The following is a 144,179-nucleotide window of genomic DNA, read 5'->3' as shown; positions in this document are numbered from 1 at the left end:
ACTCAAAGTTGAAATTAAGATTTGTAACAATTTTGTGTTTTATGATTGTAACTTAAGTGCATTTAAAGGGTAACTCTAGATATTGTGTTTTATACTTGCATATTTTAAGTAATTTCAAATTATATTCTGTTTTAAATTTAAGTCAACTTGAAGTGTAAAAGTTTAAATTAAACGGTTATTTGATGTAATATTGAGGTCTATGCTTAGAATGTATGTATACCGTTAACAACCTTTATGGCTACTCACATTTAACTTACTGTATACATTTATAAACACAAAGCCAGTTCAAGCTCAATAGTTACACATGTCCCACAGCCATCCAAGTTAAGTCAAGATGTCCGACACAAGTACTGAGACCTGCCGTGGAAATGTTGAATCACATACTCAACCTGAAGTTAAAGACACAAATGTTGAATCACATACTCAACCTGAAGTTAAAGACACAAATGTTGAACACATATTCAGCCTGAAGCTAAAGACACAAATGTTGAATCACATATTCAGCCTGAAGTTAAAGACACAAATGTTGAATCACATATTCAGCCTGAAGCTAAAGACACAAATGTTGAATCACATATTCAGCCTGAAGCTAAAGACACAAATGTTGAATCACATATTCAGCCTGAAGTTAAAGACACAAATGTTGAATCACATATTCAGCCTGAAGCTAAAGACACAAATGTTGAATCACTTATTCAGCCTGAAGCTAAAGACACAAATGTTGAATCACATATTCAGCCTGAAGCTAAAGACACAAATGTTGAATCACATATTCAGCCTGAAGCTAAAGACATTGAATCTACAGAAGAACTGGAACAGTTACGCAGAGTTGAAAGAACCCGAACCCTTACAAAAAAGCAATAGGATTTCAAGAAGAAAGGCTGAAGAGTGTAAAACGTCGATACAGAATCCCTGTGAGAAGGGACGAGGAGGTGTGATGAGCAGTGGTGCAGTCGTAATATGGGAACTGCCCACACGCCACGCGCGCTCCTGCGCACCGCATACATGTTCCCTCAGTTGCGCACAGAACAGATGATTATTATGCATAACAATGTTTTAAATGTAATTGTAGTTACAATTTCTTTAATTGAATTAACTTAAACTAGAAAAGTAAATACAAACTAAATTAACAATGTAACTTAGTTAGTTTACAGAAGGAATTTCCTTCAGACTGAAGCACAACTTGTCTCATCCTCATGCTGACTCTTTATCACATATGTTGTCTCTTTATCACATGTTGGCTCTTTATCACATATGTTGGCTCTTTATCACATGTGCTGTCTCTTTATCACATATGCTGTCTCTTTATCACATATGCTGTCTCTTTATCACATGCTGTCTCTTTATCACATATGTTGGCTCTTTATCACATATGTTGGCTCTTTATCACATATGCTGTCTCTTTATCACATATGTTGTCTCTTTATCACATATGTTGGCTCTTTATCACATATGTTGGCTCTTTATCACATATGCTGTCTCTTTATCACATATGTTGTCTCTTTATCACATATGTTGGCTCTTTATCACATATGTTGGCTCTTTATCACATGTGCTGTCTCTTTATCACATATGTTGGCTCTTTATCACATATGTTGTCTCTTTATCACATATGCTGACTCTTTATCACATATGCTGTCTCTTTATCACATATGTTGGCTCTTTATCACATTATGCTGTCTCTTTATCACATATGCTGTCTCTTTATCACATATGTTGACTATCACATATGTTGGCTCTTTATCACATATGCTGTCTCTTTATCACATATGTTGGCTCTTTATCACATGCTGACTCTTTATCACATATGCTGTCTCTTTATCACATATGTTGTCTCTTTATCACATTATGCTGGCTCTTTATCACATATGCTGGCTCTTTATAACATATGCTGGCTCTTTATCACATGCTGTCTCTTTATCACATATGTTGGCTCTTTATCACATATGTTGGCTCTTTATCACATATGCTGTCTCTTTATCACATATGTTGGCTCTTTATCACATATGTTGGCTCTTTATCAGATATGCTGTCTCTTTATCACATATGCTGGCTCTTTATCACATATGCTGTCTCTTTATCACATATGTTGGCTCTTTATCACATATGTTGGCTCTTTATCACATATGCTGTCTCTTTATCACATATCGCTGCTGTCGGGACAAAACCTCATAACTCCATTTTTTTATTTTTTATTATTATTATATAAATCAACTCCGTAGATCATCCTCCATATGTGTGTGTGGGTTTTACAAAGTTTAAACAATGGGAAAGCATTAAACCGATCATCTGTCTAAACCTCCTAACTCTATTCACCCTCAAATCTGTGTTAGTTTTTTTCATCTGCTGAAAAGTTGGGTCTTTGGAGTTATGAGGTTTTGTCCCGACAGCAGCGATATGTTGGCTCTTTATCACATGTTGGCTCTTTATCACATATGTTGGCTCTTTATCACATATGCTGGCTCTTTATCACATATGCTGTCGCTTTATCAGATATGCTGTCTCTTTATCACATATGCTGTCGCTTTATCAGATATGTTGTTTCTTTCTTTATCACATATGTTGCCAGGTAAAGGCATTCACACAGAGTCATTAACATTAACGATGGACACACAGAGATTGTCAGTATACGTGGCCTGGCGCGCTCAGGTTTGACAAGGTCCCCGGTCGAGGAGCGCAAAATCCATGGACTGAGGAGAGCTCTGTACTCGATCCCCTGCGCGGTATTCCAGCCTGCTGTACGGGACCTCACTGATAATGTCCAAACATGTTCGTATAGCTTATTCCCCCCGACTCGACAACGTGAATGCACCACCGGTGGCGATCAAAAGCTATGAACGCACAGCCATGTATATCTTTCCAAAATCGACGCTCCAAATTATAAAGCGGCTTTTCTCCACAAACACTCTCATAACATTCCCCCAAAGGACGCACGGCTGTGCGCGTGAAAACCAGACTTGCGAGTACAAGTTTATACCCAATTATGCGCGGTGTGCATATCAAATGCACAATGCCAGTGGAAGGTCTGTTTTAGTTTTAGAGGCGTCAATTCCTGGGGGAGAAGCTCTACTCCTTTGATAGCGAGTACAGTAGCTCTGAACCTATAGTGTGAATATCTACTAATTTATTTAATATAGTGTGAATATCTACTCATATTTATTTAATATAGTGTGAATATCTACTCCTACTGAATCTACTCCTATTTATTGAATCTAGTGTGAATATGTACTCATATTTACTGAATCTGATGCTGAAGTCACAATGCTTAAACATTGTCAGTATTGGGGTCAGTATTGGGACCCAAATTGTTCATTTTATACATAAATGATATATGTAAAGTATCTGACATACCGAAACTTGTTGTCTTTGCGGATGACACAAACATTTTATGTTCGGGGGATGACCTTCAGCAGCTTTTAGAAGTGGCAAACATAGAAATGGACAAATTAAAAGTTTGTTTCAACACAAATAAGTTATCACTCAATTTGAAAAAAACCAACCTCATAATGTTTTGGAAATTGTAAAATAATCACTGATCCTCAACTGAAAATTGATAATGTAAAAATTGAGCGAGTATATACAAACAAGTTTCTAGGGGTCTTAATAGACCACAAACTCTGCTGGAAACCCCATATAAAATATTTGTGTTCAAAGTTAGCGAGAAGTATTGGTATACTGGGCAAGACTAGATATATCCTGAATCAGAAAACGATATACATTATATTGCACACTAATTGTACCATATCTATCATATTGTGTTGAAATCTGGGGAAATACTTATAAAAGCAACTTACAAAAGATATGCACACTGCAAAAAAGAGCCATACGGATAGTACATCATGGTAGATATTTAGATCACACAAATAGTCTGTTTGTAAGGAGTCAAACATTAAAATTCATGGACTTAATCAAATTCAAATCTGCACAAATTATGTTTCTGGCAATAAAAAACAAATTACCAAGCAACATTCAAAAGATGTTCACGGCTAGAGAGAGTGTTTATAATTTTAGAGGGACATTAGCTTTAAAGCAACCTACGGTACGTACAACTCTTAAAAGTATGTGCATTGCAGTTTGTGAGGTATCACTCTGGAATGGTCTGGATGCGAATATAAAATTAAGCAAAAATATCAATACATTTAAAGGTAGCTATAAACAAGCACTTATGGACACATATAAGAGAGAGGAGCTTGAGCAGTAATGTGACTGCCTATTATTTTTTCTCATTTGGATATTTGGATATATAAAATGTACTTTTATTTTATTTTGTATTTGTTATATTATTTTTATTTTTATTAAATTATAATGTCAAATATTGTAAGGAAGGGGCAGGGCTTGATACCTTTTTGTTTTTTAAACTTGTTTTATGTTTCTATGTTTGACAAATAAAAATCAAATCAATCTAGTGTGAATATCTACTCCTATTTATTTAATCTAGTGTGAATATCTACTCCTATTTACTGAATCTAGTGTGTATATCTACTCCTATGTAAATCAGTGCTACAGCACATTTCATTATGTCAGTTCGGGTCATAACCTACCCAAGAGTCACCAACCGAACAGTGACAGTCCATTCCCTGAGTTTAGCTTTATTATACAGGAATATTATCACCCGGGTACGTCTGGTTGAACTGGAGCTAGGTAGCCAGCAGGCTAAATGGTCCCGTCGCTCGGCTGGTTGAACTGGAGCTAGGTAGCCAGCAGGCTAAATGGTCCCGTCGCTCGGCTGGTTGAACTGGAGCTATGTAGCCAGCAGGCTAAATGCTCCCGACGCTGAACTGCCTGCGCCCGGTGCGCAAGTCTGTCTGCGACCGAGGGAACCGCATCAGGCTTCAGCTGATTAGTGGTCTTCTGGACAAACCTCCCACCCCCAACAACATAATCCGAGGCAATGAAGTGTTCGCTGGAGATCTTCATTCCCTGTCCAACAGGCTGATCGCGCCGCCTGAGTGGAGCCAGCCTGAGCCAACGTGCCAACAACACTGTTTTTTTCACTGGTAGTTTGTGGAAATTAACCAACTTTCCTCTCTCTTTCACACGGTAAAATTAGTTTGAACAGCCAGGAGCAATACAAAAAGAACCATGCGGTCCCGTTGTTTGGTAGGCAACATTTGACTGACCCGACAGTCCATGTTTTCTATGCAGCTAATCAGCAGTGTATACACCAAACCAACACTGTGACGTCAGCAACAAAATGGCGCCGCCCATGGCGAAAACAGGGAAATTATATTTGATTTTTCAGACAAATAAGCTGGATTTCACATTTTATTATAGGACCCTGTCTTACACAAGGTACACAACAAACAAACTAGGATCGCATTGTTCACTGCTTCATCTCCACTTTAAGTCCCACATTAACAAGGTGACAAAAACATAATTCTTCCACCTTAGAAACAAAGCTAAAGTACAACCATTTATAAATCAAAAGGATGCTGAAAAACGGATCCATGCCTTTATTCCAAGCCGACTGAAGAAAATACTTCAGCTTATTCAACTCTCAGCTAGGCTATTACACTGGCTTCCGGTAACATTTAGAATTGATTTGAAGGTCCTCCTCCTTATGTACAAAGCCCTAAATGGAACCAGACCAAGCTATATTGGCAATTTTCTTGTCAACTACATGCCCCCAAGAACACTACGATCATCTACTTCTATCATCTTGTATTTTTATTTTCTGCATTGCATTTATTCTGTCTATTTTATGCTCATTTGATGTATTCTAGTGTATTTTCTGCTGTGAAGCACTTTGGGCTGCAATTCTTGTATGGAAGTTGTACAAATAACGTTTATTATTATTATTGCCATCCTTAGAGTTATTTGCTACCTCTATCTAGCAGGGCTAAAATTATTTAAAAATGTTTAAGTGTATATGTAAAAATAAGAAGTCAAAAGTCCAGGAAGATTACCAGAGTTTGTACTGTCACTCTGTGGTGAGGCAGTGAGGCACAGTGATGCGTTGTATACTCTGATGGTTGTTGGAATTAAGGACTTCCTGTGCCGTTCAGTGTTGCATCTAGGGCAGGGGTCAGCAACCTTTTTGACATGGAGTGCCTGTTTGATATATAGTTGTAACTAGTGTGCCTCAACAATATTCCATGCATCGTAAATATTTTTTCTCATAATCAGGTATTTTTAATGATAATTTTTACATTATTACATCATTATCGTTATTGTTATTATTAACAATATTATTATGATGGTTGTATCAACCCTAAATCTGAGTTGGGGGGGGGGGGAATGCAATGCAGACAAACAGCTGCATACAGTGCGACCATTTCACTCACATTTGCCCATTCATTTTTGGACACATCACACACCATCGGTGTGTGTACTGTACGTGTGCTGTCATAGCTCCACCTACAGGCCTAATGGAGAACACCAGGAGAACACCAGGATGTGAATGGAGGGTGAATGTGAGGTATATCGTGTAAATAAGTTTTGATTGATCGCAAGACTACACTGTAAAAAATATATAATAATAAGTTACCAGAACTTAAAAATATTGAGTTCAGTTACTGTGCATTAAGGTTTTCAGTTTTCAATCCATAATAATCCAGAAAAATAAGTACACAACCACATTATTTCAACCTAATAAAACTATGTTTATTGTCATTGTTTTAAGAACACAAGTTGACTTGGTAATACTCACATTTTGAGTAAAAAATATGGCTTTTAACATGTGCAATGTTCAATGAAATAGTAAAATAAATAATAAAATTTGTTGATTAATCTGTTGATTGCCTACCCCTGATCTAGGGAGTCTTAGGTCGCTTTCACATATAGTTTTGGTGGACTCGGTGCGATTCTGGGGGTGAAGTTGCAACATTGTTGCATTCTTCATTTGGTTCGCCTGCTTTCACATAGAAATCTGTCAGCGGACCGAGACCTTCTGAACAATGTCACGCGGTCGAAAAGGGCGCTTGTCTATTGGACAGTGGAAATGTGTGTGTGGCTGCGATCCCGTGTGTGCGCGCGCGCGTGTGTGTGTGTCTGTGTGTGGACCGGAGCCCTCCAGATCAGCGGAGCCGAGTTTTGACATGGCATTGATCCATTGTTCTATTGAAGCACATTACCACCACCATCCTCTCGTTAAACAACTTGTAGACCACAGTGTTTTTATGAGTGCCCACAAGTAGCTGTTTTATTAATAATATAATAAGCCGCGCGCCTCGGTAATAATAATAAGCCGCGTTTTTTCTTCCTTCTTCCCAAGATGCACAGATATATAGATAGATAGATAGAGAGATTAGATGCAGTGTGCTTGTTTCGCAGTGAGTGCTGCGAGCAGTGGTAATAATAATCACTTCCTATATTTGGTTCGCGTTTGGTTCGATGAAGCCGAACCGAGACCGACGTTTTCAGGCGGACCAGAGTTCGACTGTTTGGTCCGCGAACCGAGTTCGACGCGCATTCACACAGACCCGAAAAACCGGACTATCGAATTCTGGTCCGAAAGTCCGGACCAAACAGCCCCTGTGTGAAAGCGACCTTAGTCTAACACTGAACATGCTCCTTCTATCAGCCAAGTCTGTGTATAGCGTGTGGGAGGGGTTGTCCATGATGGCGTCGAGCTTAGTAAGGCTCTTCCTCTCTGACAGAGGAAGAGTCTAGCTCCACTCCCACCATGTTACTGGCCTTCCTGACCAGCTTATTTGTCACATATAAGGTACATGTACATTACAGTGAAATGCTTGGTTCTGTATGAGCCCCCTGAGATTGTGCTTCAGACAGTAAAAAAAAAAATAAAAATAAAGACCAAACACTATACAAAATATACAAACTAGTACAAGTACACAATGCAAACAAATGCAAAGATGAGTTAGAGAGGTAGTGCAAATCTTTTACTAATAAATAGATACAATATGGTGTAGTGTTAAAAAGTGTTTAAAGTGAATGTTAAAGGTGAGTGTTATTCCATACACATGGAATATGTATCTCGATACGATAGAGGGCACACATTGTGAAAACAAAGAACAATTTACCGCCTAATAGAGGCCTTGCACAGAGTGTTTAGAATGCCCATTTCGCTTTGTTAGGGACCAAGCAGTGAGACAATGAGGAAACAGGAGTTGTAGATGAAAACTGGGTTTTTATTTACCCACAAGGTGCAAAACCATTGCATACCAAGAATTTGATAACTAGGCCTATAGATGGGTTTCTCGACGGCAAATTTTTGGCCAATTCTAGTCGACCATCCAAATCCTTAGTCGGGGACAGCCCTAGTGTGTGTATTATATACTGTCTGTGTGTGAGGCCACATCCCAGACATCACCCTGTGGCACACACCCACACACCCCTGCTAACCCACCGAAGGGCGGGACGCAGGGGAGGTCCCAGACGCGTCTATATTAATCCCAGCCGAAGAGTGCAAGAGCGCTTCCGCATTTTGGCCCCGGTAACGCCCTCCAAATGCGCATTTTCTTTTTCCCCGCTCAGACGCCGAAATGGAATACATGTCACTCGCAACGCCATAACGTTATTTCCCTGTACATTGCAACGTTAACACAACGCAGCTGTCAACTGTACTTTACATATTACATTGCAACGTTAACACAACGCAGCTGTCAACTGTACTTTACATATTATCTAAACGAGGACCACATAACGCCATAACACGCCATAACGTTATTTGCCTGTACATTGTAACGTTAACACAACGCAGCTGTCAACTGTACTTTACATATTATCCAAACGAGGACCACATAACACCATAACACGCCATAACGTTATTTGCCTGTACATTGTAACGTTAACACAACGCAGCTGTCAACTGTACTTTACATATTATCCAAACGAGGACCACATAACGCCATAACACGCCATAACGTTATTTGCCTGTACATTGTAACGTTAACACAACGCAGCTGTCAACTGTACTTTACATATTATCCAAACGAGGACCACATAACGCCATAACACGCCATAACGTTATTTCCCTGTACATTGTAACGTTACATATTATCCAAACGAAAACCACATAACCGCATCGCTGCTTCAGCATAATTGTTTGTGTTATTTCCCCGGGTGAGGAGACCGCGCGCGCCCCGGTAACTGAGGGCCCAGCACTCTCTGCGACTGTAGAGGCGCTCAATGTACCGCAGGTACTTTTCATACCTGCAATTGATCAAATAAGGAAACAAACACAGAAGATGCACATACATGGATGTAATGACAGCAAGAAGAGGTAGACACATATATGAAGTATGCAAACGCCGCCTGCTGCGTCCATCGCGTATATATATACCGTATTAGCGCTTTAATATGGCGTGTTCTGTGATTAATGTGATTGACCATCGTTAATGTGATTGACCAGCATTGCGACCAGCGTTGCTAATATGAACCAAAGGCTTTAATATGGCGCGTTCTGGCATCTGTGATTAACCGTGTTGAATGGGGGTCTGAACCAAGTGAGGACCTCATGCGAATGCGCAGCGAGCACCTGGGCGAAGGAAAAGGAAATGCGCATTGCTTACCGGCGTATGGGGAAGAATGCGGAAGCGCTCTTGCACTCTTCGGCTGGGATTAATATAGACGCGTCCCAGACCTCAGAACCGCCTGGGAGACAGAACCCCCAGTCATGTCCATGAGGTCAAACCTAACGAAGAGATCCAGCCAACATGTAGCAAAGGGCAATGCCCTCGCACAACCAATGTGACGGCCAAGAGAGAGACTCCAAGAGAGAGAGAACGAGCAAGAGAGAGAGAGCGAGAGAGAGAGAGCGCGAGAGAGAGCGAGAGAGAGAGAGAGAGAGAGAGAGAGAGCAAGAGAGTATGAGAGAGCAAGAGAGAGAGAGAGAGCGAGAGCAACAGAGAGAGAGAGAGCGAGAGAGAGCAAGAGCGAGAGAGAGCAAGAGAGAGAGAGAGCGAGAGAGAGAGAGAGAGAGAGAGAGAGAGAGAGAGAGAGAGAGAGAGAGCAAGAGAGTATGAGAGAGCAAGAGAGAGAGAGAGAGCGAGAGCAACAGAGAGAGAGAGAGCGAGAGAGAGCAAGAGCGAGAGAGAGCAAGAGAGAGAGAGCGAGAGAGAGAGAGAGAGAGAGAGAGAGAGAGAGAGAGAGAGAGAGAGAGAGAGAGAGAGAGAGAGAGAGAGAGAAAGAGAGAGAGAGAGAGCAAGAGAGTATGAGAGAGCAAGAGAGAGAGAGAGAGCGAGAGCAACAGAGAGAGAGAGAGCGAGAGAGAGCAAGAGCGAGAGAGAGCAAGAGAGAGAGAGAGAGAGAGCGAGAGAGCAAGAGAGAGCAAGAGAGAGAGCGCGAGAGAGAGAGAGAGCAAGAGAGAGAGCGAGAGCAACAGAGAGAGAGAGAGAGCAAGAGAGAGACAGAGAGAGAGAGCAAGAGAGAGAAAGAGAGACAGAGAGAGAGAGATCCACGGTGGGAATAGAATAGAGTGCATTAAAAACTCACCAAACGTCCAAGAGGAAGGAGACAACCGTGGAGTTGACGAAGTTCACCAGTGCATATTGTCCCCCCCGTTGGGATTAACTTGGGAGTCTGTTCTCCTGTTTATCTGCCACACGTTAGCACTCGATAGCATAGCTAACGCTAGCTAGCTAGGTTAGCTAACGCTAGTTAGCTGTCCCTGCCTTTAGCTACTAGCCGACATGGCTAGCCCGACTGAACCACACGTTAGCACTCGATAACGTAGCTAAAGCTAACTAGCTGTCCCTGCCTTTAGCTAAGCCGACATGGCTAGCCTGACTGAACTTTCTAACATGCAACAACTTTCATCTTCAGTCCATCTGCCGAACGACTGTCCTCTTCGTCTTGGCATAACCTCCAATGCTGCATGCGCTCCCGTGGAAATAGTCAGACGCACGCCGGCCGCCTGTACCTTACCTGTAACCCCTCCCCTCGTTGAAACCAATAGTATATCTGCTGCAGAGCCGCAGAGCTCCAATAGTGTATCTGCAGAGCCACAGAGCTCCTATAGTATATCTGCAGAGCCGCAGAGCCCGGAACAAGTCAGACACATTCTACAAACGTGTCTAATGTGAAATATATAAGCATGTAAGCAAAACTAGATTTTAGGTCTGTGATGAAAAAGGGCCTCGTGGGAAGGGGGGCCTCGCAAAAAATTTAAAAATAAATTAAAAATAAATTAAAAATTAAAAATTTAAAATTCTTTGCGAGGCCCCCCTTCCCGCAAGGCCCTGTGCGACCGCACTGCTCGCACACCCCCTGAGGCGGCCCTGCACACACAAAGGTATTTAAATTACATCTTTACCGATATATATATATATAAATAATTCAATTAATTTTATTAATATTTAATTAATATTTTTTTAATGATTCGTTACGGCGTAATCAATACTTCCATTTGTATAAATTGCGTTAAGCGGCTGAGGAGCTTGGCGCGGCTCATGCGCATGCGCGACGTAAGCGATAACTGGCGGCGATAAGGGGGGCGTGCTAGCGTAGGGTCACGTGGGCTTAGTGGCCAATCAGAGGAACCCGGAAACCGAACAGCGTTATAGAAGGCATAGACGCCACCTGGGAGCTGCCCAGTACAACAACAGTCGACACCATTGGCCACTGAGCAACTCCACTGGAGCAGTTGGGGGTTAAGTGCCAGCCTTGCTCAAGGGCACTTCAGCGGTTAGTGTTCCTGCCGGTCCCGGGGATCGAACCGGTGACCTTCCGGTCACAAACCCGCTTCTCTAACCTTTAGGCCACCGCTGCCCCTGCACCTGTGGGTGTTGTTCCCTTTTAAACTCACTCACCCTGAACCACCAGCTAGTAAATTACTACTAATCATAGATCAAACTGGCTTTAGTGTTTATCTCCCTGATAAACATGCACTTTTAATTCTAACAGATCCCCTTTCCCTGCACTCACTCTTGTGCTTTTGGGATCAAAACTAGTGTTAATAAAACAAATTGTTGAGTTTAGGAATGATAATTTATACCATAAGGAGATTATTATTTATTTGGCAGACTTGGGATCCATGTTTGTAGGTTGTTCTTAACATGATCTGGCACAGTAGTACTCTAAATTAAATGTACAGTGTACAGTGTGTGTCCCCCACCCCCTACCCACCCCCCACCCACCTCCAATGTACAGTTCCCCCCCACCCACCCAACCCCACCCCACCTACCCAACCTCCTCCAATGTACAGTTTCTACGTCAAATGTATATACTCTCTTTTCTGGACTCTTTTTGTATCACAAACAGTACTGTATTTGCAAATCTGGTATGTCATAAATGTATGATGTCTATCTGTATGTCGTGTGTGTCATATATCAATCAATCAATTCAATCAATCCTATGCAGTCTTTTTTATATACCAATAGAATCCAACCCATGTCTTCTGTATGTCATATAATGTTATGATGAATTGAAAATGGGGGACCCTGATGTAAACAAGACTAAAGTCTTTCTCTGGTCTGCATCCCCTTAACAATTGTGTATTGAGCTGTACTGTACCCATTCTGCAATTTGTTAATTAAAGTTTTCAATCAATCAATCAAGCTAGTTTTTTTCATTTGTTCTTTGCAGTCAAATACATTAAAAAGAACTAAACTAACTTCTAACAATCTAACGTTTAAAGAACTCAGACAGAATAGCATCTGCAATAACATATTTATTTCATAAAAACAATTTTTAATCCTTGGATTACAGACAAAAAGACAAACAGATGTGGTATTTCCTCCACAGATATGACAGAAAATGAACAAACAACAATCCATTCACCAACCCCCGGGAACACATTACCCTGAGTACACAGGCCTACTACAAGAGCAGTAGATGAGGTTTTCTGTACAGGGTTCTTCCAAAATGGCCCAAAAGTATCACTGTGCCAACCTTGATATGATATGATACATTTATTTATATTGCGCCCCTCAACCATCCCGGGAGAGAAAGAGAAACAAAAAAAGACAGGAGCAATATGAAAACAGAAAAAAATACATGCAGTCCAACCAAGCAGATAGAGAACAGACAGACATAATACACCAGTCATACTACAATACAATTAAACTAGCTCATGGATTGCTTATGGCGAAAAGGTGGGTTTTGAGCAAGGCCTTAAAGGTCCGTAGAGTGCTTGCAGATTTTAAGTTTAGTGGGAGCTTGTTCCAGAGGGTCGGTGCTGCGACTGCGAAAGCCCGGTTTCCCTTCGTCACCAGTCTTGTGGGATTTTAAGGCAGATTTGGTTGTTTGATCTGAGGGATCTGGAGCTGGTTGATTGGACCAGGAGTTCCTTTATGTAGGCTGGGGCGAGACCGTTTATGGCTTTGTATGTGAATATGAGGATTTTGAAATGTATTTGTTGTTTTACCGGGAGCCAGTGTAGGGATACAAGGACTGGGGAGATGTGGTCCCTCATCTTGGTGCCCGTCACGAGCCTGGCGGCTGCGTTCTGGACGAGTTGGAGGCGGTTAATGTATTTGTCTGCCACACCAGAGTAGAGGGCGTTGCAGTAGTCCAGTCTTGAGAAAATGAGGGTGAGGATGACCCTTTGAAGGTCGCTGGGGGAGAGGAATGTTTTTATTTTTGCGATGGTGCGCAGCTGGAGGAAGCGGGACTGAGCCACTGCTCGCACTTGTCTGTCGAGTTTCAGCTCAGAGTACCACCACCATGTAAATAACACTCAAATCTACATTGCGCTCCAATGGTGCCCTGGTACCATAGAATCACTGAGGAGTGGAATGTAAACAGGACACATTATCTTACAGTACAGCTGTTGAAGTACTTAGTAATACTATGCGTTACAATGTCACACTACGGTACATAACAACAATGAGCACATGCACAAGGATGGAACATCAGGTTTTGGTGAACTAGCACCCGTAGCTGTTTTTGAGCCATCATTAGTGCCGATACAAATTCTAGTATCTATCTGCTCCCGGCTGCCCATGGGGGGAAGGACAACGGGATGGGAAAAGTGCAGAGAGACATTTCATCGGCGACTCAGTGCATGTGTGTGTGTGTTCCTGTGGGTCGCCCATCTCGCGTGTGTGTTAAAACTGCATGACAAATAAAGGCTTCTAGTCTAACAATTATTATTATTATTATTATAGTATTATTGAGCAGCAGCTGGGACTAAAAAATAATACCAGGCTCAGGGAAGAGCGACATTCCATCACTGGGTAAAGCTTTATAACAACATATAAAATAATACCAGGCTCAGGGCAGAGCGACATTGCATCACTGGGTAAAGCTTTCTAACAACATACAGTAGAAGCCCTCGAGAATCACGTCCCCACTGCCACTCATCTACCACTCCAATGTCACTTTAGAACTCACTCAGGTGTTAATTTTCGGGGGCTGGTACTTAATTTAAGTGCTTCCCCAGGGAGGGGGTCGGGGGCTACTGCCCTCAGACCCCCAAGATAATTTTTATATGGGCAGTCTGACTTGGCGTACTGACCATATATTAGTGTTGCAATGCATGATAAATAAACAGTGAAAAAATCTAAGAAATCGGATGGGGCTGGGACATTTGGGTCGAATAAAAATGTAAGATGAAAATCTCCCCAGCCGTGGAGGTGTGAAATCTGGCCCGGTCGAGAACAATAGGAGTCACAAAATCAGAGTGGTGAAGTAGTGGCAGAGTAGCAGTAAATGCCTGACTTCTAAGGGCTTCTACTGTATAAGTCAACAAAAATGTTGGCTCTCCTGTAAAATCAGATATACAGTAACACACTTACGCCCCTTTGGCTTCAAGCCCTCAATACGATGCGATGTAAACACAACGTTAGTTAAAATGCACTGCGATATGAATATAAACTCAACTGTCGATGTGAATTGTATCAAGAATGGATTAGCAGAATCGGAGCTACCATTCATTACGCAAGCTCTACTGTATAGTGTACACGCTCGTTTTCATTTCCTGTAATAAGATGTACGACACATATCATGAGAAAAAACAGGCTTCCCTCAACGTGTGTGTAGTAGAAACATGAGATGTTGTAGCAAAGACAATGTGTAAGAAAAAATATATACAAATATACAGATCTTTTTTATTTTTGACCTTTTTGTAGTGTATTTGTGTGTGGGGTGTGTGCGAGAGTGTAAGTGAGGATGTGTGGTGTGTGTGTGTGATCATGTGTGCTTGTGCACACACAGTTGGAGCTAAGGCCCTTTGAAAAGGACTGTTTTTTTGAGCTTCTGTCTCATGTTGCCACTCTGTAAACTCAGAGTTGTGATTTTCGCAATGTGGTGCAGCCTTAGCTTGAAAAACAGGGACACAACTAATGTTATCAGCGTATGGTGGTGACTGTCAATGCCATACTGTGTGTCGCCGATGTGCTCTCCGAGCAAAAACACATATCCTCTGAACCTATCCTCGGCTCTTCCTCACAATGTAGAGGACCTCTAGAAGTTTGATGGGCTGTGATCGTCTGGAATCTGCTGACAGGCGAATGACCCACTCTGCTGCCCTGACGGCCCTCACTGTGCCTTCAGACGGGAATCACCAGGCCTCCATTGTTTCGTAGAGTCAGCAGGTGGTAGCTCTCGTCCTTAGCGGCATATACAGCGTCCGTCACCAGGCTGGCACGGCAGACATCACAGGACAGCTTCTTCAACGACCATCGCACAACAAATCCTGAAATTAGAGGTAGACCGATCAATAATATAATAACTTTTAAATAAATTAGGGGGATATTTCTTTTTTTGGACTATCGTCTGATTAATTGGCCATCGTTTCCCCCCAGATTTTGACTATTGGCACTATCGGTTATAGGCCAAATTCACTATCGGTCTACATCTACCTGAAATGTACACAAGAGCATTGTCCACAAGACGGGTGGGAAGGTAGCTGTGGTCGTGTACAAGGGCAGGCATGTCAGCAAACGGGGATGGAAAATCTTCTTCTTCTGCAGAGGACATATCTACAGCCGACAGGTTTGTCGATGTGGTAGGACTGGGCAGCAGAGGACATATCTACAGCCGACAGGTTTGTCGATGTGGTAGGACTGGGCAGCAGAGGACATATCTACAGCCGACAGGTTTGTCGATGTGGTAGGACTGGGCAGCAGAGGACATATCTACAGCTGGTAGGGACTCTGTGTCAATGTCATCCTGTGCCGTCACATTGCCTTTTCTGCCTGGTTTAACAACCCCACACCGGGCCATCAGCTTTCTTAAGATAATACCTAAACTGGCTGGCATTAGGATTGTTATTCCAGCCACCTTAAAATAAACACAAGATATACAAGTATATTACACATGATTATATCGAGGGCTTGGAGCAAAAGGGGCGTAAGTGACACCTCGGGCGAAAATGAGTTTTATATATAATTTTAACTCTACGGCGACTCGCGGGCGCGATAGAATGACGTCGTTGTTTGACGTGGTCTGCCTGGTAATTGTAGTCTTTTTCCAGTTTCTTTTTTATGTAGTCAGTTACTTTAGACCAGAAGTTACATGCTACTTTTTATTTGGTGTTGATAAAACAATAAATAACTGAACCAGGATCATTTCAATTCGATGCTAAATAAACCTTTACGCATGCGTAAAATGTGCCAGATAAATTGTATCAATATCTTGGCCATTTCTTGTGCTAGAATCAAACGGGAAAAACTGGGAGGAAGTGCCGAAGGAGGCGGAAGTTGACTGCAAGAAAAGAACAGCAGAAGAAGAGCGATATGTTGTTCACAAGATAATTTCTGCAGAACACACGTTTTTCCAGCCAGCAAAACTTTAGCTTTAGTAGTTCGACTTATAACAGTAGTAGTAGCAGTAGTAGTAGTAGTAGTAGTGTTGAAATATGACACGTATCATGTAAATTTATAGCAGAGACATTCTCCCATCACCACACTATATAAAGTTTGTTTACGTCTCTCTCTCAGCCAGAGGGCCACTCACAGATCAGTGACCTGCAGCTGACCCCTGGTGCATGGTTCCGTCCCTCTCACACACAAGCATACACACACACCAGATACACACACACTTACACATAGGACAAGCACACACACACACACATCCACACCCCCACACTCTCAAAGCACACACAGTGACTCCTTTGGTGCTGAGATCCCACCAGATTAGCCAGATCGAGTAAATTCAACTCATTATGACAAAATGCCACAAGCCAACTAATATACGACCAGGTCATCCAGTGGTCACATATTCCAGTCTCCATTAATCACAGATCGTTATCATAGAGACACACACGCACAAAATGCGCACGTAAATGTGCGTTCCACGTACTCATGCACGGCGGACATACAGGCGGACCAATACACACAGACACACAATGTGCACGCAGGACAAAGACACATACACACTGGACTAGGGGACCAATAAAACACCCTGATAGAGAAACCACTGGACTTCACTTCACTTCTACTTCTTCTGCTTTGACTGCTGCACGGACTGACTGGACTCCACGGACGAGACATGCTGGACTGACCCACAATGACTTGACTTTTTTCCTTCCTTTTATATACTCGACCGGCCGGTTGTAACAATCTAAATTTCAATTGTACCTTGCTATATTCACCTTGTATAAATACTTTGCTTATTTACTTTTATATTACAGTGCTTGTTAACTTTTTATAATAAATACGTTCAAAAGTGTTTCATCTCTTATATCTTTAAGTATCTTTTACAACTTTCACGTTTGAGTCTAAAACGTGACAGTAGTAGTAGTAGTAGTAGTAGCAAAGAACACTCTTTGGATTGTAAATATGTGTATATGTGCTGTGCTGTGTGCTGTATAAGATAAGAGATTCCTTGTTGAATGTTGAAAATAATGTGCTTTCTATTGTTTTCTACAGTGAGGAACAAGGAGCAGAAGACCTGCCTTCAACCAGTTCAGTGCAGGCGAGACATGGAAGGAGGGCTAACCAAGACAGGTGAGAGACTTATTATTATTATTATTATTAGTGCTTTTGTTTAGTTATAACTCTGTTCATAAAAGTTGAAAATAATGTATTTTTACATGTCATTGTCTACAGCAATGATTTGCCTGGGACATCTAGGGGGGCAGGGCATGCCCAAGCCCGGTCCAGGTCAAGAAATGACCCAGACAGGTGAGAGACTTATTATGGATGTTTATTGCTTTTTTATTATTACTAGGTTTGCAGACTTTGTACGCAATATATACAGAATGGAATATTCCCCATTGCAATGTTTAGTGCAACATGTTTATTCGTGTTGATACACAGGGTCTCCATGGTATCAATGCGATGTCGCCCTCTGTCTCATTATAGACAGAAACTGTTTTACTGCGTGGCACAATTGAGCAGTGTCTCACACACACACGTGTAGTGTATTTTTTTAGGATCCACCTCAGGCATCCTGCACTCTATATGACTGCACTCTAGTCATATGTGTACTGTATATTATGTATATTGAATCAAATCAAATCAAATCAAATTTATTTATAGGGCCTGACAACACACGTTAATGTCCCCATGGGCCGTACAGGTCTTCTTTAAACAGGTCAAGAAGACAACATAACAATAAGTCAAGAACAGAACAAGAACACCATAGGGTCCAAACATTTTTTAGATGAATGCAAATAAATGAAAGAATGCAAGCACTCCCAGACATACCCCACGCGAAGGTAAGGAAAAACTCACTAAAACCTAACAATAGGGAAAAAAGCTCCACAGGCAGTGTGGAGGAGAGAAACCTTAGAAGGGCCGTTCAAGGGGGGATCTCCCTTCTTAGATGTTGGTGATAGTAGTGTTGCAGATGGACAGTTGGTAAGCATGCACTCATGTGTGTGGTGAGACACAGATGAGTGCATGCAATAGCAACTGTACATTTTGAAAAATTAAAGATAGAGCTAATAGCGATAGCAACTGAACATTTTGAAAGATTAAAGATAGAGTTGATAGCGGATCTATTTGAGGCACAGGGGCGGCGCAGAGAGGGTCACGTCCTCCCCGTCTTAGTCACGGGACATTCAACACTCCGGTCGTTGCTCAGGGACAGCCGGAGACAGGGAGATAGGGGGTGGCGCAGAGAGGGTCGCGAACTCCCCGACATCATCGCGGGACATCCGGCACTCCGGTCACCACTACGAGACCTCCGGAGACAGGGGGGCACGCAGAGGGGGTCGCAATCTCCCGGCCTTCATCACGGGACGTCCAACACTCCGGACAACACTCCAGGACAGCAAGTCATAGGAAGACAGGGAGACGGGACAGGCGTTAGACAGCTCATGAGATTGTAGTAGGCGGACATAGCAATAGATACAAGTGGTAGGCATATATGTGAATGGAGTAGATATATGAAGTAAGCGTATTATGTGAATAGAATAGAAGTACTTAACCCAGCAATGAAACCGCGTTGACTGTTAATCTGTTAACAGTCTGTTAATCAGTTGACAGGACCACGGACAGACGGCGGAGAATAACTGATCCAAGGCCTCGGAGGTGCATGTAGAGCAGTCACTACAAGCTTGGCCAAGACCCCGAGGCATCCATCACCTTGGTCAGCGCCAGGAGACGGGTACTCAGAGAGAAGGGGGAGGGAGGGGGGGGGGGGGGGGGGGAGGGGGGGAGAGGGGGAGAGTTAGAGAGTTCCCATGTTTGTGGTGCTGCAAAGGAGCAGACATGTAGTACCCTGTAGTGCCATGTAGTACCCCGTAGTGCCATGTAGTACCCTATAGTACCCCATAGTGCCATGTAGTACCCCGTAGTATCCTGTAGTACCCTGTAGTGCCATGTAGTACCCTGTGGTGCCTTGTGGTACCATGTAGTACCCCGTAGTGCCATGTAGTTCCATGTAGTGCCATGTAGAGCTATGTAAGCCATGTAGTACCCTGTAATGCCATGCAGTACCATGTAGTACTCTGTGGTACCATGTAGTACCCTGTACCCTAACTAAACTACCCTATAGTAAACTACCCAGTGGTACCATGTAGTACCCTGTACCATAACTAAACTACACAGATTAATCTAAAGGTCAGTCCCCGACCAGGTGAGATCAAGGTAGGTTGAAGGAGAGAGAGAAAAGATGAGTCTTAAGCAGGGATTTAAAAGCTTCGACAGAGCAGGCGCCCCTGATGACGGCAGGTAATTTGTTCCACAGGTAGGGAGCGCGGTAGACAAAGGCTCTGTGGCCGGCGGATTTCTTTTTAACCCTATGGGTCGATAGAAGCCCCGCATTTTGTGAGCGCAGAGCACGAGCGGGCGAGTATCGGGAGATGAGATCGGATAGATAGAGCGGTGCAAGCCCATTTAAAATTTTGTAGGTGAGGAGTAGCACTTTAAAGTCAGAGCGGGCTTGGATAGGAAGCCAATGTAGGGCGGACAAAACTGGTGTGATGTGATAAAATTTTCTAGTTCTAGTTAGTATCCGTGCAGCCGCATTTTGCACGAGTTGAAGATTTTTGATGCTTGAATTAGGTAGGCCTGAAAAAAGTGCATTACAGTAGTACAGACGTGATGAGACAAAAGCATGAATCAGGGTTTCAGCATCAGCCAGAGTTAAAATGGGGCGTATTTTTGCGATATTACGAAGATGGAAGAATGCAATTTTGGTGACATTTTTTATATGTGCATTAAATGAGAGGGAGGAATCAAAAATGACTCAGAGGTTTTTTATGGTGGAGCTCTGGGATACATGACAGGTATCAAAGTTGAGGGAGATGTCCTGAAACAGGCCTCTGTGGTTTGGGGGGCCAACAATTAACATCTCAGTTTTATCTGCATTAAGGAGTAGAAAGTTTTGCGACATCCATTTTTTGACGGCAAGCAAGCAGGCCTCAAGGTTTTGTAGTTGGGAGGAATCATTTGGCTTAATAGGTATATATAATTGGGTGTCATCAGCGTAAAAATGAAAGTTTATGCCAAATTTGCGTATGATATCGCCGAGGGGTAGCATGTAAATCGAAAATAGCAAAGGGCCCAGGACAGAGCCTTGTGGGACACCACATTGCACTGGGAGGGTCTCAGATGTTAAATCATTATAGACCACGCAGTGTGTTCTATCAGTTAAATAGGATTTAAACCAAGCTAGTGCGAGACCCCGAATGCCAACATGGTTCTCAAGCCGACCTAGAAGAATCGAGTGATCGATAGTGTCAAAGGCTGCACTGAGATCAAGCAATAAGAGCACAGAGGTGAGGTTTGAGTCAAGAGAGAGCAGTAAGTCATTTGTGACTTTGGTAACCGCCGTTTTGGTGGAGTGTAAGGCTCTAAAGCCAGATTGAAATGATTCATTAAGATTATTGTTTGATAAATGGTCAGTAAGTTGCGTTGCGACGATCCGTTCTAACACTTTGGATAGGAATGGGAGATTGGAGATAGGTCTGTAATTTTTCAAGATTAGAGGGTCGAGGTTCGGTTTTTTAAGTAGTGGTTTAATGACGGCTGATTTAAAGGCCAGGGGCACCACGCCAGTAGACAAAGAGGTGTTGAAGATATTGAGTAGGGCAGGGCCTAGAGTTGGGAAGAGTTTTTTGATGAGAGTTGCTGGGAGAGGGTCAAACAGACAGGTTGAAGGTTTAGCCGCGCCAACCAGTTTAGAGAGGGCACTAAGTGAGACGTTTTCAAGGCAGCATAGCGTATGACTGGAATCAAAGTCAGGGGGAATGCCCGTCAAAGGTTGGGAGGGACTCTGATTGTTGAGTAAAGCAACAATTTCATCTCTAATGAGGTCAATTTTCTTGGTAAAAAATTTCATGAATTCGTTAGCCGAGAACGCATGGTTTAGGGCACTTGGTTGTTTCTGCGTAAGTTTTGCAACTGTGTCAAACAGAAACTTTGAGTTGTTTTTGTTTTCATTTATGAGCCTGGAAAAATAAGAGGTTTTGGCAAGTGAGAGTGCCTTTTTGTAGTTACGTAAACTATCATTCCAGGCGAGGCGGAATACTTCGAGTTTGGTCGAACGCCATTTATGTTCAAGTTTGCGACAAGCCTTTTTAAAGGAGCGCGTTTCCTCCGTAAACCAGGGAGTTAGTTTTTGCGGAGCACGTTTAATTTTAGGTTTAAGGGGAGCGACAATGTCGAGCGTGCTACGAAGGGCGGCATTAAGTTTGTCTGTAAAGAGATCAAGGGGGCCAGAGTAAGAGAGGAAGGGAGAGAGGGTGTCTGGTAGGCAGTTAACTAGAATTGGGACAGTTGAGGCGTTAATATGACGGCTCATGTAGGATTCTACACTGTCTGGGCGAGAAACCGTCAGATCAATTTGAAATTTGATGAGGTAGTGGTCTGAGAGAGCAGGAACATAGGGGGAGACGGTCAAATTTGACACAGTGAGACCGCGGGCTAGGACTAGGTCAAGGGTGTTCCCACCACTGTGAGTGGGTTGGTCAACGATTTGAATGAGACCGACAGAGTCAATGATGTCGGTAAAAGCCTTATTTAGGGGATCTAGAGTTTTATTGGAATGAATGTTAAAATCACCAACAATTAAAATGTTATCTGAGCGCATAACAAGCTCAGAGATGAAAGTTGAAAATTCATCTAGGAAGAGGGTGTAAGGGCCTGGGGGGCGGTATAGGACAGCCATTACAAAGGATGCAGTGGAGGTAGGAATCAGACCGCCACACTTTCTGTTGGGTGGAGAGGGATGCATCAGGAGCACCTCAAACGAGGAAAACTTACAGTTTGCGTCGGATGTAAAGTTGTGCTTAGAGTCATAAATTAGAGCAACTCCGCCTCCTTTCTTGGAGGTGCGTGCGATGTGGGAGCTACTAAAATTAGGGGGTGAGGCCTCGTTTAAGGGCAGAAAATCATTAGGTTTAAGCCATGTCTCAGTGAGGCCAAATAGGTCGAGACTATGGTCTGTTATCAGTTCATTTACCAAAAGAGCTTTGGTTGGCAGAGAGCGGATGTTGATAAGGCCAACCTTCACACTCTCTGTATACTTAGCAGCGCGGTTTTCAGCCATGCGGGTAGGTTTAATCGCAATTAAGTTGGCATGGTTTATCGCACAAGGACGAGCTGGGTAAAGCGGAGCGTAACGGGATATTCTAGTTTTGATTGGGTATACAGGTTTAGGGGTAGAGATAGAAAGAGAGGAGTGGGGAGCCTGGTGGAGGAGGGACCGAGCAAGAAAGGTATAAGGATTGGCAGGGTCCATCAGTTTAGCATGACTAGCAGGCTCGCTAAGAGCCTGCACCCTGGCATGCTTGTGGGGTGGCTGTCAGCCCGAAGCTATAATCTTGTCTATATTGCGAGATAAGAGAGAGGCGCCTTGCATGTTAGGATGCACGCCGTCCTTTCTCAGCAAGCCAGGGTGCCCCCAGAAAGAGGACCAATTATCCACGAACCCTAAGCCCTGTTCTTTACAGTATTTTTCCAGCCATCGGTGTAGAGAAGCTGTCCTACTCACGAACTCATCATCATGCCGGTTTACAGGCAGGGGGCCAGAGAAGATTACTCGATGCCGACTCATCTTTCTGGCGAGGTCAGAAAGCCTAACTATGTTGATCTTTGTGACCTCAGAGACTTTCATCCTACAGTCATTATTTCCGACGTGTATAACAATATGGTCGAATTTATCTTCAGTGGGTGTGATACGTGGGTTACCTTTTGCCTTGACTATGCTATTCGCCAGAAATCTCAGGTTGGCTTCAATGTCGGTAGCTCTGGCTCCCCCATAACATTTGATCTCGGCTGGCTTGTCTAGCAAAATATGCCGGGTGATGGAGTCGCCAATCACAAGGACGGAACGACGGGGTTGCAGTGGAACCGGCTGCGTACTGGGACCGGAACCCGCAACACGTGTAAAATCATGTTGCGGAGCAGGTGCTGTTGAGGCCGAGGCCGAGCGGTTACACTGCCGCTTCGTAGTGGGCGCAAAGGCCTTGTCCTGAGCACTATGTCTGGGACTCTCCAGACGAGAAGACCTCGCTAGAGGCTCCTCAGAAAAGCCTGTAGTGTCCAAGACGTCTAAAGCTGACTGTTTTCCTGACTCAAGTTCAAGGACACGACTCTCTAACAGAGTTAACCTTTCTAGGAGAGAGGAACAGACAGGACAGACAGAACACATAGCCATGCTTACACCAGGTAGAGCAGGAACAAATAAAGATACGAAGTACTATGGATCAACTGCTAAAGGCTATGTGTATGAAGCCGATTGAAGGTTTAGCTAATGAGCTAAAACCAGTGGGTCGAGTAAGTTGACAAGCTAACAAGGCAAGACCAGAAAATGCAGGTACAAAGGAGTGGCCTGCTAGAGGAGGGCAGGTGAGGGGCAGTAGATACTCTAGTGCACTCGGTTGCCTCCTCGGAAAACTCCAGCAGGAAAACTCCAAGTCTTTGTCTGTCTTAGTCGGTCGCCGGCGCTCTGCTGGCGCTTCGATAGACTACACTTAAATCCCTATTGAATATTGTCCCACACCTGTAGGGGGCTAGTCTCTGACTGATTGGACTAATTAGCACAGGCTGCTCAAGTCAAACCCAATGGGGTTGAAGAGAGCCTGATTGATTAAGAACAAACAATTATCAAAATATACAATGGATTGAGTACTAACTTACATTACTCAGCAAGAACACAGTGAAGTCAGCTCAGGTTTTAGAGAAATGTGTGCACAGGCAAATGTATTTAACAAGCTTTGCCTCTGACTGATTGGACTAATTACCACAGGCTGCTCAAGTCAAACCCAATGGGGTTGAAGAGAGCCTGATTGATTAAGAACAAACAATTATCAAAATATACAATGGATTGAGTACTAACTTACATTACTCAGCAAGAACACAGTGAAGTCAGCTCAGGTTTTAGAGAAATGTGTGCACAGGCAAATGTATTTAACAAGCTTTGCCTCTGACTGATTGGACTAATTACCACAGGCTGCTCAAGTCAAACCCAATGGGGTTGAAGAGAGCCTGATTGATTAAGAACAAACTATTATCAAAATATACAATGGATTGAGTACTAACTTACATTACTCAGCAAGAACACAGTGAAGTCAGCTCAGGTTTTAGAGAAATGTGTGCACAGGCAAATGTATTTAACAAGCTTTGCCTCTGACTGATTGGACTAATTACCACAGGCTGCTCAAGTCAAACCCAATGGGGTTGAAGAGAGCCTGATTGATTAAGAACAAACAATTATCAAAATATACAATGGATTGAGTACTAACTTACATTACTCAGCAAGAACACAGTGAAGTCAGCTCAGGTTTTAGAGAAATGTGTGCACAGGCAAATGTATTTAACAAGCTTTGCCTCTGACTGATTGGACTAATTACCACAGGCTGCTCAAGTCAAACCCAATGGGGTTGAAGAGAGCCTGATTGATTAAGAACAAACAATTATCAAAATATACAATGGATTGAGTACTAACTTACATTACTCAGCAAGAACACAGTGAAGTCAGCTCAGGTTTTAGAGAAATGTGTGCACAGGCAAATGTATTTAACAAGCTTTGCCTCTGACTGATTGGACTAATTACCACAGGCTGCTCAAGTCAAACCCAATGGGGTTAAAGAGAGCCTGATTGATTAAGAACAAACAATTATCAAAATATACAATGGATTGAGTACTAACTTACATTACTCAGCAAGAACACAGTGAAGTCAGCTCAGGTTTTCACACTTTACTTATTTTTAACTTTTTTACTGTAAAACTGTTTTTTTTACTTTTATTTGTAAAAAAAACTTACTTTTACTGACTTTTTGTAAAAAAAAAAAAAATAAGCATGCTGGTCATAATTTCCAGTTGAGAATCAAAGTATCGTCTGTGTTTATTACCTGTGTATGGAGAAAATAATGCTTTGTAAATTGAATTCTGTTCTGTTCTCTTTTGTTTATGTAAATATGCTACCTGAGGTTGCATTTCCACTGTTTTATATGCTTGATTGAATATGTTTGCATTGGTTCATAGTAAAAAGAACACATTTTCTCAATCCGATTTTGTGTTTTGTGTTGTACATTATGCAGTATACAGTATTATACAGTATGAAAACTAACTGGCAGGTCATAATGTGAGGCTGTGCTGAAAAAAAGGATACCAAACATACCATGGTAAAACATTTTAAAATGGGAATTATACAACTTTAATCAGAATTAGCTAAAACATTGAAAATATCCCACAATAAAGCTCTTGATGAGCTCTATCAAATGGTAAAAAGATAAGTTCACTATAAATGTAACTTTTTCAAATAAAGGCTGAAAACATAAAGGCGTAAGTGGAAACCTTCAATTGAGTTTGGGGCAAAAAAGGCGTAAGTGCATTGAGCTTGGTGCACAAAAGGCATAAGTGTAGGTCAAGTGCATTCAAGTCAAGAGTTTTAATTGTCACGGCATACAAGTTTTACGCCTTTAATGCAATGACTATTCATACAAGAGCTGCACTTAAGCCCTTTAGTGCAGAAAAATTGCGCACTTTAGGCAAAGAAGACAAACGTACAGTACACTGCAGAACAAGTCTTACTGCATATAATTGGAGAATTTGATATACCCACAGATGATGAAGTGAAAAACATTATTCTGATGGTGAGGAAATGGCTGTATAATGGCAACATTGAGTATTAAATGATAAATCTGAAAACAAATATTGACCAAATGCATAATTTTCTCATGCTGATTGTTATCTATCTATGTAGCACTAGCTTCTAACTAAACAGCTATCAATATTTTGTTTACCATACAAGCTAGCTGTCTAGTTAGCTTGCGCTAGCTCACTCTAATTAGCTCGCTAGCTAGATTGCTACTTAGCTTGCTAGTAGGATAAGCAAAAGCTAGAAAAACACATATTGACCAGATCATTGGCCCAAGTCATAACTGGTAGCTAGCTAAATCGATCTAGCTTGCTAGCATGAGCTATCTTACTAACTACATAGCTAGCACGAGCTAGCTTGCTAACTATTTAGCGCGAACTAGCGCAAACGAGCTTGCTAAACAGGAAGCAAGCTAGCGACCTAGCTATCGGCTATAGCTTGTATGGTAGTAATACATATGGTAGAAAAAAGCAGGAAGCCGGACCAGCACTCTCAGGTTTCGAAATGTTTTATCGCAGCCGGATACAGACATGTTTCAGAACAAGTGTTCCTTCTTCAGTGTTAATGGCTAGGATTAACCTAGCCATTAACACTTTGACTGCCACTCACGGCTAATCTCGGGTTTACGATAGTTACGTTGAAAGCCACTCACGAGATCTTTCGGATTTTTTATTTTTTTTTAGCAATCTGAAATCATATTGCATCACGCGAGCCTACCCTAGCCTACCCAAGGGCCGCCGGCGATCAGATGTGAAAAAAGCACCCCCTATCGTCTCCCAGATGGTAAATGGTAAATGGAATGGACTCAATGAAAATGGATGGGGAAAAAAAATATTCCAGTCCACATTTTCCAGTCCACTGATGCAGCCGGGGTTACCAGAGTTAATTCTGGAGCCTCTGAGCCGCGGGGAATCATGTGTTCTACTGTACACACATTAGATCTATACACTTATCGATTTTTTCGAATGGTGATCAGGAATTGGAATATACCATTTGGATACCATCTGATGTCAGGTAAGGAATCTATGTTATCAGTGTTAGGATAATCAGACTCGTTTTCATGAAGATAAGCTTTTTTCTGATATGTGCTCTATCGGTTTCACTGTAAAATCCATGAGGAAATGAAAACGGCTATTATCAGCGCACGCCTCGAACGTGCGTGCGTGTACGTATAATATTGATCATCTAGCGTTTATTTGAAAACGATTCATAAATAGGCCGACAAATATCAACGTTCTGGAATATTCCAGTAAAAGGTGATTATCACAGAATGGGCTGTTTTTCCCCTGAAAACGGGCGCTTTTCAAAATGCTCTCAAACGGAAATGAAGCGATAAGGCCATGGAGGAAGCTGGAGAGATGCTAGAGGCCGTGGAGGAAGCTGGAGAGGTGCCAGAGGCCAGGGAGGATGCTGTTGAGGTGCCAGAGGCTGTGGAGGATGCTGTTGAGGTGCCAGAGGCCAGGGAGGAAGCTGGAGAGGTGCTAGAGGCCATGGAGGAAGCCGGAGAGGTGCTAGAGGCCGTGGAGGAAGCTGGAGAGGTTCTAGAGGCCATGGAGGAAGCTGGAGAGGTGCTAGAGGCCATGGAGGAAGCTGGAGAGGTGCTAGAGGCCATGGAGGAAGCTGGAGAGGTGCTAGAGGCCGTGGAGGAAGCTGGAGAGGTGCTAGAGGCCAGGGAGGATGCTGTTGAGGTGCCAGAGGCCAGGGAGGATGCTGTTGAGGTGCCAGAGGCCAGGGAGGAAGCTGTTGAGGTGCCAGAGGCCAGGGAGGAAGCTGGAGAGGTGCTAGAGGCCATGGAGGAAGCTGGAGAGGTGCTAGAGGCCATGGAGGAAGCTGGAGAGGTGCTAGAGGCCGTGGAGGAAGCTGGAGAGATGCCAGAGGCCGTGGAGGAAGCTGGAGAGGTTCTAGAGGCCATGGAGGAAGCTGGAGAGGTGCTAGAGGCCGTGGAGGAAGCTGGAGAGGTGCTAGAGGCCATGGAGGAAGCTGGAGAGGTTCTAGAGGCCATGGAGGAAGCTGGAGAGGTGCTAGAGGCCGTGGAGGAAGCTGGAGAGGTGCTAGAGGCCATGGAGGAAGCTGGAGAGGTGCTAGAGGCCATGGAGGAAGCTGGAGAGGTGCTAGAGGCCATGGAGGAAGCTGGAGAGGTGCTAGAGGCCGTGGAGGAAGCTGGAGAGGTGCTAGAGGCCATGGAGGAAGCTGGAGAGATGCTAGAGGCCGTGGAGGAAGCTGGAGAGGTGCTAGAGGCCTGGGAGGAAGCTGGAGAGATGCTAGAGGCCGTGGAGGAAGCTGGAGAGGTGCTAGAGGCCATGGAGGAAGCTGGAGAGGTGCTAGAGGCCGTGGAGGAAGCTGGAGAGATGCTAGAGGCCGTGGAGGAAGCTGGAGAGATGCCAGAGGCCGTGGAGGAAGCTGGAGAGATGCTAGAGGCCGTGGAGGAAGCTGGAGAGGTGCTAGAGGCTGTGGAGGATGCTGTTGAGGTGCCAGAGGCCAGGGAGGAAGCTGTAGAGGTGCCAGAGGCCAGGGAGGAAGCTGGAGAGGTGCCAGAGGCCAGGGAGGAAGCTGGAGAGGTGCTAGAGGCCATGGAGGAAGCTGGAGAGGTGCCAGAGGCCAGGGAGGAAGCTGGAGAGATGCTAGAGGCTGTGGAGGATGCTGTTGAGGTGCCAGAGGCCAGGGAGGAAGCTGTAGAGGTGCCAGAGGCCATGGAGGAAGCTGGAGAGACGGTAGTGTGATAGTAAAAGGTTAACCTTCTGTAGTGTGACAGTGAAAGGGTTAACCTGCTGTTGTGTATTAAAGTATGCACTGTAATGTCAAATCACGTTCCATTTCGTACCTGTATAAAATGGCGAATAAAGTAATCTGAATCTGAGTGAAAGGGTTAACCTTCTGTGTATTGTCGCCGTGAAAGGGTTAACCGTTTGGTAGTGCGGCAGTGAAAGGGTTAAGGTTGAAGACTGAATGCTAGAGACTGTAGCAGCCAATCAACTATAGATGTAGGCATTGAGGCACAAAGAAGTTATGCTTAATTCAAACATTTTAACTGTGAGAATGACACATTTTTAATAACATGGGGTTACTTACATGGGGTTAACTGAATTGATATAATTAAATAATAATAGAGTAATGGTACAAACTGTTTTTAAATATATATTCATATACAAAAATTCAAACATTTAAACTGAGAATGACAGTCAATAACATGGGGTTCCTGGGGTTGCTTACATGGGGTTAATGAAATTTAGATAAGTAAAGATATACATAAAGTAATAGTACAAAATGTTTTAAAATATATAATATATAGTATACAATGTTGTTAATGATGTTAAAAAATAAACAAAATACTTATTTTGGCTTGTTGTCTCTGTTCCAGTATCACATATTTTCTGAATGTCACTTACGCCCTAAGAACAAAGAAAAGGTTATAAAATGTTGGCGCAAAAAAGGCGTAAGTGACGTTTTGGCTCAAATGTAATATATATATATATATATATATATATATATATATATATATATATATATATATATATATATAAAAAATTATATATATTTGTTTATATGAATTCCTTTTAGCCTAATCTCTAAAAGTGTAGATGGCTCAAATATGTTGTTGTTAATGAAATAATTACAATCAATGAAAGGTTTGTTTTTGCTCTCCTGTAAAATTCTGAAAATGAAAATGTCACTTATGCCCCTTTTGCTGCAAGCCCTCGATATTCAATACATTTTTATAAAAAAAAATAAAAATAAAAAAGGCAGATTAGAATGGTGAAAAAAAAAGAAATGACAAATTAGAACTAAGTTGAATGACATTATCATACAATTCAGACTGTTTCACAGTGGTGACAAATTCTGCAAACAGATAAACAAACGCACAGGTATTTTTCTAAATACTAAAAATAGTTTGGGACATTTCCAGATACTGTATATAAAACTAAAAACATATGGACAGACAAACTGAAAACAACACAAGCATTTGCTGACACTTCGTGTCACTTATTGTTGCGGCTGGTAAATATGAATTATGAACCCTACTGGATGCTCTGATGGAGTTAAAGAGAAGCTCCAAGTGGTCCTGGCTGAACCTGTAGGTCAGGACATATCGTATCGTATCATATTGTTGTATCGTTGTGTGTGCCGGACCCCAGGAAGAATAGCTTTTGTCAAGTGCAAAAGCTAATGGGGATCCTAAATAAACATAAACATATCGCTGTCCTTCAAGCAGCACAGGAACCATCGACATCAATGTGTCCATGTTGATGATGAAGCCCAGGATGGAGAGGAACCTTGTATTACTATGATGATCCTGACAAAACAGGACACAAGAAAGCAGGGATGCAAACACAAACGGTATAGGGTGGAAATAGTGAATGCTCCCAGAGCAGCACTTCTCAGGGAGCTGCCAGGGCAGACACAAATCCACATTTCACACAATTCACCCCATTGCCACATTTGGGGGAAAAGAGGGGCCGTAACCTAAAGCCAGGGGTGTAAAAAGTACCCAGAAATTATACTTAAGTGAAAGTATGGGTACCGTCTCAAAATCTTACTCAAGTGAAAGTCAGAGTATCTGGCTGAAAACACACTTGAGTAAAAGTTCAATAGTTTCTACTTTTAAATGTACTTAAGTACTAAAAAGTAAAACTAAAAACTTTTTTCTATATTTTTTGTCTATTCTTCTGATAGCAGGTGTTTAAAGATCCCAGCTTTCTAGTCTTGCACAAGGACCAATCAGCATGGGGATGGGCGGGTTCATTTTCCATTGATGGGGATTTGATTGGCTGTTTTTAAATAAAGTGCGGCTGCAGGATTAATAACGTTAACGTTAGTTTTGGCCAGAGAAATAAATATACGAATTTAAATGGTTGGACCTGCGAGATTTGTACTTTGTAGGTCTGCATTTTAAATGTAAGGAGTAAAAAGTATGTTCTTTTTACTCTGAAATGTAATAGAGTAAAAGTACAAGTATACGAACCTAATAATACTTAAGTAAAGTACAAATCCCCAAAAAGAGTACTGTAACGAAGTACAATTACTCAAGTACTTTACACCGCTGCTAATAACACACCAATATAAAATAGGATAATATACAAATAGCCTTTGGAGTAGAACTGGGCCATCATGGTCCTCGGCAGCCTGAGCTTCCTCAGCTGACACAGGAAGAACATTCTCTTCCGGGCCTTCTTATTGAGAGCGATGGTATTCAGCTCCCATTTCAGGTCCCGGGAGAGTGTCATGCCGAGGAAGCGGCAGGACTCCACAGAGGCCACCGGCGTGCCTCCCAGAATGATCTGGGTAGGGGGGGCTGCCTTCCGCTTCAAGTCCACCACCATCTCCACTGTTTTCTGGGCGTTAAGGTCCAGGTTGTTGCAGCTGCACCAGCTCTGCAGACTCTCGATCTCCCTCCTGTAAGCATACTCATCCCCCCTGGAGATAAGACCCACCAGGGTGGTATCCTCCGCAAACTTCAAGAGCTTGGCCGAGGGGTGCAGAGAGACGCAGCTGTTTGTGTACAGGGAGAATAGTTAACTCGCGATTAATCGCTAATTAATCGCATATTTTGTATCCGTTCTAAATCTACCTTAATCTATCTTTTTCAAGTTTTAATACTCTTATCAACATGCAACAAATGCTTGCTTTATGCAGCCATTTAACACAAAAGGATGACCCTCATGCATTGCAAATTCAAAACAGAGTGATGCACAAAATAACTTAAAAGAAAATAATAATTTAATTAAAACAATGAATAAAGTGTGCATGAAATAATAGGGGAAAGAAATTGGACTCACCCCCCCAACCCCCCCTCGCTCTCTCACACACACTCCCATCTCTCTCTCTCTCTCTCTCTCTCTCTCTCTCTCTCTAAATTGGATCATATCATGGTATTATTATGGATACAAAAGTGGTACCATGGTCATACATAACTTACCATAGCATTATCATTGCAAATTATTTACACAATGGCCGGTACCATGGTAAAACTGAAATGACCATCAAACTACCATGATACCTTTTGTAAGAGTGAGTGGATTAATGTGAAGAAGTGAAAGAAGAGGATGATGAGAGGAAACAGAGGAGTAGGTCAGAATAAAGTCTTACCTGCACTCTTGATGTCAGTCTCGTCACTCTGTCTCACCCCGTTTCTTTTATAAGACCTCCAGAGTCGTCACACCCACCCTCACCATCACATCTACTGTCCAAACCTGAAACACCCCCTGGATTGAATAATGCAAAGATACCAACATATAGAATTGAATACATAATCCATATATTTGGACTTGTATAGTGGCAAGCATTTGTCAAACCTGAATGAATTAATGAATGAATGAATGAATGAATTAATGAAACCTCCATTCATCCTTAATTGTTTGCTTGATTGAATTCAGTCATTCAGTTCAACCTTATCCGCCCAAATAATATGAAATGCTTTGAAAATTATGAATACACCTTTTAGTGGAATGTGTTTTGATAAAGTGGCCTATGCTGTTGAAGGACAGTGACAGTAAAAAGAAAAGTATACTTACAGGTATATTTTCTAAAAGTATTTGTATACTTTAGTAAACCTTTTATGTATTCAGAAAGTATAATTTGTTAAATTGAAACTTAAGTTGTACTTAGTGAAGGATGTATAGGTTTTTCAAAGTGTATAGAATGATGGTGGATGACCGCTATAGCCATCTCAGAGAAGGAATACAACAGAGAGAGTCAGTGTGTTTAGCAGCAGTCAGTGTGTTAACAGCAAGAATGGTGTGTGTAGCTCCAAGGTCGTTCGGCATCTTGATAAGCATTGAAAGTGCAGGCAGGCAGAGAGACATCCATAGAAAGAACGTTTAATGTGTGTTAAAGGTGAATAGCAGTTGTCATGACAGCGCTTCACATAGCGACAAGAAGAGAGGCCGGGCCTGTCGTTGCTATGTCGAGAATATAGAAAAGTACGTTTCTTCCGGGTGTAAGCCAGACTGAGAAACAAACCACACAGAAGAGAAGAACCATCAGAGACGTTGAAACGGCCCCCTCCTCCCCTTGCAAAGAGGGGGGGGGGGCAGCAATGGAGAAGTGCCAGGACGACAGGCTTTTGGAATAACCACCAGGCCGCGATGACCACCGAGCGGGGTGAAAGGAGAGATCATTAGAATAATGAATGTAGTTTCTTTCAAATACTCTTCAAGGACAATTACAGAATTGGTTTCCATCTGATTACAGAGGTTTTGTTTATGGAATAAACAACGTTTGTCGAAGAAAGGTATCACGCTGTAGTGTCGTTTCTTATGACTATGGATGTACTATCAGGGGTTGCAAGAAAAGCACAACGCACAAGAGAGAGGAGAGACAAAGGAGATGAGATTGGCTGATTGCCAGAATCCTACATCAGAAAGTATAATTTGTTAAATTGAAACTTGAGTTGTACTTAGTGTGTTAAAATATGTACTTATATAAAGATTGTATTATATTTTAATAAGTTTGCTAAGCTACAACTTAATATGAATTGTGTTGTTTTTCCAAATAGTGAACATTGGAAATACATCACACACAGCCATAAAACATATTTCTATATTTCTATGTAATTATGACACTAGTGACTAGTCTTACACCTTCATGAAGGGAAATCCCAAAATATTATCACATCACAAGTAAGAAGCTGCATATAGGAAGTTAATTTAAGTTTGATATTCACATCCTTGTCCCAAACCTCAAGCTTCAGCATTATGTTGGGCAGCACTTCCAGGAAGTTGAACTGGGTTCCCTAGTTGAGGTTGGCGTTGTCCTTCATCCTGGCTGAGTGGGCCCTCTTTCAGGTTGATGGTGCTCAGGACAGCAGCCAAGAGGAACAGACCCCATGATGAGAGAGGAGGCCAAGGTGGACGCTTGTTAATGGGGGTTAATGGAAGCTAAAGAGGGGAAGGAGAGAGAGGGGGGTCCAACACGAGTCAATTCATCAGATGTAGCCAGCAAGAGACTGAAACAGACTAGAGGCTACATTTCACAGAGTGGAGAGCAAAATAAGACATACAAATAAATGTCTGTAAAGCGCACCCATCTCCATACAGTTCAGTTCAGTTCAGTTATTGTTTATTTCTGGTTTTGGACACATAACAATGGTCATTCCATAAATCTCCAACGTTTTACCTATCATTTTGTCCTAAACTAGCATTTTTTCTTATTTTTGCTTTTCTCTTAGGCAAGACCAAATTCTAAGAGTGGTCGAGGGCACTCTTACCCAGATGAGAAAAAATAAAATAAAAGCCTACCATTGGTCAATTGCCCCCAAATACGACTTAAAAAAAATCTGAACCTTTCAATAATAATAATAATTATTATAACTTATTCTGCATTCTGCTTCTGAAATAGATTATATATTAAGAGACCATATTAAGAGATGTTTATGCGGACCACTAGATTGTTATCAAGAACATTTGCGGACCACCTCATATGAAAACAGTAAAAATAAATAAATAAACTACTGACTTTGACCCGTGTCGTGCGCACTGCGTTCCGAATGGACAAGTGATGTGAAGTGACCAAACATGTGATTATAGATAGATAGAATAGTTTATCGATTTAGAATGGAATAACACATATAGATGAACACAAGATGAACAGGTATACATATCACCATTTACCAATAGGATTAAAATAAACACAATAAAGCCATAGGCTTGTTTCCATTGCGGTCCTTCATCACTGGTGTCCGTGGATTTATGTACTGGTGTGTGGACGTGGGTGTTTGTAGTAGGGATGTCCCGATCCGATCACATGATCGGGGGCCGATCACGTGATTTTCAGAAGATCGGGATCAAAAGAAAAAAAATTAAATCAGGATTTTCTTCTTTTTTTTTTATTCAACAAACATGACCATGTTCACGTCTTAAACTCATACTGAGGCCTTAGTTTTGGTTTTAAATTGCATATCATCATTAATTTATTTATTGTCACACAGAGCATAAGAATTTTGCCAAAACAAACGCATTTCCTTTGATTTAATTATACATCAAATGATTTATGTCAAGGATGAGGGACATCCACTAGTTGCAGAACTTGCAGTCACCTGATTCTTACAGACGATGGCGCCATTGCTCTCATGAAGCAGCAGGTTGGAGGCGGAGTTTTTAGATTACTCCGGTTGCAATGCCTCGCTTGAATGAAGTTAACTTTTCACCTGGATAACGTCAACATTCAGGGTGAATGTAATGTGAGAAATTGGGATGGGAGGGGACATTTAAAAAAAAAAATCTCGGATCGGGAAAGATCGGTATCGGTAGATACTCAAAATCACATGACCCGGAGCAAAAAAATTTGATCGGGACATCCCTAGTTTGTAGTGTCTGTATGTCAGGATGTGTGGTATAAAAAGAAAAAAAAACATGGTCAGAGTCTGTGGATACGCATGAGTGAACCCACCACGCCAGGGAGGGGGGCAGGGGGCAATATATTGCATACAACTTACAATACAAAATTTCAACTGTGCAATACCAATAAATCAATAATACATGCATAGATACATTAATATTCCATTTTCTAAACAATAAAAGAATAAAAAGGAATAACACTTAAAAACCCTTTGGTCACTACTCCCAGCTTGTGCTACTTATGATCCACCTCTTTATAGCTGATTTAAAAGTGGAAAAGGGGCTTATGGACTTCAACTCCATTGGTAGGCTATTCCATAGTACTGCTGCTGAATATATGAATGAGTGTTGGCCTATTTTTCCATTACATCTCACTGGGACGATGTCTGTAGGACTCCCCCTGGTGGCATGTCCATGTACATCCCTTACCCTGTTAAAATATCCACTAAGATATTGAGGGACAGTATTCCCGAGTATCCTGTGTATCATGCTGAGTTTTAATTGAGAGACCCTCTCCTCAACCCTGAGCCAATTGAGGCTGTTAAAATGTGTCTGTGTATGGTGAGTCCTGGGATGAATGAATGAATGAATGAAAACTTTATTTAACAGATTGCAGAATGGGTACAATACAGTACGGCTCAATACATACAATTGTTAAGGGGATGCAGACCTGAGAAAGACGTTTGTCTTGTTTCCATCAGGGTCCCCCATTTTCAATTCATATAGACATTTATGACATATACACAACATACATGACATTTATGGCATAGGGACATATAGGTATTTAGTACTGATACATTTGTGACATAAACGGTATTCAAATATACAGTACTGTTACCCCTAGATCCTGACAGAGTATATACATATGATGGGGAGGGGACTGTACATTAGGAGGGGGTGGGTGGGTGGGAGAGAAATATACATACGGCGGGGAGGGAATATATACATGCGGTGGGGAGGAGACTGTCTATTAGGAGGTGGTGGGGGTTTTGGGCATTTACGGTGGCCAGTTTCGAATTGCAGCCTCCCGTAGATGCTCTTTAAGAGCGGTTTTGAATGTGGGTAGTGATTCACATTCCTTTACAGCTTTGGGTAGGGCGTTCCACATTGTTGTGGCATAATTGCTAAACGTGTTTAGTCCCTTGTTTGAGCCGAATCTGGGTTTAACATGATTTGTTGAGCTTCCTCTGGTGTAGTGGTTGTGGTATTCACTGACCTTTGGGAAGTATTTTGACATGTACATGGGCACCCCGGTCGTATAGTGTATCTTGTAGACCAGGCCCATTGCAAGTTGCTGTACTCTGTCGTCTACTCTAAGCCATCCTAGGTTGTCAAAGTGGGCAGGGGTGAGGTGGGTTCTGGGGTTCAGGTCAAGTAGTAGTCTGACCAGTTTGTTTTGTGATGTTTGTAATTTTGTTTTAAGCGCCTTTGAGGTGCTTTGGTACCATGAGGTGCATGCATAGTCATAGTACTCTTGAATGAGTGCTCCTGCCAGAGTCTTCAGGGTATTCTTGTTTACCAGAGAGGAGATCCGGTACAAGAATCTAGTTCGTTGGTTGACTTTTTTTATTACATTGGATGCCATTTTGTCACAGGAAAGATTTGCCTCTAGGATGGAACCCAGGTAGGTAATTTCGTCTTTCCTTGTGACAATATTGTCACCCACTGTAACTGAGAAGCCGTCGGTCTTGCTGAGTTTGTTATTTGAACCGAAGAGAATGGACTCTGTTTTGCCCATGTGTAATGATAGTTTGTTATCAGCGAGCCATATGCAGATTTTGCCTAGTTCCGAGCTGAGGGTTTTTTCAACCTGCAACTTGTTCTTGTCAGAGACCAGCAGGGCTGAGTCGTCCGCAAACAGGAACAAGTTGCAGTCACAGGCTGACGACATGTCATTTGCATAAATTAGGAAGAGTAGCGGTCCTAGTATGCTTCCTTGTGGAACACCACTGTGAGGGGGGGGGGATAGAGTACCGTTTACCTCTACCATCTGTTCTCTCTATCAAAGCTATCAAAACCAATTGCTTTTAGCTTGTCCATTAGAATGGAGTGATTGACAGTGTCGAAGGCCTTTTGTAGGTCCAGCATGACCATGCCGCAGTATTTGCACGCGTCCACCTCTTGTTTGATGTGGTCGTTCAAATAGAGGAGGCATGTGTCAGTGGAGTGGGACGTTCTGAAGCCAGATTGGAATTCGTAGATTAGATTTTTTTCCGCCAGGTACTTTTCGACCTGTTCGTAGACTATTTTCTCCATGACTTTCGAGATGGAGGTAAGAATAGAAACAGGGCGGTAGTTGCCTGGGTCTAATTTGCTGCCCTTTTTGTGCAGCCGGGTCACTCTCGCAATTTTGAAGTCCTTGGGGACGTGCCCCTGTTTTATAGAGAGGTTTATTATGTGTGTGATGACTGGGGTGATGGCGGCTGCTGCGTCTCTGAGGAATTTGGAGGGGATGTTGTCATGGCCAGTGGCCTTGTTAGGTTGGAGGGCGCTCAATTTTTTGAGTACCTCATCGGTTGTTACCATTTCAAGTTTGAAGTCGTCTTTGTGGACCCCTAGGTTTTTGTAGTATGCTACTATGTGTTCTACCCCATAATGCCCTGAGTGGGAGGGTAGTTTGTTTACCAGTGTTGTGGCTATGTTTGTGAAGAAGATGTTTAAGTAATTGGCTACATCCAGCTTGTCTGTGATGAGCGTGTTGTCCGTCTTTATGTTTATGTTTGAGAATCTGGTTTTAAGTTTTTTACTGCAGCCTAGTTGATTATTGAGTAATTTCCAAAGTTCGCAGGGTTTGTTTTTGTTTTCCTCAGTTTTGTTGTTGATGAAATTTCTTTTTGCGGTTCTGATCATGGTGTTTACGTCATTTCTTAGCCTGTTTCTTTGAATCTTTAGTTCAACCACGTGGGCTTGGAGTTCACTGTTTGAGCTTTTGGAAAGCTTTGTCTGACTTTTATGAAGGATGGAGTTTTAAAATCATTCTAACTAATTTGTTCTGAGCTGTCTGTAGCCTAACTTTCAGTGCTACTGTGATACCAGTGTACTAGGAGGAGCATGCGTAGTCATAATGACATTGGATCAGGGCCCCTGCCAGTACTTCTAAGGCTGACCTGTTAATATAGGTGGACACTACCGGGAAATTGTATTCTCTGATTGATCTTTGTGACCACCTTTTGTGCCATGCTCACCCCTGATAAGGTGTTGTCCAAAACACATCCTGGGTATGTGACTTCCTCCTTTGCTGTAACCTCGATATCTCCTACCACTACTTTTAACCCATAGGAGACCTCCTAAGTCGTATGGCAGAGCCAAAAAGGATAGCTTCGGTTTTACCCAGGTGGAGGGATAACCTGTTTTCGACCAGCCAATGACTGATCTTGACAAGCTCAAGACTGAGTGACCTCTCAACTTCTCTTTTGTCCTGATGGGAGATCATGAGTGCAGCATCGTCCGCAAATAAAAACTATTTACATTCACATGCAGTTTTCATGTCATTGACATATAAAAGAAATAAAAGTGGTCCTAAAATACTCCCTTGCGGTCTGTTGAAGTGAGGAGGATATGCTCCCATTAATTTCCACTACTTGTTTCCTGCCTCTCAGATATGACTCGATCCACCTTAAGGATATACTGTTAAAACCCATAGCCTTCAGTTTATATAAAAGTATGTTGTGGTTAACGGTGTTGAAGGCTTTTTGTAAGTCTATTAAAACCATCCCACAGAATTGACCTTTGTCCACCTGTTCTAATTTGGTCTGTCAGATATAATAAACATGCGTCTGTTATAAACACACACCAGTCAAATCCTGTGCCTCCACACCTACAAGTTCTGAGCGCACTCAGGGTTTTAGCCACAGGGACCTTTCAGAGAGATAGATGATAGGCCCGGTATTTCCCAACACACCAGTGGCGGCTGGCCACTAGGGGCGCTCGGGCGCCGACCCCCCTGGTGAACCCTGGTTAACACTTTGATCGCCATGGTTAAATTCATAATTTACCATCCCTAGCCAGCTCTATTTGTCTATGGAGAAGTTCCCCTTCTTTGCAGGGCTATAACTTTTTAAAAATTCTATTGCTAAATTGACATTATTATGGCCCATTCAATGTCCTATATCCATTGTTCAGGGTGTAGCACCGATATACTTTTTCATTCACATATTCATACTAAAATATGGTCTAAAGTATAAGTATGTTTTTATCATTTTCTGCAGCTTTCTCCAGAACTTGATTTATAGCCCCAAATGCATTATATTGATGATCAAATACAGTTTGGTAGCGATCGGTGCCAGATGAAAAATTTCAACTGGAGGTACTTCTAGAAGTTACTACGTATCATCTGATATTGACCGGATGGGCGAGGGGGCGTTTATAATTCCGTGGGCAACGTTATACCATTCATCTAGTGTGGGTCATATGATCATCAGATCAGTTAGTATAGAAGACGTTCGAAAATAACGTTGAAACTCACCGTATCTTCCTCGCGCCGTTGGACGATCAGCTTGGAGTAGACAGTTTTCGATTATGGGATGTTGATCCTGATGAACCATTTCCAGGTTGTATAATACTATATACGTCCAAATAACGTTATTTATTGAGTTAGGGCGAGCGATTGATTATCCAGTGTGTTGAGTTAGAGTCCTGCTAATGATCGCAAGTGCCCGGATGAAATATGGATGAGCACTTCCTGTTTGACGAGTCACTTCCTGTTGGCGATCTGCCGATCGGCCACCAGATGGCGCTCTTGAACCGCTAGAGAGTTGAGTGGAGCTCAGCTGTACATCTCAGGTCCCCGGAGGAGAAATATGATTTCGATCACAGATTTTTGAAATATTGATATCAAAGACGAGTTACGGCGTCTTCGGCAGAATGAGCATGGCTAGGAAAGATGTCCAAAGGCGTTTTCGGCGACCATAGTGTTAAAAGAGAGAAGAACAAGACATATTTGTTTTTTGTTTTATAGCCCTATAAATAATATAAACATGTTTAAAATGAATAATATTTACTCATTTTAAGTATGTTTGTGTTTCCAATGCACAATATAACGTTAATATATCAAATAAAAATTAGCGTTTTCCTGAACAGGAAGTGACTCGTATTTCTCTCGGCCCGGGCTAGACGCAATAGCACTGTTTCATCGCTGTATCCGTCGCAGCCAATCAGTGCGTAACGCGCTGTGCGTTGAAATATGATGTATTATGTTGGAAGCCGGGCGCGATTTGAAGTGGTCTAGGCAAGCAGCCTTAGCAGTTTTTTTTTTATTTCCGTAGCCGCATTTCGCGGATCCGCTCTCTGATTGGCCGACGTAATTTTTTTTTCCGTAGCCGCATTTCGCGGAGACGCTCTCTGATTGGCCGACGTCAGTTTCTACACTGGTTAAGCCACTCTTCGTTCGAAGTAGGTTAAGGACAAGGTAACGTTAGAGTTTGTCTTAGAGGGTGACGGCAAGTTCTTTCGACGGTTAAGCTTAGGCACTCTTTCAAAGTTGGTTAAGGTTAGAGTTTGTCTTAGAGCATGGTGATAGAACGCCAGGTAGTTTGCAGGCTGTTCGACGCGGAAATGGGCAAAGACAGACTCATTCATTGAATTCATCACAGTACTGTTGTGGGTTAGGGTTAGCACTTGTTGTGCTAACAAGCTAATCTGGATGCAGTCTGGACAGAGTGGATAACTGGATATACATCAACAGTCTGGGGACAACAGTGGACATTATACACTTTATCAAGCCCTCCTCGACCATGTAAACAGTGAGTTAATTCTCTCTCTCTCTCTCTCTCTCTCTCTCTCTCTCTCTCTCTCTCTCTCTCTCGCTCTCTCTCTCTGATGGCAATGGTGATAGTTGTACTGTAACTGTACCTACTTAAATATCCGTATGCTTTTGGTTTCACCGACGCTCTCTGACGCACACAGTAGTGTGTGGTTTCGCGATGCGTGCGCACGAGCGTGTTTGTGTGCAGTGTGGCATTGTGCCTTGGTACATGTACATTTTTGGTATCGATCGACCCCCCAGGAGAAAAATTCACGAGCCGCCACTGCAACACACGTGTGTGTGTGTGTGTGTGTGCGCGCGCGCTGCGGCAGGTGGCCAGGAGCGTGCAACTAGACGGTATAAATATGGAATATTATTATTCCACTATATAGCTCTAGGTGCTGTATGATGACAATACATTTGAAACTGATCTCATTTTGATCCGTCGCAAAGCGCTCCAGCGCTACCTGTTGGGGGGGATCAGCACATACAGAGCCATGTTTTGCACATGCCTCATTCGCATTATAAGGAGCAGGTGGCCGTGTCTGTATGCAAATTAATTGAGTGTGAACGAGCATTTCAGTTTAAGAATGAGTGGGATTCATCATTCTTACAAATGTGAGTACTTAAAATGTGATAAAGATTGGTATCAATCTTTGTGTAAGTAAATGTTTTACTTTAAAAAGAATTATAATAATAAAAAGATAGAGAGGGAGGATAATATTATGTATGGGAAACATACAATCATGCATGTGTATCTGAAGATATGTTAGTATGTACAGAAGTCCTGCACATAAACCTGTGTCTCCACCTCTTTTATCTCATTATCATTATTATTTTATTCTATCTATTCTATCTATCTATATCTATCACAAAGGCCAATAAACAAATGCAATACTATCAATGGAGTCAAGGTTACAAAATATCACCAGGCCTCATGCCAGAGAGAGAGTGACTGAAGTGAGAAGCCATGTTTTAACAGGGTGTGGTGATCCATGATTGGGTGGTGGGTGATGGCTTCTGATTGGGTCTTGGAGTCTTGAAACCCATCCACCAATCGGTGCTGTGCTTCTATGTAGTCCACCAATGGAAGGACAGGCATAGCAGGGACCAATGGTGGAGGACAGGTTCTGGCTGGAGGGAGAAAACAAAATGGAGAACAATACACACACTGGGGAAGCACATACATTGGGATGTAACAAGAAGGTTAGGGTTAGACAGTGGATCAGGAGGTAGAGCGGTCGTCTGGTAATCAGAAGGTTAGGGTTAGACAGTGTCTCAGGAGGTAGAGCGGTCGTCTGGTAATCTGAAGGTTAGGGTTAGACAGTGGCTCAGGAGGTAGAGCAGGCGTCTGGTAATCAGAAGGTTAGGGTTAGACAGTGTCTCAGGAGGTAGAGCGGTCATCTGGTAATCTGAAGGTTAGGGTTAGACCAGGGATGTCAGACTCATATCAGGCAGTGGGCCGGATTTGTTCAAATGAGACCTCATGAGGGCCAGGTTAGCCTACTTGTTGTTAAAATCACATTTGACTCAACACATGGATACTGTATTTAGGCTATATTTGAAATCATTCAGGCCTACAGATCAATGAGAAATTGCATGTGGCACAAAACATAACATACGGTTATTCTATAACCATAGTTATATGAGTATAGCGAGCGCTCTGCTCGTAGTGGAACTGTCCCTTTATCCAGTCTAACAATGAATAATTTTCTCCACATGCACACACCCATCCGCCTGGCCACACCCACATCCGGCCCTCTACATAAGCGGGGTCGTGGCCACACCATCAGCTCCTTCCCAAGTCTTTCACCACCGAAGGTGAAGACCACGGGGCCCTCAGTGAGTCCGAGCAGAGCGCTCGATATACTCATAACTATGGTTATAGAATAACCGTATGTTATATATCGTATAGCTCACGCTCTGCTCGTAGTGGAACACAGGAGCTGAGCAGAGCGGAAGCTCGACAGATGTACCCGCTGAGGCCCCCCACAACCATCAGAACCGGGGAGGAACCGAGCCCCCTGGACCACCCTAGAGGAGGATGGGAGGGAATCGGATCCGACTGTGCGAAGAGGGTTTAGCACCTCAAAACGCACAGGGTGAGCAGACCGCGGGACTTATCTTCACACAGAAGGACCCGCGACCACTCAGGCGCGCATCCCACATGCCACCAGGGAACGGACGGGAGGCAAAACACCCCCGTCACAGCGCCCAACATCACAGGGTCGAAGGTCAAGAACCCAACCCTGTGGCAAGGCCATAGCAGCGGAGCGCGGATGAGGACCCAGCCCTAGGAACAACCTGAGGGCCAGGACCCCCCAAAAAAGGGGGCCAGGTGAGGCCAACGATGCCGTAGCATCGGGACCCCACCAGACGGTCACTGGTGACACCACCCCCCACATCGCCAGTGTATCGGACAGGGCCCAAACCAAGAGCAGGCCCTTCTCCCCTTGGCACGCCGCTCTGAAGCACTCCACAAGAGGCTACACCCCCACAACACTGTGGGGCCAGTCGGCGTGCCGGGGAGACAACCCCCAAAGAGGTTGATCCCTCAATCCAGGCAACAGGCCCCAAGAGCATAACTCGACCTGTGCCCGGAGCACTGCGGACTAGACAGGCGCCTAAGGGGTCTACTGTGAGAACAGTACCCCGGCGGAAGGGGCGTTCGGTATGCTGTGCACCATGTCGTAACCTCCACAAACCCGACCCCTCCAGCGGGGTCGAGGTTCAAGAGAAGGCTGACACAATTGGCAGACGTCATGAAAGGTGCGGGGGCACACTCACAGGCAGATGGGGTCAAGCCCGGCCTCAACCCGAGAGTCGACTCTGCTACCAACACACCGAGGAATCAACCACCCCCCCTATGTTTAGTTTAACAGGAGGCGGTTGTTCCTTTAACCCACCAAGAGAAACATAACTGCGCGTACACAGGCTATACAGGCAGTACAAGTGTTCCAGTTTTTAAAGGGTTAACCCAGGCCAACAGGTCGACGAGAACGAGTTCGGACCTGGGCCCGGCGGACCGGGACCTACACAGGGATGCCAGAGGGGTTAACAGAAAAAGCTCCTCGACAGCCCCCTCCCATCCCCGCCCAGCAGGTGGAGGGAGGGGTGAAAACAAATGGAGGAGGACCAGGCCCCCTAACACAGCGCAAGGTACAACATAGTATCGACCAAGCTAGGGCTGACCCCTATTAGTCGACTAATCGGTCGAAAGGAGCCGTAGTCGACTGCCAACCTCTTAGTCGAATACAAAAAAAAACGCTAATGGCACGCATACCAGAGGCTAACTGCCTACGAAAACAGACATAGGCACTGAAAAAGGATTTCACCCATCTAATGAACACATGTAGACTAGACAAATATCAAGATGTATCCATCAGTGGACCAATTGCATGCTTTTGCAGAGGACAAGAAGCCTTCAGTCGACTCCTTCAGACATTAATCACCCCCCACTTTTTTATTTTATAGTCGACTAACCGCAAATTTTGGCCAATCATAGTCGACCATCCAAATCCGGGGACAGCCCTAGACCAAGCACATCACTGTGAAGGGCAACTCGTAGTGGCATACATATGACACACACATCCATGATATCAATCCCTGCGACGCCCGGGCCGACCCGGCATTTTCTCCCCGGAAAAGCACAAAGTCCTTCGGGGTACCAGAACAGCAGATCTGCGCCCCGGCGGACAACGGGTTAACGGACCTGGTCCGGCGCGACCAGACAGTCCCGCATCCTAGTCACGCCGCCATCCCCAGTCCTAAGAGGGGGGTAGGTACGCGTGTCGATCTAAAACATCACAGAGGGCACCGCCAAGATGGTCAGCATGTGAATGCACTGCACCTGGCGGCCCACCCCACGGGCGTGAGACCCCTCCGCCAATGTATTGATCTACCATTGATTTTTTACGTGAGCCGTCGAGTCTAACCTAGTATACTGGCGCTCGGTAGAGATAAAAAATCTCCTTTGCAGCCGCCCGCATAAAAAACGCCATTTCTATAACAAGGGCAACCAAGGCGCGCCAGCCCATAATGTGCTTTCACAATGAAAGCACCCAGGGCCAGCGCTATGTACAGTGTACACGTCGAGACCCAAAAAACATATCAATGGTAAATTCTAATAAGAAAACCAGACAACGTTCCCTCCATGCTGTCTGGGACGAGCAGCAGGAAGCCGGTCAAATAAGACAGATATGGGTCCCATATGATGCGTCTGAAGGTAAAAACCCTGTCAACACCGCTCTGTACACAAGAGGGAAGACAGAGAATCCCCCAGAGAGACCTCCACGTGAGTAACAATTGAAAAGATATATGTAATTATTGAGCCAAGTGACCAAAGGCCCAATACACATTCCAATAGAGAGCAGAGCAGAAAACAGTTTCCAACGCATTGCATCACCCAACCTTGACAATGACAGTGGTCCGTAGTACGGAGCCTGAAAGAACTCTCTCAGAAGTCTCATGGCCAATAGAAACGCGCCCAGTGACGTATTCCATGGCCGGGGAAATCCCGTGACCCACTTATCCTAATATGGCGTGGGACCAGGGAACTCCCCCCCCCCCCCCCCCCCCCCCTTCCCCTCCCTGTGATGCGCTGACCCCACAGCTCGACAGGGAGACCGACGAATAGGAGGTCCAACCCCCTGGCCAATCAGCAAAAATGGGGGAGGGGTTTATCAGTTCACCCCCTATGACCCCACACCCCGGATACGATGAAAATAACAAGCAGCGCATGACACCAGTTGACTAGCATGCTACATGAAAAGCGCATATACCTCTAGGATAAAGCTTAACAGTTTGCACGCCAGCCACAGACGATAAACTCGTTTGTGTAAAAAAATGGCTTTTAAGGCTCATGTGCGAAAACTTGCCACCCGCATTTTTACACCTTTACCAAGTAAAGAAAAAACAACAGACGTTAAAGAGAGGGTCCAAAGACCTCGGTACAATAGCTACATATGTGATCACTTCTGTAGGCTAACACTCAACCTAGTTGTGGACTCGATGCCACGTTTCCTAAACGTAACATGAATACACACAACCCCCTCAGATAAAAAAGGTAAAGTTCACTCTTACTACGAGCAAGAAGAACGCCGTACTTTAAGATGAGAGAAGACAAGTCTTTCGACGAGTGCTAGCCACAGGCCTTGCCAAGCACACATATATAGCGACTAAATAAAAAAAAAAAAAACTGCCCCACTCCCTAAGCAAGCACACAACCCCACAGCTAGGTGAGGGTTATACATTGTATCCCCAATATATAGTGAATAAACACGTTTTGTAACAAAAAATAGTCCCTCACCAGGAGGGACTTTTTATTTAATAACAAAATTATATGTTGGGGGGGGGGGGGGGGGGGGGGGTAAACAGGGGAGTCACTAGTGCCGCCTGCTGCGTGCAGAGCGCTGTTTGCCCCCACGGGGAGCCGGCCCGGAGGGACGGTGCTGGGGAGTCTCCTGGTCACGTCGATCCCTACCATACCCTCCGGGTGTGGGACGACTGGCTGCAGCGGTCGCGGCACTCCCTCCACTCCTGGCCTTCTTCGGCGGAAGGCCCAGCAGCGGCGGCGGTGATGGTGGCAACGGCCTCAGGCCTCTGCCGGCGTTGCTTCCTCCGGACATCACCGGTGGCATCGGGTCGGGGGAAATGGGGCTGGAGCACAGAGCGCTCCTCCTCCATCTCCCTGCAGGCTGCCGTCATCTGCTGCATGGCCGACCCCAATAGTCCAGCATCGGAGAGGGGGGCCGTGAGCAGCGGAATCCTCCTCTGGTCCGGCACCCGCGCCTGCTCCAGCCAAAGGTGGCGCTGGATGAGAGTGGCCAGGGCGCGCTCCTTCCCGGCGGCTATCGCCTGCAGCTGGGTTAGGTGCAGGATGGCTCCAGCCGCCTGGGCGTGAAGGTACCGTTGATGGTCATCTAGTACCGACCCGCCTGCCATCAGCCCCGACATGTAGCGCGCCAGCTGCGCGATGTTGGAGGTCGCAGCCAGGCTCTGTGTCGAGGCGATGTACACCTGGCCACTCCACGACGCCAACTGCCTAGCCGACTTCCCGGCTTTCTTAACGGCTCCTACACCATTTCGAGGCAAAGTATGGCTGCCATCGGGCTATCAAGCCGAGGCACCCCGTCCTTTAGCCCCTGGACCAAACCCACCACCCGCGTGACTGGCACGTAGGCGGGGTAAGGCCAACGATGCGGGATACTACCTGTCCCTGTGCCACGTAAGCCTCCATTGCTGGGAAGAATGGGCAGACAACGCCCGTCTCTCTCACAGGACGACGTTGCCAGAGATGACCTATCATGTCATCAGGAACAGGTGCCGGCAGTGGCTGCGGCAACGCCACGCCATTAGCGGCTGCCGCCATGAGCTCGGGGAATAAGGCAAGCAACTCCCCTTGCATACCTTCCTCCACGTCACTCGCGTCACTGGCGGGGAAACCAGGGCCGGAACCCGGCCACCTCACAGGAGATGGGGGCTCAACGGGCCCTCGGCGAGGCACATTCTCCACCGGGCGCCGCACCTGGCTGCCACGACCGTGGAGCCAGAGACGCCTCACGACGCACGGAGGACGCTGCGATAGTGAAGCGCTGGTGGAGGGTAACGTTGTGACCGTCTAGACCCTCCGACGGCGAAGACATTATCGCTTTTTCTGAAATTTGCGAGAGAGAAAAAACAAAGATACAATGTTAACGTAGCTCCTTTCCTACAACTACTTTGGCACTAAACTTAAAGTGGTGTGTTACAGACACTTTTCGGTGGTGAAAATAGGGAAGGAGCTGATGGTGTGGCCACAACCCCGCTTATGTAGAGGAGCGGATGTGGGTGTGGCGAGGCGGATGGGTGTGCATGTGGAGAAAATTATTCATTGTTATACTGGATAAAGGGACAGTTCAAGCAGAGTGTAAGCTATACGATATATAACAAACAATGTACAATTACATAGAGCAGACGAGTTCTGCAATAGAAGTGGAACAGAAAGCATTTTCCTATCCAGGCAAATAAACAACATTTCAAGTAGAAGAGAGAAGTGTAACAAAATAGATAAAGTGCTATAGAAAACATGTTTCTTTTTCATACATGTAACAATAACTAGGCTACAGTGTATTTTCAATATCTGTTTTATTGATTAATGATTTTAAAGTTAAAACGCCAAATGTCTGTCCCATTGTACCAATCAATAGGATATATTGCATGTTGGCTATAACCTGCATTCTTTCAAATGTATAATTAATCAATAAAACAGATATTTAACAAATATGAAATACAAATGCCACAGAAGGCATTTCATAATCATTATTTTCAATCATTTCACAATAATTGCATATACTGTAGTGTTTGAATATTTAAGAAAAATACATTTGTCCAAAATAGCTGGTTCAGATATGGTTAATCCAGCTGCCCTGTGATCAGATGAATCCAGTGCGCTATATTAGGCCTAGAAATGGGAACAAAATACGACAGGGGGGGGGGGGGGGTGAGTGGGTCATTCTACCAATGGACTTAGTGGTCTGCAATATAAGTGCAATTGAGTGTGGAAAAGGAAGAGGCTACTTACATTGTCACTTGCCGGTCGACGATTTTCATTATGCCGTTTAGATGTCCGTTTAGACTTGTTAATGTTCATCACAGAGAAAGCCTGCTCGCATATATATGTTGTCCCAAACATACAAAGCATATTTGATGCAAAGGATGTGATCTGTGTGTAATTTGGTGTCAGGCATTGATAGAAGGATTCCAAACCAATAGATGCAAATGTATCCTTCAGCGATTGTCAAACTCGCTTATAAGCCTGAGCAGCATGTTCTTGTTCGTGTCCATACTCTCATGATTGACAGGTAGAGATTTTAGACGGGGGAAGTGGACTGCGTTGTGCTGGGATAGCTGCGTCTCCCACAGAGCCAATTTCATTTGAAAAGCACAAACGCTATCATCGTACTCTGTGACGAGTGTGTTGCGGCCCTGCATGCTAACATTCAACACATTTAAGTGTTCTGTAATGTCCACTAAAAAGGCAAGATCCCTAAGCCAGTCTGGATCACCCAACTCAGTCACTGGCTTTCCTTTCTGCTCCATGAATTGAGCAATCTCTGTGCGTAATTTGAAGAAGTGTTTGAGCACTGCTCCTCGGCTCAACCAACGGACCTCAGTGTGGTAGGGCAGGCCGTGACTAATATTGCGTTCTGATAAAAGTGCGGCAAAATGCCGATGGTCAAGTCCTTTGGCTCTAATAAAATGTACAAACTGTTTGGATAACAACACGCATTACATTGTCCATTTTCAGGCTCTTGCTGCATAACTCTATGTCAGCCTCTGCATTATGATATGAAAATGTAATTGTAGTGGTGTCAGACCCGGATACGGGTCGTCTTTTCCCTTTATTTTCTTTATAGTGCTTCGTTTACATGTTAAAATCACAAGGATTTTCTTCTGGGGGACAATGCCCACACCCCTACAGGGGTTTGGTTTACAAACATGTCACCTTTTTCACCAGTTTGAGGTCTGGTTATATACTGTACAGGGTTTCCGTTAGAATTTTTTTTTGCCGGTCTCAGTGTCCGGTCAAATGGGATCAATTCCGGTCAGAGTTTATTGAGCTTAAAAACAATTGATAGGCAGGCTATATAAAGAATGACATCCTCAAGGCATGTAGATTTATAATATTTTAACTTAAAACTAGGCTACTTTTGCGTATATACAGTCATTAATATATTCCAAATAAAATAAATCCCAGAGACTCCGTGCTGCTGCCGACTTGAGGTGTCGGTGGGCAATCTGTTATAATCACATTTTTATGAGCTAACGAATTCCGTTATATTGGACATTTGTATTAATTATATCAAGCGAAGAACTGAGAAATTTGGCAGAGAGAGACGGCAACATTATCGTGGGTTTGCGTGATGAACTCCTAGACAACGATGTGTCAGCGGGAGCTTGGTGCTGCTGGATTTGCGAGAGCATGCAGCTGCAGAGCCGCAGACAAGTGGTGTTTTCAGCACCGGTCTGGGGACCGCTCAGCAGCGCCCCCCACCCAACAGCTGAATTGCCAATGGCTGAATTGGAGTACTGCACCGTGCGGGCACAGCTGGTGGGTTCTGTGGCTCTGCAGCTGCATGCTCTCGCAAAATCCAGCACTAAGCTCCCGCTGACAACATCGTTGTCATTATTAGACCTGCTTGGTGAAGCAACGATGAAACAAATGTAATGATTGTTTCGTTCATCGCATAGGCTATTTAATTTTAGCCTATTTTAATACAATTCAAATAATCAAATTGTGCTTAGAGGGAATTATTTTCACCGGACATTATGACCGGAGAGATTTAAATGTTCGGACTTCAACAGATTTTGCCGGTCAAATACCGGTAATTACCGGCTAACGGAAACCCTGATACTGTAGTTACTGAAACTGATTGAATATGGCACCGCCCCACCTAGAATATTCTTCACCAGCCACCACTGGTTCCTAGATACCAAGAACATGCTAATTGACCTTGTAGAAGTAGAGAAATCTTCCTTTTAATTGGGCATGTACTTTTAGGTGGATTTTCAGAAAATAGGGCTAGTGGCCAACCCGTGGATCGCGAGCAGCATGCGGCTCTTTGCCCGTCAATGTGCGGCTCTTCCATCCAAAAAATAAAAATAAAAAAAATAATATTTTTTTTTGTGTTTTATTTTTTTATTATTTTTTAAACATAACATAAAATTAGATATACAAGCATTAATTAACAGTACACATCCAATGAAATCACCATTTGAATAAATGTAGTATACAAGATATACACCTAATACTTGCTATCTAATACCCTACATACATATGCTCTCGCTCGCTCCCCCCCCCCCCCCCCCCCCCCGGACCCCCACTTGGATAATCCATCCATTATCATTCGCTCCTAACCAGGCACTACAATTCATATGCTAGATTTATTCTCTCCACCACTTCTAACCACATTGCAATTTTGGTTTCACTGACACCTAAAATTCTTGCTGTAGATATTTCTAGATAAATCACATCGAGATATGTAAGAACCCAAACCTTCAGACACATTTTTTCCGGTTGAAACCATCGTGATGCTATCAGCTTTTTAGCCGCTGTGATACCAGATAAAACTAATCTCTTTAGCTGTATAGGGACTGCAAACTCAAAAACATCATTCAACAGCAATACAGAGGGGTGTACAGGTATATTCAGAATTAAGAAATTTGATAATTGCTGGGATACTTCTTTCCAGAATATCTTAACTGGTGGGCAATCCCAGTACATGTGCATAAATGTACCCTCATCCCCATTTGTACATAAGGAGCATCTGGAGTCTGGTTTAAGTCCCATTCTGTTCAATCTTATAGGAGTCAGGTATGTCCTATGAATATAGTTTAGATTAATTTGTTGATGGTCCGGGTTACGTGACGCAATTCAAACGTTTGCCCAGACTTCTTGCCAATCAATTTATTTCCAGGTCTGGTATATCCCTCCTCCAGACTGAGTCTAGGGGGAGGATTCCATACGAGGACGTTAGTAATTGATGATAAAAATCAGATACAAAACCTCTCGATGTCTCTCTTTCATAGAAGAATTTGTGATATCTGTGGTGTTCAATTGGTATCCTTAATGGGTAGGGATGGGTACCAAATTCTGTACTTTTGAGGTACCGAACCGAAACACGTCGGTACTACCGAGTATCGAATCAAGTGAGAAACCAAAAAAAAAAGAAAAAAAAAAAAAATTATTAATTTCTTTTTTCTTTTTTTTTAACTTTTTTCTTTTCATGTCAACGTTCACACGCACAATATATGCTTACCTAGGATTTGACTTGATTCAACAACAAAGCAGTCGGAGCAATAACAAGCCGAAAACTGTCGAAATTGTAGTTATTTGAAGTTTGGATTTTTTTTTTACGACTGAGGTAGGTAAATTAAATTTCTTGAGACTAAAGTACAGAAAAAAGGTACCGTTGGGTACCGGTATCGATTCACAGGTACCGGTACCGGCATCGGTTCAAATGTGAAAGGTACCCATCCCTATTAATGGGACTCCATGAGCCTTCAAACATACCAATAACTGTGCGTAAAAATAATGTGTGGAACTGGTGAGATTAAATATTTTATGTATGTCTTTATATCTACAAAAACCCTGTCTGTTGAAAACATCTCCTAATGTGTGTATGCCCTGCTTTTCCCATTTAGGGTATCTTATAGGTCGTTTTCCTATCAGGAGTGCATTGTTATTGAATAGGGGAGTATGACTATGCCATTTATGTAGGTTTGAATATTTATTTTGTGTTTCACGCCATATCCGGATTGCAAAATTATAATATATATTATTTTTTTAAACTTTTTTCTTTCTTTTTTATGTCACTCATTCCATAAGGACGTAGAATAAACATTAAAAAAAATTTAAACGGTCCATTTGCATGTTCTTGGTATCTGAATCTAGGGACATAATGGATCAGTGTCAGAAATAGTGTGTCTGATACTAGGCTTGAGTAAATTGTAATGAACCATAGGAGAATATCAATTCTATTTATTGACCAGACCTGAAAAATCTAAGCAAATTAATAAAGGGAAGATGATTAAACAGAGGGTTTTGTAGATACAGTACTGAATTCTGCCATCTTTTTTATAATGTAAATTTCTCCACCATTTTTCATCGTATTGCAACACCGTTTTTTGCAAGACGTTCACAGAAAGGTAGAGAAACTAACTGCATTCTGTTTTATGGCAATAACGTTCAGGTTTGCGAGAGATAATCCCAAAAAATAAGAGAAATAAAAAAGTAAATCCAGAAGTCAGATGATTGACAGGGGCTGGTGTGAGCTGGGTAGGGTAGTTTTTCGAAATTCGAAAGCCCTGAGTCTCTTCCTTCAAAAGACTACACTCACTTTTGGCTGTGCCATTTCCTCCTGTCAATATGCGCCGGTTTCCGACTCAATGCCCTGAGATTTCTATAATCTTATATTTCGCTAATAACAGTTAAAATAATTGGTAAACAAACGTAATGCTGAAAATATACACTTTTACTGTATATCTCAGGCTTAAGAGGTTAACCCTGTGAGGCCCACATTAAAAAGACATTAGCAACTTCAGAGGGTGGGACATAAACACATTTACTATCAAATAGCATTGTGAGGCTGAACAACAGGACCAATTGACTATACATGTTTATTTTTTAAATAAACATTCTTTTTTTAAATGGCTAAAAGTGATTTTGTAATTTTGCAACCGTGGGTCTCACAGGGTACTTTTAACCATGTGAGGCCCAAATAAAAAAGACATTAGCAACTTCAGAGGCCAGAGGTTGAGACCTATAAACACATGAAAGGTTGAGAAACGCTGGTATATGGTGTGGCTCTTTGTGGTACCACAGTAATTTTTGTGGCTCTTAGTCTCTGACTGGTTGGCCACCCCTGGGCTAGAGCTTAACAGGTTAATCGGTCTATCCCTATTTGTAGATTATTATAGGTAATCAGGTTAATTGATTGAGTCAAAGCTGTGTTGTTGAGTCACCAGTATACAGTATAATGAGCTCCTCTGTCAGAACAAGGTTGTCTGAGTCAAAGCTCTGTGTTGTTGAGTCACCAGTAACAGACTAGATCTTCTTCAGGTGTCTCAGGTCAGGTTGCTTAGGAGAGAGATCAGAGCTTCAAACACAAAAACATCTGCTATAGACACCAATCTAAAGGTGTCCTGACATAAATGACTATCCTGCTATAATCACAGAGAAAACCCCCACAATTCTTCACTTTCCATCTAAGTGGAACTACAAGATTAGTACCTACATATTCAAGGACTGCTCAATGACGAGAATAAAATTTATATTTATTGTTTAATGTCTATACACTATAAACAGAACGTGAAAGATATATTGTAACAATATAATAATAGATTTACTGTATGGTAAGATAGAGAGCCATTAAAAGAGATATATCTTGAATGCATAAACATGTTACTTCAGAGTTACTTTGAGAGGATTATGTGCTCCAATATTTTCCACTCAGCACTATTCATATATATGCAGAGACATGTCATCATTGTAAATACATCACATATAAACATAACACTGCCTTCATGGCACAATCTTGATGTAACTAAGAGATTCTCTGAAATAAAAAAATATTTTCATGCATGGATTACTAGATTTCAACCCCAATACAATACGTTCTCCTGGGCATTTCCTGGTTGTTAAAATATACATTTTCAAATCTTCTTATGGCCACCTGCTATCAGAAGGCCTCGTTGAGTCATGGTGTCCTACTCAATCAACCCTGCACCACCAGTGACCAGTAGGGATGCACAGATATGAAAATGTGCAGCCAATACCGATACCGATTGTTCAACTAACACAATCGGCCGATACCGATATTTGTGGCAAAAAGATAAAAGGTAAATGAATTTTTTTTTATGAAACTACTGTATATTTGTATGTCTCTAAATGTTTTGATGAATTGAAAATGGAGGACCCTTATGTAAAAAAGCCAAGTCTTTTTCTAGTCTTCATCCTCCAGTCTTAGCACTGTTGTTGTATTGAGCTGTACTGTATTGTACCGATTCTGCAATCTGTTAATAAAGTTTTCAATCAATCAATCAGACAAATGTATAGAAAAGCTTTTATTATAACCATATACAATTTTTTTTTTATTATTGTTTATGAAAATGTGTTAGCCCTATGATTGACTATTATTTTAGGCATGGCAACAAATAAAATAATAATAAAATGAATAAATAAAATATTAAATAAATAAATAGGCTACACGTCTCTTTTTGTGTTACAAATTGTGCTCACCGATATCAACATAGGCCTCTTTACTTACTTAAAAAAGGAAACATCAAGAAATATGTCATGCCATGTGTGTTTTTTATATATTTTATAATGCTCATGATTATTGCTAAAGTCTGAGTCATACAATACCCACTGGCTTTCATCTTCAACAGACTAACTTGACTAAAAAGACAAAAAAAATTATGAGTTTTAAGAGTTTAAGAGACAGCACTCACTGTATCTCTCTCAAACAAAGCTCCATGTTCTCCAGTAATATCTCCATAATCTGACTTTGCAATGCATGTGTCGTGTCAGGTACAACAGAACCATTTTGATTGACAGTCGATTCTGCCAATTACGTCACACCGCTAGCACCCACCTCCTGCTGTTCTTACCACCAATCGGCAAGCGCTTATTCGTTTTCTTACTTCCGGGAAGTCCGCCATTGATTTTGACGAGAGCTCAACAACAAAGCTAATAGTTAGCTCCCCGCGGCCCACGAGTAGATTACCAGCGCTCCGCAGGAGTACTAAACGAGGCATAATGATTTTACTGCAACGAATGTTATAATAAAAGCTTTTCTATACATTTGTCTGATTGAAAACTTTATTAACAGATTGCAGAATGGGTACAATTCAGTACAGGCTCTCTGAGCAAAGGAAGGAACTGAGATATGAATGACCAACAATGCTTGCTATGGTCGGGTAAATAATATGTTGATGCTATTGAACGTGTAACTATATAACGTTAATGCCACAAAACGAATGCCTTTGTTAATCATAAGTAACTTTGATGCAGTAGCGTGTGTGTGTGGGGGCGGCGTTGTGCAGGTCGCTTGACTGAAACTTTTTTCAAAGTTTGAATGTGTGGACCAGATTGACGAGACACAAATTGATGGATATTTATCGGCTACTGCCATCGGCACATTTGAGCTTATCGGCCAATAGACCGATGGCAGTCAACAAGGCACTTATCGGCCGATACCGATACCCGACCGATATATCGGTGCACCCCTAGTGACCAGTAGGGATGGGTACCTTTCACATTTGAACCGATACCGGTACCGGTACCTGTGAATCGATACCGGTACCCAACGGTACCTTTTTTCGGTACTTTAGTCTCAAGAAATTTAATTTACCTACCTCAGTCGTAAAAAAAAAATCCAAACTACAATTTCGACAGTTTTCGGCTTGTCAATGCTCCGACTGCTTTGTTGTTGAATCAAGTCAAATCCTAGGTAAGCATATATTGTGCATGTGAACGTTGACATGAAAATAAAAAAGTAAAAAATAAAATAAAATAAAGATTAATTTTTTTTTTTTTTTTTTTCGGTTTCTCACTTGATTCGATACTCGGTAGTACCGACGTGTTTCGGTTCGGTACCTCAAAAGTACCAAATTCGGTACCCATCCCTAGTGACCAGTCTGTTGTTATTTCATCATTTATTTCCTTTGTTGAACCAGACCAGGCGTTTAGCTCCACTATTCTTACCGTGGTTAATAGAGGCCTTGCACTGAATGTTTGTGTAGTTCTTTGTCTTCATGGCTGTCTAACATAGCATCCATTGTTTTGAACATGGCAATGGAAGGGACAACGGTTGCTATGTGTAGGAAAGCCAGTGGAACAGTAATATGATTTTCCAATGTTTCACATCTCAACCCTGGTGCTCAACCAAAAATAAAGGGTACATCAGAGGCACTCTCTCTGTCAATAATCAATATCATAACATAATAATCAATAACACACAACACCAACACTTCACAAACACTGGTCTTATAATGTATGAGGGTGCAGGCTATGACAAAATACAGTATGCAATGTAAACACACTGAAGCCCCTTTCAGACATGCACTGGATGTAAAATCTTGTTTTTTGCTTATTTCATACACCGAATTAAGGTCCTCTCGTTTCTCTCCCAATCACTCAAACATACGTGCACACACACACAACCAGAACATTTGGGAAAAAAATCAACAGCATGCTTGTCCCCCCAAAACTCACTGAAGCCCCTTTCACACATGCACTGGACTCCTGACAATCTGCACATTAATCGGAGGGGCTGTATGTGCGAAAGCAGAGTTCCCATCACCCAAGTAATAAAACCACGTAATGCCAAACTGAGCCCACGTCGGAAGACAAGCAGATAATTGTTGGGAGAATTCACACAGCGAGCGAGTGGCCGTATTGATTAACTAACCATGTTCCAGACACAACAATGTTGCGTACAGATGGTATTTTCCCGCTGATAGATAAATCAAAGTGTATGGCTTTAGTCTCATCAAGATTTCATTTCTAACCTTTATTTTAACTAGAAAAAAGTCAAGATTGCCCTCCTTCGCAGCGATGTCAGTAATAACAAGAACTATTTTAAATAAATATTTAAAATGCTGATCTTCATACACAGGAGATAGTCTCTTTCTGCATCCTGCCCTGCTCTACCTAGGAGCCACCCCGCATAAACCACCTTTCAAAACTTAAAAATGCATTGTTGCATCTATATTTAGCACAATATTTGATAGAATTTCAATAGAAAATAAACAAAAAATGTAATACAATTACTACCAGCCAGAAAGGGGAATTGTCTTTTACTGAGGAGAAAGGGCAGGTTCTCAAGCACCCCTTGAGCCCTATGTGTGTCAGAAGTTCTTCTGATGCAGATCACATTAGTTGGATTGCTGTCCAGGATGAATGTGTTGATGAGTATGTTGAGTTTTTAAGCAGATTTCTACACAATTCTAGGGTTTGACACCTGAAGGAATATACTGGAATAAATTGGTGTTTCTTTTGATCTTGAGATTGTCTGAAGCTCTTCCCATGCTGGTCACGGTGGTAGGGTTTCTCTCCTGTATCAATTCACTGGTGTACGTTTCTCCGCTGTATGAATGTGCTGGTGTCTCTTTAAGAGGTCATATCTATTGAAGCTCTTCTTACACTGGTCACAGTGGTAAGGCTTCTCTCCTGTATGAATGCGCTGGTGTTTCTTTAAGTCTCCAGAGTGGCTGAAGCTCTTCTCACACTGGTCACAGTGGTAAGGCTTCTCTCCTGTGTGAATACGCTGGTGACTCTTTAAACGTCCAGAGGTACTGAAGCTCTTCTCACACTGGTCACAGTGGTAAGGTTTCTCTCCTGTATGAATGCGCTGGTGTGTCTTTAAGGTTCCAGAGGTAGTGAAGCTCTGCTCACACTGGTCACAGTAGTAGGGCTTCTCTCCTGTATGAATGCGCTGGTGTTCCTTTAAGCCTGTAGAGGTACTGAAGCGTGATCCACATTGGTCACAGTAGTAAGGCTTCTCTCCTGTGTGAATGCGCTGGTGTTTCTTTAAGTTTGTGGAGTTACTGAAGCTCTTCTCACACTGGTCACAGTGGTAAGGCTTCTCGCCTGTATGAATGCGCTGATGAATCTTTAAGCCTCCAGTCTGCCTGAAGCTCTTCTCACATTGGTCACAGTGGTAAGGCTTCTCTCCTGTATGAATGCGCTGGTGTCTCTTTAAGGCTCCAGAGGTAATGAAGCTTTTCTCACACTGGTCACAGTGGTAAGCCTTCTCTCCTCTATGAATGCACTGGTGTTTCTTTAAGTCTCCAGACTGACTGAAGCGTGTTCCACACTGGTCACAGTAGTAGGGCTTCTCCCCTGTATGAATGCGCTGGTGTTTCTTTAAGTCTCCAGACTGACTGAAGCGTGTTCCACACTGGTCACAGTAGTAGGGCTTCTCTCCTGTATGAAGGCGCTGGTGTATTAGAAAAGCGGCCTTTTTGATGAAGCGCTTTCCACACTGGTCACAGGAGTGAGGCCTTGACTTGTTCATATCTCTGCTTGTGCAGCAATTGTACCTGGAGAAGAGAGAACACCAATGAAGAGTTCAGATTTTGTGTGTTTTGCATTCAATCAGTTTGTATTTGTATTTCTCAAATTCTGAAAATCTTTTATCCTCCAATTATAGTTGTTTGTGATTTAAAGGTTAATCTGCTCCAAGGGCAGTTATTTAAAAGTGGCCACAATTAATAAAATACAGATGATATAGGAGCCAAAGCACTCATGAGTTATACCTTATTTCTATTGGCTTAGTTGCCTACACTGTTAAAGTCTACATTTCAGAATACAATGGGGTTTAGCTGTATATTTAGGTTATTGTATTATATGAATGTTTATATGTTTATTTTTATAACCTTACATTGAAACGGTATTAGGAATATTGATTGGATTTAGATAGTCATTGAACCATCTTATTTAGCTCAGAACTGTTTATAGGAAATTTGTGTCACTTTCCCTTTAGAGCCGACAAGTTGATTTTTACGGCTTTCAGGTGTGGAGGAATTTTGTCATGTGTGGAGTCGGCGGTGATTTTGGAGACTGGGAAAATACAGTTTTCTTACCTTGTAGTAGTGACGTGAATATTTCGTGGCAGCAAACAGCCAAACAAGTTTTAGTTTAGGAAAATAGCAAATAGCTTTAGGATAACTGTAAAGAAAGACTTCGCTGTGGAAGAGAAATAAACCTGTGGACTTTATTTTTCTTTATCAATGAACGTACTACTCACGAGTAAGCAACTTTAACCAGTAGAGTGGACCGTCTGCCCTCATATTAGTAAGAAACTGTGCAAATGTAAATGCTACTCAGCACATCGGGACCTTGTGATGAATTGAGTAGGGTAAATCTGCAGTGCCGGGGCCTGTACATATCCTATTGGGTGAATTTGCCTTTCTGAGATAGCCCTGCGTGGTCAGTTTTGTGGAGGTTTACTCTGCCTACAATAGACATTATTTTGACTAGCAATAGCCTACAATCAAGGTACATTAAATCATATTTAATATGAGCACCACAGAAGCCACACTGTCGGAGCCTAGGAAGGTTAAAATGACACAAAAGGCCTATGAGGAAAATGTCCGTCATGCCATCAATAAGAGGAGAGCTAAGCTATGTCAGCAAACTGGTCACATGAATCAGATGAATCAATTAATGGATGATGACGACGACAGTAACTTGGAAGTTGTAGAGACAATTTATGGTAGAATTCAACAAGCTATTTGGAGAGTTCTGTGAGCTTAATACTTCAGTCCAGGTGTTACTAAGCAAGACATCAGAAGAGGAGATGAAGACAGATCAGGATGGATGGTTCACGCCGAAGGCCGACACATTTTACAACTTCACAGTAAAGGCTGAGACATGGATGAAAGAGGTGCATCAGCGTATAGCGGAGTCTAGGAAGCACCAAGATGAGGTCAGGCCTGAAGACAGTGCATCCATCGTCTTAATAAAGAAAGGGTCTAGAGCACCATCCACTACACTTTCCAGAACAGCATCTGCAAGCGTGCGTCTGAAAGCTGAATTAGAGAGGGCTGAGTTGCTAGCCCAGGCTTCCGCTCTAAAACAAAAACGACAACTCGGTGAACAGGAGGCTCTGCTCTTAGCTAAGCTAAGAGCAGAGAGAGAGGAGTTACAGGTCCAGACTGCTTTAGCTGCCTCAGAGGCTAAGTGCAGAGTACTGGAAGAGTACGAGGTCCAGCGATCCTCATCCAGAGTGTCCAGTAGGGATGGAATGAACTCCTACATAGAGAAAAAGAAGCCCTTCGAATCACAAGCTCACGAACAGGCTACACCTACTCTCCAGGCCGTAGCGATAAATACAGAACCTGCTTACAGTAGAAGCTCCAGTGCACCTGGCGGTGCTACACAGAGGGAACAAGAGTCTCCGCAACAAGAGTCCACACGAGCCATCGTGGATTTCCTAGTGAAGCAACAAAACTTCGCTACTCTGCCCCCTCAACAGATTCCTATATTCAAGGGAGACCTTATGGAGTACAGGCTATTCATCAGGGCCTTTGAACACGGAGTGGAGGACAAGACAGATAGTAACAGAGACCGGCTGTACTTCATGGAACAGTACACGGATGGACAGCCAAGAGAGCTGATAAGAAGTTGTCTTCACATGGAACCAGAGCGAGGCTATCGTGAGGCAAGGAGGCTCTTGAAAGAACATTTTGGAAATGGATACAAGATCTCAATGGCGTATATAGACAAGGCACTGAACTGGCCTACTATCAAATCCGATGACGGAGAGGCGCTCCACTCCTTTGGCCTCTATCTCACTGGATGCCTCAACGCTACGTGGAGTACATGCAGGAGCTTGACAGCATATCAAATATGCGTGCCATCACAGCCAAGCTTCCATACAAGCAGAGAGCAGTGGAGAAGCAAAGCCTATGCTCTTCTAGAGAAAGATCATCGTAGCGCCAAGTTCAGCGACCTTGCCGACTTTGTCAACCTACAAGCCAAAGAAGCCCTACACCCTCTCTTCGGCAACATCACATGGAAACAAGAGCCAAGCTAAGGCTCACAAAGATGAGAAGACATCCAGAAAGAGCTGCGTTCGGAGAGGCTTCACAACAGCTGCTACAGCAGTCAAGAACCCGGCAGAGACAAAAGCAAGGACCAAGGGGGATACACTCTGTGCCTTCTCCAACCCTTGCCTCTTCTGCCAAGGAGAACAGCATGCCATGGAGCAATGCAAAAAGATGAAGAAGTCTCTTCACAAGGAGGAGAGATTTTCTCAAGAGTAAAGGCCTATGTTTCAGCTGTCTGAAACAGGGTCACATGAGCAAGGCCTGCCAAGAAAAGATGAGCTGCCAAGTCTGCCAGCTTACCCACCCTACAGTTCTACATATTAAGAACAAAGCTGCCTATGATGAAGCAAGGCACAAGAAGGAGACATTGGATGATGCGCCCAAAGAAAATAAGCACAGGGGCGGGGAAGAAGAAGGCAAAGCCAGTTCTATGGTCAGTGGATGCATCAATGCAGAAATGAGGACCTGCAGAGCTACTGGGGCCGGCAACGTCGAAAGCATCTTGGCTATCGTTCCGGTCCACATCAAAGACAAGAAAGGCAACAAGATGGTGGCTACCTACGCGTTCCTTGACCCACGCAGCAATGTCACTTTCTGCACAGAGAAGTTAATGGCAGCGCTTAACGTCACCGGCAGGAAGACAAGTATCCTGCGAAAGACCATGGGAGGCGAGCAGGTCGTGAGCAGCCAGATGGCTTCTGGTTTAGAAGTCTGTAGCTTGGATAGTTACAACTTCCTAGAGCTACCCAACACCTTCTCTCAGAAGTCAATACCTGCTCGTAAACAGAACATCCCTCTGCAAGAGGAAGTCGATAAGTGGCCCCATCTCAGTGAAGTGCAAATCCCGAAGATTCAGGCGGAGATAGGCCTTCTCATCGGGACTGACGTACCCAAGGCAATGGAACCATGGCAGGTGGTACCCAGCGTGGAAGAAGGGCCGTACGCGGTGAAAACGCGACTGGGCTGGATCGTCAATGGCCACCTCAGAGGAGAAAATGGCCATGAAACTACCAGTGGACTCATACAAGTCACGTCCAACCGCACATCCATGGCCACGCTAGATGAACTTTGGAGTCAACAGTTCAAGAACGACTTCCCAGAGTGTCCAGACGACCGGCTTGAGAAGTCGAGGGACGACGTCCAGTTTCTGAAACTGGTCTCGCAGTCCGTGAAACTTACAGAGGGACACTACAGCATCGGCCTACCACTGAGGAACACAGTCTTCAAGAGCCGAAGACAGCAAGCTCTCAACTTAAAGAAGAGGTTCAGGAAGAATCCCCAGTTCCATGCCGATTACTCAGTGTTCGTCGATGACTGGATCGCAAAGGGCTACGCAGTCAAGGTTCCCAGTGAGGAGCTCAGCCGCAGCGATGGAAAAGTTTGGTACTGGCCACACCATGGCGTGTACCATGCCAAGAAGAGGAAGATCCGCATGGTGTTCGACTGTGGGGCATCATTCCAAGGCACCACCTTGATCAACCAGCTGCTACAGGGACCGGTTCTAACGAGTACTCGCCTATTCGGTGCCACCTCATCTCCTAGTTGTGCCAGCTTCGCCCTACAAAAGTGTGCACAAGACAACAGAGAACAGTACAGCCCTGCAGGGGTTGACACAGTGCTGCACAACTTCTACGTTGATGACTGCCTCAAGTCAGTTCGTTCAGAAGAGGAGGCTGTGTCCCTGTGCAACGAATTAAGGGCTATCCTTGCCGCAGGAGGATTCCGGCTTACTAAGTGGATGAGCAACAGCCGAGCCGTGCTGTCCGCTATCCCTGCTGAGGAAAGGGCCGAACCTCTGAGGGAGTTATATCTGGATCTGGACATGCTCCCAGTCGAGCAAGCTTTGGGAGTCCGGTGGTGTACCGAGAGCGACAACTTCAAGTTCAAGATTGTCCTACAAGAAAGACCACCCACAAGAAGAGGCATCCTCTTTATAGTTGGCTCAATCTACGATCGGCTGGGCCTCTTAGCGCCAGTGGTCTTGACAGCGAAGAGGATCCTCCAAGAGCTCTGCAGATTCAAACTAGGATGGGATGACGACATCCCCGAGCACCTCGCTCTACAATGGTCCAGCTGGATGGAGGACCTTCGTCTGTTGGAGGATTTCGGATTGCCTTAGAGTTTCAAGTCCAAGGGCTTCGGCGAGGCAACATTCAACCAGCTGCATCACTTCGCAGATGCTAGCCAAGAAGGCTACGGAACGTGAGCTATCTGCTACAGAAGAGTGATGACAACAAGCTTCATGTTGCCTTCGTCATGGCGAAAGCGAGAGTGGCCGAGCTCAAGGGACTCAATGTGGAATCATTCCTGCGCAATGAGACTTGGATGCAGGGGCCGGACATCCTCACCAAGCCCAAAGAGGAATGGCCTCAGAACCCAGAACACCATGGGGACCTAACCACGGAGGACCCAGAGGTAAAGAACGCCGTGGTCAGCGCTACTGCAGCTGAAGAGCAGTTCGACACAGTTCAGCAGTTCCTGGAATATTACTCCAATTGGAACCGTCTCAAGAAGGCAGCCGGTTGGATGCTGAAGCTTAGAAGCACTCTGCTGATGCTGTGTCGCAAGCGGAAGGAGATGAATGCTTCGCTCACAGTCTGAGGTACAGACACAGATGGACATCTTCAATCTTCAAGCCTGGAGAAGACCAACCTCACTGTGGAGAATATAAAGGAAGCAGAGCTCGAGATCATTCGTTACAGTCAGCGACAGAAATACTCAGAAGAAATCGTTGCGCTTCAGAAAGGTGACTACGTCAAGATGAGCAGTCATATAGCCAAGCTCAAGCCAGTACTGCAATATGGAATCCTCAGAGTAGGTGGAAGACTTGACAAATCGGCGATGCCTGAAGAGGCTAAACACCCAGCCATCCTACCTAAGGATCTCCATGTGACAGAGCTTATACTCCGAGACATCCACCAGAATGTGGGTCACAGCGGTCGTAACCACGTACTGTCCAAGCTGCGACTAAAATGTTGGATCCTTGGAACTCATGCAGCCATACGAAGCGTCCTCTCCAAGTGTGTAACCTGTCGACGCTCACACGGTGCTGCTGGACAACAACAGATGGCGGATTTACACCAGGACAGGGTTCTTCCAGATGACCCCCCTTTCACCAACACTGGGGTAGACTCATGGATTAAAGCAAAAAAAAATATCTCCTGACTGAACTTTTTTTCTGGCCAAGTCATATTCTTATTTTAACCTCCACTGTTTTTTTTAATAGCGTTAGCGTTTTAACACATTGAGGACCGGCCATCGCCGTCTAATATGTGGCTGGAGGACAATGCTTTGTAAACAAACCGATGTACTTTTGGAGAGCTATATCTAGGGCTGGGCGATATGGCCTAAATATGATATCACGATATTTTCTGACCTTTCGGCGATACACGATACGCATCACGATGTTTTTCTTTTTTTCCCCCAAACAATTCATTATAAGGCTTACCAAGACAGTATTTGAGTTTGCAAGCTAACATTAAAGACAAAATAAAATACCCATGCATTTAGCATTTTTATATTATATATTAGATTTAGATTATTGGATTATTAGATTATATATTGCATATATTTAGCAATGAGATATTATATGATTTAGATATGAAATATGATTTAGATATGAAATATGATGAATTGAAAATGGGGGACCCTGATGTAAACAAGACGAAAGTCTTTCTCTGGTCTGCATCCTCCAGTCCACTGTTGACTGTTGTTGTATTGAGCTGTACTGTATTGTACCCATGCTGCAATCTGTTAATAACGTTTTCATTCATTCAGACGGCAAACAGAATAATTTTGATTGACAGTCGCGTCTGCCAATTACGTCACACCGCTTGCACCCGCCCTGCTGTTCTTAGCACCAATCGGCAAGCGCGTATTCATTTTTTACTTCCGCCATTGGAGAGCTCAATGACAACAACAATGGCAGCGGTAGCTCGCCGCGGCCGACGTTTAGCTTTTAGGTCCGCAGAATGACTAAACGACTGGAGGCATAATGATTTTACTGCAACGGATGTTATAATAAAAGCCTTTCCATACATCTGTCTGATTGAAAACTTTATTAACAGACCGCAGAATGGGCACAACTGAGTCAGCACGGGCTGAGATATGAACGACTAATGCTTGCTATATCTAGGTCGACCTCGGACGTTGCTATGTAAATACGCTGATGTTATTGAAAGTGTAACTATATAACGTTAATGCCACAAAACGAATGCCTTTGTTATCATAAGTAGTAACTTTTGATGCAGTAGTGTGTGTGTGGGGCGGCGCTGTTCAAAAGTGTCAACGTGTGGACCAGATTGACGCGACACAAGCCTCTTGGGCAAAACATCACGATATCCACGATACGTTTAAAAAGTGTATCGTTATTCGTTAATGAACTGTACCCGATATTTATATAATATCGTCATATCGCCCAGCCCTAGCTATATCTATACTTTATAGTATTGCTATCTGTGCATTCTCATTGTCACTTGAGTGCATAAACCGTGCCTTCATAATGGCTTAAAGAAGAAAAAAATCTATCGGTTGGTTGTCATTTTATAGCGTCGTGAATATAAGGTTTATCGCACTTTGTCTCAAATATTTTCTGGGAAGCTAGATATGAGGCTAAAGGCTACTCACGTTATATCGAACGGCATTTCTGTTGTATATATTCGAATGAAATAAAACAAACAGCTTATCATCCGGACTATTACAGAGCATCTATGGATGAAATGGGGGCGGCGGGGGGCGCCGATTAGTATTATTGATTAGCAATAGTGTGTCCGTGCAAGTAGCCACATTAACTGATCGATTGCTTGTGTTTTACAACAATGTCTGATCCGGCTGTAATTTGGGTGAAGAGGGTCCTACCGTCAGCCCATGTGATCGCCGGCAGCATTTCCCCATTATTCATTGGCATCTGGTAGATCGATATGTCCATTGGGTGATCATAAATCCCATTATTCCAGGCTGAAATCTGTGCTTCGAACCGTGATCAACGGTGCAGGATGTTCGCTTGGGATCAGGCTAAAATGAAACACCCATAGACTGTAAAAAAATATATATATCCACTCGCCCACAATGATACTGCAGTGGAGCGATGGCACCCCTAAGAGGATCTGGCCGGTATTGCATGTCGCCGATTTCAAAGAGGCGGGTAAATCTGCAGAGTCGATGGGGGATCTTGATCCGTTTATTAATATGGAATAAAACAATAACAACTTGCCACGAGTTAACTCGTGGCTCTGGTCCTCAACGCATGGCACCGAAACCCGAGTTAACTCGTGGTTGGGTGGCAAAGTGTTAAGGGAGCCTACTTGTAGAGCCTACTGTCCTGACTGTGACTATAGACCCTACTGTTGTGAGGCTGTGTGCTGGAGAGCGTGAATGCAAGTCTTGTGGCTAGCTTCTGATTGATGGCGAGCTAGCACCCTTTTCCCATTACTTTGAACCATGAACTCAACGGCTTGTTATCATACAAACAAGGGACTAAACACATTTCGCAATTATGCCACAACAACAATGGACAGTCTCCTGACCACCATTTGTATATATTTTTTTACCACCCACCCCCTCCTAATGTACAGTCCTCATCATATGTATATATTTACTGTTAGGATCTCTGGGTAACAGTACTGGATATTTGCATATCGTATATGTGACAAATGTAACAGTACTATATACCTGTAAGTCATGTATGTCCCTATGTCATAAATGTCATGATGTCATGTATGTTGTGCATGTCATAAATGTCACTATGAATTGAAAATGGGGGACCCTGATGATGTAAACAAGACCAACGCCTTTCTCTGGTCTGCATCCCCTTAACAATTGTGTGTATTGCTACTGGATTTACCAGATCCAGAGTGAATGAATGAAAACTTTATTTAATACACAAGACCCTCTTCTTGGGACCAAGTAAGGTTTCGTCGATAATCCAATGTACAGTTACAACCCCCCCCCCATCCCACCCACCCAACCACCTCCAATGTACAGTCCCCCCACCCCACCTACCCAACCTCCTCCAATGTAGTTTCTTCGTCAAATGTATATACTCTCTTTTTTAGACTATGTTTGTATCACAAACAATACTGTATTTGTAAATCTGGTATGTCATAAATGTATAGATGTAGCATTGTCTATCTGTATGTCATGTGTGTCATATATGTTATGATGAATTGAAAATGGGGGACCCTGATGTAAACAAGACGAAGGTCTTTCTCTGGTCTGCATCCCCTTAACAATTGTGTGTATTGAGCTGTACTGTATTGTACTCATTCTGCAATCTGTTAATAACAATCAAACAATATTTAACAGATTGCAGAATGGGTACAATACAGTACAGCTCAATACACACAATTGTTAAGGGGATGCAGACCAGAGAAAGACCTTCGTCTTGTTTACATCAAGGTCCCCCATTTTCAATTCATAGTGACATACATGACATACTACAGGACAGGTATATAGTAATGTTACATTTGTGACATATACGATATGCAAATATACAGTACTGTTACCCAGAGATCCTAACAGAGATTATACATATGATGGGGAGGAGACTGTACATTAGGAGGGGGCCCTACTGTGAAGTAACACGACAATGACAAATGTGTTGTTTCTGTTTTTCTTGCGGCACACGGAACAAGTTAACACTTTGATCGCCATGGTTAAATTCATAATTTACCATCCCTAGCCAGCTCTATTTGTCTATGGAGAAGTTCCCCTTCTTTGCAGGGCTATAACTTTTTAAATTGTATTGCTAAATTGACATTATTATGGCCCATTCAATGTCCTATATCTATTGTTCAGGGTGTAGCAACGTTATACTTTTTCATTCACATATTCATACTAAAATACAGGCTAAAGTATAAGTATGTTTTTATCGTTTTCTGCAGCTTTCTCCAGAACTTGATTTATAGCCCCAAATGCATTATATTGATGATCAAATACAGTTTGGTAGCGATCGGTGCCAGATAAAAAATGTCAACTGGAGGTACTTCTAGAAGTTACTACGTATCATCTGATGTTGACCGGATGGGCGGGGGGTCGTTTATAATTCCGTGGGCAACGTTATATCATTCATCTAGTGTGGGTCATATGATCATCAGAGCAGTTAGTATAGCAGACATTAGAAAATAATGCTGAAACTCACCGTATCTTCCTCGCGCCGTTGGGTGATGAGCGTGGAATAGAATTTTTTCTATTATGGGATGTCGAAATACCCGATCCATCTCCAGGTTGTATAATAGTATATACGTCCAAATCATGTTGTTTGTCGGGTTATTTGCACCGATCGGTGTTCACTGTGTCAAGATGGAGTCCTGCTAATGATAGCGAGTGCCCGGACGAAATATGGGTGAGCACTGAGCACCACGTCATCCACATGACTTCCTGTTGGGCGATCTGCCGATCGGCCACCAGATGGCGCTCTTGAACCGTTAGAGAGTTGAGTGGAGCTCAGCAGTATATCTCAGGTCCCCGGAGGAGAAATATGATTTCGATCACAGATTTTTGAAATATTGATATCAAAGACGTGTTACGCCGTCTTCGGCAGAATGAGCATGGCGGGCAATGACGAGTTTCGGCGTTTCCGGCGATTAAAGTGTTAACAACTCACCACTACAGACAGCCCCCAGTAGCCTAGGCCCGGGTTTCCGTTAGAAAAAAATGTGTGCCGTACATTTATCATACACGGAAAGCGAGCGGCGCAAGCACACACACGCAACAACAACACACTGGTTGTCGCGTAAATAACGTTCTGATTAACAAAAGGCATTCGTTTTGTGGCATTCACGTTACCTAGATTTATCAATAGCAATAGTAATATATATGTTTCTTTAGACTAGAATAAGTCAAATGAACTTACCGTCTCTGAAAGGTTGCCGCATGCCAGTGTTGTCGAGTCAAGTTTACTCCGTCTCGAGTAGAGCTAGATAGCAATGGCCGACTTTCAGAAACTGAAAAAGCAAATAGTCGCTTCGCATTGGTGCTGAGCACAGCGGAGGCGGGTGAAAGCGCTGTAAACTCAGAACAATCTCGCCTTCTGGTTGGTTGCATTTGTCGATTGCTCGCAAATGCTGCTTGGCGCTGCCTCGGTAGGAAAAAAAATGCCCTTTAAGTAAATATAAGTAAATAAGTAAAACTTTATTTCTATAGCACCCTTCCTAACCCTAACCCAGTGCTAACAGAGTGCTTCACAAGTTTAAAAACCAATAAGAACAGGTTAATTCAGTTTTCAGCTACCCCTTGAAAGAGTCCAGAGGGGGAGGCTCTCAAGACCTGGGGGAGCTCATTCCAGAGTCTAGGGGCCACAGAGGGGGAGGCTCTCAAGACCTGGGGGAGCTCATTCCAGAGTCTAGGGGCCACAGAGGGGGAGGCTCTCAAGACCTGGGGGAGCTCATTCCAGAGCCTAGGGGCCACAGAGGGGGAGGCTCTCAAGACCTGGGGGAGCTCATTCCAGAGTCTAGGGGCCACAGAGGGGGAGGCTCTCAAGACCTGGGGGAGCTCATTCCAGAGCCTAGGGGCCACAGAGGGGGAGGCTCTCAAGACCTGGGGGAGCTCATTCCAGAGTCTAGGGGCCACAGAGGGGGAGGCTCTCAAGACCTGGGGGAGCTCATTCCAGAACCTAGGGGCCACCACTTCAGACGCTCGGTCCCCCTTAGTCTTTAGTCTGGTTCACCACCAGGAGGCCCTGATCAGAAGACCTCAGGGACCGGCTGGTTCACCACCAGGAGGCCCTGATCAGAAGACCTCAGGGACCGGCTGGTTCACCACCAGGAGGCCCTGATCAGAAGACCTCAGGGACCGGCTGGTTCACCACCAGGAGGCCCTGATCAGAAGACCTCAGGGACTTGCTTGACTTATAGTTATAGGGGTGGATAAGGTCCGAGATGTAGGTGGGGGCTTGACTGAACTGCTCTGTATGTGAAAACCAGGACCTTGAATTGTATCCTGAACAGGAAGCCAGTGCAGGGAGGCCAGGCCTGGTGTGATATGACAGGATTTCTTGGACCTGGTAAAGCAACCGAGCAGCAGTTTTTTGGACCAGTTGTAGCCGGTCCACTGAGGCTTTGCTCAGGCAGCTAAATAGAGAGTTACAGTAGTCCAGCATTGATTGAATAAAAACATGAATAGCCATTTCTAGCTCTGCATGAGATAAAATAGCCCGGAGTTTGGCTATATTCCTGAGGTGGAAGGAACAGGAGCGGGTCAGGGATTTAACGTGCTCATCGAGTAGTATGGACTGGTCAAATGTTATGCCAAGATTTTTTATATTCAAGTGAACATTTGCCTTGAGCGGTCCCATGGGATTTGTTACCCTAGAGGCAATATTGTCTGCAGCTATAATTAAAACGTCCGTCTTTGATGCATTAACTCATTGGACACCATCGCTTAATGCGCAAGAGGGCGCTAGAACACCACCGCTTTAATCAATGGGGGGACTGCGAGATTTGCGAGTGCTTAAAATATATCTTAAATTATAGCTATGGGGCTAATACACCTGTCGATTATCAGTGAGTTGCTTCCAGTCAACATGTACAAAACGGATTGTTTTTTCATCGGTACATTTCCGTTTTATACCGTTTTGAATATGAGTATAGTTTGTGCTTCAGAGTAATTCCAGGAAAAGACGCAATAATAGCCCTTTAGTGGAATACACTAAACACGTTGTAATTTTTCGCCTGATTATCGAATCTTCCTGAAATCAACGCTAGATCATCATTATTATCCTTCCTTGTGCAAGAATTAAAATAGCCCTGGACCGAGGCCCCCCCCCCCCCCCACCACCCAACGGCACACAGCCACACATACAGAGACAGCGTCGATCGGGGTAGAAATAAATATCAGATCAACGATCAAATTTATATATAGTGTTCTTACCTTGTATCTAATGTAATGCAAAAGAAATAATCCAATTATCTGATCGCCATTCCAAATACTGCTCGTGGAGGTCCGTACCACATTACCGACCGTTACATATGATACAGGCGGCGGGGTTACTGTTCCATGCCATCGTTGTTGAGGCCTACCTCGCCTGCGTATTTAAACCCCACCCGCACGGCTCGGATCATCCCCGAAAAGAAACTACACCATTCCTAATGGAGTGCAATACCAGCTGGAAGGCGTAGGCGGCGGTATTTGTCATTTTGCAAGCTCAGACCCATTCCCAATGATAACATCAGGCTGGATGGATGAAAATGAATGGATATCGCTAATAAAAGAAATAACGATTAAAACCCGACTATACTCGTGATTGGCTCTCAAGCGATGGTGAGTTAACCCAACTATCACCGTGACTGCCGCTGAATGAGGAAGCTACTGGACATCCACTCCTCAATGGCAGACAGACACTCCTGCAGGATGCACAATTTTCAATGTTGTTGGGGTTAAAAGATAAATACAGCTGGATATCATCTACGTAGCAATGATACGAAACACTCTTAACCTCTTTAGCCTGAGGGCGGAATCCACAAAGGCTTTGCGCGCTTTTTCCGAAGCAAAGCCGGCGCATCTCGCTCTCAAATGAATGAAACGAGGTTGCTCATGCGTAACGTTGGCGTTGCGTCCGTGCAATTGCCGTATATTTAAATGAGGTAATATGGGCGGAACATGTGCCCTTTCTATGTAAATGAGCCTCTTCATGGCAGCAGTAATTGTGCAGACAGGCATGACCGTGAAAGAATATAGAATATCTCGAACGACAATATCAAAAAGATATTGAGCAGCGATCCCATGCAATCGTACTTATTTAAATATCGTTATATAACGTTGTGGGCTTTGGCGTTATGGTCGTATAAACATAATCTAATTTGAGTGACAAATATGAAGCCACATGCAGAGATATATTGCTATAGTGGCTGTATACAGCGCGCACCTGCACGTATTGGGACGGAGAAGAGTTACCATTATAGTTTGCGAGCCACTCACCCACGTTACGTAATGGAACGGAGAGAAAGATACCGTTAGTTGGGTTAGAAAAAGTGAGAGAGAGGAGATAGTTGTTTTTTGCTACAACTCTGTATGGTAACGTTGAAGTGAATTACCAGTTAAAAACGGTATCATAATATCGCCAAAGGAGAAGTGGAGTGACATACTCCAACACCGAAGACCAGCGTTTTGGACTATAGGAACCGAGACCCCCCTATCCAGAGACTACCCGACGGTCTTCCATGGGTCTACATCAGCCTCTGGATCATCGTCTCCGTCCTCATCTTTCTCCTCTGGACAATTCATCATCCACCCCCCCCCCCCCCCCATTCAGAGCTCCAACAACCTCGTTATCTTAGGACTCATAATTCATTCGGACATGGTGATATATAAATTGTATAATTCATTCGAACATTGTGATTTATAAATTGTATAATAATAATTAGGATACTGGTTGCATGTAAATTTGATTAGCCCCAGGATATTAATGTGACCACAGGATATTAATGTGATATGTTGCATTTTGTGTACATTTAATATTGGTTAATATATCATTTAGTATTTGCCAAGCTCATTATTTAAATACAGTCAGGGTTGTGTAGCCCCTTAGCTACAGTCCGTTTGTTATTTCTTCCCCTATAAGCGACCTTAGGTTTTATGAAAGGCGCTATATAAAACAAAGTTATTATTATTATTATTATTATTATTATTATTATTATTATTATTATTATTATTATTATTAAATTAATAATCAATTAATAATAACTCCTCTCCTTCACTAGAATATAATCTAATTATGAAATCAAATATAGGCCAGGGCTTTACAACTTAATAAAGAGATTGAATACAATTAAATGGGATATAAATGGAATTAAATATAGCATTATATACTTATAGCACTATATTATATTGTATATGGTATACATTTAATTTCGTTTCTATCCCATTTAATATATATACAATCTCTTTATTAAGTTGTAAAGCCCTGGCCTATATCTGATTTCATAATTAGATTATAGTGGGAGAGTTCTTATTAATTAATAATTAATTAACTTTTAATTTAATAATAATAATAACAACTTCAGAATAATAATAATCATGACATTGCATTACTGGTGATCAGCACCTATATCAGAAATAAATGTTTACTGTATTGATCATCTCAGAACCAAGCATTTGGAATGTCAGTGCTTAGCCTTATTTCTAAATCACGCGTTGCGAAGGCTATTGACAGGCACGAGTCTTTATATTTCTCGAACAAGTTAGATACCGTTCATAACTCATAAGATCTATTTTCTTTAGTATTCCGTTCATTTTGTATTGTATTTTGTTTACTTCGTAATGTATAGAGGAGTGCAAAAGCAGGACAACAGTAAGATTTTGGTGGGACAAAGTGGGACAGATAGATAATGTAAATTCTTTAATTAGAATAACTGGTCTTCTTAGGGCGGTCAGGTGGCGTAGCGGAGATTGCACTCGTCAGGAGGAAATGAGAGTCTGAGAGGCGGGGTGTTTAAAGACAATGATAGGCGTTTATTCAACATCCAAGAAGGCTAACTGACATACAACTGTGTTTTACTAACTCCAACCGGGACTATTGCCGCTTTCGCGCTGCTTGTTGATGTTATGAACTCCTCCTAACGTGACCGGAGCCGAAGGTGCCACACGCTAAAATGTCCGTGGGGACCCGGCGCCAACCCATAGATAGTTCCAACTCACCGAATTACGTAATCCACCACAGTTACTTGCACTCAATATTTAAATAATGTTAGTCTAAATAAATGTAGACAGAAACATAATAATTGCAAGCAGAAAACGAATCTTTCCATTAAGAACTGACAATCAGGGAATTTAAACAATGGTTGACATTGTTTTTGTGTGTTTATATTAATTAAAGAAAGGAAAGTCTAGTGCTGGTTGAGCATATTGTTTGTTTGCACTAAGTTAATACTTTGACAAATGTAGCCTATATTTTTCAGTCAGTTCGGTCTTTGTGTGCCAAACATTATTTAAGGCTGTAAACACTGTAAACCTTTTATTTTATTTTTAATAAATGAGAAGCATGTTTAGATTTGAGTTAAAAAAAATAATTAATAAAAATTTACGTATATCGAACTGAAAACAGTGACCCCAAAATCGTGATACGAACCAAACCGTCCATTTTGTGAACCGTCCCACCCCTACCGTTTATCATAAGAATTCAGTGCCCCCGAAATACAAAAAAAGCCCCTGAAAATCAATTAAGGGGGGCAAAAAAAGCCCTTGAATTTTTTTATTTTTTTTCTAACCCTGGTGTGTATTGAGCTGTACTGTATTGTACCCATTCTGCAATCTGTTATAACAATCAATCAATATTTAACAGATTGCAGAATGGGTACAATACAGAACGGCTCAATACACACAATTGTTAACACTTTAATCGCCAAGGACGACTTAACTCGTCATTCCCCGCCATGCTAATTCTGCCAATGACGCCGTAACACGTCATTGAGATCAATATTTCAAAAATCTGTGATCGCAATCATATTTCTCCCGCGGAGACTTGAGATCTACTGTTGATCCCCTCTCAACTCTCCAACGGTTCAAGAGCGCCATCTGGTGGCCGATCGGCGGATCGCCCAAACCGGAAACCGGAAACGGAAACTGGTGCTCATCCAAATTCGGTCCGATCACTCGCTATAGGTCCCGGGACTCGAGCTAGACACAATGGATAGCGATCCGTTACCAATAACTCGATAAACAACATGATTTGGACGTATATACTATTATACAACCTGGAGATGGATCGCATATTTCAACATCCCATAATAGGAATATTTTTGCTCCACGCTCATCACCCAACTGCCCGAGGAGACTGGGGTAAGTTTCAGCGTTTCTTTTTACCGTGTTCGATACAAACTGCTCTAATGATCATATCACCCACACTAGATGAATCATCTAACGTTGGCCACGGAATTATAAACGACCCCCCCCCCCCATCCCGTCAACATCAGATGATAAGTAGTAACTTCTAGAAGCATGTCCATTTGAAATTTTTTATCTCGCGCCGATCACTAAAACTGTATTTGATCATCAATATAATGCATTTAGGGCTATAAATCACGTTCTGCAGAATGCTGCAGAAAACGATAAAAACATATTTATACTTTAGACCGTATTTTAGTATGAATATGTGAATGAAAAAGTATAACATTCCTACATCCTGAACGATAGATAATTGACGTTGAATGGGCCATAGTAATGTCAATTTAGCAATACAATTTAAAAAGTTATAGCCCTGCAAAGAAGGGGAACTTCTCCATAGACAAATAGAGCTGGCAGAGGATGGTATAAGGATGTACATAAGCCTGGCAAAGAAAGTGTTAAGGGGATGCAGACCAGAGAAAGACGTTCCTCTTGTTTACATCAGGGTCCCCCATTTTCAATTCATAGTGACATTTATGACATACACAACATTTATGGCATAGGGACATACATGACATACTACAGGTATATAGTAATGTTACATTTGTGACATATACGATATGCAAATATACAGTACTGTTACCCATAGATTCTAACAGAGATTATATACATTATGATGGGGAGGAGACTGTACATTAGGGTGGGTGGGAGAAAAAAGATACATACGGTGGGGAGAGAATATACAGTGGGGAGGAGACCGTCTACAGATACACCTGTGTGATGTTGCTACGGAGTTAAGCTAATAAAGGATACTCACAACCACAGCAGAGGACTCACATATTTGAAGTAACACGACAATGACAAATGTGTTGTTTCTGTTTTTCTTTTGGACATAGTTGCGGAACACGGAACAAGTTAACAACTCACCACCGTCTACAGCCCTGCATCCAGGGAGCGAAATTAACTTTTTGACTCACCGGCCAGTGGCGGGTAGATGGGAAGAATCTACCCGCCAAGCAGATTTCTTACCTGCCAACTTTTCTTTGATAAAAAAAAAATATATTATTAAAATATTATATAATCATACTTGTAGTTGTATTATCTGCAAGACATCGCCACCTCGCTGTCTGCAAACAGCTCCACTGTCTGTGTGTATACTCTATTGGCCTCCAGCTCCAGCAAGGATTCTCCGGCGCTACAGCTGGACCCTAAACTCTTACATTCAGCATGAAAGGATTCTCCTGCCCTGCACCTGGACCCTTTATCTTTATCTTTATTACGGATCCCCATTAGTCATCACCGCAGCAACAACTAGTCTTCCTGGGGTCCACACACAACAAAAACAGTACATACATACATAACATTATAGTAGCATACATTTAAAAATATATTCCACTATTCCTACATATAAAAATATTTCCAAATAGCATTACAGTACACAAACAGAGTATCAGATCACAGAAAATACAATAAAAGGGATTAAACTCTCAGACAGTCATATCCTTACAGTGTAAACTACAGTATCTGTGTTTTTCTTTAATGTAAACTAATTTATTTTTCTCTCAATGCTCTTTTCAAATTATTTTTAAAACTTATCTTACTGGTTATCTGAGTAAGATGTACTGGCAGTTTATTCCAATATGACATGGCTCTATATAACACAGTTTTCTTTGCTGCATTGGTTTTTGGTAGTAGCAGTGTGAACGTTTCCCTACAGGCATGCCTAGTATTATACTTATGTCGATCATGTGTACATGTTAGCTGTGAATACAAACAGATAGGTTCTCTTGAGATATATATATTCCTCATGAACAAGATCAGGCTGCAATCCAGTCTGTCTTCCACCTTCAACCACAACAGCTTGGTATGCATCCCCTCCACACTGTTTCTCATTGAGCAGTTCAGGGCCAGACGGGCCGCTCTGTTCTGAGTGAGCTGGATCTTATTGAGCTCTTGTCTTGAGGCATTAGACCAGACAGCTGGACAGTAGTCAAGGTGAGAAAGAACTAATGACTGTATCACTTGCTTCAATATCAGATCGGCTAGAAAATACCTACACCTTCTGATAATTGAAATACCTCTGCTCATTTTGGCAACCACATTGTTGGTGTGAGTTGACCATGAGAGTGTTCCATCAAGTGTGACACCCAACAGCTTTGCCTCTCTAACTTGCTCAATAGCTGTTCCGTCTAAAGATATACTTAGCTTCACGTCTTTTCTTATAGTATGCTTGGATCCCAATATTAGGCTCTTGGTTTTTGAGATGTTTAACTTCAGCCTGTTTTCAGACACCCAAGTGGACACTAAGTTCAAATCTCTCTGAAGGACTTCATTAAGCTCTTCTGTCTTGTCTGATGATGCATACATTGTAGTATCATCGGCGTACATAACCATACATGTATTTTCTAATACCCATGGCAAATCATTTGTAAAAATAGAGTAGAAGAGGGGCCCCAGGCAGCTTCCCTGTGGAATTCCACACTGTAGGGATTTAAAGTTGGACAGGGTACCATTAAACACAACACATTGATGTCTGTTACATAGATAGCTTTTTATCCAGTTAACAGCTGCAGTTCTGAATCCATATGCAGTTAGTTTTATGAGCAGCAACTCGTGATCTATGAGGTCAAAAGCTGCACTGAAATCCAGTAGTACAGTACCCACCATTCGCTTCCTGTCAATTTGTTGTAGCCAGTCATCTGTTAATTGTGTTAAAGCTGTACATGTAGAATAACCCTCCTTATATGCATGTTGGAATTGAGAATTTATACTGTTTTCTGAGAGGTAATGCTGAATCTGTTTAAAAACAACACCTTCCATGATTTTGCTTAAAACTGGCAAGATACTAATAGGTCGACTATTTGCTCCATTAAAAGGCTGTTTAGCATTTTTTGGAAGTGGAGTGACCTTAGCTATCTTCCACATTTGAGGAAAAACACCCTCACTTAGACATAGATTAAAAATATGACACAGTGGCTTTGCTACAATTCTGGCTGCCAGCTGGAGCAGTTTACCATCTAAGTTATCATGACCACAAGGTTTGTCACACTGTATGGACAAGAGAAGCTTTTCCATTTGCTCTAGATTTATATCCATAAAATCAAATTCAAATTTTTTTGTATGCATAATATGCTGTTTAATTATTGATTCAGACAGCTTACCATCCACTGGCAGCATTTGATTCCTTATCATCTCCACCTTATCAATAAAATAATCATTAAAATGATTGGCTATATCTCGAGGTTTGGTAATAAATCCACCAGCTGCTTCTATAAACGAGGGCATCGTATTTGTTTTATTATTTCCCATGACCTCATTTAAGGTTCTCCATAACTTTTTGCCGTCACCTTTAATTTCTTCAAACTTGGATTTATAGTATTGTTTTTTCTTCTGTGTATTCATTTTGGTGACTTTGTTTCTCAGAAAACGGTAGGCCTGCCAATCATCCGAGCCACCGGATGCAATAGCATCCTTTTTCAATTGATCCCTCTCTTTCATACAGCTTCTCAACTCCAAATCAAGCCAAGAGGCTTTAGTTGTTTTGACTGTTAATTTCCTCATAGGGGCGTGTTTGTCACAGATGGATGAGAACAGTTTCATAAATAATTGTAAGGCATTCTCTGTACTCGTTAGTTCAGTCACATTATCCCATTGTATCTCGTTCAAGTCTTCAACAAACACATTTTCATTGAAATTATTGTACATTCTCTTGTATATAACTTTAGGCCCAGCTTTTGGCACCTTAGTTTTCCTTGCTACTGCAATGATGTTATGATCACTAAAGCCTACTGGCACAGATACTACTTTTGAACACATCTCCACAGAGTTTGTGAAAATGTGATCAATGCAAGTTGAAGATCTTCCTGTGCACCTGATGTTAACTCTGGTTGGTGCATTCACAATCTGTGATAGATTGCACACATTGGCCACATCACTTAATTTCTTTTTTAATGTACATGTTTTGGAGAACCAGTCAATATTAAGGTCTCCAACAAAATATATTTCTCTGTCAATATCAGTGACTATTTGTAGCATCTTGCATATATCTTCAAGGTACTGTATGTTTGAGCCTGGTGGTCTGTAGCAGCAGCCTATTAGAATTGGTTTAAGGTGAGGTAGATGAACCTGTAGCCATAGCATTTCCACACCAGGTGCACTTAGATCTATTCGTACTTTAACAGGTATATGTTCTTGAATATAAAAAGCAACACCTCCTCCATGCTTATTTCTATCAAGCCTGTATAAATTATACCCCTGTATTGCAACCTGATTGTCATCTATTGATGTGTCTAGATGTGTCTCAGATAGGGCTGTAATATGTAAAGCATTTTCAAATAGGACAGAACTCAGTTCTTGTACCTTGTTTTTTAGACTACAAATATTTAGATGGGCAATTCTTAGTCCCTTCTTCGGTAGTTGTAAAGTCATTATGACATTATGATGGATGATCACTCTTCGGTCTTGAACCCTGTGGAAGGCCCACTTGATCAGGGGCAGGGACCCCCAGAGTTGACTGGGTGGGCACTAGGGGTGGGACGATACATCGATCCAGATCGATACATCGATGTAATTATCAATGATCGAATCGGATCGATGCGATGTAATAAGATCGATTCATATCGATACTCTTATTTTGAAAATCCTGTGGCGATTCTCATAACTGATTGTGTTAAATGGGCATATGATATCATCTCATATCGATCGCAGGCACCTGAATCTAATCGTATCGTATTGTATCGTGAGAGACTTTGTGATATCGGCAAATATCGTATCGTTGTCCAAAGAATCGATATCGTATCGTATCATGATGAAACTGGTGATTCCCACCCCTAGTGGGCACTCTGTTCCTCTGATGTCGCCTGGGGCTTACTGAGCGCCCCTCCTGTCACACCATGTTCACCTGCTGGTGGCCTGCTGGCCATCTCTGGCATGGCACCTGCTTTGGTTGAGACTTGGAGGCTTTGTTGTTGGCCAGGTGGCTGTTGAATATCTTCCTGGTCATCAGCCCGCTTCTTTACTGGTGGGCTGGTCCCAGATTCTGAGCTTAGTGATCCAATTTCCCTCTGTCGCTTCGCGCTTATGGCCTTTGCAGGTTGGAAATAAGATCGAATTGATGATGGGTCAACTTCTTTCTTACTTCCAGAAGAGTTGGGTCTTTGACTGGTTGTCCTGGTGTTCTCTTTGACAGGTTTGTCCTGACTCTCTTCATGTCCTTTCATTGCTCTCTTGGTCTCCTTCTTTTTCTTATTCTTCTGTTTGGCAGCGCTGCAGCCCTCATGCGATGTAACTGGACACTTGCAGTTGTTTATGTCGGGAGCTATCAGAAGCTAGCCAGCTGGATAACGTTACACAATGCCTCATGTATTAAACTAAAAGTGAATAGTTGACTGGGTCATTTTGTAACAGTAGCTAACATCAGCTCACGGAGGTCTCTCTGACTAGACTAACATCAGTCACGGTGACTGTGTGTTTACATGCAGCATACAGAAACAGGTAGGGGAGGTTTAGGAGCAGCAATGCGCTACGTGTCTGTGCTCAGACAGCGAGTGAGAACTCCGCTCAGAATTGGATCATGATTTTCGGTTTTCACATGACCATTTGATTGGCCGCCACACGGCGGTCAGTCCTCTAAGTGGGAGGCGCCAAACGTAAAAACTGCCCGCAAATGGCGGGCGGCGCTCTCTAGTTTCGGTCCCTGCCTGCATCATACTGTAGCCTAGCCAGTCTCTTGAAACACTGCTATCTTCAAACTTCCATTCCTCTCGAAACTTTCTTTTGTTGGATGGTGCCGTTCGTCCTTTTCGTCTGAGAACACTGCATGTGTTTTCTTTTTAGTGGCCGGCTTACTCCTTCCATTAACGTTATTATGCTGACGTTAGCTAATAACTATGTGTTGGGGATAATGGTTCCGCACGGACCATATTGTTTGTTACATTGCTGTTGGCAAACTCGCGAGTGTCAACATAGTGTTGACATTGAGTTGATGTTAGCTGCTAGCTGGCTACCCAAATCCACAACAGCCAGGCAGCCAACCGTACAAAATACAGTCTCAGCCAATCACATCGATTTGTACAGTTAGTTAGCTCCATCCACTCCATTGCGAAATAAAAGTTAGCCAGCCAGGACAGCCCGTATTAGCAAGCTACAGTTGCTAGGTAGCTAGCGTTAGCCACCCGAAGGTCGGTAGCTAGCTAACGTTAGCCACAGCTTCAAAAACTAATTTCAATTATGTTATGAGCTATCAGCTAGCCAGCTAGATAACGTTAGACAACGCCTCGTGTAGTAAACTAAAGTGAATAGTTTACTGGGCCATTGTTTAATGCTTCAGTGGTGTTAAAAGAGGACCTGCATGCTTGCTATCTTCGGTGCAAATGATACGGGTCTGTGACAAGACGGGTCTGTGAGGTGGAGGGCACTGTGAGCAGCGTGTGTGCGTCAAGCTCACGTTTGATTGGTTAGAATGGTCAAAATGCCCTACGTATCTACAAATCATATTATACCAGGTAGCCAATTCCGTCAAGACTCCAAATCAAATTGACAAAAAAAGAAAAAAAAAATACTGAAATCCGTCTGGAGACGGAACGCTTTAATGCATGGTTGGGGATAAGGGTTCCGAATGGACAATATTGTTTGTTTACATTCCTGTCGGGCAAACTAGCTCAACGTCAACGGAGTGTTGATGTTGAGTTGATGTTTAATACATGTTTAGCGTTGTCTATCCTATCCTATAATATCCTTCGGCACTACAAATTCATGATTATGAATATGTAACGGAACGTAGGCCAATCTCGCTAACGTTATTCGACCGAAATCAATTGGCAACATATCACCGTACTCATGGGCGAAAATCTGATATCAACTTTGGGGGGGACAATTACATTACATTTTCTCAAGAGCAATTCCTGGGGGCGACACCAAAAGTAGTGCTGTAACACATATAACACATATTACAGCCTACGTTGTAATATGTTAAATGTATATTGAGGAACAGTTATTTGGTATGTTAGAAGAGACTTTTAAGTTTAAGTCAAGCACTTTGATATGTTATGTTTAAGTAGGGCTGTACCGAATGTCATTTTTTAACATTCGAAGCTTCGATTGAAGTATTCGAACGAAGCTTCGAATGTCTATATAAAAAAAATGTACTTCAAAAAAGTATATATATATATATATATATTCTTTTTTCCAAACTAAATCCTCAATTTGAATAAAGTGATTACTCTGATTAAATTAGTATTTTTCTTTTATTAAATCAACTTTCTTTAATGAATATAACTCAGTTTCGTCAACATAAATAATCCAATAAGGGCACGGTTGGTATGAAAGTGATGGTGACGTCTTATAGTATAATATTAGTGTAGCCTAATTTTTAACTGCAAGACAACTGTGAAGAAAACCCCCATTGGTTTAAACAGATTGAATAGACACAAATTTTTATTTTAAAGGGGACATGCATTGCTATTCCTAGCACTATTTGGGCAACTTTACACAATTCCTGTGAATCTATGGAACACCTCTGTAAGGTTTTATTCAAGAAAATTCATTGTTTTATATTTCTAATCAAGTACTCAAAAGCCAAATTTTTCTCACTTTGGATTTCAGGCTGTGTTAGCCTGGCTCCGCCCATAAGCACTTTGAGTGACAGTCATCCACACAGTCTGAGACTGGCAGACAGAGAGATCGAGAGAGACTGAGGGGGATACTAATACATTTTGCCGCAGGGGGGCATAATCCCATGGGACAATGCATTGGTAACTTGTTTCAAATGACAATATATACCCCTGTGAATATTATTGCACGTCAGGGAGCGGGTCAAGTCAGAACAGCTTAGTTGAGTGAGGGAGGATCTCGTGAACTCGAGACTAGACTGATGAGTCAATATGATAATTAGAGACACAGACCCATTGATACTAACTCCTATTACTATAAAAACATGCTAAACACAGAAAAGTAGGGATGCCCCGATCACGTTTTTTGCCACCGATCACCGATCGTCGTGAGCCATATCGGCCGATACCGATACCGATCGTTTTTGATTAAAAAGAAATTAAAAATTATTTTATATAAATTTTTTTTTTAATAAAATATATATATATTATATAATTAGACTTGTACTTGTATTATCTGCGAGACATCGCCACCACGCAACAAGTCAAAATGCTCGCTATCTGCAAACAGCTCCACTGTCTGTGTGTACTCTAGTAGCCTCCAGCTACCAAAAAGGATTCTCCGGCGCTGCAGCGGGACCCTATTGGTAACGTTATGCTTTGGTCATATCACATTCAGCAAGCCCTCAGCTCGAATACGCATTCAATCAATGTTATAAGACATTGATATCAGGAGCTATCTGTAGCTACTGCTAGCCGGCTAGATGACGTTAAGACAACTATTTAGTTCAATCGGACATTTCGTTTTGAACAGTGAATTAACGTCAGCTAACGCGAGCTAACGGAGGTATCAACATGCACTACAAGACTTGCTGGAGCATTTGTTGATATCAGGAGCTATCGGTAGCTAGCCGGCTAAATACCGTTAGACAATGCCTACTAAAAGTGAATAGTTGACTGGGTAATTTTGTTTAAACAGTAACGATAGCTAGGTAGCTAACGTTAGCTCAGGTCGAATGCACTATCTAGACTCAGCAGAGGAGTGTGTTTACAAACTCTACACGGGTACGGGCGGGGCTAGGGAGGAGGAGCAGTTTGCAGGTCCTGTGCGTCTGAGACAAGCGAGTGAGATATCCACTTGATCAGTTTCCGCGATCGGCGAATATGACTAATTATCGGAATTCCCCGATCGCATATTTATACTAATTATCGGCCGATAACGATCGGTGGCCGATCGATTGGGGCATCCCTACAGAAAAGCCATTTATAATGCATGTCCACTTAAAATATATATATATATATATATATATATATATATATATATATATATATATAAAAAATGTTAAATGTAAATGTTGATTTTGAATGTCAACATTATGATCGAAGCTTCGAAGCATTCGGTACAGCCCTATGTTTAAGTCAAGCACTTTGATATGCAGTGTTGTGCTAGTTACTGAAAAATAGTAACTCAGTTACTTTACTAGTTACTTCATTTCAAAGTAACTTCGTTACTTTACTAGTTACTTACACCCAAAAGTAATGAGTTACTGTGAAAAGTAACTATTTAGTTATTTAAAAAAGGAAAAAAATAAATAAAATTGCTCCCAAGTCCCATGCCCCAGATACTCAAAATCGGTTGATCAACTTGACAGTTTCCATTCACATCACTGAACTCTGCTAAGCAATGTGGTCTATACAAACACAAATACTGTACTCACTACATACTGCTCTCACCAAGCTGCATCAAAGACATACTATACTCACTACATACTGCATAAGAGACATACTGTACTCACTACATACTGCTCTCACCAAGCTGCATCAAAGACATACTGTACTAGCTACATACTGCTCTCACGAAGCTGCATAAGAGACATACTGTACTCACTACATACTGCTCTCACCAAGCTGCATAAGAGACATACTGTACTCACTACATACTGCTCTCACCAAGCTGCATCACAGACACTGTACTCACTACATACTGCTCTCACCAAGCTGCATAAGAGACATACTGTACTCACTACATACTGCTCTCACCAAGCTGCATCACAGACATACTGTACTCACTACATACTGCTCTCACCAAGCTGCATCACAGACATACTGTACTCACTACATACTGCTCTCACCAAGCTGCATCACAGACATACTGTACTCACTACATACTGCTCTCACCAAGCTGCATCAAAGACATACTGTACTCACTACATACTGCTCTCACCAAGCTGCATCACAGACACTGTACTCGCTACATACTGCTCTCACCAAGCTGCATCACAGACATACTGTACTCACTACATACTGCTCTCACCAAGCTGCATCAAAGACATACTGTACTCACTAAGCTGCATCACAGACACTGTACTCACTACATACTGCTCTCACCAAGCTGCATCACAGACATACTGTACTCACTACATACTGCTCTCACCAAGCTGCATCACAGACATACTGTACTCACTACATACTGCTCTCACCAAGCTGCATCACAGACACTGTACTCACTACATACTGCTCTCACCAAGCTGCATCAAAGACATACTGTACTCACTACATACTGCTCTCACCAAGCTGCATCAAAGACATACTGTACTCACTACATACTGCTCTCACCAAGATGCATCACAGACATACTGTACTCACTACATACTGCTCTCACCAAGCTGCATCACAGACATACTGTACTCGCTACATACTGCTCTCACCAAGCTGCATCACAGACATACTGTACTCACTACATACTGCTCTCACCAAGCTGCATCAAAGACATACTGTACTCACTACATACTGCTCTCACCAAGCTGCATCACAGACATACTGTACTCACTACATACTGCTCTCACCAAGCTGCATCAAAGACATACTGTACTCGCTACATACTGCTCTCACGAAGCTGCATAAGAGACATACTGTACTCACTACATACTGCTCTCACCAAGCTGCATCAAAGACATACTGTACTCACTACATACTGCTCTCACGAAGCTGCATAAGAGACATACTGTACTCACTACATACTGCTCTCACCAAGCTGCATCAAAGACATACTGTACTCGCTACATACTGCTCTCACGAAGCTGCATAAGAGACATACTGTACTCACTACTAGAGCTGCCGCGGTATTGATGTTTTCCTTACCGCACAAATTTGCAAAATATTTCCTACCGCCGCGGTTATTACCGCACACACACACACACAAAAAAAAGTTTGAATGCATTTTTCTTTAGTCTACTCTTTATAGCATATAGCCTGCCTCTAGTCTAAATGTCTATCTTTAGAGGATGACTTTGCAGCATGAATATTGTTTGGGATTCGGCATGCACGCATTCGTTATTAAAAGTGAAACACGGATTCGAAGTCTCCCCTCTGTGTCGCGAGCAGGGGTGGTAGCGGCGCGCCCGCCGGTTACCCCCCCGACCCTTTCTTCTTCTTATTATTATAACGTTACTACTTATGATTACAAAGGCATTCGATTTGTGGCATTAACGTTAGTATAGTTACACGTTCGTATTTACCGGACCATAGCAAGGCAAGCGTTACTCAATTAATATCTAAGTTCCTTTCTTTGCTCAGAGCGTGCCGAGTTGTACCCATTCTGCGGTCTGTTAATAAAGTTTTCAATCAGACAAGTGTATAGAACGAAGGGCTTTTATTATAACATTTCGTTGCAGTAAAATCATTATGCCTCGTTCCCTGAGGAGCGACGGCGTCGGTAATCCACTCCGGTCTCCGGTGGGAGCTAACGTACTATTAGCCATGTTGTGACTGTGAGCTCTGATCAATGGCTCATGGCTGAGATTCAGGAAGTAAAAGCACTGCAAGATGCTCCAGCATGTGACGCGTATCTCTTCTGACCAATCAGTGGTCTGCAGTGTTTCATGTGACTTTTCTGGTACCCAATAGGGTCGCTTGGAATCTCGACCGAGAAGTAGGGTATATCTGCAGAGCCGCAAGCCCAACGAGAGCGTAATAATAATAATAATAATAATAATAATATAATAAAAAACAGCGGTGATGCCGGTATTCAGCCCAACGCTGCGGTGGGCATGATGTAACAGCGATACCGCGGTAATACCGATACCGCGGCAGCTCTACTCACTACATACTGCTCTCACCAAGCTGCATCACAGACATACTGTACTCACTACATACTGCTCTCACCAAGCTGCATCACAGACATACTGTACTCGCTACATACTGCTCTCACCAAGCTGCATCACAGACATACTGTACTCACTACATACTGCTCTCACCAAGCTGCATCAAAGACATACTGTACTCACTACATACTGCTCTCACGAAGCTGCATAAGAGACATACTGTACTCACTACATACTGCTCTCACCAAGCTGCATCAAAGACATACTGTACTCGCTACATACTGCTCTCACGAAGCTGCATAAGAGACATACTGTACTCACTACATACTGCTCTCACCAAGCTGCATCACAGACATACTGTACTCACTACATACTGCTCTCACCAAGCTGCATCACAGACATACTGTACTCACTACATACTGCTCTCACCAAGCTGCATAAGAGACATACTGTACTCACTACATACTGCTCTCACCAAGCTGCATCACAGACATACTGTACTCACTACATACTGCTCAAGTTCAAGTTTCAAGTTTCTTTAATAGTTGTCATACAGAAGTACAGAATACTTTTATACAAAATGCTTCTTACTGTTACGCTCCAGAGACTGTGCAAGACAAGATAAGTATGAAATAAAATAACATAGTAAAATTAGAAGTAAAAAAAATGAGGTCACAGTGTTCAGTTTAGACATATGTACAATGTTCGATGCAGAATAGACGTAACTGAGTTACCATATAATATACAATACTGTGCAGTGTACTAATATACAATACTATATAGTGCAAGGCAGAAATGGGATGAGGTGCAATCTCACCAAGCTGCATCACAGACATACTGTACTCACTACATACTGCTCTCACCAAGCTGCATCACAGACATACTGTACTCACTACATACTGCTCTCACCAAGCTGCATCACAGACATACTGTACTCACTACCAGGGGAGGAAATTAGGCCACTTTACTGGCCAAATGCTAGTATTTTTTACGTTTGGCTGGTAAAAAAAATCAGATACCCGCCAGTTGGCTGGTAAGCCAAAAAGTTAGTTTCCTCCCCTGCTGGCGAGTATACAAAAAAATAAAACATTCTGCAATCACTGCACTGGCAAACGGTGCGCGTCTTCTGAGTGTTCGCTTTAGTTGACAGTGCCACGAGAGCACTGCACAAGACCACCCGCGGACATATAATGTTTAATAAACGTTTGCGCAGTACTGGCCAACCCGCGGACATATAATAATAAAAGTCCCACGGTACTAGGCTAGCCATCAGGAGCACTCGCAAACAGATAACGTTAAACACAGCAGAAGATGGAAAACAGACTGACCAACGGGGAACTGCATCCAACCCTAGTACAACCCTCGAGTATAAGTTACTAAGGACACATTTAAATCACAGAGGTGTAATGTTAGTCTACTGGAACTGTATACAGTGGTTAGCTTCTAGTTAGCGTTTTAGCTATAGCTGCTTGCTAGCTAACGTTAGCCCTGTGTGCTCAAAGCAGCCAGCTAGGTGTATCTGTTATGACTATAATGTTTCCAAAAAAGCACCGGACTACGACGTAAGGTTAGACATTTTATTTCATGCTCAAAAGCCCCTGGCTTGCACATCGCAGTCACGAAAGGGGCTAGCTCAACCAGTGCACTGTGCACAACAGCACACCAACCCAACTGACGTTACCACAACACTTGACGGTACTTCACAGCACTGTCGTAAGACCACCGTGCTGTCTTAAAGGCACAGTGTGTCTACCCAGATGCATACACAACATTGACGCGGCTTGACATACAAAGAAGTAATTATCACAATTAGCGATTTTTTTTTGTCTGGTAAAAAATCAGTTTGGCTGGTAAAAAAAATCAGATACTCGCCAGTTGGCTGGTAAGCCAAAAAGTTAGTTTCCTCCCCTGCTCACTACATACTGCTCTCACCAAGCTGCATCAAAGACATACTGTACTCACTACATACTGCTCTCACCAAGCTGCATCAAAGACATACTGTACTCACTACATACTGCTCTCACCAAGCTGCATCACAGACATACTGTACTCACTACATACTGCTCTCACCAAGCTGCATCACAGACATACTGTACTCGCTACATACTGCTCTCACCAAGCTGCATCACAGACATACTGTACTCACTACATACTGCTCTCACCAAGCTGCATCACAGACATACTGTACTCACTACATACTGCTCTCACCAAGCTGCATCAAAGACATACTGTACTCGCTACATACTGCTCTCACGAAGCTGCATAAGAGACATACTGTACTCACTACATACTGCTCTCACCAAGCTGCATCAAAGACATACTGTACTCACTACATACTGCTCTCACGAAGCTGCATAAGAGACATACTGTACTCACTACATACTGCTCTCACCAAGCTGCATCAAAGACATACTGTACTCGCTACATACTGCTCTCACGAAGCTGCATAAGAGACATACTGTACTCACTACTAGAGCTGCCGCGGTATTGATGTTTTCCTTACCGCACAAATTTGCAAAATATTTCCTACCGCCGCGGTTATTACCGCACACACACACACACAAAAAAAAAAAGTTTGAATGCATTTTTTTTGTAGTCTACTCTTTATAGCATATAGCCTGCCTCTAGTCTAAATGTCTATCTTTAGAGGATGACTTTGCAGCATGAATATTGTTTGGGATTCGGCATGCACGCATTCGTTATTAAAAGTGAAACACGGATTCGAAGTCTCCCCTCTGTGTCGCGAGCAGGGGTGGTAGCGGCGCGCCCGCCGGTTACCCCCCCGACCCTTTCTTCTTCTTATTATTATAACGTTACTACTTATGATTACAAAGGCATTCGATTTGTGGCATTAACGTTAGTATAGTTACACGTTCGTATTTACCGGACCATAGCAAGGCAAGCGTTACTCAATTAATATCTAAGTTCCTTTCTTTGCTCAGAGCGTGCCGAGTTGTACCCATTCTGCGGTCTGTTAATAAAGTTTTCAATCAGACAAGTGTATAGAACGAAGGGCTTTTATTATAACATTTCGTTGCAGTAAAATCATTATGCCTCGTTCCCTGAGGAGCGACGGCGTCGGTAATCCACTCCGGTCTCCGGTGGGAGCTAACGTACTATTAGCCATGTTGTGACTGTGAGCTCTGATCAATGGCTCATGGCTGAGATTCAGGAAGTAAAAGCACTGCAAGATGCTCCAGCATGTGACGCGTATCTCTTCTGACCAATCAGTGGTCTGCAGTGTTTCATGTGACTTTTCTGGTACCCAATAGGGTCGCTTGGAATCTCGACCGAGAAGTAGGGTATATCTGCAGAGCCGCAAGCCCAACGAGAGCGTAATAATAATAATAATAATAATATAATAAAAAACAGCGGTGATGCCGGTATTCAGCCCAACGCTGCGGTGGGCATGATGTAACAGCGATACCGCGGTAATACCGATACCGCGGCAGCTCTACTCACTACATACTGCTCTCACCAAGCTGCATCACAGACATACTGTACTCACTACATACTGCTCTCACCAAGCTGCATCACAGACATACTGTACTCGCTACATACTGCTCTCACCAAGCTGCATCACAGACATACTGTACTCACTACATACTGCTCTCACCAAGCTGCATCAAAGACATACTGTACTCACTACATACTGCTCTCACGAAGCTGCATAAGAGACATACTGTACTCACTACATACTGCTCTCACCAAGCTGCATCAAAGACATACTGTACTCGCTACATACTGCTCTCACGAAGCTGCATAAGAGACATACTGTACTCACTACATACTGCTCTCACCAAGCTGCATCACAGACATACTGTACTCACTACATACTGCTCTCACCAAGCTGCATCACAGACATACTGTACTCACTACATACTGCTCTCACCAAGCTGCATAAGAGACATACTGTACTCACTACATACTGCTCTCACCAAGCTGCATCACAGACATACTGTACTCACTACATACTGCTCAAGTTCAAGTTTCAAGTTTCTTTAATAGTTGTCATACAGAAGTACAGAATACTTTTATACAAAATGCTTCTTACTGTTACGCTCCAGAGACTGTGCAAGACAAGATAAGTATGAAATAAAATAACATAGTAAAATTAGAAGTAAAAAAAATGAGGTCACAGTGTTCAGTTTAGACATATGTACAATGTTCGATGCAGAATAGACGTAACTGAGTTACCATATAATATACAATACTGTGCAGTGTACTAATATACAATACTATATAGTGCAAGGCAGAAATGGGATGAGGTGCAATCTCACCAAGCTGCATCACAGACATACTGTACTCACTACATACTGCTCTCACCAAGCTGCATCACAGACATACTGTACTCACTACATACTGCTCTCACCAAGCTGCATCAAAGACATACTGTACTCACAAATCTGACACAAACAAATGTTGTCCCGAGTCGATATAATAAGAAGTGCGCCGGTTGAAGGAACAGCCTTGATGTCGCCGGAGCGTTTCATTATAACCATCTTGCAACGGTGTTTAAGATATCAATCAAAGCATTGCAACGTTAGAATAGTTAGGATATCGCAGGCGGTTAGGTGGCCGAGCGGAGATTGCGTTCGTCACCAGCCCCGGAGCTGTGAGCTGGATTCGCCTGTTCGAATCCAGCTCACAGCTCCGGGGTTGTCACCAGCTTGGCTGGCCGTCTGCACTAATACAATTGGCTGTATTAGAGGGTGGGAGAAGCTGGCGGGGTGGGTCCGGGTCGTTGTAAACAGCGACTCCTACAGTTCGGTCGGGGCGCCTGCTAAGCGCGGATAGGACTCGAGGGGGATAGTGTGGTCCTCCCACACGCTACGCCCTCTCGATGAGAATCCGCGCTGCCAGGTGAAAAGAAGCGGTGATTGGCTGGACGTGTATCGGAGGAAGCACGTGGTAGCCTCCACTCTCCCAGATGATCTGACTGTGGGGGGTAAGTGCGCAGCGACCAGGAAGGGACTGGGAATTGGCATACGACTAACATTGGGGATGGGAGAAAATCGGAGGAAAATGGAGGGGGAAAAAGACCAATACAAAAAAAAAAAAAAAATAGTTAGGATATCAATTGTGCATGAAAGGACTATATTTATATTGTTTGATTAGTATTATGAGATTCCCTGGCAGATTTCGTACAGTCAAAATCCGTTGATCAACTTGAGTTTCAGTGAACACATTGGCATGCACTCACCAAAGTCTGCGGTGGTCCGGTCGAGATGTAACGTTACGTTAGTCCAGCTGACTCCAGCAGCCCCGCCTCAAACATGTTCTTTATCTGGTTTCCATGTTGTATATTAATTATCTCTCCAAGTAGTTGCTAAATGGTTCGTTAGTTCGTTATTGCGTTATTTTTATGTAGATTCATAGCGAGCGTCCTCCTGACTTTTGTTTACTATAAAGAGCGTCTATTTCTTTCCGTAGCCTCATTTCTGGTTTTCGCATTTCTGATTGGCCAGTGGCCACTGACTGACGCTCTCTGGTCAGAGAACGTCAGAGAACGTCAGTCAGTGGCCAATCAGAAATGCGAAAACCAGAAATGAGGCTACGGAAAGAAATAGACGCTCTTTACAGTAAACAAAACAAACGCAGGCGAAATAAGGACGCTCGCTATGAATCTACATAAAAAGACCGCAGTAACGAACTAACAAACCATTCAGTAACGTAAGTAGCGTTACTGAATTTCAAAAGTAATGCGTTTGAGTACTAGTTATCGCCAAAAGTAACTTCGTTACTGTAACGCATTACTTTGTAACGGTTAGTCCCAACACTGTGTTGACTGTTTAAACAAATCGTGGTTCAGTCACCAGTTTAAGTTTGAGAGTGGCAACAATCCATGGCATTGTCCAATTATTAGGGCTGGGACGATACATCGATCCAGATCGATATATTATTAATAATCAAATAGGATCGATGCAATGTAAAAAGATCGATTCATATTGCGATACTCTTATTTTGAAAATCCGGCGAGTCATTCAGTCATATCCGCCCGCGCCCAGTAGTGTGAAACTCGGTGTAGACATTACAGCAGAACAGCGCTACAGAGTGTCTATTTTGCGACCCGATATAAGTCTGTGCAGTTTTTTCCCCGCAACGGGTCAAATGCATCTAACATGCTTTGCATCATCCCCATTCCTTAATGCCCACGGGTGGGCAGACCTAAATTAACGTTACGTTGGCTGCTTAAGCTAACTAAGCTAAGCAGCTAATTGTGAGAGAGAACAGGAGGGGGGAAGGAGGAGGGGCGGGGACATTCTACCTTTCTGTGGGGGACGGGCATTCTGTGTGTGTGTGTGTGTGTGTGTGTGTGTGTGTGTGTGTGTGTGTGTGTGTGTGTTACTGAGGATGGACAGATAATGTTGATGTTTAAGTATTCATGATCATCATGCAACATAAAACAATTGTAGGAACAGTTTGGGAGAGGAAGGGGTTTTAGCTTGCGTGTTGTGAGTTCCAAAACATTTTACTTAAAGTTTAAAGCTCAATATATAAAAACGTGGCACTTTACAGTGAACAGGAGGTCTATTTGTATTAAAAACAATAGATTGTTTTTCATTTAAATGTCTGGAAGAGCTCAAAAATAAAAACGTCAATTGATATTTCCGTAGCCTTTTTTTAGTTGATCTAAATGTGACCGATTGTGTTAAATGGGCACATAATATCGCCTCATATCGATCGCAGGCACCTGAATCGAATTGTATCGTGGCAGACTGTGATATCGGCAAATATCGTATCATTGTCCAAAGAATCGATATCGTATCGTATCGTGATGAAACTGGTGATACCCACCCCTACCAATTATGTTCAAATAAATGTTAATAATTTATTCTTAATTGCTTGCCTGGGTAAATAAAAGGTTAAATAAAAATATGTCCATATTTTACAAGTCTAAAAAAATAGAGAACATTTCATAATGTTGCCAAACAAAAACCCAACAAACTTACCCGAGACTCCCTGTCTCTGCCAGTCTGTTCCTGCCTTATCTGTCCCCAGCTCTGCTGTCTGTGTACCATTTCGTGCCTGCTCTGCCTAATGAGCATTTCACCTCTTTCGTATGAAAATTTTTCAACCTTTGTAGTCTAAGTCTTTGAGATATTAGGCTATAGGGTTATTACTTTGAGTTTTGGTGGCGTTCTTTTTTTCGTAGCCGCATTTTGCGGAGACGCTCTCTGATTGGCCACTTCAGCCCAAAGTATTATATGAGAATGATTTGAAGGGTGACATGAGAGTATAGTCTAGTGCAGGGGTAGGCAACCCTAGGCACGCACGGGGGCATTTTCATAGGCACAGGGGGCAGAAGTAAAAAAATATATATATATATATATTTTTTTTTCTTTTTTTCTTTTGCTTTGAAATATTATAGTGAAATATTTTGCACTGTTGTCGCATTTATCTTGTTGTAATCCTCACACAGGTTATTTTTACTACCACATATTTAATTGCGACCCTTTATTTGTTTATTATTTCAATTTAGCTGGAAATACATTGCTACATCATTCAGTAACATTTGCAGAGCCTTATAACAAAAACATTATTACGGTCACCATTGTGACCAGTGGGATTAATCAACAAATTTTATTATTTATTTTTCTATTTCATTGAACATTGCACGTGTTAAGCCATTTTTTTTACAAAAAATTTGAGTATTACCAAGTCAACTTGTGTTCTTAAAACAATGACAATAAACATAATTTTATTAGGTTGAAATAATGTGGTTGTGTACTTATTTTTCTGTTAACTTATTATGGATTGAAAATTGAAAACCTTAATGCACAGTAACTGAACTCAATATTTTTAAGTTCTGGTAACTTATTATTTTTTTTGTAGTCTTGCAATCAATCAAAACTTATTTACACGATATACCTCACATTCACCCTCCATTCACATCCTGGTGTTCTCCTGGTGTTCTCCATTAGGCCTGTAGGTGGAGTTATGACAGCACACGTACAGTACACACACCGATAGTGTGTGATGTGTACAAAAATGAATGGGCAAATGTGAGTGAAATGGTCGCACTGTATGCAGCTGTTTGTCTGCATTGCATCTCTCCCCCCCCCCCCCCCCCCCAACTCAGATTTAGGGTTGATACAACAATCTTAATAATATTGTTAATAATAACAATAACAATAATGATGTAATAATGTAAAAATTATCATAAAAAATACCTGATTATGAGAAAAAAAATTGCATGGACGATGCATGGAATATTGTTGAGGCACACTAGTTACAACTATATTTCAAACAGGCACTCCATGTCAAAAAGGTTGCTGACCCCTGATCTAGATACTAGTTCTCCCAGCATGGTCTACCCTGCTGGGCTGCAGCGAGATACTATTGTCTCAACCAATGACATTTTTATTGACAGTCGATTCTGCCAATTACGTCACACACCGCTTGCACCCGCCTCTGCTGTTACCACCAATCGGCAAGCCGTATAAATTTTTTACTTCGGCTTTTGTCCGCCATTGATTTTGAGTTGACAAGGTTTTCTAGAACAACAACACGGCGCGGCTGACGTTTAGCTTTTAGCTCCGCAGGATGACTTAAATGAGGCATAATGATTTTACTGCAACTAATGTTATAATAAAACAAAGCCTTTCTATACATGTGTCTGATTGAAAACGTTATTAACAGATTGCAGAATGGGTAGTTGGGTACGGAATGAGCAACGGAATGGAACTGAGCTATGAACGGAGTAATGCCTTGCTTACTTGCTGTGTTCGGGTAAATAATATGCTGATGTTATATTGAACGTGTAACACTAACTATATAACGTTATTAACTAACTAGCTACCGTCCCGGGAGCTCACGTTGATGCCTGGATGGTGCTAACTAACTAGCTACCGTCCCGGGAGCTCACGTTGATGCCTGGATGGTGCTAGCTAACTAGCTACCGTCCCGGGAGCTCAACGTTGATGCCTGGATGGTGCTAGCTAACTAGCTACCGTCCCAGGAGCTCACGTTGATGCCTGGATGGTGCTAGCTAACTAGCTACCGTCCCGGGAGCTCACGTTGATGCCTGGATGGTGCTAGCTAACTAGCTACCGTCCCGGGAGCTCATGTTGATGCCTGGATGGTGCTAGCTAACTAGCTACCGTCCCGGGAGCTCACGTTGATGCCTGGATGGTGCTAGCTAACTAGCTACCGTCTTGGGAGCTCACGTTGATACCTACTAACTGGCTACCGTTCTGTGATTTGTTTACTTCGATGTTGAAGAAAGTGCACTTTTAGGTTGAAAGAACGGGGGCCGGGGGCGGCGTTTTGCCTTTTGACGCGACACAAATTGATGGATATTTATCGGCTACTGCCATCGGCACATTCGAGCTTATCGGCCGATAGGCCGATTGCAGTCAACAAGGCACTTATCGGCCGATACCGATACCCGACCGATACATCGGTGCACCCCTACATAAAAATTTTTTTTACAGTGTAGTCTTGCGATCAATCAAAACTTATTTACACGATATACCTCACATTCACCCTCCATTCACATCCTGGTGTTCTCCTGGTGTTCTCCATTAGGCCTGTAGGTGGAGCTATGACAGCACACGTACAGTACACACACCGATGGTGTGCGATGTGTCCAAAAATGAATGGGCAAATGTGAGTGAAATGGTCACACTGTATGCAGCTGTTTGTCTGCATTGCATTCCCCCCCCCCCCAACTCAGATTTAGGGTTGATACAATAATAATATTGTTAATAATAACAATAACAATAATGATGTAATAATGTAAAAATTATCATTAACACTTTGAGTGCCGGGACCCGTCTTTAGACGTCTTTGCTGGCCATGCTAAAGTTGCCGGAGGACGCGTTACGTCGTCCTTATATCAATATTTCAAAAATCTGCGAATCTCGGATTCATATGTCCCCTCCGCTGGCCTGAGATCCACCAGCAGGACCCACTGAGCTCTCTGGCGGTTCAGGAGCGCCATCTGGTGGCCGATCGGCGCAATCGCCAAACAGGATGTTGAATAGAGGTTGTCATGACGACCGTAGTACTTCCAGGCGCTCGCTATAGTTCATGGGACTCTGGCTCGTCACGCTACACGGTGATTGATTGGCAATAACTCGATAAACAACATGATTTGGACGTATATACCATTATACAAGCTGGAGATGGACCGGGTAAAAATATATCCCATAATGATAAGATTTCTACTCGACGATGATCGCCCAACGGCGTGCGGAGACTGGGGTGAGTTTCAGCGTGTAACGTTACCGTCTTCGATACTAACTGCTATTATCAACATTTGACCCACATTAGATGATTGGTATAACGCTGCCCACGGAATTATAAACGCCCCCTCGCCCATCCGGTCAACATCAGATGACGTGTAGTAACTTCTAGAAGTAAGTCTAGTTGGAATTTTTTATATCGCGCTGATTGCCATCAAACTGTATTTCATCATCAATATAATGCATTTGGGGCTATATATCACGTTCTGGAGAAAGCTGCAGAAAGAGATGAAAACATACTTATACATTAGACCATACTTTACTAGGAATATGTGAATGAAAAAGTTTAACGTTGCTACACAATGAACAATACATATAGGACTTTGAATGGGCCCTAATAATGGCAATGTAGCAATAGAATTTAAAAAGTTATAGCCCTGCAAAGAAGGGGACTTTCTCCATAGACAAATAGCGCTGGCAATCTATGGTATATCATGAATTTAACCTTAGGCAACCAAAGTGTTAAAAAGACCCGATTATGAGAAAAAATATTTACGATGCATGGAATATTGTTGAGGCACACTAGTTACAACTATATTTCAAACAGGCACTCCATGTCAAAAAGGTTGCTGACCCCTGGTCTAGTGTGTGTGTGTGTATGTGTGTGTGTGCATGTGTGATTGTGTTGTGTGTAGTTGAAGTATTTGCAAATTGTATTGTATCATATGTATTGGACATCGTGTCATATTGTACTTGCTGAAGTATATATAATATTGCAATTAGTTATTGATGGGGGATGGAAACATAAGATTTGCTTCTTCCATCTCCTTTTCAAACGGTGTATAGTTTCTGGCTGTTTTAATTTAAAATTTTGGGGGGGGGGGGGGGTCCTCTTTTCCCATTTCATTTATTTTTCAAATGTTGTTTTGCCGGACAATGGTAAATGTAGCCAAAAACTAACACTGTGGTTTGAAATAAAACTATTGAATCTTGAATCTTGACTTCATGTGACATGTGCGCCCAATCGTGTGACGCCTGTTTCTACACCGGTTAAGCTTAGGCACTCTTTCGAAGTTGGTTAAGGTTAGAGTTTGTCTTAGAGCATGGCGATAGAACACCAGCCCTGATTCCAAACCCTAACCTTAACCAACTTCGAAAGTGTCGCCTAAGCTTAACCAGTGATAAACTAGTTAGGTAGTTTGCAGGCTGTTAGACCCGGAAATGGGCAAATACACAGCTCGTCACGTGAATGGGCGCACATGTCACTCTTCACAATATTAGCATAAACATATTAACATGAAAGAGGGATCTATTCTGGACTGGGTTGGGCTGAACTGGGCAGTGAAAGATGCTGGGTTGGACTGGGTTGGGCAGTGAAAGAAAAAAACAGAAGTATGTTGTGAAGTGTATAGATAGATGTGAAATGTATAGATGTAGCAGTACTGTATCTGTATGTCGTGTATGTCATGTTATTATGAATTGAAAATGGGGGACCCTGATGTAAACAAGACGAAAGTCTTTCTCTGGTCTGCATTCCCTTAACAATTGTGTGTATTGAGCCGTACTGTATTGTACCCATTCTGCAATCTGTTAATAAAGTTTTCAATCAATCAAGTTAACTTTGAACCTCGGTTGTCAAGCCGCGTCAATGTTGTGTATGCATCTGGGTAGGCATCACAACGGTGTTCACTGTGCCTTTAAGATGGCACGGTGGTCTTACGACAGTGCTGTGAAGTACCGTCACGTGTTGTGGTAACGTCAGTTGGGTTGGTGTGCTGTTGTGCACTGGTTGAGCTAGCCCCTTTCGTGACTGTGATGACGATGTGCAAGCCAGGGGCTTTTGAGCATGAAATAAAATGTCTAACCTTACGTCGTAGTCTGGTGCGTTTTTGGAAACATTATAGTCATAACAGATACACCTAGCTAAAATGGGGCTGGCTGCTTTGAGCACACACACACGCGCACACAAGGCTAACGTTAGCTAGCAAGCAGCTATAGCTAAAATGCTAACTAGAAGCTAACCACTGTATACAGTTCCAATAGACTAACATTACACCTGTGATTTAAATGTGTCCTTAGTAACTTATACTCGAGGGTTGTACTAGGGTTGGATGCAGTTCCCCGTTGGTCAGTCTGTCTGTTTTCCATCTTCTGCTGTGTTTAACGTTATCCGTTTGCGAGTGCTCCCTTGACTGATGGCTAGTACTGCACAAACTTTTATTAAACATTCTATATGTCCGCGGGTTGGCCAGTACTGATAGATAGATAGAAATAGATAGAAATACTTTTATTATCCTGTGGGAAATTAGACACTGCAAATCGCTCAACATTTAAACATTTAGACAGGACAGGTCACAAATTAGAATAATAACACAAATCAAATCAAGGAACTGCAGGAACCTTTATTAAACATTCTATATGTCCGCGGGTTGGCCAGTATCACAGGAACTGTCTTTTATTAAACAATATATGTCCGCGGGTCTTGTGCAGTGCTCTCATGGCACTGTCAACAAAGTGAGCACTCAGAAGACGCGCACCGTTTGCCAGTGACCGTGATTGCAGAATGTTTTTTTTGTTTTGTTTAGTCGCCAGACTGGCGAGTGGTCTTCATGAATCACTCGCCAAACATAAAAAATACTCGCATTTGGTGAGTAAAGTGGCCTAATTTCCTCCCGGCTTCACAATATTAGCATAAAATATATATTAATCACACAGTCTCTACTCTTCAAAATATTAGGATATCACATATTAACATGAAAGAGGGAACTATTCTGGACTGGGTTGGGCTGAACTGGGCAGTGAAAGATGCTGGGTTGGGCAAAGTTCAATGGGAAAGTTGGGCTGGTCTAGGTTGGACTGGACTGGGCTGGGCAGTGAAAGAACCAAGCATTTCACTGTAATGTAATGCTAAATAGAACAAAACTTGAACTTGACTTGTTACATTCCAAATGTATTCTGGTTGTACTGTACTTGTGCTGTATGATGACAATACATTGGAATCGAATATCATGTCAACGCTAGGGGTTCAGCAGGTGTATTCTGAATAGGGTGATGACCAGACGTCACGCATTGCATGCGATTGTACAGCATTTCTGTCTCTTTTCACGCGTCACGCAAATTGAGCCAATGTCCCGCATGATTGGTTGTCATCCGCGCTAACGCCCCCCCCCCCCCTCCCCCAGCCAATGTGAAGAACCTCTATGCGTAACGTTACTAGTATCTGACCGCGAGTGACATGGTCAACAAGTCCCAACGCTGTTGCGCGCAGAGGATCCGTTTCACAAGCCTGGCGCAACGAACCCAGGCAAGGGATACACACGTGCTACGTATCAGATCAGTTCCATGCGCTGCTGTTACAGTATCTCCGCTGCTCAGCACGAGAGAATAGCGCTTAGTCCAAGTTTGAAAAGGGGAAAGCAATCCCAAAGGGTTTAGATTGAAAACTAATGATAACAATAAATAAGATGCAAGTAGCCGTTCATGTAACCGGTAACCACCCCCCGGACAAATCTTTATTATTTATTATTGTGCCATTACTGTTCCTGCTCTCATCACTGCAGTGCCAGTGTGAATCCCTGGACTTGCGAGTTGTTTTGGCGAGTTACTTTTGTTAGTCAAAAGTCAAAGTCAGCTTTATTGTCACCTCTCGTAATGTGCAAGACATACAGAGAAATTAAATAGCATTTCCCCCTTCCCACAGTGTATATAAAGAACAAGATCTAATATAAACATAAAGTAACATATAGTACACTATAAACATAAAGTAACATAGTACACTATAAACATAAAGTAACATATGGACAGTATACAGGACTATATACAATGTAGACAGTAGCTTAAAAAAAAGTTAATGTATGAGTGAATGTAAATAGAGGTAAACGAGAACTTAGTGCAACACTTTTAGCAGCAGTGGTACATTGTAAGTATGAATAATAAATAATAGCAGTAAAATACAATACAATAATGGCAGTAAAGTGGCAGTGAGATGATGGATATGGCAGTAAACTAATATGATGTAGACTTCCGGTGTGACGTTAGATGGCACAGACGCATAGAAGACCGCTCTCCCGGGCGAAGTGTAATTCTTCCACTTCAAGAATTCAATGACCACAAATATCTAAATCAAACGGTAGATGAGTGGAAGAAGGAAAGGGAAGGACTGAAAAAGAAGGGAAAAAACTTTTAAAAACTCGAAAACGAGACCACAGAGGAGTTCGGCATCGAAGCTAACGTGGTCGCTAGCTTAAATAAAATGTGGCAAGATGACAACGTGCCGACAAGTCACGAGAAGAGCACGGAACACGAATATACAACCAAGGAGCTGGTGCCGAGAGAAGCATGCATTAAAAAAGCACTGAAGATAAAAGGAACCCGCTTCCAGACTCCACACTCCAACATGAAGATTCAAAGAAGTACTGGAAGGAGGCGAGGAGGGAATCGGGGGTTCAGGCGCCTCAGAACGCGAGAGACGGGGCGAGCCGACGGCACCAGCACCAGGCAGACAGAGGGGCCGCTGCACTGAGAGCGAGAGAGAGGCTCAGCGAGTACACACATCCTTCAAGAACAATGAGAAAGAAGCCATAGGACCCCTCTTATTTCTGTGGTCATGGCAATGTTTACCAAGTGCCCGGGAGGGGTAAGGTAATTTTATTAGCGTAGGTTTTCTTTAGCAGCCAACGTTGGACCAAGGGATGGAGGGGTTTCGGATAGACGCCTCGTCACACACCCTTAGCGCAGGGCCCCCCCCTAACGAGGGGCTCTCCCTCGCACACCAACAGGGTTTATGTCAAGAGGAGCGGGTGTTTCCCCCCTCGCTTGGAGGTCGAATTCAATAACGTGTTAAATGTTATATGTTAAATGTTGGGAAGAATGTAGGGTATGGGAGGCAGCTAACATATGCAATCACTGGGAAATGAATCTCGGGACCATAAACGGACCAGACCAAGCAAGAACGAAAACGGCTATCCCTCATATACCAATGAGTCTTGTTTGTCTTGTGGTGGTGGTTGTCTTATTTTAGAAAAATGAGTAGATTGGCTATGCAAATACGGAAGATCATACTGTAAAGAAAAGAAAAGGTTGTTGTAAAATGTGAAAAAGTGACTTTGGAAAAGAAAAGGAAAATGTCCATGCAAAAATGTAAAAAAAAAGTGACTTTGGAAAATATGTGAAAAATGAACCAAAATAAAGAGTTATAAAAAAAAAACGAATATGATGTACACTACATTTACATTTTACATTTAGTCATTTAGCTGACGCTTTTATCCAAAGCGACTTACAAGTTCTGTACGACAAGACAGCAAGAAGGGTACAACTCTATCAGCTGAGTAACAATGTTCATCAAAGTGTTGCGTGTTACAGTGTAGGTTAGTTTATTAGGACAAGTGCATGACAGTAAGGTTAGTCAGGGTTAGATCTTTTTTTTTTTTTTTTATTATTATTAATAATTTCAGATAATGGTTGAAGAAGTGAGTCTTTAGTCGACGGCGAAAGATTGGACGGGATTCGGCTGTCCTAACTGGGATGGGTAGTTCATTCCACCATTGTGGGGCAAGGACTGAGAATAGGCGGCTTCTCTTTGATGACCCTCCGGGAGCTTGGATAGGAGTAGGTCTGAGGCGGCCAGAAGATGCAGAGCGTAGGGGTCTTGAGGGTGTGTAGTTAAGAGACCATTGACCGGAGGTAGGCGGGAGCGGTTCCCTTTGCCGCACGGTATGCTAGGTCGAGGGCCTTGAAGCGGATACGTGCAGCAATGGGGAGCCAGTGCAGGTCCCTAAGAAGTGGGGTGACATGGGCCGACTTCGGTAGGTTTGAGATCAGGCGGGCCGCTGCGTTTTGAATGAGTTGAAGAGGCTTGGTGGCAGTGGCCGGGAGGCCAGCTAGCAGTGCGTTGCAGTAGTCGAGGCGGGAGATGACTGTTGATTGGACGAGGAGTTGGGTGGCTTCTTTTGTCAGGAAGGGGCGTATCCTTCTGACGTTGCTCAGGAGGAATCTGCAGGTTCTGTTGTCGCTGCGATGTGAGCAGAGAAGTTCAACTGGTCGTCGAGGACAACACCAAGGTTCTTGGCAGTCGGGGACGCGGTCACAGCTGCATTCTCGACTGTGATGGAGAGGTCGGTCAGGGGGGAGGATTTGGCCGGCAGGTGGAGCAATTCTGTTTTGCTTAGGTACATTGTTACACTAGTGTACACTGTGTGTGTGTGTGTGTGTGTGTGTGTGTGTGTGTGTGTGTGTGTGTGTGTGTGTGTGTGTGTGTGTGTGTGTGTGTGTTAAGTCTGGGTGGTCATTTTATTTATTTTGAGTACTTAACACCCATTAGAGACAAAGGGAAAATTTAAATAAAATGAATAAGGGCAAAACATATTAGGATTGTGGTCATTTTAAAGGGGCTATGTACTGCTATTCCTAGCACTATTTGGGCAACTTTACACAATTCCTGTTAGTCTATTGAAGACATTTGTAAGTTTGTTTTAAAAAAAAATGCATTGTTTTATATTTCTAATCAAGTACTCAAAACCATCATTTTTCAGCCTCAAGATTTCAGGCTGTTATGGCCTGGCTCCGCCCATAAGCACTTTGAGTGACAGTCAGTCCACACAGTCTGCACTGGTAGACAGAGAGATCGAGAGAGAGAGAGATCCAGAGATCGAGAGGAGAGAGAGAGAGAGAGGGAGGGGGTGGGAGAGAGAGAGAGAGAGAGAGAGAGAGAAAAAAAGACAGGCCGTTTTTGACAAGGCCCCCTCTCTCCCTCCCTCCCTCTCTCTTCCTTTCTCTCCCTCTCGGTGATGAGAGTCCACGCGGCAGCTTGTGGGTTTTTTTCTTTTTCTTTCTTTCAATCTCCCGTTTGCGGGTGTGTGGCGCGCGGCTGCTCGCTATCTGCAAACAGCTCCACTGTCTGTGTGTATACTTGAGTAGCCTCCAGCTCCAGCAAGGATTCTCCGGCGATGCAGCTAGACCCTATACTAATACTCTACATTCAGCATGCAAGGATTCTCCGGCGCTGCAGCTGGACCCTATTGGTGTATAATGTTACGGTTCTTTGGTCAAATCACATTCATCAAGCCCTGGCCTCAGCTAGAATACGCATTGAATCAATGTTATAAGACATTGATATCAGGAGCTATCTGTAGCTACTGCTAGCCCGCTAGATAACGTTAAGACAATTTAGTTTACTGGGACATATAGCGCTAACGTGAGCTAGCTAACGTGAGCTAGCTAATGTGAGCTAGCTAACGAGGGAACGGAGGTATTATGCACTCGAGTCGACTATTGCTGGAGCATTTGTTGATATCAGCAGCTATCAGTAGCTAGCCAGCTAGATACCGTTGGACAATGCCTCGTCATGTATTAAACTAAAAGTGAATAGTTGACTGGGTCATTGTTTAAACAGTAACGGTAGCTCATGGAGGTCCGATCTAGACTAGAGCAGACTGCCTCTGTGTTGATACGAGCAGAAGCCAATAGTATCCCGCTGCAGGGCTGGGCGGATATGACTCGTTGCCACGTTTTTTTTCAAAATAAGAGTATCATACGAACTGAATGTTGCTAACTGCCGGAGCCATCGATATTATGACTCTAGCTGCGCTTGGGGCGGAAATGAGACCCGCACAGATTTTCAAAATAAGAGTATCGTTATGAACTACACGTCTACACGCCACACGGCGGGCAGACCTCTCAGTGGCAAGCGCCAAAGGTAAAAACTGAGCGCCCCTGGCGGGTGGCGGGCTTAAATTTCACCCCCTGTGGGCGGGCATTAGCTACAACCACAGAGCCAATCACATCACTGTCTGCTACCCAGCATCCGAATGACGTGACTCAGCCGTTCAAATCAAAATGGCCTGATTTACTGGAGGAGGAAAGGGGCTGAGCTGAATCAGAGCAATCCGGGCGTATTTAGACACTAAAACACATTGATACGAACTCCTATTACTATAATACAATGCTAGAGACTGAAAAATGACATTTATAGTACATGTCACCTTTAATGTCTTGAAGGAGGCGACAGGGACAGTCCACCAAAAAAAGGGGAGGGGGCTGCACTGGGGGGGGGGGGGGGGGGGGGAGGGGGGGTCCCACATTGTCCCTCACAAACATACCCTTTGTCCCACATTTGGTTTATTGGGATCTGGTCACCCTAATTCTGAATGACAAGTATGACAACATCACCGTTGTGAAGGGCATATGGGCGAGTGGTGATATGGGGGGGAAACCCGGTAATAATTCGGTAATAATAAAATTTCACTCGGCTGCATTGAAAGCTTGGCGTTGCTAATAAACATTTAAAATAATTTTTATAAACGAGTAAAAAAAATCACTGAGCTAGCCTTGGCTAAAATGGCTGCTTCCGCATTTTCACTACTAGCTAGCTAGCTAACGTCAAAACGTTACGTTATTTATATTTGACATTGGCTATTTATGGGTGGAATATTCCGATTCTAGCTCACTAGATCAGTCACATCAAACTTTATTTTTGTATAGCTTACTAGATATGTAGCTAACGAAGCTGTAGCTAACGTTAATTTCCGGGCAAACCACTCATTAGCCTAGTTAACGCGTTAGCTCTCCGTCTCTGTGGAGTGCCACGAAAGGGAGTGATTGAAGGCTTGGTTAGAATAGTCACTGTCAACTCACAAGGCACATACTGAGTGTACAAACTAGTAGGGCTGTACCGAATGCTTCGAAGCTTCGATCATAATGTTGACATAGGGATGCCCCGATCACGTTTTTTGCCACCGATACCGATCACCGATCGTCGTGAGCCATATCGGCCGATACCGATCGTTTTTGATTAAAAGAAATTAAATTTTTTATATAATTTTTTTTATATAAAATATATATATATTATATAATTAGACTTGTACTTGTATTATCTGCGAGACATCGCCACCACGCAACACGTCAAAATGCTCGCTATCTGCAAACAGCTCCACTGTCTGTGTGTACTCGAGTAGCCTCCAGCTCCAGCAAGGATTCTCCGGCGCTGCAGATGGACCCTAGTATTGGTATAAATCACATTCAGCAGGTCCTCAGCTCGAATACGCATCGAGTCAATGTTATAAGACATTGATATCAGGAGCTATCTGTAGCTACTGCTAGCCGGATATATAACGTTAAGACGACGCCTCAGTGAACTATTTAGTTCAATGGGACATTTCGTTTTGAACAGTGAACTAACGTCAGCTTGCTAACGTGAGCTAACGGAGGTATCAACATGCACTACTAGTCTACTAGACTTGCTGGAGCATTTGTTGATATCAGGAGCTATCAGTAGCTAGCCGGCTAGATACCGTTAGACAATGCCTACTAAAAGTGAATAGTTGACAGGGTAATTTTGTTTAAACAGTAACGATAGCTAGGTAGCTAACGTTAGCTCACGTTAGACTCGAGCAGAGGAGCCTCCTCTCAGTCCTGTGTTTACAAACTGTACACGGGTGCGGGCGGGGCTAGGGAGGAGGAGCAGCGGCAGTTTGCAGGTCCTGTGTGTCTGAGACAGACAGCGAGTGAGATCTCCGCTTGATCGGTTTCCGCGATCAGCGAATATGACTCATTATCGGAATTCACCGATCGCATATTTATACTGATTATCGGCCGATAACGATCGGTGGCCGATCGATCGGGGCATCCCTACATTCGAATTCTAAATCAACATTTGAATTTTTTATTTAACCCTTGTGCAGGCCTAGTGGCTGTGGAGCTCATGAGGCTTAGAGCATGAAAGTCTGTATCAAGTTCAAAATCATATAATTTTTAATTTTTAATATTTAAAAAAAAAATCTGGCTGGCTTTTTCTGCTGCTGGCTAACTGGCCATCGTACCGGGAGCTAACGTTAGTAGCACTAGGCTGCTGCTGGCTAACTGGCCATCGTTCTGGGAGCTAACGTTGATACCTGGCTGCTGCTGGCTAACTGGCCATCGTTCTGGGAGCTAACGTTAGTAGCACTAGGCTGCTGCTGGCTAACTGGCCATCGTTCCGGGAGCTAACGTAAGTAGCACTAGGCTGCTGCTGGCTAACTGGCCATCGTTCCGGGAGCTAACGTTAGTAGCACTAGGCTGCTGCTGGCTAACTGGCCATCGTTCCGGGAGCTAACGTTAGTAGCGCTAGGCTGCTGGCTAACTGGCCATCGTTCCGGGAGCTAACGTTAGTAGCACTAGGCTGCTGCTGGCTAACTGGCCATCGTTCTGGGAGCTAACGTTAGTAGCACTAGGCTGCTGCTGGCTAACTGGCCATCGTTCCGGGAGCTAACGTTAGTAGCACTAGGCTGGTGCGGGCTAACTGGCTATCGTTCTGGGAGCTAACGTTAGTAGCACTAGGCTGGTGCGGGCTAACTGGCCATCGTTCCGGGATTTGTTTACTTGGTAACACGGGTTGCTAAGGAATTTAAGTTTGACGTTGAAGAAAGTGCACTTTTAGGTTGAAAGAACGGCCCTAATGTCAACGTGTTTCAATATAAGCGTTATGTATGGTGATAACGAGTATATCGTTAGCTCCGCCCCCCCCCGCTGATGAAAATGAAAGTCATACCGTCATATACCGTATACCGGGGTATTATGTCAGCAGTGTATGACGGTATGAAAAAAATTATACCACTCAAGCCTAGGCTACACTAATATTATACTATAAGACGTCACCATCAGTTTCATACCAACCGTGCCCTTATTGGATTATTTGTTGACGAAACTGATGAGTTATATTCATTAAAGAAAGTTGATTTAATAAAAGAAAAAGACTAATTAATCAGATGAATCACTTTATTCAAATTGAAGATTTTGTTTAAAAAATATATATATATAAAATTAAAATTAAATAATTTTTGAAGTAATTTTTTTTTTTTTTTATAGACATTTAAAGCTTCGTTCGAATACTTCAATCGAAGCTTCGAATGTTAAAAAATGACATTCGGTACAGCCAGGGCTCGAGACTAACACCGTCCCGTCGTCCCGGGGACGATCAAATATGTATTTGGGACGAACACAAATCGTCCCCGGGACGCAGTGGGGACGAAGAGGATTTATTTGGAAAATATCAACTGCGCCGACTGTCCGTGCACATATCACTGTCACTGGCAAATGGTGCGCGTCTTCTGAGTGCTCGCTTTAGTTGACAGTAGGGATGGGTACCGAATTCGGTACTTTTGAGGTACCGAACCGAAACACGTCGGTACTACCTAGTATCGAATCAAGTGAGAAACCAAAAAAAAATAAAAATAAAATAAAAAAAAAATGTTATTAAATTTTTTTTTTACCTTTTTTTTTTTCATGTCAACGTTCACACGCACAATATATGCTTACCTAGGATTTGACTTGATTCAACAACAAAGCAGTCGGAGTAATGACAAGCCGAAAACTGTCGAAATTGTAGTTATTTGAAGTTTGGATTTTTTTTTACGACTGAGGTAGGTAAATTAAATTTTCGGCTTGTCATTGCTCCGACTGCTTTGTTGTTGAATCAAGTCAAATCCTAGGTAAGCATATATTGTGCGTGTGAACGTTGACATGAAAAGAAAAAAGTAAAAAAAAAAAGTAAAAAAAAAAAAAAAAAAAAAATTAAAGTACCGAAAAAAGGTACCGTTGGGTACCGGTATCGGTTCAAATGTGAAAGGTACCCATCCCTAGTTGACAGTGCCACGAGACCACTGCACAAGACCCGCAAACATATAGAATGCTTAAAGGGGAACTCCAACATTTTGGGAAATTAGCTTATTTAACATCTTCCCTGGAGTTAGACAAGAAGATACATAACTTTTTTGTCTCTGTGCGTGCATTTAGCTTTGGGAATAGACGCTCCGTTAGCATAGCTTAGCTTCATCACTGGAAGTGAGGCAGATCCGTAGCCTTACAGTGGCTTACAGTGTATTGCAAGGTCTGACATTGACCAAACTTGATATGCATGACCTTGGTGGGCTCTAGGTCAACTCCTGAAAAGAGGGGTCAATGTCAGACTTTGCAATCAAAAGTTAGGGGGCTAATAACCCTTGCCATAATTTCAGTGCGCCCCCTAACTTTTGATTGCAAGGTCTGACATTGACCCCCTTTTCAGGAGTTGACCTAGAGCCCACCAAGGTCATGCATATCAAGTTTGGTCAATGTCAGACCTTGCAATACACTGTAAGGCACTGTAAGGCTACGGATCTGCCTCACTTCCAGTGATGAAGCTAAGCTATGCTAACGGAGCGTCTATTCCCAAAGCTAAATGCACGCACAGAGACAAAAAAGGTATGTATCTTCTTGTCTAACTCCAGGGAAGATGTTAAATAAGCTAATTTCCCAAAATGTTGGAGTTCCCCTTTAAGGCGAGACACTACAGGTGACTAGGGTAAAAAATTTAACTAATAGCTATCACAATGAAACTTCCCCAGTTGATTACTTATATTAAGACAAGACTTTCAAGACAAGTTCTGAAATTGTATGTTTAAATATGCAAATGAGGCATGATCTACTTAAATATGCACTAATTTGCATATAATTCCAGGACAGAAATCTGAACATTGGATAAAGCCATTTTCAAAATTATAGTTTCATTTTGTTGACATATTAGAGCCAAAGGTTATTACAGGGGGGATTTTCGATATCTCTTTTTATCACTCCATAAATCAGAAAATACTCCATTCAGCCCATTTGTATGGTAAAATTCCATATTTCGCTATGTTTTTAGGAATAAAATGTGATAGGGCTGACCTTCGAAGCTTTTTTTGGCAATCGAGGCTTCGGGGCCGAGCTTCGGTTTTAATTCGAAGTTTCAAGAGAGAATTTTTTTTTTATATATATATATATATATATATATATATATATATATTTTTTTTTTTTTATTTTATTTTTTTTAATCTTATGTTGTGGGACTTGTACAGCACTTTGGTAAACGTTGTTGTTTTTAAATGTGCTCTATAAATAAAGTGGATTGGATTAATGAATTAAGTAGCCCCTTTCGTGACTGTGACGCAGCCAACAAGGTTTCACTCGGCTGCGCTGCCTGGGTGCAGTGAGGCTGCTCTTACAGCCAACGACATGACATTATTTTTTTTCAAAACTTTGTTTATTGAAGTTTTTTCATTGCAATATGAGATCATCACAAGGTCAAATTGTACACATATATGCCAGACGTATTGCACATATCTACATATAAGTAGTCAAAATATAGGTCTGTTGAATGTAGACAATATACATATTGCACAAAGGTACATATAGTTAGTCAAAATATAGGTCTGTTGGATAAACAATATACCTATTGCACAAAACTATGTATAAATAAACAAAATATAGGTCTGTTGAATGTAAATAATATACATGTTGCACATGGCTACGTATAAGTAGTCAAAGTATAGGTCTGTTGAATATATAGACTAAAAAATAGTACACCACAAAATAAATATAGATATTGTTTCGGATATAGTCAATTAAACAGATATGTACACTCAGGACAAACACTGTACAGCAGGAATAGAGGAATGGAACAAATTTTTTTTTAAATGAGAAGGTAGACATCGGTTACATTTGCACAAGTAGATTGGTCACTCGACTGGACTGTGCTAGGTTAGGAGTGAGCATTATTTATGGGGGGGGGTCGATTGAGCCTTGTTCCCCAACATAGGTAAAAAAACGGCCCCATGTTTTATAAAATCTAGCTGTAGAACCCCTTATGACACACCTTATTTTCTCCATCTTAAGGAAGTGCAAAATATCCCTGAGCCACATAGAGTGAGATGGAGGAGTGGGTGACTTCCAATGCAGTAAAATGAGACGTCTAGCCAGGAGAGTAACAAATGCCACCAGGTCAGCTTTATATCGTGGCAGAGACAGAGTAGTAGGGGAGATAGACACCAAAGCAAGCAGTTATGGCAGTCGGGCTGATTGGGATCTCAATACTATTTGAGATAGTTTCAAATATTTCAGACCAAAAGTTATGCAGGGAAGGGCAGGACCAAAACATGTGACTATGTGTAGCAGGGGCACGGTGGCATCTGTCACAGGTGGGATCAATGTTGCCATAGATCTTGGCTAGCCTGACTTTAGTAAAGTGTGAACGGTGAACAATTTTACATTGGATCAGTCCGTGCCTGGCACAAATTGAAGAGGAGTGGACCCGGTGTAGAATATCCTCCCACAGGTTTTCTGTGATGTCCTCACCCAGGTCCTCCTCCCATCTCCTCCTGATCTTTTCTAATGAGGTAGGACGCAGTGAGGAAATCAAGCCATACAGGACAGATATAATACCCTTTGTGACCAGTGTAGCCTTTAGTAAAGTGTCAATAGGAGTGGCTTCTGGGAGTTTGGGGAACTGTGGGTTGATATTACATACAAAACTGCGGACTTGCAAGTATCTGAAGAAATGTGACCTCGAAAGAGAGAACTTGTCAGACAGTTGTTCAAATGATGCAAAAATATTTTCTATATATAAATCACTGAACGTTCTAATACCAAGAGGGGACCAGGAGAGAAAAGCTCTATCCATCACAGAGGGGGGGGGGGGAAACAGGGTTAGCTGTAATTGGAGCTAGTAAAGAAAAAGATTGTAAACCAAAATGTCGTCTGAACTGGTTCCATATCCTGAGTGTTGATTTGACAATGATATTTTTAGAGTAGGGAGAGGTGGGAAAAGGTAGAGGTGCGTGAGCCAGAGCAGCCAGTGAGGCAGGGCTGGAAGAAGAGGATTCCAAAAGCAACCATACAGGGGATGAAGGTGTGTCTTCAAACCTTGCCCAATGTTGTAGTGCTCTAAAGTTGGCTGCCCAATAATAGAATTTAAAATTGGGCAGAGCCATCCCTCCCAGAGGCTTTGGTCTTTGTAAGAGGGCTTTACCGAGCCTAGGGACTCTCCTATTCCAGATGAACTGCGACACCAAACTGTCAATTTTCTGGAAGAATGCTTGTGTGAGAAAGATGGGTAAACATTGAAAAAGGTATGAGAATTTTGGCAGGGAGTTCATTTTAACTGAGTTGACCCGTGCCGTTAAGGACAGGGGTAATAGCGACCATCGTTCAAAGTCTTTATGCAGTTTGCTTAACAAAGGGGAGAAGTTAGATTTAAATAAATCCTTAAATTTGTCTGTGAAACGAATGCCAAGATATGTGAAGCCAAGTGGGGAAATTTTAAAGGGCAAAGTATGTAAGGGGTAATTTCGACCTTCAGCATTCAGAGGGAATAGCTCACTTTTATCTAAGTTTAGTTTATATCCTGATATTGCACCGAATGAACTGAAAACATCAAGGGCAGCTGGAATAGAGACAGAGAGATTCGATACATATAAAAGCAAGTCATCCGCATAAAGTGAAGTCTTCTGTTCGATGCCAAACCTATGAATACCAGTTATGTTAGGATTTGATCTGAGAGCAATGGCCAATGGTTCTATTGCGATATTAAATAATAAGGGACTCAAATTGCAGCCTTGCCGAGTAGAGCGAAAGAGAGGGAAATATTCAGAATGTGTGTTGTTGGTTCTGACTGAGGCTATAGGGGAGGTATAAAGCAGTTTCACCCAAGTGATACATGTTTTACCCAAGCCAAATCTCTCCATGGTGTAGAATAGGTAGCTCCACTCCACCCGGTCAAAAGCCTTCTCGGCATCTAGTGAGATCACAGCTTCTGATATTGAGGAAGAAGAGGGATTATACATGATATTAAGAAGCCGTCTAGTGTTAAAAGAAGAGTACCGTTTTTTTATGAATCCAGTCTGATCTGGGGAAATAATAGAGGGTAGTACCGATTCTAAGCGCATAGATAGTAGTTTGGAAAGAAGCTTTAAATCCACGGATAGCAAACTTATAGGACGGTAGCTCCCACATAGGAGAGGGTCTCTGTTCTTCTTCAAGATTAAGGAAATTGTGGCCTGAGTGAGTGTATGGGGCAATTTAAAACAGCAGAAGGATTCATTGTACATATCAATAAGAAGTGGCGCCAATTTGCCAAAAAACGTCCTATAGAATTCGATTGGGTAACCATCGGGGCCTGGGCATTTACCTGCCTGCATGTTGTGAGCAGCCTCTTCAATCTCCTCTATTGTGATAGGCTCCTCCAGTTTCACCGCTGAGTCGGAGTCAACTTTAGGAATATCAAGAGTCAAAAAAGTTGCTAAAGGCAGACGGGTCAGTGGGTTGTTCTGCAGCATAGAGAGATGAGTAGAAGTTTTTAAATTGTTCATTAATTTCTTTGGGATCTGTAGTTCTGCCTGTTGAAGTTTGGATTTGTGGTATTTGATGCGAAGCTGATGCCTGTCTTAATTGATGAGCTAATAGTTTATTCGCCTTATCTCCGTGTTCATAGTAATTGTATCTGGATTTGAATAGTAATTTTTCGGTATGGGTGGTAGTCAGAGTATCGAATTCTGCTTGTAACAATAGGCGTTCCTTATATAAATCAGGTGATGGAGCGATAGAGTAAACGTTGTCAATCTGAGTGATCTGTTTGGTTAAATTATCTAATTTCTTCTTTCTGGCTCTAGTCTCATAAGTGCAGTAAGAAATAATTTCCCCCCTTAAAGGGGAACTCCAACATTTTGGGAAATTAGCTTATTTAACATCTTCCCTGGAGTTAGACAAGAAGATACATACCTTTTTTGTCTCTGTGCGTGCATTTTAGCTTTGGGAATAGACGCTCCGTTAGCATAGCTTAGCTTCATCACTGGAAGTGAGGCAGGACAGTAGCCTTACAGTGCCTTACAGTGTATTGCAAGGTCTGACATTGACCAAATTTGATATGCATGACCTTGGTGGACTCTAGGTCAACTCCTGAAAAGGGGGTCAATGTCAGACCTTGCAATCAAAAGTTAGGGGGCGCACTGAAATTATGGCAAGGGTTATTAGCCCCCTAACTTTTGATTGCAAAGTCTGACATTGACCCCCTTTTCAGGAGTTGACCTAGAGCCCACCAAGGTCATGCATATCAAGTTTGGTCAATGTCAGACCTTGCAATACACTAAGGCACTGTAAGGCTACTGTCCTGCCTCACTTCCAGTGATGAAGCTAAGCTATGCTAACGGAGCGTCTATTCCCAAAGCTAAAATGCACGCACAGAGACAAAAAAGGTATGTATCTTCTTGTCTAACTCCAGGGAAGATGTTAAATAAGCTAATTTCCCAAAATGTTGGAGTTCCCCTTTAAGTATGCCTTCAGTGTCTCCCATAGTAAGGAAGCTGAGATCCCAGGCGTCTTATTGATATCCAAAAAAAAATCTATCTGCTTGGAAATAAAAGTAACAAAATCTTCGTTCGATAACAAACTAGTATTCAGTCGCCAGGGTGGTCGGGTGTTATCACATCCCCTAATTTGCAGTTCCATTATAACTGGAGTGTGGTCCGATATGACAATAGCATCATATGAGCAAGATAATACTGATGAGATGAGCCGATTGTCGATCAAGAAATAATCAATACGAGTGAAGGTGTGATGAACATGAGAGAAGAATGAGTATGCTCTGCTAGATGGGTTGTGAAAACACCAAGGGTCTGAAAGTGAAAACTCTTCCATAAAAGATTGAATGGTTTTAGCAGAGCTTGAAAGTACTGCATTTCTGTTAGATGAGCGATCCAATGATGGATTAAGCCAGCAATTGAAGTCCCCTCCTAATATCAGATAATGTGTGGAGAGGTCAGGTATCGAAGAGAACACGGATCTAAAAAATGAGCTATTGTCCCAGTTAGGGCCGTAGATATTAAGCATAATCACTGGGGTGCCACAGAGCTTTCCAGTTACCAGCACAAATCTACCATTTGGGTCAGAGAGAACATCTGAGCAAATAAAATGTATTGATTTGTGGATTAAAATTGCCACACCTCTAGCTCTGCTCTGAAATGATGAGTGGTACACTTGGCCAACCCATCGTTTACGTAGTCTCAGGCCTGTACACTGCGATGATATGATCGCGAATTGCCCCTTTAATTGGCCGTTGCGATTGGTAAATATTATCTGGGGGCGGGCTTGCGAGTAGTGCTTTCAAGCCTTGCATTCGCATTTCACTCCTAAATTATCCAAGGCGTGTGATGACGCCACTCACGCGAGCTGTCAGTGCGACACAATGTCGTGGTGCTATGAAAGAATCTGTCGGCATGAATGAACTTACTGCGATCACCGATAGCCTGAGTGAAAAAAAAGATTTGCGTGTGGAGTGAATCTAGGTCACGCTATATACTTGGTACTTGTAGTCTATCGTGCGATTAAAGACCATGTCCCTATCTGCGTAGTCTATACATCCAACACCAAATCCCATAATTCCTAGCAAAACGAAACTGAATGTGGCCTCTCTTCCTTTCAATATGGACTATTGCATCGCCAAAGAAGCACCTCATTTCAATACATTTAAGATACAAATTTAGCTCTGCAAGAACAACGGAGTGGATATCAGTCCATCTTATGACAACCGCGTCCGATGTGGAGAGATGATAAGATGATGATGATTGACGTGATGATGTGATGATTGATTGACGGGGACACGGACACTTCTAACGTTCAGGTTCAGCCATGCATTAGGTGAGTAGTAGTAGTAGCCCACTATTAGGACGCTTAAATTTATAAAATATCAACCTATCTATCTATCTAATAATGAGACAATATGCAAATAAGATAATACTAATAATTGTCACGGTGTCCCCGTATATGAAATGAAAGTGGCTTGCAACTTTACTGGCTGTCACAAACTGTTTATTTCTCGTTTAGCATAGTATTACATTCCACTTCTATAAACAATCAAAGTCCTACCGTAAGAGCCTCATACGGGTCAATTAAACCTTTTTGATTAGTCTTTCCTTCGAGCTAAGTTGGACTGAACATTTCACTGTCAAAAGCGCAAATGTAAATAAGGTTGCGTGGCAACACGGTTTTCAAAATAAAGGTCACATATACAAATACCTCTCAATTCTTACTAAAAAAAGTCCCGGATATACATAAACATTAATTGGCATAGATCTCTATAAACGGCCCAACACATTGATCACTTTAGGCACACACTGAAACCAGTAACATCACAAATATGAAGCAGGTAATTACCCATACAAATAATAAACCTTTCATGGGGTTATTTACAATAATAATTCATTTGATTTCTAAAGCACTTTTCATTGTGAAACAAATGTATGCAGAGTTTCTTGTCCTCCTGATTAATGCAATGGTGTGTGTGTGTTGTGGTGATCTCATTCAAGGAGCACTACACAAGCGCGCGCACACACACACACACACACACAGTTTGTTGTTTTTGTTCTATTAGTGATTTACACACTTTCTCGGTTGGTTCATTATAAAAGATACAAACCTGAAAACAAACGCACTTAAATGTTAAATAAAAGGACCACAGTAATGAGGCAGGAGGAACATATTTTTTTAATAATGGTAAAATTGTTATTTAAAAATGTGCCCCTAAAAAATATTTTTTGCCCCTAAATGTCTCATTTAGGGGCAAGTGTGCCACTAGTGAAAAAGCTTAGCGTACAGCCCTGAGTCTGGTATAATCAGATAGCTTGAAATGAGTTTCCTGAAGGAAAGCTATATGAACCCCCAAATTCTGAAGATGCCCCAGTACTTTACTACGTTTGATTGGCTGATTTAAGCCCTTACAATTCCAACTAGTAAATTTGACCACTCCTCCAATCTGCTGTGAGGTTTTAGGTTGAGTCATAGACTGGTGTTGAGTGTACAATGAGTAACATCGAAAAGTATGTCCTATTAGGACGACATGACATTATTACATAATTATGTTGCAACCTTCGTCTATCAAGCAAACAATTATATAAATATTTATATGTAGTTGATAGAGACAAAGGCAGAATTCGACTTAATTAAGCATGTTTAATTAAGACATATTTTTATATGGGTCGGGACACTTTAAAAAAGCAGCACAATGAACACAAATCTGTCCGACATAGTCTTAAATAACAAACGGCATTGCTTCGCTTCTTCGTCGACATGTCTGCTGCACATGTCCTTGTTGTTTTCAACACAGATAATCTCCACGTGCTTGTTGTAGAGAGGTGGAGTCGATGCGCCGCTTACTTTCGTTTCATTGGAATGGAGGCGGGAAGGCGCCGCTTACTTTCGTTTCATTGGAATGGAGGCGCATTATTTTTTTTATTTTTTTTACTTCGATTTTTTTTTCAAAGCTTGTGCCATCGAACAAAGCTTCGAAGTATTTAAGACAGCCCTAAAATGTGATATAAATCAGGGTATGAATGCGATATCAACAAACCCTTCTGTAAATACCTTCAGAACATAGATATGAATAGAACTGGAAGGTTCGGTGTATGTGAGTGCTACTGAAGTGGAGATTTCTGGCTCGGCGTATCAGGAAAAACTCATTAAAACAATTTTTTGGGAAAACGCCTTCAAAGTTCGGTATTGTAAAATGCCATACATTTTTTTTGAAACAGCTATTTACAAACACAATACCTAATCAAACCATTAGTAATTGACAACCTAAACACATGCCTGATAACTGAATAATAATAATAATAATTATGTTATTGAACTGAACAGAACTACACACAGGCTACAAACAGTGTAGTACATTGTAGTACCCCCTAATAGGCAAAACATATTTGAATAGATATATAAAGAGCGACGTCTATAGCAGCGGAATACGTTTATTTTGTACATTATCTAACGTTAACACAAACCTAAACTAACGTTACAACTAACCTAAAGTTAGTTTAGGTTCGTGTTAATGTTAGATAATGTACAAAATAAACGTATTCCACTGCTATAGACATCGCTCTTTTATTTTGAAAGTTTGATGTAAACAAGAAGAAAGTCTTTCTCTGGTCTGCATCCCCTTAACAATTGTATGTATTGAGCTGTACTGTACTGTACCCATTCTGCAATCTGTTAAAGTTTTCAATCAATCAATCAAAGCTAACGTTAGATCCACTCCTAGCAGCCTGTTGATGTAGCCTCAGAAAGCTAACGTTAGATCCACTCCTAGCAGCCTGTTGATGTAGCCTCAGAAAGCTAACGTTAGATCCACTCCTAGCAGCCTGTTGATGTAGCCTCAGCAAGCTGACGTTGGCTACTCCTAGCAGCTCTCTCTCTCTCTCTCTCTCTCCCCCTCCCTCTCTCTCTGCCCCCTCCCTCTCTCTCTGCCCCCTCCCTCTCTCTCTCTCTCTCTCTCTGCTAACAATCCTGATTCGATTATTGAACCTATTTCATTCCAAAGGAATATATTGATGGACATTAGCTAATAGCTATAGTATCAGAATATTTTTTTAATTTTTATTATTATGTTTCAACAACGACAAAAAAAAAGCCAGCGGTGGACCGACATAACAAACGCTGTGACTGTTTACTTGTGTAAGGACATGGTTCCTTTTGAAACTGTCGATAGAAAGGGCTTTAAAGACATGGTCAAAACACAATCCAAGATATGCATTACCTGCCAGCACACTTGAGAAAAGGTTTTGCATTTTCTATTGCAGTTTTGCACTAAATGTTTTTAAAATACCTCTGTACTATGTGAAATATGTCCTAGTAATACAAGAATACAGTAATAGCTGCCATACCAGTGTTTTACCCCTTCAGACGCATTTATATAGACATTTTAAGATAAATGAATATACCGTGATATATACCGTTATGTGCCTATTGTTAAAATAAATAATTATTTAAAAAATATATATTATTTATTTCCTAATCATTTGAATGGTGTCTTTATGGCAATAACAACTATAGACGGAAAAAAGTTATTTGTACTCTCACAAATGCTCCCCATTATATTTTGAGGTCGCACAGATTCAATTTCGGGAGCATATTCAAAACAGTCGCAATTTCGAGCCCTGTGAATTAGGGGTGCCACATTCACAGTCACAGATGGGAGATTGGGTCCAGGACCACCAGCAGCAGATGACTACTGCCTACCAAAGCGCAGGGCAGAGGTTGGGAGGAGTGGCAGCACAGCGAAAGCGCATCTATGATCGCAGAGCAGGTATACCACAGATGTTACCAGGGGAACGTGTATGGGTACGAAATAGGAACAGACAGGGACATGGGAAGCTGGGCACATGGTGGGACCCCCAGCCATTTGTAGTGTTGGGGACACTGGGGGATGCTGGGGTGATCTACCGCATTCGACCAGAGAAAGGAGGGATGGAGCGGACGATTCATCGTAATGCATTGGAAACGTGTGTAGCCCCTAGGCAGTCCCCAGCGGGACCTGAACAGGTACCGGCGTCAAGCCCAATGAGACCCGTAGTACCCTAATGCTATGGGTTTTTCCGATTCCGGGGGACCCTGTTGGCCCTCGACGCTCGGATCGAGCCAACCTGGGAAACCCACCTGTCAGGTACAGAGATGTGTGAAAGCCGTTGCAAGGGACTGCTAACGAAAAAGTGGCGGGGAGTGTGACAGGTGTCAGAAATGTTCTTTTTTCTTTTTGTTGTTTTGCCTAACACTCTTATTTTGTTTTTACCTAACTTTGTAGTATTAGTTATTAGTTATTATTTTATATTAGTTATAGGAAAGGCACGGGTCAGCGCCATTGTTCGGGATAGAGGCGTCTCGACTTGACAGTGCTGGTGAACGGAGAGGAACGTGAGGAAGTGAGTTACCGACGGCGGAGGGGTAGAGCTGGAGCAGACGAGGCGACCGGAGGGTGTCAGCAGATACACTACATCGTACTCTTTAGTCGTTAGCTTTTTACTACCTGTACCTCCCCTCCCCCATGCTGCTATGATGCCTGAATTTCCCCAAGGGGATCAATAAAGGAATATCTTACTCCTGATCTACGGAGCGACCGTGTTAAACCGGTCACGTGTGTAAGTATTGCATTAATGGCGTACTGTCCATTACCAACACCTGCTGTATACATTTACCATTGCCTACCTGTGTTAGTATGCAGTTTGTAGTAGTACAGCTACTGTGTGTGCAGCACATGGGCTATGGCGTCCTCCGTGGACCTGTTGGGGCGATATGCAAATGAGTTTTGTGTTTTAATTCCGTTATTACACATTCTGAGGTATTGATGAACAACTGGGATATTGGTGAAGATGACGTAAGAAAGGAAAAAAGGGCAGAAACACTTTCGCCTAGGTCTAGGACATTCTTTGACAATAGGCTTGTTCGAGATGGGATAGGCGGACGCAGATCTGCGCAGGTTTTACTACTGCCTCGCCAAGCGCGTTGCATGACGGTTAGAATGTTGTCCGACTTGCTCTGAAAATCTTACGAGGCGAGGCGAGGCGCGGAACTCCCGCGGGAGCGAGCCGCGCACAGCCTTCAGAGCGAGGCTCCCAGTCCACAGTACCTCTCAGCCGGCTGCTCCCGGCTGGGAAGCGACTTGCTACGGTCGCGCAAAGCGCCTATTGGCTCAGAAAAGTTGTCAGTCACCAGCCACGTGACAGCCAGGGAGTTATGAGACGTTTGATTGATTGATTGAAAACTTTATTATGTTATGCGTTATCAGTAGCGGCTGCTGGTTCTCTCTCCACTAGGGGCGCTATACCAAAACATTTTGCAAACATGTACAGTACCACGCAACCGACTCATGGCAAGACGTGAGCGATTCGACTCACGCTCACGGCAATGAATCGGCTCTTATGAACGAGTCGCTCAGCTGTTACTACAACAACACACAACCAGTCAAATAAAGTATAGTCTAATTCACAACTTGAAACACAATATATAAATAGAAAAGTTAGAAACAAAACTCGCTCCGTCTCCAAACACACGCAGATCTCTCCCTCTCTCCTTCTCTCTCTCACACACAGCGCGACGTGGAATCGATTCGTTACACAATCAGACCTATTATATACCAAGAATAACTTCAGTATGAGTACAGGGCTGTACACATATTTTGCATATTGTTAAACGAGCCAAGGCTAGCTATTAAACTATCGATATGAATCGAAAATCTGGGGCCCTGATGTAAACAAGACAAACGTCTTTCTCTGGTCTGCATCCCCTTAACAATTGTGTGTATTGAGCCGTACTGTATTGTACCCATTCTGCAATCTGTTAATAAAGTTTTCATTCATTCATTCATTCAAACATAGACGATATTGAACAAGCCATAATCCACGTATTTTCAATCCAAAAGAAAGAGAGAGAGAGAGAGAGAGAGAGAGAGAGAGAGAGAGAGAGAGAGAGCGAGAGCGAGAGACTCACTATTTAGTTGACACGTCCAGGGCAGGAGGCAGGGAGCGAAATTTACTTTTTGACTCACCGGCCAGTGGCGGGTAGATGGGAAGAATCTACCCGCCAAGCATATTTCTTACCCGCCAACTTTTTTTTGATAAAATTTTTTTTTATTATTATTATTTTATATAGATTTTTTTTTTAATAAAATATATATATTATATAATCATACTTGTGATTGTGTTATCTGCGAGACATCGCCACCTCGCTGTCTGCAAACAGCTCCACTGTCTGTGTGTATACTCGAGTGGCCTCCAGCTCCAGCAAGGATTCTCCGGGGGTGCAGCTGGACCCTAAACGCTACATTCAGCATGCAAAATAATTCTCCGGCGCTGCACCTGGACCCTAGTCAGCAGCCCTCACTCATGCGATGTAAACCAGGGACTCGAATACGCATGTTGTTGTTGTAGCCTTGTAGGACATTGATGCCAAGAGCTAGGCCTGCCACGATAACAAATTTTGCTGGGCGATTAATTGCCCCCGAAAATATCACGATAAGCGATATTATTGCGACCGGTTAAAAAAAAATTGAGAAATTTATTTCCCAAAACTTTTATTTTGAAGCCCACCGCTCCGTCTTTTCCGGTTTAAGACTTTTATTTTGAAGCCCACCGACCGGACCGGAAGTATTGTTGCGATTATCCTAGCCGACAACTTGTCTCGTCTGGTTGTGTTTTTTAGTTTTAACGTTAGCTACTAACGTTAGATGCAGCTACTACAGGCAATCAACGATGAGGAGGACGCGTCAAAGCCGTATATAATAGAATAGCTGTGGTGCGTAGGCACTGCAGCACGACTCGAAAACGACCCGTTATAATAAATTAATTCATGTTTAACTTGTCCCCGTCTCCAGTGCTTTGACTAGCCCCACCCGTTCATTGTAAACAATGATGCATGTAATTGTATTAACGTTATTCTGTGTTATTCTAACGTTACACTACAAATAACGCTACTTGGTTAAAAGGAGCAACACTATTGAGAAATGTAGGTAAGCTAAATATGTGGCGTTGCTACTGCCCCACGGAGCTCCCGTGCTGTGCTCTGTAGTAACGCCAGCGGCCAACCCACACGGAGAGTGACTGACAAGGGGCACTGGTTCCGCCTCATTAAAACAAACGCGCAAATAGCAATTAATCGCGCCCGTCAAAATCATTGCATTCATTTTAATTATCGCGGCAATTAATCGATTTATTGCTTATCGCGGCAGGCCTAGAGCTATCTGTAGCTACTGCTGGATGGCGTTGGGACAACGCCTCAGTGAACTATTTAGTTTACTGCGACATTTCGTAGTGACTAGTTACCTAGCCAACGGAGGTATTATGCACTGGACTATTGCTGGAGGATTTGTTGATGTCGGGAGCTATCCGTAGCTAGCCAGCTGGATAACGTTACACAATGCCTCGTGTATTAAACTAAGTGAATAGTTGACTGGGTCATTTTGTAACGGTAGCTAACGTTATCTCACGAAGGTCCCACACTGACTAGACTAACGTCACGGTGAGGCAATAGCCTCTGTTTACATGCAGGCATTAGCAGCAGCAGCAGTGCTAACTAAAATCACGGTGACTCGGAGGCAATAGCCTCTGTTTACATGCAGCAGCAGCAGCAGTGCGCGGTGCGCGCTTCATGTCTGCTGAGACAGCGAGTGAGAACTCCGCTAAAGAATTGGATCATGATTTTCGGTTTTCACATGACTATTTGATTGCCCGTCACACGGCGCTCAGACGTCTCAGTGGGAGGCGCCAAACGTAAAAACTGAGCGCAAATGGCGGGTGGCGCTCTCTAGTTTCGGTCCCTGGCAGGAGGGCTTGCCTTGATAAAGTGTATAATCCACTGTTGATGTATTCCAGACCACTGTCCACTGTGTCCAGACTGCATCCGCCATATAGCTTGTTAGCCAAGTGTTAGCTTGTTAGCAGTTAGCACCACACAAGTTTCAAGTTCAAGTTTCTTTATTAGTTGACATGCAAAGATACAGAATACCTTCACATGGAATGCTTTTTTCTGTTATGCTCCTATGAGGATCATAGGACGCTTGGATCATACACATACAGCTCATTACAGTAATATTCCACAATTATTACATTTTAGATAGTAATAATGGTACAGAGCCTTGAGACAAACATATGCATATTCACCACCGCAAACAGACTGGCAGCCGTCATAGGCAGCGCCATTTACGGAAGGAGGGGGGAGTGGGTTGGGGTTGTTACAGGGCTGTAGGGGGGGGGGGGGGGGTACTTCATTCCTTTGTCCATTTCCGCGTCAAACAGACTGCAAACTACCTGGCGTTCTATCGCCATGCTCTAAGACAAACTCTAACCTTAACCAACTTTGAAAGAGTGCCTAAGCTTAACAGTCTAAAGAACTTGCAGTCACGGCACGCTCTAAGACAAACAGCTGCATCTCACAACAACACAACTATCTCTACCACCAATGGACCAACCTAGGAATAAGCTAGAATTGGAACATTAGAAATTGGATTCGGCCAATCAGAGATCGTCCCTGTGAAATTCTGCTACGGAAAAAAATACTGGCGTCGGCCAATCAGAGAGCGTCTCCGCGAAATGCGGCTACAGAAATTCTTGACGCTACTGGCTAGACCGCTTCAAATCGCGCCCGGATTCCAACATAATAGTCATATTTCAACGCACAACGCGTTACGCACTGATTGGCTGCGACGGATACAGCGATCAAACCGTGACGCGCACTCAGAGCGCTATCGCGTCTAGCCCGGGCCGAGAAATACAAAAAAAGAATAAAAAAAAAAGAAAAGTGAGTCACTTCCTGTTCAAGAAAACGAGTATTTTATTTTTTATATAATAACGTTATATTGTGCATTGGAAACACAAACATACTTAACATGAGTAAATATTATTAATTTTAAACATGTTTATATTATTTATAGGGCTATAAAACAAAACTAAAAACTTATTTTTCTTCTTCTCTCATATAACCAGGGTAGGGCCTGAGGGGGGGGGCGGCGCCCGAGCGCCCCTAGTGGCGAGCCGCCACTGTGCGTTATCATCATATCATCATGATAAACTTCAAGCTGTCAGACACACACACACACATACATACACACATGCGTCGTCTGTTTTGCCTCAATACTTACATATATAATTATGTTTTGCCTCAATATACACAGTATACATATATATATTGATGCAAAACAGAATTATTCAGCAGTGTGTTGTGTGTGCGTGTGGCCAGGAGCGCGCAACAAGATGGTATACATTATGGTATATGAATAGTATATTCCACTATAGCAGTATATGGTGTGCTGTACATTTGAATCTGATCTAATTTTGCCATCGCATTGTAATGAGCTGGACAGGTGTGTAATGTGTGTGGTGACGTGAAAGCGTATCTGCCATGCGAGACTAGGCGAGAGGCTCTCCGCCTTTTTAACTCCTCCCCCGGCTTCACTCGGCTACTCTAGTCTACTTTCGAGGCGAACCGAAATCCATCTCGAACAAGCCTAGTGTTACAGCCTATACCGTTTTTGTGTTTTAATTCCGTTATTACACATTCTGAGGTATTGATGAACAACTGAGGTATTGATGAAGATGAAGTAAGAAATGAAAAAAGGGCAGAAACACTTTCGCCTAGGACATTCTTTGACAATGTTACAGCCCAAACACTAAAAAGATCCAGGCGGAATGCTATAATGGTAGGTAACAAAGGGTTGCTAACTAGCTTAGCATAGCTAACACTTGGTGTCGAACTGTATGGCGTGGGCTATGTCCAAACAATAGCCTGTGAATAAACCTGACTGAATCCCGTGAATACCGTGTGGACACTCGACTCCCTGCTGGCGAGGTCGCTACAGAACTACATGTAAACATTTGGCATTTTTTACAATTAAACTGGGATTCAACTTCAAGGTTCCTTTCGAGCGCCGCTGCTGCAAGGAGGAGCAATAAGAGGAAAACAATGTAAACATAATTGTACTTACAAGTTACAGATGTTGTGGTGTCCACAGTCTGATCTCTGTTTCCACAAGAAGAACGTGTTGATCCAGATGTGAAGTCTTGGTCCAATACAGTTCAGCCACAGAGGCTTTACTAGTGACGTGTCATTTGAAGGGAGGCTTCAACATAGATATCGAGTAATCCAGGAAGCGGAGCGGGGCTCGTGTTGATGACGTATGCTGACGTTCTCCCATAGATATCTATAGAACACTAGATAGCTTAAGGCGGAGTCACCAGCGTCACTGAACCGCCGCCATCTTGCTCCAGTTAGCCTTGAGTGAGAGTGAGTGAGCTGCACAGACAAAAATACTCATAACTCGCTGAAATATTGACGGATTTACAAACGGGTTGGTTTGCTATAAACATCAAAGATGTAGTTATGATACTGCATACTTATAAAAAAAAAATGTTTAAAGATGTTTTTTTTTTACAAACCGCTATCATACACACACACACTTTATAATTTGTTCCTCAACATTATATAGACAGGTAATGTTTTGTAAACTAATGTTACATCTAGAATGGAATGAATACATCAAGTATGCATCGGCAAAGATCGTTAGCTCAAAGCTAATCTGGCCCGTTTATCAACTTCCTGTCTTTTAGAAATATGTTTTTATAGTGAAAATCATTACCAAAACGTCCGGAAAAACCTCACGGGAGCATTATAGACTGTCATACAAATGTACAAATGCTATAAGGTGGCAATAAATGCACTATAAACAATACTTTGATTGATTGATTGATTTTTGAACTTTATTAACAGATTGCAGAATGGATACAGTACAGTACAGCTCAATACATACAATTGTTAACACTTTGCCTGCCACACACGAGAATACTCGGGTTTATTTATAGGTGGTTGAAAGCCACTCACGAGATTTCTCGGAATTATTTTATTTATTTATTTTTAGCGATCTGAAATCATATTGCATCACCCGAGCCTACCCGAGTATAGCCGAGCGGCGCCGGCGATCATTGTGGAAAAAAGCGCCCCCTGTCGTCTCCCAGATGACATAAGTGATTTTGGAATGGACTCAATGAAAATGAATGGGGAAAAAAATCCGGTACTCCACATTTTCCAGTCCACTGATGCAGCCGGGGTTACCACAGTTCATTCTGGATCCTCTGAGCCCCGCGGATCATCGAGTACTACTGTATCGCGTTGGATCCATACACGTATCGATTTTTTCGAATGGTGATCAGGAATTGGAATATACCAGTTGGATACTGTTAGGGTTTGTAACCGACCTCAAACGCAACGGCACAGAGAGGAAGTTCAGAGTTAGCCAAAGCAAGGGCGCATTTATTTACAGAGTCACAAGATGGAATGAAGTACAGCAATCGAAACAAACGGGGAATCTGGCATGTGAAGAGTGTTGCGGCTCTGCAGATACTCCCAGTAGGTAGTGGTGAGGAATTGGCTAGTGACGTTGAAGCGGCTCTGCAGATCCTCCCAGCTTTCACTCCCGGTGGAAACGGAGAGAGAGAGAAATCAGAGTTAGCCCAACGCACACACAGAGGCAGAGAGGTGACTGATCCAGTATAAATCCAAGTGACTTGATCTTCGGTGTACCACACACAAGTTAGCAGAGTCCAGAGAAAAAACAATACGGTATCTTCAGTGTTAATCTAACACAAAAATTAGGTGAGTCCAGTACAAACAAAAACGGGATCTCTTCGGTGTTCACCAAACACACAAAAAACTGATAATCCAAAAGACAGTTTCCAAAAACTCACCAGAGCGCAACGCGAGAAGCGGGCAGATTACGAGGCGTAGCTCCGAACGGGGAACCAGGTTCTCCACAGCAGTTCTCCACAAAAGATCCTGGAGAGCAAAAAGACAGAGCAACAACGACGGGGAAGGCAGGTATATGCAGGTGTAATTCAAAACGACCCAACATCGATAGTAAGGGGGTCTGAGCATATAAAAGCCTTCAGGGGCGCTAATTACAAGCTGTGACAGCTGCGGGATGAGATTGATACTTGCTCCAAAAGCGTGTGGCGGGGAAAGCACCAATCAAACACGGCACCTTAAGGAACGGAGCGCGTGGCGGGGAATGCATTAATCACATAGTACCTTAAAGGAACGGAGCGTGTGGCAGGGAGCGGACCAAAACCTCACAGATACCATCTGATGTCAGGTAAGGACTCTATGTTATCAGTGTTAGGATAATCAGAGTAAGTTTGATGAAGTTATAAGCTGTTTTGTGAAATGTCTTCTTTCGGTTTCACTGTAAAAGTCCGAGAGGAAATCAACAGGGCGATTATCCGTGCGCGGCCGTAATGTGCTTGCGTGCACGTATAATATTGATCATCTAGCGTTTATTTGAAAACTATTCATAAAAAGGCCGACGAATATCAACGTTGTGGAATATTCCAGTAAAGGACGATTTTCGGGAGCTCCAGTAGCTCACCACGTACCGCGAGTGCTATTTCAGCGCCGTGGACAACCGTGCTCGTCACGGATCTGGGGCTGAGCGAGTTCGAATCCCGGACTGCAGCCGTGCCTTTCCCAGAGTGTCTTCCCCCCCATCTGAACCCTTTCAGCCTGCTTCTGTCGGTCGAACTTGACCAAGTATAAATGCGATAAACGTATAAAAGAGCCAGGGAAATGGCCAAAGTAAAAAAAAAAAAAAAAAAAAAAAAGGACGATTTTCATAGAATGCTCCAGAATGGGCTGTTTTTTATTTAAAAACGGGGGCTTTTCTAAATGCTCTGAAACGGAAACGACGCGATAAAAAAACAATCTGCCTTGACAGCACTGACTGGAAAATAGTCTTTGATAATGCGATGGGCAGATTAGACACATAGCCATAATTTAAAACATAGATTAGGCGATATTAACGTTAACATTGGCGCCGATGGTGGCATTCAGCCGGTAAAAAGGAAAACCAGGCGTGGCGCTCAAAGTGTTAAGGGGATGCAGACCAGAGAAAGACTTTCGTCTTGTTTACATCAGGGTCCCCCATTTTCAATTCAAGTTTCAAGTTTCAAGTTTCTTTAATAGTTGTCATACAGAAGTACAGAATACTTTCATACAAAATGCTTCTTACTGTTACGCTCCAGAGACTGTGCTAGACAAGATAGTATCAAATAACATAGTATCGCATGTAAATTAGAAGTAGAAAATGAGGTCACAGTGTTCAGTATAGACATATGTACAATGTTCGATGCAGAATAGACGTAATCATATGACATACACGACATAGACAGTACTGCTACATCTATACATTTATGACATACCAGATTTGCAAATACAGTACTGTTTGTGATATAAAAATAGTCTAGAAAAGATACATTTGACGTAGAAACTGTACATTGGAGGAGGTTGGGTAGGTGGGGTGGGGTTGAGTGGGTGGGGGGGGGGACTGTACATTGTAGGTGGTTGGGTGGGTGGGGGGGGGAGGGGTTGGGTAGGAGGGGTGGGTGGGTGGGTGGGGGACACACACTGTACAACTCTACAAGCAAAACTGTACATTGGAATATTGACAAAACCATACTTGGTCATTTACTGTACATTGGAGGGGGTTGGGTTAGGACATTTACAGGGGCCAGTTTCGAATTGCAGCCTCCCGTAGGTGTTCTTTGAGAGTGGTTTTGAAAGTGGGTAGTGATTCACATTCCTTTACAGCTTTGGGTAGGGCGTTCCACATTGATGTGGCATTATTGCGAAACGTGTTTAGTCCCTTGTTTGAGCCGAATCTGGGTTTAACATGATTTGTGGAGCTTCCTCTGGTGTTGTGATCGTGGTATTCACTGACCTTTGGGAAGTATTTTGACATGTACATGGGTACCTTGGTCGTGTAGTGTATCTTGTAGACCAGGCCCATTGCAAGTTGCTGTACTCTGTCGTCTACTCTAAGCCATCCTAGGTTGTCAAAGTGGGCAGGGTCTGACCAGTTTGTTTTTGAGATGTTTGTAATTTTGTTTTTAGCGCCTTTGAGGTGCTTTGGTACCATGAGGTGCAAGCATAGTCGTAGTACCCCTGAATGAGTGCTCCTGCCAGAGTCTTCAGGGTATTCTTGTTTCCTTTCTAACCTCCCCAGAGAGCAGTCGCATTTTTTATCTCTCCTCCCTGCCCTCCAAGGCCTCCTCTACCCTCCTCCCTGCAGCCGCTTTTATCTCCGTACACCAGCGCTGTCTTTCTGCCTCTCTCGACGGTGTGGACTCTAAGCTGCAATTAATAACGGTGTGGATCCCTAATTACAACTGCCTTACAACTGCCTCCTTGACGGTGTGGACATTCTACTTTTTCTTCAATATACCTGACTTCCTACTCAGTCAATCAATGGATCAACTAGTAAGCTGGGGTTTTGCAGCAGTGGATCGAATCTTCTCTTCAAGAAAACAAAGTGCGACCGAACCATTATGTCCGATAGGGACATTCCAGGCCGGGTTTGCAATTGACAGTTGGAATAATTGGCGATCCATATGCCTATATTCTATTGAGATTGAAGATGTTGAGGATCTGTATCTCCTCGTCATCTTCCTGATCGGTTGGGGAGCGATCGCAATTTGGATTTGGATTTGCTGCCTTCAAGTAGTAGCAAGATTGGAAAATGCCCACATTGAATTGACAAAGCGGCTCGCTCAACATACAGCCGATGAACAATGTAGGGGTCAAATAATGTTGGGGGTCGCGCAGGACATTAGGACCGCGACAAAGAAGAAAGATCTGGATTAAATTAACGCATTACAGGAATCATTGTAACCTGATGCAACCCACCCCCCCCCCCCGCCACAATACTCAAGTCTGTGGAAGAAAAGAAGGAATGTTCGAGGTCAATGCAAGAGGCCGAGGAGAAGAAGTCAAGATAAGACCTGGTTTATGACGTCCGTACCCATCGCAACCAAGGACGGGACAGTATCTGACTGTCTGAAGATAAGATGGATGGCAGGCCCCCCCTCCCCCCCCCCCCTCCCCATCCTCACGCAAACCTCCCCCCCACGAGCACGACTGGCGACGTGCACGGAAGGAGGGGTGGATCCCTCGACTGCCTCACATGCCCAAACCCTAAGCCACTACCCTATCCTTAACTCCCACCCCCCACTCTCCGCCCTCCCTCCCATCCCCCAAATTCCCTCCCCCGAGGGTGCTTCCTGAAGCTCACTGACTTTCGACATAAATGAACATTGTAACAACAAATGTGCTTTGTTTGTATTAATTTAGGGTTGTGCCATTATTATTATGCAAAGATAATAATTGTGATTAATTCTGTAATGAGCTGTGTGTTTCTAGCATCCTTGACACCCAAGGACAACGATGGAAATAAGTCAAGAGGCTTTTTCGTTACTATCCTTGACAACAATGTATGTTGGATTAATGATCTGTATATGTTGCGGAGTCTAAATAAAAACCTGAACCTGAACCTACCAGAGAGGAGATCTGGTACAAGAATCGAGTTTGTTGGTTGACTTTTTTTATTACATTGGATGCCATTTTGTCACAGGAAAGATTTGCCTCTAGGATGGAACCCAGGTAGGTAATTTCATCTTTCCTTGTGACAATATTGTCACCCACTGTAACTGAGAAGCCGTCGGTCTTGCTGAGTTTGTTATTTGAACAGAAGAGAATGGACTCTGTTTTGCCCATGTGTAATGATAGTTTGTTATCAGCGAGCCATATGCAGATTTTGCCTAGTTCCGAGCTGAGGGTTTTTTCAACCTGTAACTTGTTCCTGTCAGAGACCAGCAGGGCTGAGTCGTCCGCAAACAGGAACAAGTTGCAGTCACAAGCTGACGACATGTCATTTGCATAAATTAGGAACAGTAGCGGTCCCAGTATGCTTCCTTGTGGAACACCACAGCTCACTGTGAGGGGGGGGGGATAGGGTACCGTTTACCTCCACCATCTGTTCTCTCTCCTCCAGGTAGGATTGCATCCAGCTCACTGATCAAAACCAATTGCTTTTAGCTTGTCAATCAGAATGGTGTGATTGACAGTGTCGAAGGCTTTTTGTAGGTCCAGCATGACCATGCCGCAGTATTTGTCCGCGTCCACCTCTTGTTTGATGTGGTCGTTTAAATAGAGAAGGCATGTGGCAGTGGAGTGGGATGTTCTGAAGCCAGATTGGAATTCGTAGATTCGATTTTCTTCCGCAAGGTACTTTTCGACCTGTACCTCAATTTTTTCCATGACTTTCGAGATGGGGGTAAGGATAGAAACAGGGCGGTAGTTGCCTGGGTCTAATTTGCTGCCCTTTTTGTGCAGGGGTGTTACTCTCGCAATTTTGAAGTCCTTGGGGACGTGTCCCTGTTATATATCATATAGCTTACGTTCTGCGCCTACTGGAACATATCCCATATCAGTTCTATATACTGAATACATTTCTCCACATGTACATATACACACCCATCCGCCTGGCCACACCCCCATCCGCTCCTCTACATAAGCAGGGGTGTGGCCATACTAACAGCTCCTTCCCTATTTTCACCACAGCGAGTGTCTGTATACACCACTTGAGTTTAGTGTAAAATGGTTGGAAAGGAGTTACGTTGAAGAGAAGGAGCTGCGTTGACATTATATCTTTGTTTTCTCTCTCACTATTTCTCGAGGAAATACAGCGATAATGTCTTCGCCACCGGAGTGTCTAGAAGATGATGATCATTCTGACCTCCACTGGAGCTTTGTAGTAGGGGCTCGCATCGCTGAGCAATCCCCGCCGGCATTACCTCCGGCTCTGCAGTTGGACACTTTGCTTGGGAGGCGCTCTGCAGTGTGAGGGCTGGCGGCCTCTTTGGGGCGGGGGATGTTTTTGCAACACGGGCGCCAGGTGCAGGCCCGGACTGGCCATCGGGAGCACCGGGAGTTTTCCCGGTGGCCTGGCCTGCACAAAAAAAATAAATAAAAAATTATATATAAAAAAAAAAAAATTATTATTATTATTTTTTTTTTTGCCAGGTCATTGTTTCTAGTTGTGGCGGCGGCGCGGCGCGATAGTTAGATGTTAGATAACCTAGGTGGGTGGGGAACAACCAGGATTTCACTGTCTGCGACAGAGTTGGAGAACTATCTGACTCTCTCTCCCTCACGCGGATCACACACACACACAATGGAGCCGTGCTGCCGCTTGTGATTGGTGGAGGCGGGACCAGGCGATACAACTGATTGACAGCGGAGGCGGCGAATGGAATGGCAGACGGCACTCAGATGCAGAATAACAGCCAGGCAATGAGCCAGGTAGTGAGGGACTCGGGAGAGATACAGTAGAGCGAAAGTCAATTAACGTTGATGTCAAGATGGACAGTGGAAGAAAGAGAAAGGGTGGAGGAGAGAGGGATAAAACAAAAAAAAAGAAAGGCCCTTACAGGAGAGAGTGGTTAACTGTATTATAATAGTAAATAGAAAAATATGTTGTGCTCTTGCTTTTTTCTTTTTGAAGGTGGAGAGAGTAGCATTGCTAGTGCCACAACCGTTTTATTTGAGGTCCATAACAGTACATTGTACTAAGCAATTGTTGGCTCATTAGTTTGTGATTCACATGCACTCAAATTCACCAGAATGCAGGAAATTAAGTCTTTGTAACAAAAAAAATCCTGGTGGGGGACCCCCAGACCCCCGCTTAAAAAGTGGCCTGATTGGGGCTATATTTCGCGCTATATCTCCCGGTATGAATTATTTCCCCAGTCCGGCCCTGGCCAGGTGTGTTGGTTGTGGGGGGAGCAGCTACACAGCTTACGAAGGTCCTGCTCCAGGCTGGTATCCTTTTTTCGCTGCCTCTTAGCGGCGTGGAGAGGGTTCTGGTTTGATGCCCACGTTAACATGAGCTCCTCATCGGGAGCTTTGTTTTTCTGGGACCGTGATTCCGAATCTGCGGTTCAATTCCCCGGGTCTCTGGACAAACGGATACCCTCTGTCGCCGCGCTGGCCCCGTTTTTTTCAAAGAAATGAAAAGCCCCGGTGCGAGGGAGGTGAGCTTGGTGTTTCATTATGAGAATATCTCCATGCTCAAGTCGGCTATAGTCCGCGAGGGACTTATTGCCGGCACCGCTATGATAAACACCGTTCTGTAGTGGGACGTGTTGCCTTCTTTTTCTCTTCTCTCTTCGGATGAGAACAGGGAAAGACAGCGGCTGTCTGAAGTGTTGGCCTGTATTGCTTTTCTCACATTGTACTATTGTTCAGTGGTAGCCGTTTAGCTTGCTTCTTAGTTGGGTTGAGCTAACTGTTAGCCAGTTAGCTGTTTAGCTACGACGTTAGCTGCCTGTTACGTTTGCTCGGCTGGGAACGTTAGCTTGAGGCTATCAGTTAGCCTAGAGTTAGCTGTTAGCTTGTGCTACAACCATTAAACATTAGCCGTGAGAATAGCAGGCCCTGGCACTCTGACTACGATATCATCTTGACCGGCTGTAGGAGGGGGGCGTCTCGCCGGAGCGAGGCTCCGGCCATAGCTTCTTTTTGCCCCGCCAGCGAGAGGCCTGTCGACAACGTGGAGACCAGCCTGTGTTGCGGCCTTTTCGTCCTGCGTTCGTTGGTGCATGTAAGGTGTCCATTGGACATTACCCCACTCTTCCTTCCTTCCCCTCCTGAATGTTTTGTTAATAATGATGTTTTTTCCAAAACGTATGTTGCTTCACTACCAGTGTTGGGCAAGTTACTTTAAAAAAGTAACTAGTTACAGTTACTAGTTACTTCTTCCAAAAAGTTACTAAATTACTTACTCAGTTACAAATTATAAAAGTAACTAGTTACTTCAGAAAGTAACTATTGCGTTACTTTCAATATTTCTTATTTTTTATACATAAACAACATACACAAATCTAAACTATTTTAATGTTGCTGTGGGACAAAGTGAGACTAGCCTCCAATCAAATGCCATGTATGTAGATATTATAATTACTATGTTTATATAGTGGATCATACAAATACAATAGATGTTTTGGAACTTTTTATATGTATTGCCCCTCAACAGGCCACAACTGGGCAACATTAAATTATGCTTGTTAAGCACTATACCAAAAATAAATAACAAATATATACTGATTGATTGAACATTTTAATTAACAGATTGCAGAATGGGTACAATACAGTACGGCTCAATACACATAATTGTTAAGGGGATGCAGATCAGATAAAGACTTTCGTCTTGTTTACATCAGGGTCCCCCATTTTCAATTCATGACATGTATGACATACACAAGATACAGATATAAGAATCGAATCGAATCATCTAAACTAATCTAATCATGACATTTAAGACATGCATGACATACAGATATATATATATATCTCTGCGCACCAGACTGTGCTATTAAACCAGGAAGTGCAGCACTATGTGTTGATAAGGCTGTCAGCAGTAGAGCCACTACTGCAGTGCCCTGCGCTGCAACACAACAAGAGTAAACAAAAACGCTCATGGACCCGCGGTCTCATGCTGACTGCTCGCTTGTGTTGTTCGTTGGATTCATTTTGGATTATTTGGGCTCAAAACGTACACTACACGGACCCGCGGTCTCACGCTGACTGAGTCGCTCGTGTTGTAGCTATGTGTCAGACTCTGGAGGCACCCGCCCACCTCTACCTCTGATTGGCTTACCATGACATTTTACTCAACCTCAGCCAATCGTCAGCATATTTGTGCTTGTCTCGCGCACTGCCCACAAGGAAGGACAGAATGCCTCTCAGCGCAGAGATCTGTCTGATGAAAGAAACAGGTTCATTCATAGTAACGCGCCGCATTTTTTTGCAGTAACGGTAACAGCGTTATTACGATTGGAAGAGTAATCCCTTAGATCAGTGTTTCCCAACCGGGGGTACGCGTACCCCTAGGGGTACGTGGGTGGTCCCCAGGGGGTACATGAAAAGATTTAAAAAATAACTATATATATATAGGCCAATATATTTTTTTTTACCAACTTTTTTTTTAATCTTTTTTTTTATTTTTTTTACAAGTTCAGAGGAAAGAGACATTCACATCAGCATTTCCTATTAATTCCTACAGTGGCATAAAAAAGTGTCTTTTCAGTATATAGATTGTCCGTCAGTATAGTCATATACTGCAGTTGTGATTTTTAGAGATGAATCATCGTTTAATAATTAAATGTGTGGCAAACAAGGTATGTTCATCTCCGTTATATTAGTGAGAAATAATGCAACCTTGGCCCAAAAAGCTAGTACTCCTGGGTGACAGATAAAATCTTTATCAGTTTGTAATGAGTTAATTGATTATTATAATTACGAGAGGTTAACGGAATATTATCCCATACATTCTGCCAATTTATGCAGGCATTGTAATCCTTTAAATCTATGTTCCAGACAGGGGTATTACCTGTAGTTCTGTTTAGTTTTCCTTGTATTTTATTATATAACCCAGAAACAAAACCATTTTAACATTTATGCCACTCACTATAATCATTAAAGGATGAACTGGTAAAGGCTGATTCCATGGGACACCATAAGTGTGCATTGCAGTGCGCAACTGTAAATAAAAAAAGAAGGATGTACTAGGGACATTATAATACTAATAATAATAATAATAATAATAATAATAATAATAATAATAATAATAATAATAATAATAATGACTTGGATTTATATAGCGCTCTTCACTGACCCAGAGCGCTTCACAGAGTCCATTATTCGTTCATACACAGTCATACCGGTGGTGGTAAGCTACAATTGCAGCCAGAGCTGCCCTGAGGCAGACTCACGGAAGCGTGGCGAATAATCATCGCCTACGGCCCCTCCGACCACCACCAACATTCATTCACATGCATACACATTCATACGAGGCAAGTAGGTTAAGTGTCTTGCCCAAGGACACAACGGCGATGGGATGGACATGGGCTTGAGCGGGATTCGAACCACCAACCCTTCCATCATTGGACGACCCGCTCTACCCCTGAGCCAAAGCCGCCAAAGCTCTTGAAAGGATCTGAGACCGTATTCACTGTATATGTCAGATAGTTTGTGAATACCTTGTCTTTGCCAATTGGGAAATGTAGCTGGTTTCCCTCCCAACAGTAAGAAGTTGTTATCAAAAATAGGGGTATCTAGGTGCCATTTTGTGTCCCACTGTCCCATTTCGGCAATATATTTCCAAACGTAAATTGAATGTGCTATAATTGGGCCGAATTTAGTATGGCAAAAGCTTTGGGATAGACCAGAAAAGAGGATATATTTGAGTGTATTATGGAGATACAATGTGCTTCTCCATATTCACCCATGGTATGTCAGAATCATTATTGAACCATCTTAGCAACGGCCTGAGCATAAAAGAGAAATAGTACTGTTTGAAATTATGAACCGATAGCCCTCCTGCTTTCCTACTGTAAAAAAAAAAAAAATTATGTACAGGAAAACTGTACCCAAATAAAGAATAATGCATGCCAAAATTGGGGGAATTCAAATTAAGTAATAATTTGATGGATATAATATTATTATTGGCTATACTTGTTCTATCGTGCAACGTTCAGCTTCCCACCGGACTGTCAGGTGTTACACCGAGCATCATCATTGTAGTGTAGCTAGTTAGCAAAATATCGAGCCTCTTTCAAAATGTCTGTTAACATTATGGATCAATGGCTGAGTCGAGCTGGTTCATCCAGCAACAACAGCACAGGTGATACTGCTGAATCAGGAGAACCCATTCAGAAGAAAAAGAAAATGGAGAAAGTGAAAAATCGTCAGTTTGGTGAACATTATGTGCTCTCTGGATTTACTGTCACAACTACAGAGCAACCACAGCCAATGTGTTTCCTCTGTGGCGACATGCTTTCGAATAATAGCATGAAACCATCCCATTTACATCTTTTTATATTCAGATCTAATTCTATTGCCTATATTTATGTCTTTCTGCTATTACCCTGCCCATACCTATACATCCCCTCCCCTATGCTGCTATGACACCCACATTTACCCAAGGGGATCAATAAAGGAATATTTCATCTGATTGTATCATATCATATCGCATCGTATCTCATCTCATCTTATCTTATGTTATCTTAGTTTTGAGTCTTCAGTGCTTTGTTAACTTAATGTTACAATGGGAATGAGGTGATGATGTCAGACCTCAGAACTAAAACTTTACTTCAATAAACTGCCAACCTGTGTGACCATGTGACTTTATCCAGGTCATCCACTCACTCACTCACTCACACACACACACACACACACACACACACACACACACACACACACACACACACACACACACACACACACACACACACACACACACACACACACACACACACACACACACACACACACACACACACACACACACACACACACACACACACACACACACACACACACACACACATTTGAAATGTTTATTTATGTCCACATGAACAGAAGTACAAGGAGGCCTCATACAAAGGACATAAACAATGCGAGTGCAGTCAGAAAATTATGAAAGAACAGTCAGGTACAAGGTGCATGGATGGCAGAATCATGGGAAAAGGTAACAGCGCCTCCTCCAAATTGAGCGGCTTCCTATAATTGCTGATACTGAGCAGTACCTGGCTAACTGCTTGGCCTTCCTTTTCGGGAGACGGGCTATTTGTAGGCCCCTCACAACCAACTTGTGCACATGCCCTAGGCTGCCAAAGATAAAAACTAGGAGTTTACATCTGTAGCCTAGCTGTGAGATGGTCTGCTGTAGCTGTTGGTATTTCAGCATTTTGGTTAGGAAGGCTTCTTCTAAGCTGTAGTCAAAAGTACAGCCAACCTCAAGAATGGACACCTCCCTAAGATGTTCATTTACCACAAATACGTCAGGGGTGTTAGCTGTAATACTAGAGAACATGGAATCATCATTGCACATGTAGCAGGGTGGATTATCCCTGCTTCGTGGGAACGGGTGGGCACAATCACTGGGTAGCGAGACACAGTAGAGCTCTGTCTGACTGCACCTCCGTCTTTGAGTCTGGAGCTTCAACTGGAGGCTGGCAGTGTGAGTGGATGGGGCCCGGGATTTACCAACCTGGTCTGGTACTCTGGTCTTCCTCCCCTGCAGCAGGGCGGTCAGCAGTACTCCCCAACACGCTCCCACTTCCCCCAATTACTCTTGTAACCCTCCCACACCTAGTGACTGAATTGTAAATAAATAACTTGGTTCCCCCGCAAACAGTACCCTCCCTCACAGTGACACTAGAAACCTTACAATAAAAAGGGAAAGGTGGAATAGGAAGGGGTTAATTGTATTAACGTTACTGTTGTGAAGGGCCAGATTAAACCGAATATATATATTTATTTATATATATTTAATTGTATTTGTATATTCTCTAATATTCCCTGATATCCCTTGTATATTCCTTGTACAATATGCATTGAATATCCATTCTAGCCTACTGAACATCCCATAATAGTCTCCATTCTACTATTGGTCGAGACCTTGGTGCCAGGCTGCCATACCCCTCAGACCCAGTTCAAACGTACCGCTCCACATGTACGAACAAGTCCTAGTTCCGCGTAGGAATCTGGCTACCGCACCACTAATGGGACTATTTGTTCATAGTGCGTATATATACTGCGCTACTAAAGTAGGACTTTCTTTTCAGTCCAGTTTCTTACCCTCCAATAGAGTCACAGACGTAAAGCCTCCCCGCGACGCCACGTGTGGGAGTAAGGCCAAGTTCGCCTACCATCGGTATTGAGACATCGTGTATATTAATATTTGAATAGTCATATTTGGCACTATATCGTCGAGTTGGACGTAGTCTATTAAGCTAATAATAGTCTGTTAATATATAGTGCTTCGTGCGGTGAGAATACTACCGTAGTCAGTACCCCATCGTTTCGGGCAGAGAACTGGCTGCTTACCCAGGGTGGTTGACCCCACGTGAAGCTGCACCCGAGGAGCCCCAGAGCCGACGAGCGAGTGGACCTGTATACCGGATTATTCTACCGACGACAGCCCGCCTTCCCAGGCACGGATTATGCTTTGTATACTTTGATTATTCCATGGATAAAGACCCCCGACACTGCCGTGTGTTGGAACCCCCCCCCCTGGAGAGGACGCAAGGTGAGGAGACGCTCTGCAAGACGAGGTCGCTTCACGTCTCTCCCCCGTGGACCGGAGAGAGCCGGCCCACAAAGAGTCCACCTGCTTTCATCTGTGGTCCAAGGATCGCCGGCGCATTGAACGGCACTACAGTGGGTTCACCTGGGATACCCTTGGCCGGATGAGGCAGCCGGATTCTACCCCCCCCCCCCCTCCTACTCCTGTCGGCTTACAAGCGACCGGATTAACCCCCCCTAGTGTGTCCAGTATATAATCATTAAAGTATCATTGCTGTTATTCCTTAAACTATTCCAGGTCGTATATGTACCACCTGCGCCTTCAGAGATTGGACATTCTCTATTGATATACCGACGAATACTCTTGCCATAAAAGTGCATACTAATTCCATTCATAAATGTGATTGATTTGATTAAGTGCTTGCTCTACACACCATCGCTGTGTAGAAATAAAGACCTATTTCTAATTCGTACATTTGTGTTGGATCCGTTTCATCTACGTGACAGTGTTCATCATAATATATTTATGCCGTGTACTGGGTGGCCGAATATTAAGTACAAAGGTAGTGGTAGTAAGTATCATATCTAGTAATACAGTCAGGGAATTGTACCCCTCAGTTAGAATTGGTCCTTCGAGCCGGATGGTAATCAGTGTAATATTAATATAGTGTTATTAATATTGAAATGGCCTATGATGAACACTCCACGAAACGATCCTCCTAACCAACGCCCGCAGCGCGAACGACGGCTCCCTCAGTACTTAGAGGCCTACGCTGTCAGTCAACAACCTAGTCTTCTACTAACAGTAAACGCGGTAAAACTAGAAAGTAAAAGTATGTCTAACCCCAACGCCCAGACTACCCCGACCATAGAGGCCCCTACGGGCTCTAATGTAACTGACCAAGTTCACGGTGGGGACCAGTGGGAACCAGACATGACTTCACACCCCGCCAGTACTGAAGAAGTAGTCCCCGATGAGTCCCGGGAGGAATACAACGCTACCGAGAGAGAACTCGGCACGGAAGAAGATGGGGAGAGCACCGTGGAGATAGAGCTCCAAGGCTCCGCAAGGAGTACCCCGAGGGAAGGCTCCCCTATACAACCGCCTTCTCCCAGCGAGGCAGAGAGGACCCTACAGCAGGCCTTCCTCATCAGCCTGAACGCCACTGCTGAACGCGACCAACTGCAGATCCAGCAGCGAAGCGAACACGAGCAGATACGTCTAGAAATAAGACGCATTCAGATGGAAGAGAATGTGGCCCGAGAACGAGCCGGTGCTCAACGGGACGCAGCGCGCGACAGACAGCAGTCGCAACTAATAGAACAGCTGATCAGACGGACAACACCCTCCCCCTCCGCCAGAGGCTCCAGGAACTCGTCTAGACACACCTCCAGGGCGGCATCCCCTAGCCGAGTAAACAACCCTGAACTTGACCAACAGACGAGGTCTATACCCCCCACAGACCACCTCCCCCCACCGGTCCAAGCGAGACCTAGCAACCGGGAAGGAGCAGCATATCCTGTGGAGAGGCTAAACCAGAGACTACAAGCACTGGATGACCTAACTGAAGACGAAGAGGAAGAGGAGGAGAACCACGCCCGAAGACAGCACAGTACTCTACCGGACCAGGAGGTCCGGTACAGCCCAGGCTATACTCCCGCGGAGCTGCGCTACAGACCCCCGACTCTATACACGGGTGAGCACGACGCACGACCCGCACCGAGGAACAGCACCTGGACAAGCGGGCCATGGTACACTGCCGGTACCAGCCCATACCAAGGAGCGGGAGGAGACTCGCCTAGGAGGCCTCTCCCCCAACGCTCGCCGATGTATCCACAGTCAGCGTCATACATTGGCACGCCTATGGTACCCGACTTCACCCAAGAGAACCGGGCCCAGTATACAGAACTCCGCATGTGTCTGGAGACCATGTTGGTGGATGTATTGGATGAACGCCACAAATACGCCATCCTACTGAAGCACTTAAAGGTGCCCCGCGCACATAATATAGCGCTCGCCTACGCGACTTCCACCACCCCATACACAGCAGCGCTGGTAGCATTGGACCAGAGGTATGGGCGCATATGGGATTACATGATCCAGGAGATCCGACACATCGACCGCTTACCCCCAGCAATAGACAATCGAGCACTGGACGACCTGTCCATCAGAGTGCAGTCCCTGGTAGGGATGTTGGGAGCGCAAAGAGAGAAGGGGAGGCATGAACTTTACGCCAACTCAAATGTGGAAAGGATTCTGGAGAAGCTGCCGCCCGCTCGTCAGGAGCGCTTTAGGCGGCAGAGGGACCACAGAGACCCGAATGGCCCCGAACCGAACCTCCTCGATCTAGCAGACTTCCTGGCGAGAGAAGTCAGCAGCCTACGGCTAGATACATTCGGACGGAGCACCCCTGGCTCCAGAGAAGGAACCAGACGACTAAATGATGGAAGAAGATCGGTGACTGTGATGCACCAATCGGAGTCAGTACCGAGCAGCAGGAGCCACAGTACCCCCTCCAGAACGGAGAAGTGGAAGATAGTGTGCCCCTACTGTGAGAAAGAACACTGGCTAGCGCAATGTGACTCCTTCCCCAAGCTGAACGCGGAGGAAGCAAGTCGATGGATAAAGTCCAACAAGCGCTGTTTTCGCTGTGCGCGCTCACACATGGCAGCCGAATGCCGCTTAAAGAAAAGGTGCACCAAGTGCGATGGAGCCCATCTGGACATACTTCACGACAGTAACAGACGGCGCCCTTCACCCGCACCATCCAGCCGCAAAGCGAGCGTCATGTACATCGATCCCGCCAGCAGCAGTGGAGCCCGAGTACTCCTAAAAATAGTGCGTGTGACACTAAGCTACCAGAATAAAGTCCTGGACACTTACGCCGTCCTCGATGACGGGTCAGAGAAGACCCTGCTGCTCGCCTCCGCTGCGGCCCAGCTAGGGCTGCGGGGAAGCGAAACCCAAATGACAATTCGGACAATAAGACGAGATTTGAAGACGATAAAGGGCGAGAATGTCTCATTCTCTATCGCAGCAAGCGGCCAGCCTGAGCGACGGTACCAGATTGCAGACGCTTTCACCAGCCAAGAAATAGGACTGTCGCGGTACACATACCCCGTCGCCAAGCTGATGGAGAAATATGTACATCTGCGCAAGTTACCGATCCCGCTCATAGACAATGCTATGCCGACCCTGTTGATAGGCTCCGACCATGCAGACCTCATTGTCCCGATAGACCGGGTTCATACCGGACCCCGAGGCTGTCCTGCAGCAGTCGAGACCCGTTTGGGATGGACTCTCCAAGGCCCGCTCGCCAAATTTCTCAACCGAAGTACAGCCACTAGATGTCTCCACTCCCGAGTCACAGAGGGAGAAACCGCACTCCTGCAACACGTAGAGCGGCTATGGACCTTGGAACAAATGCCCTTTAAGAACGGAAAGAAAGACATTCGCTCTAAAGATGACATTTACGCCATTCACCTCCTCGAGACAGGGACCAAGAGAGTCCCGGTCAACGGCGTGTTGAGATACGCCACGCCACTCCTGCGGCGAGAAGGAATGCCTACTTTCCACGCCAAGACAGACGCCACAGAACGGTACCTGCTGAACACGGAGCGGCGCTTAGCCAAGAACCCCGCCCAAGAGAGTGTATACCGCGCTGAGATTGAGAAGCTCATCACAGCGGGACACGTCACAAAGATGGACATTAAGGAGGCTGACCAGACCACTGAATCGTGGTACGTGCCCCACCACAAGGTCCATCACAACGGTAAAGACCGCATAGTATTTAACTGCAGCTACCAGATCGGATCCCAAAATCTGAATAAAGAGTTACTGCCCGGTCCCACACTCGGCCCCTCCCTACTCGGCGTTCTACTCCGCTTCCGCCAGGAAAAGGTGGCCATCAGCGGGGACATTAAAGGAATGTTCCTGCAGGTGAGATTAGTAGAGGCGGACAAGCCCCTGTTACGGTTCCTATGGAGAGAGAAGCCAGGAGATGAGCACCCAGCCATCTACCAATGGGAAGTCCTCCCCTTCGGAACGACGTGCAGCCCCTGCTGTGCTACATTTGCACTACAGAAACATGTAGCAGAGGACCCAGCAGCGGACGAAGAGGTCCGACACAGCGTAAAGAACAGCTTCTACGTAGACAACTGTCTACAAAGCCTTTCAACCCAAGAAGAAGCCGAGGCTCTCCTGATTAAACTCCGCGCCTCATTGATCAAAGGCGGCTTTGATCTCAGGCAGTGGGCCAGCAGCGATCCGCAAGTACTGCGCAGCCTCTCCTCCGAGGACAAGGCAGCCAGCAGCGAGACCTGGATGGCTACAATCCCGGGAGAAGCCCAGGAGATGACCCTGGGATTGGTGTGGCGATTCAAAACAGATTCGCTTCACTACAGACACAAGCCCCTGACTACGGAGCAGGGAAGGCCGGCGGCGGCGCCGACCACCAGACGGAGTGTGTACACAACACTCGCCCGACAATATGACCCGCTAGGATGTATTCTACCGTACACCACCAGGGCAAAAATGATTGTACGAGCATTGTGGGACAAGGACCAGGGCTGGGACGACCCCATTCCCGCACACCTTGCATCCACCTGGAGAGAGTGGGAGATGGAGCTCCACTCACTCCCAGGCGTTAATATGCGCCGAAGCTACTTCCCACCCACGGTGAGGCCAGAGACATGTAAAATGGACTTACACGTCTTCAGTGACGCCTCAGAGGTCGCATACGGATCAGTAGCCTACTTACGGGCCCAAGACCAGGGGGGAGAGATCTACACAGCATTTGTCCTCGCCCGCTCGAGAATAGCCCCACGCAAGCAACAATCTATCCCACGTCTAGAGCTCTGCGCAGCCCTAGCCGGAGCGCACCTAGCCACGCTCATCCAACGTGAGC

The 144,179-nt window shown here is 43.3% G+C and overlaps 1 protein-coding gene across 1 annotated transcript; it reads right to left on the bottom strand.

The window, feature by feature from the left end:
* Positions 1-54,309: 54,309 nt before the first annotated feature.
* On the bottom strand, positions 54,310-125,377 carry LOC311246049 (uncharacterized protein). The gene is made up of 3 exons (XM_084336120.1): positions 125,288-125,377; positions 120,019-120,092; positions 54,310-59,001 (listed from the first exon to the last, which is right to left on the bottom strand). Exon 3 carries the CDS (start codon positions 58,974-58,976, stop codon positions 58,020-58,022), a length of 957 nt encoding a protein of 318 aa, XP_084192246.1. The 5' UTR covers positions 58,977-59,001; positions 120,019-120,092; positions 125,288-125,377; the 3' UTR covers positions 54,310-58,019.
* Positions 125,378-144,179: the final 18,802 nt, after the last annotated feature.

Source organism: Notolepis coatsorum (assembly GCF_963971535.1).
Source record: "Notolepis coatsorum genome assembly, chromosome: 1".
Lineage (NCBI taxonomy): Eukaryota > Metazoa > Chordata > Actinopteri > Aulopiformes > Paralepididae > Notolepis > Notolepis coatsorum.
Note: the sequence above shows the minus strand (reverse complement) of the source record. Positions and strands in the feature narration are given on the sequence as shown.

Coding starts and splice junctions, on each gene's coding strand:
- LOC311246049 (XM_084336120.1), bottom strand. CDS start 58,976: ATGAACAAGTCAAGGCCTCACTCCTGTGACCAGTGTGGAAAGCGCTTC.